The sequence below is a fragment of the Hippoglossus hippoglossus genome, chromosome 4 (genome assembly GCF_009819705.1).
Source record: "Hippoglossus hippoglossus isolate fHipHip1 chromosome 4, fHipHip1.pri, whole genome shotgun sequence".
Taxonomy (NCBI): Eukaryota; Metazoa; Chordata; class Actinopteri; order Pleuronectiformes; family Pleuronectidae; genus Hippoglossus; species Hippoglossus hippoglossus.
The window spans coordinates 26,150,602-26,293,184 of NC_047154.1; the positions used below are offsets into that span (position 1 = coordinate 26,150,602).

At 44.9% G+C, this 142,583-nt stretch overlaps 8 protein-coding genes and 2 long non-coding RNA genes across 22 annotated transcripts; 7 read left to right on the forward strand and 3 right to left on the reverse strand.

Moving 5' to 3' along the window:
* The first annotated feature begins 1,413 nt into the window (after window positions 1–1,413).
* On the forward strand, window positions 1,414–17,483 carry LOC117759794 (PH domain leucine-rich repeat-containing protein phosphatase 1-like). Its single transcript, XM_034582202.1, is given in 20 exon segments — window positions 1,414–3,321; window positions 7,544–7,584; window positions 7,586–7,627; window positions 7,629–7,664; window positions 7,667–7,744; window positions 8,093–8,218; window positions 8,384–8,532; window positions 10,177–10,323; window positions 11,258–11,485; window positions 11,803–12,005; window positions 12,115–12,175; window positions 12,261–12,356; window positions 12,987–13,142; window positions 13,251–13,451; window positions 13,755–13,917; window positions 14,451–14,581; window positions 14,676–14,792; window positions 15,053–15,247; window positions 15,338–15,575; window positions 15,673–17,483. Coding segments are annotated over 20 exon segments (5,154 nt in total). The 5' UTR covers window positions 1,414–1,727; the 3' UTR covers window positions 16,825–17,483.
* Window positions 17,484–18,650: 1,167 nt separating this feature from the next.
* si:ch211-191a24.4 (uncharacterized protein LOC100150331 homolog) lies at window positions 18,651–21,650 on the reverse strand. Its single transcript, XM_034582238.1, is given in 6 exon segments — window positions 18,651–18,727; window positions 18,765–18,939; window positions 18,941–19,410; window positions 19,816–19,934; window positions 20,476–20,560; window positions 21,378–21,650. Coding segments are annotated over 5 exon segments (855 nt in total). The 5' UTR covers window positions 20,559–20,560; window positions 21,378–21,650; the 3' UTR covers window positions 18,651–18,719.
* A 686-nt stretch (window positions 21,651–22,336) lies between these two features.
* Window positions 22,337–24,338, forward strand: c4h8orf82 (chromosome 4 C8orf82 homolog). The gene is made up of 3 exons (XM_034582240.1): window positions 22,337–22,628; window positions 22,703–22,751; window positions 23,414–24,338. The coding sequence occupies exons 1-3, from the start codon at window positions 22,464–22,466 to the stop codon at window positions 23,908–23,910; spliced, it is 711 nt and encodes a 236-aa protein (XP_034438131.1). The 5' UTR covers window positions 22,337–22,463; the 3' UTR covers window positions 23,911–24,338.
* Window positions 24,339–25,035: 697 nt separating this feature from the next.
* On the forward strand, window positions 25,036–34,140 carry naprt (nicotinate phosphoribosyltransferase). 2 transcript variants are annotated; one of them, XM_034582222.1, is made up of 13 exons: window positions 25,036–25,392; window positions 26,173–26,300; window positions 26,390–26,472; window positions 27,367–27,497; window positions 31,007–31,122; window positions 31,277–31,473; window positions 31,610–31,750; window positions 31,860–31,944; window positions 32,032–32,112; window positions 32,433–32,535; window positions 32,744–32,901; window positions 33,828–33,935; window positions 34,014–34,140. In XM_034582222.1, the coding sequence occupies exons 1-13, from the start codon at window positions 25,140–25,142 to the stop codon at window positions 34,098–34,100; spliced, it is 1,671 nt and encodes a 556-aa protein (XP_034438113.1). In that variant the 5' UTR covers window positions 25,036–25,139; the 3' UTR covers window positions 34,101–34,140. The 2 variants fall into 2 exon arrangements, with proteins under 2 accessions (XP_034438113.1, XP_034438114.1); XM_034582223.1 differs by having other exon boundaries at window positions 31,613–31,750.
* Window positions 34,141–36,339: 2,199 nt separating this feature from the next.
* On the forward strand, window positions 36,340–57,138 carry LOC117759796 (1-phosphatidylinositol 4,5-bisphosphate phosphodiesterase gamma-1-like). Of its 3 annotated transcripts, XR_004613562.1 has the most exons (33): window positions 36,340–37,506; window positions 42,615–42,764; window positions 43,285–43,378; window positions 44,194–44,241; window positions 45,672–45,756; window positions 45,847–45,927; window positions 46,838–46,872; window positions 47,418–47,490; window positions 47,573–47,668; window positions 47,743–47,861; window positions 47,991–48,076; window positions 48,157–48,277; window positions 48,447–48,615; window positions 49,152–49,271; window positions 49,375–49,482; window positions 49,736–49,938; window positions 50,763–50,963; window positions 51,044–51,163; window positions 51,530–51,713; window positions 52,091–52,168; window positions 52,343–52,446; window positions 52,530–52,626; window positions 52,711–52,777; window positions 53,206–53,372; window positions 53,496–53,592; window positions 53,673–53,897; window positions 53,992–54,137; window positions 54,236–54,350; window positions 54,437–54,598; window positions 54,779–54,867; window positions 55,125–55,309; window positions 55,810–55,922; window positions 55,960–57,138. XR_004613562.1 is itself a non-coding variant. In XM_034582207.1 (32 exons), exons 1-32 carry the CDS (start codon window positions 37,254–37,256, stop codon window positions 55,868–55,870), a joined length of 3,939 nt encoding a protein of 1,312 aa, XP_034438098.1. In that variant the 5' UTR covers window positions 36,340–37,253; the 3' UTR covers window positions 55,871–57,138. The 3 variants fall into 3 exon arrangements, 2 of the variants coding, with proteins under 2 accessions (XP_034438098.1, XP_034438099.1); XM_034582207.1 differs by having other exon boundaries at window positions 55,810–57,138; XM_034582208.1 differs by lacking the exon at window positions 36,340–37,506 and having other exon boundaries at window positions 42,687–42,764; window positions 44,194–44,245; window positions 55,810–57,138.
* A 4,050-nt stretch (window positions 57,139–61,188) lies between these two features.
* LOC117760592 (protein NLRC3-like) lies at window positions 61,189–68,169 on the forward strand (the record flags this gene model as incomplete). The annotated part of the gene is made up of 4 exons (XM_034583715.1): window positions 61,189–62,474; window positions 63,062–63,235; window positions 66,819–66,863; window positions 68,154–68,169. Coding segments are annotated over 4 exons (1,521 nt in total), but the record flags the coding sequence as incomplete, so codon positions are not given.
* An 11,588-nt stretch (window positions 68,170–79,757) lies between these two features.
* LOC117759813 (protein NLRC3-like) lies at window positions 79,758–81,089 on the forward strand (the record flags this gene model as incomplete). The annotated part of the gene is made up of 2 exons (XM_034582241.1): window positions 79,758–80,712; window positions 80,755–81,089. Coding segments are annotated over 2 exons (1,290 nt in total), but the record flags the coding sequence as incomplete, so codon positions are not given.
* A 12,779-nt stretch (window positions 81,090–93,868) lies between these two features.
* LOC117759817 (NLR family CARD domain-containing protein 3-like) lies at window positions 93,869–122,578 on the forward strand. 10 transcript variants are annotated; one of them, XM_034582246.1, is made up of 4 exons: window positions 93,869–94,492; window positions 95,375–95,382; window positions 95,918–96,091; window positions 122,521–122,578. In XM_034582246.1, the coding sequence occupies exons 1-2, from the start codon at window positions 93,948–93,950 to the stop codon at window positions 95,379–95,381; spliced, it is 552 nt and encodes a 183-aa protein (XP_034438137.1). In that variant the 5' UTR covers window positions 93,869–93,947; the 3' UTR covers window position 95,382; window positions 95,918–96,091; window positions 122,521–122,578. The 10 variants fall into 10 exon arrangements, 5 of the variants coding, with proteins under 5 accessions (XP_034438137.1, XP_034438136.1, XP_034438138.1 ...); XM_034582245.1 differs by lacking the exon at window positions 122,521–122,578 and adding an exon at window positions 111,678–111,819; XM_034582247.1 differs by lacking the exon at window positions 122,521–122,578 and adding an exon at window positions 109,621–109,639.
* LOC117759819 lies at window positions 94,355–95,262 on the reverse strand. Its single transcript, XR_004613569.1, has 3 exons — window positions 95,211–95,262; window positions 95,026–95,031; window positions 94,355–94,488 (listed from the first exon to the last, which is right to left on the reverse strand). It is a non-coding gene; the product is annotated as an uncharacterized LOC117759819 (long non-coding RNA).
* Window positions 120,398–121,362, reverse strand: LOC117759820. Its single transcript, XR_004613570.1, has 3 exons — window positions 121,260–121,362; window positions 121,075–121,080; window positions 120,398–120,537 (listed from the first exon to the last, which is right to left on the reverse strand). It is a non-coding gene; the product is annotated as an uncharacterized LOC117759820 (long non-coding RNA).
* Window positions 122,579–142,583: the final 20,005 nt, after the last annotated feature.

The following is a 142,583-nucleotide window of genomic DNA, read 5'->3' on the forward strand; positions in this document are numbered from 1 at the left end:
ACACACACACTGACACCCACACGCACACACTGACACCCACACACACACTGACACCCACACGCACACACTCTGAGACCACACACACACACTGACACCACACACACACACTGACACCCTCACACACACACTGTCACCTCACACACACACTGACACCCACACACACACACTCTGAGACCACACACACACACTCTGAGACCACACACACACACTGACACCCCCCCCCCCCTCACAGAAACACACACACTGACCCCTCACACACACACTCGTCATAATAATATCAGTAAATTAGGTCAATTAGCTCCACTCATATAATGTATAATAATGTAACTGTGACAATGAGTACTTTTATTTTAATATACATTTTTGCTGCAATTACTTTTACCTACTTTTTTCAACTACTTTCACTGTGTTTATATATTTGACTACATTATATTTCATTCTTTATTGAAGAATTAGGCTACAGAGTGAAATAATAAGTCGTTAGATCTTATTTCACTGGTGGCTCCAGTGTTTAATTGGAACCAGTAGGTGTCACCAGAGGACGGTTTAAATCTCCTCTTGTGTTCACTGATACAAACAAATACACAACTGCACGCTCATTGTGTATAAACTGTGACAGGAGGATGAGTTCATCAGGTTTTTAGTTTCAAATAATTATCTTTAAATGTGACTGTAGAGATCGATGATAAAGTTACTGCTGTTTACACCATTTTAACTCATAATTCATAACTTCTCAAAAGTTGTGAACGACTGAGATATAAAATAAAATAACATTGTGATGATAAATATACTTTTTATTGATATTTAAATCTTACTCCAGCATGTTGTTTTTTTCTTTTTAGCTTTTGAAAATGATTTGAGACTTAAATTTAACTCTTTGGTTAAAATACTTCTCCTTTTGCCTGTTGTACAAAGCGGATATTTCCTCATTTTAATCAAGAATACTTCCACAACTATCTTTCCATTGTGCACATTTCCTGCTCAGAAATACTTTCTGTCTTTAAACCCTGTATGTGATTAATAGTCTGTGGAGATTCTGTCGTCCAGGTCATATCCAAGTTCTAAAAACAGGTCAAGCTTCGAGAAACTCAACCGAATCCAGTTTCCTGTTTTTAGCTCTGAGATATTTGTAGTACATTGTTTTTTATTTGTTTTTAATTTGATTTAAACTGAGAGTTATTCAATTGAACTAATGTGACCTGAGTTTGGCCCTCAGATATGTACTTTTAACTTTTATACTTTGAGTACACTGCACTTTTCTACTTTTACTTGAGTAAAGAGGTTGAATCAATGTGTACTTTCAAGTATTTGTACTTCTGCCTCCTCTGAGAATAAAAACACCGTGGTGGACATATTTCCGAGCCTTGCCGTGACCCGTGAACGCGTCATAATTCATATCCAATGAGACCCCGCCCTGTCCACCGTGTGTAGCCGCGGACCGTCGCTCTCTCTCCGGGTTGTTCAGCAGCGGCGGCGCCTTCTCAGCGTCCCCCTCCGTGGAGAGCGACTAGATACGAAAACAACCGTTTTTCCACGGGTCGAGCCGCCGGTCAGCTCCCGTGCGAGAGCTACCGGGCTCGGTGTGACACGGGATGATGTAGCGGAGAAACTCCTCTGGAAGAACTGCGCAGCACATTAGCATGCTAGGCTAACGCGGAGGAGAAACTAGCCGGGGAGCTAACGGCGGCTAACGTTCACCTGCGGGCTGCTGCCGCCCGAACGACGGGATGGAAAGTGTGAAGGAAAGCGGCTCCGGAGCGGCGTCCGCCCCGCCAGCGCCGCCGGGGATGGTCGACTGGATCACCGACGCCAGCTCCGGGAAGCCCAGTGGATTGACGCCGCTATCCGCCGGGAAGAGACCCTCCATCGGGGAGGACGACGGAGGCGGCGCAGAGGCGAAACTCTTCGGGAAGGGACTCGCGGCCACCTCCCTCCTCCAGATCGCGATCAGGAACGGGATCTACCAGAACCAAGTGGCCAACGCTATCGGCGGTGCGGCCAAAACGATGACGATGCCCGCGGTGAAAACAGCCAACATATACAGCCTGACGTCCGCCGGCAGCAGCACTTCTGTCAACTCTCTGCTGAGCCGGAGGCGGCAGCGGCACAAGCGGAACCTGTCGCTGGGAGCGCCGCCGACCAGCAGCGGCTCGGCCGGGGCGTCCACCGCGGAGGCGCCCGGTCCCGGTCCCGCGCCCTCCGCCTCGCCGCTGAGCACCCTCAGCCTGGACCGGAGGACGTTTCTCCGGCAGAAGCAGTCCAAGCAGCTCCAGGCCTCGGACAAGACCTGGGTGAGGTCGGACCTCCGGCGCGGCTGCGTTCACATCCACGACTGGCTCACGCCCTCCTACCCGCGCCCGGTGCTGTGCACGGCGGACACCACGGCTAAGGAGGTGGCCTGTAAGCTGGAGGGCAGCAAAGCCGGAGCTGTGCTGAGGTTTAACTGCAAAACCTCTGCTTTGGTTGATTTAAATGACAACTGTAAAGAAAGTAGCGAGAACCTCCAGGAGCCGGTGGAGGTCCGGATCCTCCGAGATGAGACCGAGCACATGAAACATTATTTCCCTGATTCCAAACCTCTGGAGGATAAAACAGCCAGTAACTCTTCCTCCGAGGTGTATCTGGAGGATGTCGGGCTGGAGCTGAGCCTGAGTGTGGCGGACTGTTATGGGGTCTACTCCGGCTCCGACATGGAGGGCAGCACCTGTGAGGACTTCAGCCCGGGGGGCCCCAGGAGCACCGAGCACCGGGACTCCCTCAGCGACGGCCTGGGTCTGGGCACCGACTCCTCCGTGCTGAGCCCGAACTGTGACAGCGCCCCGGAGGGTCCCGACCCCTTCGAGAGCTCCTCGGATGAGGTGGATCTCGCCTCCTCTCCCACACACTCACCCGGGGACTCTGCCGCAGACCAGCAGGGAGACCCGGCCTCTGCCGCAGACCCCTCCGGTGCTCCGGGGACCAGACCGGACCAGGACAGTGAAACTGCACCAGGGGATAACACAGACACCCCACAGCTCATCAAACCTCCCTCTAAGTGCCCCAGCAGCTCCCAGTCCAGGCCCCTGACCAGCCAAGCCTCTGTGCAGCCGGACCCGGAGCACCCCGGGGGGAGCAGGGCCTGGCCGGAGCCCATCAACACCAGTCCCACCCCGGCCCTCTTCGTGCAGCTGCACGGCGGAGCTGTGCGGCGGCTGCGGGACGAGGAGCGGCCTCTGCAGATATTAAACCAGTACCTGTCTAATCTGGGCTACGAGGACGCGTGCAGGGTGCAGGACGAGGGCATGAACCCAGAAATTGGCTGCCTCATTCGTTTCTACTTTGGTGAGTATCTCCTCCCGAGTTGTTCCACGCAATCATCTGTTATTCCCAGACACAACAGAAGCCCTGCAGGTGGGTTCAGGACTCAGAAGATCCTGGTTCATAAAGGGAGTGTTTTAAATGTAACCGTCAAAGAGCCCCTCATGGCTGCGGGCTGCCCCGTGTCCTGTCCATTGTTGCTGGGCCTCGTCTCTGCTCATTGTCCATCCATCCTCAGTGTACCGTGAGTGCTGTCTTTGTGTTTGGTCAGTGGGACTGTTCAACCAGTGCGTGCGATTGTCCTGCGGGGACAATGGCCAGTGTTTTGCCTGTAAACCCCAGCGGCTCTGTGTGTGCAGCCCTGTAGGGAGACACATCTGGAGGTAACAGGTGGGGTCTTTGAACACACCACGCACCAGGAGGCATAAAGGATTCACGTTCTCTTGTTGTTGTTGATAATGATCCTGTTTTTCTGACAGGCAGCGTAAGAGGATGTGAAAACAGCCGTGATCTCTTATGGGATTAGCACAACTGGATATTGTTTTTGACCTTGTTTTTACACCCTCAGCAAAGGGGGGGGGGGGGGGGGGGGGGGGGTGTAAAGAGACAGCACATAATGGCCTGATAATGGAGGAAGACACAGAAAATCATTTCTACCTATAATTACATATTCTACGATATTCTATGGCTTTTTCTTCCTCCTTTTGTTATTTAGATTTTTTTACAGCAAGAAACCATTAACCTAGAGAAATACTCAAGTGGGACTGCAGCTCGTGATTATTTTCATCCATCCATTATCTACACCACTTACGCTTTGAGTGTTACAGCGGGGGGGCAGGCAATCTTATTATTATTACTATATCGTATTTGGACATTGGGAAAGAAGTGGGGTACACCCAGGTTGCCAATGTATCACAGGTAATTTGATTTATGATCCGCATGCCTTTGGACTGTGGGAGGAATTATTTTCATGATTGATCAATACATTTTTGGTCAATTTAAATCAATTCTTACAATTCTCCGTGTACTTCTCAGGTATTGTTTGTCACATTTTTAGTCCACAACCCAAAGATATTCATTTAAAGATCTATTATGTGACAATTTTTCATTTAAACGTCTTAAAAACAAAAAAGACCTATGAATATATTTTGTTGACATTTTCCAAAATGTTTCTTCCATTGATCAAACCCAGAACATTTCATTTTTCGCCTTTTAATTGCCCTTTAATTTAACTACTCTATAGTTTTGTCTTCTTTTCCTTATCAATGAATTGACTAACATTCGTTCAGCTAAACTCAAGACATAGTACAGACACGCTGAAGAAAGGATTTCACAGTGAGCTGGATAAATTCCTTCATCTCCGCCCCTTCCACCAGTCAGCTCCCACAGTAACGTGACAGGGGAACAAAGCATGTCGGGTTATGTCACTGGAAGCAGCAGCTCCTCCAGCTACAGCCGTGAAGCAGCCATTGAGTGGCTGGTACGTGTGACAGGGAGGTGGAAGTGCCACTGACATGATGGGAAGTGAAAACAACGTTGCCAGAAGAAATTCGAAGAATCAGATTCGCTCAACTCATCCACTAGAAAGTTGTAACGGTTTGAAAGTGAAGCAAAGTTAAACTCACAGCCTCTGGTTGACTGATTTATGTCTTTATTCAGACTTTTATTTTGAAAGAGAGGAAGTAAAACTGGCCATTAATTCACAGGACAGTGTTTTTGTCCCGCAGTCCTCTGTCCCCTCAGCTGCACAGCCTCATTAGTGTTGATGCTCGGAGTCGAGCCAAGGGAGAAGAACTAAGCAAAAAGTCCCACAGCGAAAGTATTCTCTGTCTTTTAAACACACACACACACACACACACACACACACACACACACACACACCAACACACAACACACACACACACACACACCACACACGACACCGTGCTGACAGTGAGAGAAAAGCGACCTCAGTGGAACTCAGATTTCACCACCTCAGTGTTACAGATCTCTCTCACAGACGCTCGCAGCAGCCGACGCCTCTTCATCCTGGAGCCGCAGCAGCCAGAGGTCACTGCTCCACTTCACAAGGTTGAAACCAGACAAACTCGTATTATAAACTCGTGTCCAAAGCTTCCTGAGGACAGTAAGAGCGTTGACTTAATAATGGTCCTTATTGGGTTTCCATTACAAGGCAATTTTATCCATATAGCACCGGCAACAAGAAGACAATTCAAAGGGCAAATCAATATATTTAGAAAGCGTTTCAATTTATATAGATCAGAATAAAACAGGAGAATAAAAACAGTGCAGTGCAAGAAATGAATAAAAATACCTTAATGTAATTCAATCAAATTCTGTGGCATTTAGAAAACTCTTTATCTCTGAGAGTTGGAGCAGAGTTTGTTCAGATATTTGTGATTTCCTAGAGTTCAAGAGTCTCAATAAGTGTTTGAGCAAATCGCAAAGTTTTCCAAATGATAATCGAAACAGTTGTTGATTTACATTCTAACTAATTGTCACCTCCACTCAGACACTTTCGGGGACTTGTCAAGGACAAGATGCTCCAAACAGTTTTGTGGAAGCATGAACAGGAAGTGTCTAGCGGCTGCTCGCTGAGAGACAGGATGTTCAGCATTGAGAGAAATGGACGGAAGGAAAGGGCATGTGTAACACGCTTGGCCTCGCCCAGGGAAGGGCGGGCTCGCACAATACACAATCCACGTTATTGTTATTTTAAAGTTGTTTGAAAGAATGAGACCGATCTGCTGCAGCGGTCATCAGACGTTTACATCACATGCATCCAATCAGAAACCACATGATGTCACCCGTCTTTTTCTACAGTTAAATATAAATGTATGAAATCACAAACAACATGTTGACACCATCTATGTGGAGGTTTTGTTAGTGTCACCACAATGAGTTCTTATCTTTCATTTCCGTCCATCGTATATCTCTACTTGTGTTTATTTACAGTTACTGACATCTGCTTTTGTGTCTTAACGTCCCGGCCTCACTGTTTCTGTTCGTACTCCAGGTTTGTTCACAGCTCAGAAAAGAATCTCTCCTTGTGGGCAGATCCTTCATCCTGGAATAAACAGCAGGAATCCCTGAAATTATCCACGGCAGTCACTCCGACTGGATTTAAACACAAGCAACACAAACACAAGCTGAAATGCTCGGTTGATTATTTAAAAAAAGGACTATTTGTGTAGCGTTGCTGTTTCCAGCCTCTCAAATTGTGCAAATCCGAGCTGAGATGTAATGGTTTTTTTTTCTGGGTTTCACGTCCTTCCACCAAGTTTTGTGGAATTCCGTTTTGTCGTGTTTGCGTTATCCTGCTGACAAACAAAAGGGGTGAAGTCGTGACCTCTCTGGCCGAGGAGGTAATGATGTTCTCCATTGAGAAGGTGTAGACAGTGTTCAGCTGCTTCTTCTTCTTCTACTTACATTCATTTAAAGAGGAAAATGAACCGCATATCTTTCAAAACCCTTTTTTTTATTAACAAAAGAATTGAAAATGTCTTAAATGTTTTTAGATCTGGAACTATATAATGAGAGAATAACAAACTAGACAGTGGATCTGACCCTGGGGTTCAACACCAGCTTTCTACAGATCTCAGTAAGTTGTAAAAACCTCTGATGCCCGATGCTCCCTGCACTCGGAGTGAGTTTGTGTGTCCCTCTGAGACCTTGGTGACTTGTTGTGTGAGGACGAGCAGCAGGAGGATCCAGGTGCTGCTGTTAGAAGACATTGCATAACAAGCTAATCTGATTCCAGGCCTCACACTGGCTCAGACTCTTCATGTGTCACGTTCCTCTCTTGTTCTCTGGTGCAGGCATCAACAGAGCCGAGTGGAACACACAGTTTTATAAGACAACAGTGTGTATGCGTTGGTGTCGAGCGCACAGTGCAGGGTATTCGCCACGGACTCACTCAGCCCCCTGCATTTCCTTGTGTGTGTGTGTGTGTCAGTGAACTGTGGCTGCTCTTTGTGCCAGTGATGTAACAAATCACGCCCTGAGTGACTGCTCACTCTCTCAGCCCACAGGCCTATTAACCACAATTCCCTTACATAACCACCCTGCTGCTCTCCCTGTCTGAAAGAGAGACCCGGTGTGAGCGAGTTCATTCACAAAAATCCACACAGCTAAAAATAAATCTGTGCTGTGCGAAAAATAAAACCAACAAGATAATGACGGTTAAAATAATCACCAGGCTCGAGCTCGACATCAATTACATCACATGGTATTTCTCTCTCTGCAGGTAAGCCTCGCAGCGTGGGCGGCTCTGAGCGTGTGCAGCTCTTCGGGGGTGTTCAACGTGCGGAAAGGGAAGCTGGCGCTGCCGGGTGAACCGCTGGTCGAAGCGTCAGGTCACGGCTGAGTGGAAACCTGCCTCATTGTCTCGTCTGTGAAACACGCCCACACTGGCAAGATGCACATCCTCCCGCTCATCGGAGGAAAGGTACTCGATTGAAACGTGTTTGTGTCTTAACGAGATGAGAAGCTGTCTGTCATTCTCGTTTCTTTCCTCTGGTGTTTTAGATTTGTGAATGTGAAACTTCTGATGGTTGAAAAGCACAAAGTCTGATTCTTCACAACATGCTTGATGTTCCATTCTCTGTTTCTGCCGTTTTCTTCACTCGCTCTAGTTAAAAATACTTCACAAAAAAAAGATAAAAGTGCTATATGATGTTGAGGAAAAGCCGATCAGCGTTGAGAATGAAGCTTTCTCTCTGTCATTGGTTGACCTGACAAACAAAGAGAGTTTAAAGAAAAGATGGAGGAGACTAAAACATGTCCTGTGCTGCAGGTGGAGGAGGTGAGGAGACACAGTCACTGTCTGGCTTTCAGCTCCGCTGGTCCTCAGAGTCAGACGTACTACATCAGCTACGACTCCTACACAGAGCATCTCCGCTGGCACCGAGCGGCCTCAAAGGTACGGCAGCTCTTTAACTGTCTGTGTCCTTGTGTACTGCTCCAATCTTTGCATTTTTATTGACACAACTTCAAGGTTAATGTGTGATGATGATAACGTCAGTGTTTCACACCCCTGCCTCTGTTGAACTCACCGTGTCCACCTGCCCCCCCTTTGCTGCGTCAGACTGCGTCGCAGAGGGTGAACTCAGTCGACCTGTCGTGCTGCAGCCTGGAGGAGCTGCCTGCTCAGCTGTTTTACAGCCAGGACCTCACCCACCTCAATCTCAAAAACAACTTCATGTCCCCTCACAAAGGAGTTCCAGCACTCACCAGGTGAGTTTGTGTCATCAACACTAAACTACAGTCCTGTGTGCACAGCAACACGAGGAGCCGGCAGATGAAAGCAACTGTTTCCTCCTTTGTCCTCCTCTCTTTTGGATGTGGGAACGTCCCTCGTGGTTCTCTCCGCGTTGGGGAACTAACATATGGTCAAAAGAGGAAGCAGATTAGATCAAATTACAGATGACGTGAGTGTGGATGACTCGGTGGTTCGGATGATTAAAAAACCATCCACAGTCGTGTTCAGAGATTTGACATATGCCACCTGACTTCTGGGCGGAGGGCGCTTCCTTGTTTTCATCGTCAGACATTAAATTAGTCGCTGACGACACAGTTTATAAAGAGAAGTCAGTTTCCATCGTAAGAAAGATTTCCACACAGTCAGCGAAATGGACAATGTCTTTGTTTCTACACTGAAGAGGCATTTTCTAGAGCGGTTAATTCATTCTCTCAGGATTTAGGCGAATAAGATCATGGAATAAAATAATAAGAAAAATATACATCATAAAAACAATAATTTAATAAATCAGACTAGATGATGATTATTATTAGACAGATTATAAAACAGATGGACGTCTTCGTGCGACACAGTAACGGGGGTTTGTCTGTCCCTCTTCTGACCAGATGTTGGCTGTGAAGCACAGTTTGCAGACGGAGGAGGAGGAGGAGGAAGAGATTTGGTTGTTTTACAGATGCATTTTTAAATTCAGCTGTGTGTGCACATGTCTAAGAATCGCTGGTCCGTTCATTTCTGTACCCACTCGAAATATTACAGATCAGAGAAAGAAACTCAGACTGTTTACACGATCAGACAAGTGTACGTCCGCCCGTTTTAAAGCTTTTGTCAAATGCTGACTCCTGGAAAGTCTTAAAAAAGCAGGACAGCAACCTGTCTAACAGTTTTACATTATGTTGTACACAAACACAACATGCACACAGACGTGGTGGCTGAGATGCTTTCAAGATGAGACGCATCCATGAGAACTTAACAGAACCATTTGTATTTTCTATTGCATTGTTTCTCGCTGCTTCTGATCCAAAGTTCTCCTGATTGTGGCGTCTTTGCTGCCACTTAATGAACGATATGTAGAAGCCTGACAGTTTTTTTTTTTAATGGAAGGGAATAATTTATAAATATTTGTGTTTACACTTCCATTGTGCTTTCATACACACACACGTTTCCTCTGCAGTGTCTTGAGGAATGTGTTTGTGCTGCGCTGTGCCTGTGACTTTCCCTCGGAAGGACGTGGGGCTGGTTTAGCCTTTCACCCTGACCCCTCTGTGAACTGGATTAGGTTCGGCGAGGAAAGCCAGGGAACACGCACACGCACACGCTCACACTCACACACACACACACACACACACGCTCCCATCTGACTTACCTGCTGCATTGTTATGGTGAAAACCTTTTAGCTGTGTAAACATGTAGCTTTAAATAGTTTGTGTATTGAAGCTGTTGTGCTTCTGTATCCTCAGACCTCCCTCGTAAATCTCCCTGTTCATGAGACAGGTGTTATGCAACTACTAACATTCACAAGGCTCCTTTGTGTTAGAGCCTCAGTTCAGAAGAAGACCACCGAGAGATTCATATTGTCCCTCTTTGTCTTCCTGTCCCTCTCCCTCTCTAACTCTCTCTAGGTTTTGTAAACTGAGAAGCCTCAGTCTGTCAAACAACTCTCTGTCCGAGTTTCCTCTGGCCTTGTGTGACATCACCTCGCTCACCGAGCTCAACTTGTCTGGAAACCGTCTGTCGTCACTGCCCGCAGGAGTAGGGACCATGCACAAGTAAGTGGGCCGGAGGGGCTGCGGTTATTAAAGATGATGATGATAACTCGGAAGGTATTTTCTCCAGAGCCGACCGTGTCCTCGGTGACCTGTACTCTGCTGACAGAGACGTCAGGCAGGGCTTGTTGTTGGGTCCATCAGAGCAGATTAACCCGTCTCTGTATTGGATGAACAACTGGCTGTGAACCAGACTTTTGTCCTGACGCTGCAGAAGTTGTCTCCAGGTGATCTGAGTCGTGCCCACGCTGTCCCCGGATGATCCGGTGTTCGGGGTCAGATGCTCAATTAACGTACCGATCAGCAGCTTGCGTTTTAGTTTGTTCTTATCACACTGATGTTCAAGTGTTAATGTTTCTAATAAGTTTGGTCTTAATAAGTTATTTGATATAAAAATGTGCTGAGGTGTCACAATTGACAGCTGAGACCGGTTGAGTTGTGTTTCGGCTGAGCCTCGATACTGTGGCTCCTCCGCACAGTCGCTGCTGCGCTTTGGAGGGAAGTGGAGACACATCGTCCATCTTTGTATGAAGTCTGTGGTGTTTACAGGCGCCAATAACACAGAACGTCTCTCTGTCACAGTCTGTGGGCTCCAGCTGTACATATCTAAGATGAATCTCTTCACAAAGGTTCTGATGTTCAGCTGCTTTCCATGATTACTCGTCTTTATTTATTAAACTGTTGCACGGTGACGACAGTTAATGAAGATTGAGTGAGGTGTAAATTATGAGTTCTGTTTAAACTCTATGTTTTATCTCTCTTGGTCTAATAAACACACATCTGGTTCGTTTGTAATGTAAACAAATCCAATCTCAGACCTGTTGTACGAGGAGAGAAGCTTCTTCATCATAACACAGATTCTAACCATGACATAAGATATCATTTCAACTTGGGGTTGGTCTTCAGAATCTCACTCCTCTGGTCTGTTTGTGTCCAGCCTGCAGACGCTCCTCCTGGACAGTAACCTCCTGAGCTCTCTGCCCATGGAGCTGGGCTCTCTGGAGGGCCTGACCTACCTCGGCTTATCCTTCAACTGCTTCGTCTGTGTCCCGGCCGTCCTGGAGAATCTCAGAGGCATGGAGAGACTGTGCCTGGCAGGGAACCAGCTCTCTGCCCTGGATATGGTTGGACTGCAGTGGCTGCCCGCTCACCACATAGATCTGAGGTAAGAGGATCCTCGGTCAGACGCTGACGTTTTTAGAAGCAATACTGGAAAAAAGCTTGGCTGAAATGTAACACTTCCCTCGAGGCTGCAGGAAAAATGTGCTCAAGATTTTAACGTCTTGGTCTCTTGCTCCTGTGGAATTGAAAAAGGCTTGTTCTCTCTGACAGTAACGTGATTTTGTTGAGCTTAATTTTCTTTTGCTTTTTCCACTTACAATTTAAGACATTTTACTTTTGCAGCCGAAACAACGAGCTGAAGTTAACGAGTCATTGTTTTTTCTGTCCCGTTTCATTTTGTTCATTATTTCTCTTGCGCAGATTAAACCAGCTTCAGAAGGTGACGGTGGGAGACTCGGAGCATCTGGTCCACATTGTCCAGCTGGACCTGAGGGACACTGGTCTACAGGAGCTGGATGTCAGCGCCCTCTGTAGGCTGGAGCTCCTCCGCTGCGACAGAAACACTCTGTCCCTCCTCAGAGTCAGTGGCCACGCCCTCAAGAGCCTGCACGCTGCACATAACGGTAACACCAACACTTACTATGAGCTGAAGAGGCGTCCGACAGATAACGTCTGACACTGAACTCACACACACACTGACACTGTAAAGAGTTCTGCATGTTGTGTTTGCAGAGCTGAAGCAGCTGGAGGTTCAACCTGTGCCAGAGAATCTGACGGTTCTGGATTTGTCCTGGTATGAAGACGACTCACTGCGAGCACTTCACTGTCCTGTTTACAGCGTGGGACAGAACCCACTGACTGTGTTTGTTATCTTAAAGGAACAAGCTGGAGTGTGTTCCTGACTGGGTGTGTGAGAGCAGCCGACTGGAGGTGCTGGACATCAGCCACAACTCTGTAACTGAGCTGCCCATACGGTGAGCAACACACACACACACACACACACACACACACACACACACACACACACACACACACACACACACACACACACACACACACACACACACACACACACACACACAAACACATAGGATGTCTATAAAGGCTGTAGAGAAAGCTTAATGAAATGCAGGTTGAGCTAAATGTTACCACAGAGACAATAAATTGCTGTTATAATAAAATGGGACCTCTTGGTTTGAATTCCAAGAGAAATACATCAATTCAATGTGAACTCTGCACTGAACTGGCTTCCCACGTTGCTTTTTATTTAACACACAGAAATGTGATCCTATGTTTCGTTGGGCCCACTTCTTAATGACGTCAGCCATTATATTCAGAGTCAGTCCACACAAAGCTCTGGAGTTATTACAGCTGAAGGTCAAACACTGTGCTCATGATTCTTATGTGTGTTCATTACTTCAACATGAGGTGGAAAATGAGGTCACTGGAGCGAAGGATGTTTTGTGTAACGTGTCCTCAGGGTAAAACAGAGCTGCTCCCACTGACGGATTTATAGTCACACACACACACACACACACACACACACACACACACACACACACACACACTCTCTCTCTGAGCTGGCTGTATTGTTTGTGTTGTAGGCTGCTGTGCAGTGTGAGCTTGAGGAAGCTGCTGTCGGGCTGGAACCAAGTGTGTCGACTGGCTGAGAGGCTGGAGAGGTCACAGCTCGAGGTCCTCGACCTCCAGCACAACTATCTGACCGAGCTCCCACACAACCTGTTCATGAAAGCACAGAGGTGAACACAACAACACAGCATCCACTGTCCTCCTTTCCCTGTTTGTCCTCCCTCCTCATTTCTTTTTCAAGTACTAACTTGCTCTTCTCTGTTGTGATTTCTTTACAGCTTGCGAAACCTAAATGTGTCGGCCAACAAGCTGGAGAACCTGCCTGCAGCCAGCCTATCGGAGGACAGCTACAGCAGCCTTGAGGAGCTCTATGTGACCAATAACAGCCTGACAGACAAGTGTGTCCCTCTCCTGCCGGGACACGGCGTCCTCAGGGTGCTTCACCTGGCCTACAACCAGCTGCAGACCTTCACTGCCAGGTATGAAGCACTGAACATGTATGAGAACCAGAGTTAGGAAGTAAAACATTTCTGACACAGGTGTATTGGCCGATATATAAAGATAAGAAATTGTCAGTGATTCCGAAGATGTTTTTATTAAACCCTTTTGACAAAGAAAATGTAATAGTCATAATATTGTACAGTTTATTAATACTTAGAAACTATTATAAGCATCATTACTTGAGGATGGAGACGAGTGGAGTGTGTGTGCATGTGACACAAAAGCCTACGATGTTTTCTCGGGGCGTGGCTGCTCTGTAACCGAACCTCCACCTCCTGCAGTAAACTGGCCCGACTGGAGCAGCTGGAGGAGCTTGACCTGAGCGGCAACAGACTGAGGACCGTGCCCACCACCATCCTGAGCTGTCAGCGCCTGCACACGCTCTCAGCCCACTCCAACTGCATCAACGCCTTCCCCGAGGTCCTGCAGCTGCCGGAGATCAAGGTTAGTCGGACACAAGCAGGTACTGGAGTCATACTAGAGGCTGCACATTGATAATTTGACCTCTCGTGGTTTTTACACCTCCACAAACTCCTGTATCAGCTGTGCATCAGCAAAGGGGAAGAACATCCACGTCACTGCTCCTTCTTTCCCTCTGTATCTCTCCGTCTTTCTCACCACCTCCGTGGTTCTTCATGGGGTTGGGCCAGATCAGGAAATCCTTGGTAATCTCTCGGTAACTCCCTAATCTCTGTGTGAGTGTGGAAACAAGGGCGGAGAGAATAACGGATCCAGTATCGATGCACAAATCTTTTTTAAGTCTTTCGAAACTCCTTTTCATCGCCTGCATGTTTTCAACATTTGTCTAAAATATTCAGTCTAGGTTTTATTTAATGCATCTGTGCCTCCCCTTACACACCAGTGTCCAAATATAATATAAAAATGTCATGAGACATTATTCATCTTATTATATCTTGCTGTTTTTAACGGGGTAAAAAAATCTCTCCCCTGACGCTGGCTCTGTGTTTCCTCCTCAGTGTGTGGACCTGAGCTGCAACGAGCTGACTGAGGTGACTCTGCCGGAGACGCTTCCTCCGAAGCTTCAGGAGCTCGACCTCACGGGAAACCCTCGCCTCAACCTGGACCACAAAAGCCTGGAGCTCCTCAAGTAAGAACTTCAGACATAAACCCAGCGCAGCGTTTAAAATACAAAACCAACAGAGCCGTCGTTTTTCAATTCTCCTCTTCCCTCCTCTCCGCAGTAATATCCGATGTTTCAGAGTCGACCCGTCTCCTTCTGCCACGTGTGTGAGCGAGAGCCACAGGGCCCCTGCCGTCTGGAGCCACGGCTACACCGAGGCCTCAGGAGCCAAAAACAAGTCAGTCTCTCTCTCCTTCTGTCTTTATCAAACCGCTCCTCAACCTCAGTCAGTGCCCGGCCTCATCTCTCAGATAGTAACCTCCAAACCACTCGCTGAGGTCGCTGAACACAAACTGATGCTGATGCACGATTACAGAAAGATGCTTCACCGCACGTCAACAAACCTCCCACTACACATTAGAAATGCATCCTGTGTCGACATTTAAAAAAAACAACTTGTTCTTGCTTTGAATTGGCTCCTCGTGTATCTGTTCTCAGGCTGTGTGTCGCTGCTCTGGCTCTCGACGGCTTCTGTGGGATCCGCGAGGCTCTGTACGGAGTTTTTGACGGCGACAGGAACGTGGAGGTGCCTTACCTGCTGCAGTGCACCATGGGAGACGTGCTGGCAGAGGAGCTTCACCGGAGCCAGAGGCAGGACGATTACATGACCAACACTTTCCTCACCATGCAAAGGTGAATATGTGTAAAAGTGAATGATTCAAAGTCACAAACACACCTGGACGTTTCCACAGCGATGACGTTTTGTGTGTCTCTCCGCTGCAGGAAGCTGGGCACGGCAGGTCAGAGGATGGGCGGCTCTGCGGCGTTATGCCACATCAGACACGACCCGGTGGCTCCCGGCGAGCACGGCGGCTGCTTCACCCTGAAGGCCGCTAACGTGGGCAGGTGTCAGGCCGTGTTGTGTCGAGACGGCAAAGCTATGCAACTGTCCACCACACACAGCGTCAAAGAGGAGGCGGAGTATCAGAGGGTTCGACAGCACAACGCCGTCATCACAGAGGTAAACGCTGACTCACTCGTCTTTGATGTAACAGAACAAGTAAATTACATTTCAAGATGTAAATATCCTCTCTTCTCCTCCTCTTTCTCCTCTGCAGGATAACAAAGTCAGTGGTGTAACCGACTCCACCAGAATCATGGGTTACTCCTTCCTGTGCCCGTCTGTGACCCCCCGACCGCACGTCTCCACGGTGACGCTCACCCCACAGGATGAGTTCTTTCTCCTGGGCAGCCGGGGATTGTGGGACATGTTGTCTCCCAGCGAGGCGGTGGAGGCGGTCAGGAATGTACCGGACGCTCTGGCCGCTGCTAAGAAGCTGGTGACTCTGGCTCAGAGCTACGGCTGCTCCGACAGCCTCAGCGCCGTCGTCGTCCAGCTCAGCATCACCGAAGACTGCTGCTGCTTCTGTGAGCCGCCGCCCCCGCCCCCCAGCCCCGGCCTGGGCGCGCACACCAGCACACACCATTACTCAGCAAGCGGTGACGGTGCCATACCGCCGGCCTCCTCAGGAACCGTGAGCGAGCTGAGCAGTGAGTTCAGCACGTCCGAGATGAGCAGCGAGGTGGGATCCACAGCGTCGTCAGAGGAGCCGCCGCCTCAGACCGAGCCCCTGACCTCCCACCTGAACCTGCCGGGACGAGCCGGCGTGCGGAGACCCGCCTGCGGAGGAGGGAGCTTCCAGAGGCAGTTCTCTGGAGCTCTGTCTGACAACGGCCTCGACAGCGAGGACGAGGAGCCCATCGCCGGCGTCTTCTCCAACGGCAGCCGTGTGGAGGTGGAGGCCGACGTCCACTGTCTGCACCGCCATGACTGCCCAGCAACTCAAATACACACTCACGCTCAGCCAAGCACAAATATCCATCCTGCTGTCGCCTCGCTTCACGAGCCTTCACCGTCTCCCCTCTCCTCCAAGTCTCCCTCCCCGGTTCCTCCCTCCTCCCCCTGCCTCAGCGGAGAGGCTCGCTCCGGGACTCTGGGCCGAAGGGCTCGAGCTAACGGCTCAGTCGCCTGCCAAGGGAGGAACCAGGACCTCATCGAGGAGGCAGGTGATGCCCCCGTCAGGAAACAGGGGGGCTACTTCAACGCACCCGCCCAGCCGGACCCCGACGACCAGCTCATCATCCCCCCAGAGCTGGAGGAGGAGGTGCGGCAGATCATCCAGCAGCAACAGCAACAGCAGATGCAGACGCACAACCAGCAAACGCACAACTTCCAGAAGCCTGCAGACTACTTTGTCACACCACTCTAACGTCTCTCCGCCCTCCTCAGCCGCTGCTTCCCCATCACGGAGCATCAATGACGGAGAACAGAGGAGTCGGGACTGTCGCTGACGACTCTCCCTCCAAAAACCTCACTTTTCTGATCATGGCCCAGAGACTGTGTTTCGTTACGGTTTCTGTTATTGACTTTATTTTCGACTGTTAACTCTACGCCCCTTGAAATGCAATGCAATTTTTTATAACACTTTATGTTGATTAAATCCACATGTAATGACTTACCATATCTTTAATTTGAAGAAGCACTTTGCTTTTTATTAGAGATGAATTCTATGTTAAATGGTACTTTGAGATTTGGACCATGATGTTTTTGTGTCGGCCGTGACGGCCTCAGATGTCGGAGTTAGTAAAACTGTTTAACTAACTCTTAGGAGTTTAAAACTTTAAAGTGACCTCGTCACTATACTAATATTCTCTGAGAGAAAAGACCATAAGGTTTTCCAGGTTTGTGTTTTTAGGGGTTGGGGGTGTTCGGAGTTCAGAGTGGTGCTGCAGTGGTGAGTGAATGCTGATCAGTTTCATACCAGCTCGATACGTGTTCTCAGAACAGTTTCAGTCTCTTTACGACGGCAAATCGCACAAAAGAGCTACTTTTGCTATGTAATAAATTAAAGTTTTCAGATAACCACAACATGTTGACTTTGTGTGCTTGTGGAGCGAAGGAGGAGACGTCTTTAGTACGTACGTCTGTCTGTCTGCCCCATTCCTGTGGACATGACCTCTTAAAAACCCCAAAGAATTGGGTGGTCAAAGGTCAAGGTCACCGTGACCTCACTAAACCCTTCTTTGCCTTGTTATCTGAACTAAACCTTATTCCATTGGCCTGATCTTGTTTCAGCTGCAGAGAGAACTAAAGTGTATTCATCCTTTTTGGTGTTAAAACAGTAGAGCTGCACAAACAGAAGAACGAGCTCCTGTGACGTCGCCTTGTTCCTGTGACGCAGTCGCTGCTTCGTGAGCGTGAAGTGAAACGGTAAATTTAGGACTCGGGTCGTTACCTCACTCATTTCTTTTGTCAGTAAGTGAACAGCGGTTACATCACTGCTGTGTACTTGAGGTTCATTGTGCAGCAGCGTTGGCAGGAAGCCTGTGGGGGGGCACGGAGGGCCAGAGTCTGACGCCCCCTACTGGTTGACATCACAAACAGTCGAGTTGAATAGAGTCACATTAGTGGAGGTTTAATTGGAGTGGATAAAAACTTTATAAAAACATACAGCAATATGACAAACTTCTGACAAAGATAAAAAACATTAAGAACATGATAGGCAGCTAATAATCCTCATTCATTAGTGTGTCAGTCCTTTTGATCCCACAGGACACGTCCTTCATCTTGGACATAATTATACTGTTATACTGGACCCTGAATTTCACAGTGGCATATTATTCTTCTCAGCTCCTTGTTCGTTACCTCTCGATGCGTCCTGACCTCAGAGAAACACAGAGTTGAGGGCTGCCGCCGTTTCTCCAACGTTGAATATTCTTCACCGACATCAGCCGAGTTTAGGATTTTAATCCAATTTTCTTTGTATTTGTAATAAAGTGCAGAAACAACAGCTTTAGTTCCATTAGATAATATTTGCACCCCATGAAATGTCATGATTGACAGCTGGGACTGACAAACGATCCCGTCCGTTTGTATCCGTGATGTTTTGGCTCCATGTCTGGGCAGCGGGAGGAAGTGGAGACGCGTCGTCCATCTTTGTTTACAGTCTGTGGTAGAAACGAGCGAGGAAACACAAACAGCGACCCACTGTGACCTGGGTGTAAAACCTATACAAATATTATTATAAACACTTTTGTCCCTGATGAGAATCTGTAGAAATGAGAATTAATCTTTCCAGTGAGCTGATTGGTCGGGAGTTTTGTTCTACTTTACCCCCCCCCCCCCCCCCCCCCCCCCCCCCCCCCCCCCCCCCCCCCTCACCGGAGGTGGTTTCGGCCCTCAGCGGGCCCCTGGGTCTCTCCGCCTCTCGCCGCTTTCGCTCCTGCAGGTAGCGCCTCACTCCTCGGACGGTCTGGAAGGTGAGCACCGTGCCGACCGTGTACAGGATGGCGGTGATGAGGCCGAACAGCGCCACGGCTGCGTCCGCCCCCGTTCACGTCGCAGCTCATCCAGGTGTAGCCGTTACGTGCGTACAGCCTCTCCCGCCTCTGGCAGACGTCCGTGGAGTTGACCCCGATGATGAAGTGCAGGTAGAGGCCGACAGCCACCACGTACCCCACCGCGCCCACCGCCTGAAACAACAGGGCTCCGACCAGGAGCTTCCTCGACATCAGGTGGGGGGGTTTGCTGCCGGCGACGGCAAACAGCAGCGAGCACACGCCGAAGGTCAGGCAGAAGGGGATGCCCCCGTAGAGTCCCGGCGCCCTCATCTGGCTGTACTGCATGTCCAGGTCTCGAACCTGCTGCAGCTCGGTGCCCTGCAGGTTGAAGTTGGAGTTGATGTTGAAGCCGCCGATCGCGGTGGCCGAGGACATTCCTGACGACACCATGTGAGCGGCGATCACACAGATCAGCACCAGAGCGTTGGTCAGCACGGAGCAGATCAGCACGATGCCTGGGGGGGGGGGGAACAGGTGAGGGGGGGGGGGGGAACAGGTGAGGAGGGGGAGGAGCATGTGAGGAGGGGGAGGAGCAGGTGAGGAGGGAACCAACTGTCACTAAACCTATTGTTTCTACACCTTCTATCCAAAATATGAAGAGAATTGACCCAATAAATTGCGTGCCACCTCGAGAGCGCCCCCTACATTAGAAACTCTCACTGTGCTGCACTCACTTCTTGTTCCTACAGGATCAACTGTTTACGTGAAACTGATCAGGATTCATAAAACTCTCTGTAAGCAGCAGAAAACCAGTTGCTCCAGTTTCCAGTGGGAGGAGGAAACGAGCTGCCGTGAAACCAGTCTGACGCAGCAGGTTTGGGTTTTATTCCACCCAGAATGCATTGCTGCTCCTGACTCACCTCTCCTGGAGCAGATGTTTGTGCACTTGGAGGCGTGACGCTCGACTCGAGGAGCCTCCCGCACATGTTTGGGGGGGGCGTCGTCTTCCCTGGGAGGTACGGGGGTACGAGAGGACGCCCTGAGGCACAAACACAAATAATCACTGATCATCACATATTATTTATATAAGTTAGAAGTGGGAACTTTTTCCTTGTTTGTTGTATCTTTAGTTTTTGACTGATTTAAAAAAAACTACTGTTGTGTGGAAAAGATTGTAAATAAAGATAAATAAAAGTTAAAATGTCTTGATTGCCAAACAAACAAAATAAAGAATAACTCAAACAAATATAATCGTCTCCAAGATGGTCTCTGTCATTTTCAGTTGATGTTTTTTCAAGTGTTCATGTTTCTGGAAAGTTTGATTTTAATTAGTTATTCGATGACTCGGGTCTAAGTGGAGGGCAAAGTTCTTATCTGAGATATTATGGCTTTGTTTGTGGAAAGTGGGAGGAGCTGGAGATGCCACAGTCTCTGGGCTCGATCCACTTGTAGTCCAGAGTATCCAGGACTACAATTCCCTTGCTGCCACTGTGTTTTTCTCCAGCATCAGTAGAGTCAGATCCTGGAGTCAACGTTACATTTCATATAAATACAAACACGCCACAGGTCCCTGAGCTCACCGGTCGTCGTGGGAGTCGCGGTGATGTCGGTGATCCCCGTTTCGGTCCCGGTTCGGCCGGTTGGACCGCGGCTGATGACTCATTCCTGCTGACCGGAAACCACACGTTCAGTCCAGACACAAGCGTCACAGGTCACTGAACGAGAAGCCACAAACACAAACATAACCATAAAGGCTTTTTATCGACATTTACTTTATTTGAACGTTGATTTTGATTGAAACAAAAACTGTGTTAAGAAGACAGACTCAGCGTCAGTCGTGAACTAAACAGACATGAAAGTTAGATCCTCGACTATTTTGTTTGATTCAGGAATTCTTTTTTTAATAAAAAATTATCTTTTAACATTTTCTTAAATAAATGAATAAAAATCTGCTGTTTCTCTGGATAAGAGATAATTTAAGTATTTAATTCAGAAAGAAACGAGCAAAATTGAGTTTTTCTGAATTAACGATTATAATTAAGTTTATAATTCAGATAAACAGATTTGTTTTTCTCCAGTTAACACAAACGCTTTCTGTGTCATTGTGTAGCTGTAATGTGAAATAATCTATTTTCACTTTCAGGTTTTAAACTAAGTATCGTTGGTATCGATAATATCGCCCCTGGTTTCACACACGATGACGTCAGGACGCACACACGTACAGGCCTCTGACAGTTTATTAGTTTATCAGTTTATCAGTTTATGAACATATGAAGATTCACGATGGAAACAAACAACTCGACAGATTATTCTATTTGAAAATGAATATGTTTCACTTCCTGTAAGTCAGGTGAGGAGCAGCTGAGAATCTCCACAACAACCCGAACAACCGAACTGAACACGAACAAACCGGTTTCAGGTGATTTAACCAAATAGAAACTTCGTACAGACACTGAACACGTGAACACGTGAACCGACTCACCGTGAAGTCACTGAACGAAGCGTGAAGTCCGATTATTCCGCCATTAATCGATCAGAGGATCCTCAGCGACCAGAGTCCAGGTGGAGAAGACCACGCCCATACACCTGCAGGCGGAAGTGAAGCGGCCACGTGACGGACAGGTGACAGACAGGTGAGCTACAGACACTTCACATACAGTCTGTGGTTGTTTTATCACCTGTTGTTCTTCCACAACATTAATGAGTTTATATCTAAACGTAGAAAGTTGTGACTCTGCAGCTTCTTCACTGTGAAAACACAGACACACGTGATGAGGCAGTGATCCGCCTTCACTTCCTGGTTGGTGTGTCTAACCTCTCCAGAATAAAGTCTAAATATATAAGAATAAAGTCGTAATTTTATTAGAAAAAAGTCGTAATATTACAGGAAAATTATCATATATTTACGAGAATAACGTCACAATATTAAAAGTAAAAGGAGAGGAATAATTTCTACAGTATATAATAATAATTATTATTATTACAGATATAAAATTGTGTATTTACCACTTTATAAACAGTCTTTGGTATTTACAAGAATCAAGTCCCAATATTACAAGTTAAAAAAATAGGATATTTACAAGAACTAAGTTGTAATGTTAAAAGAAAAGAATCTCATGTTTACGAGAATAAAGTCACAATATGACCAGAATAAAGTCGTAATTTGAGTTTAGTTTAGTTTTAGATAGTAAGGTTTTTTACTCTGGTAATTTTACAACTTTACTCTCAAATCTCCGATTTTTTTTTTCTCATTAGATTATTTCTTTAGTCTCATAATATCCTTGTAATATTGTAGCTTTTATATTATTAGACCTTTTAAAGGAAAAGGTTAATTAAACTTATATTGCATTAGGCTCTGATACAGTTAAAGATGTTAATAATTATAATTATAATCAAATTATAATAGTGCCACATAAACAGCAGCCTGTCCCGGAGTGTCCAGCAGGGGGCGACAGTCAGGAAGTGGTGATGTGCCGGTGAACCACTTCCGGGTGGAATCAGCTGTTAAACAACAACATGAAGGAAACTTCAGTTTGTTTCTGTCGCTTCTCGATGTTCAATTAAAATCATGTTTCTCCTCCGGACCGCGGCGCTCGGCTGCAGAGCTGTGACCGGCCTGCGGAGCCTGTCCGCCGGCTACACGACCTCCAGAGGCCCCGCGGAGTTCATCCAGGGCCAGAGCCCGGAGCCACGGATCAGAGAGTACTTCTACTACATCGACCACCACGGACAGGTGGGCGGGTACACGCAGTACTACATACTAATAATAATAATATTAATGATATTAATGATACCGTTTGTCTGCAGCTGTTCCTCGATGACACTAAAGTGAAGAACTTTGTCACCTGCTTCAAAGGTAAAAAATGAAAACACTCAACAATAAAAGTATTTTCTTTATTTATAGTCACAAATTTCTTTATCACATTTCTTTACTATATATCTGAATATTTGTACTCCCTAATATCAGAATCAGAAATGTTCTACCCATTAATTTCAGTATCAGACATTTTTACTCCCTCATATCAGTATAAGAGTTTTTTTTACTCCTTAATGTCTCAGAAACAGTTTATTCCTTAATGTTGTTATAGAAAATCTTCTTAAGTCCCTAACATCAGTATCGGCTGCAGGTGACGTGTTGGACACTAGGTGGCAGCGTTCGTGTTTGTGATATTTTGGCTTCATTTCTGTACATTGGGAGGAAGTGGAAACACGTCGACCATCTTTACTTACAGTTTATTCTCTGTCCTATAGAACAACTAATGCAAAATACAACCACACAGTGTAAAGACAGAGAAAACATCATGTGGGGTTCAGGCTCAGTTTCCATGTGAAGGCACCAGAGAAACACAGAAATTCTGGGATTTGAACCTGACACATCCTCATGAATTTAAAAGGTTAATTCCTGGAGTTTAAGTATTTTACCTGATTTCAGCGGTGAAAGTGTTTCATGGACCTGAGTCCTAATTCCACTGTGAGATGTTTTATCTCTCCGTCTTTTAAAAACTCTGTTTCCATCAGATACAAAATTCCTGGTCTTCTTCTTCAGTCGCCTGCGTTCCAATCAGAGCGGGCGGTACGAGGAGGACTTCCCCTTCCTGTCGCTGTGCGGGAGGGAGAGGAACTTCCTGCGCTGCGATGACCGACCTGTGGTCTTCACCCACCTGATGCAGACTCCCGCTGGGCAGCAGGGGCTGATGGGAGACCAGGAGCTGCTGTCGTACTGCGGCGGCGAGGAGAAGCTGGCCGTCCCGTTCCGCCCTGAGGCTCTGTACATGCACCCCCTCAGCGGACGGGTGTATCACCCCTGCTCCGAGCGCTGGGGCGGCGTCGGCCTGGTGCGGTCGGCTCTGGCCATCGAGCTCAGCCCATTCTTTGTGTATCCCTCAGAGCAGAGCCAATCAGAACAGCCCACACACTTTGTCCAGGGAGGACAGAAACACACGCTGACCAATGAGCTCGCAGGATGCTTCCCCTCGGCAGAGGAGGGCAGCGGGCAGCAGGGAGAACCGGGATAAAAGGAAAACACGTACTTAGAGAAACATTCTCCTGTTCGTCCACATGCAGCATCAGGACCTGAGTGTCCCACACGGTCTCAGGGAGGTTGTGACTGAGAAGCTTCGACTGACGTGTCCTCCTGACCTTCACTGACCATTCACAGAATATGAAGCAGATTTCATTGGTTAAATCGAAGGTTAGAAACATTTTGAACTAGATTTTTCATGAAGATCCATCAATCATCTCCTGGGAAAATGGTGAAAAACATCCTCCTCGTCTCACAATGCTAAAGAAAGTGAAAACAAACCTTGATACGCACTCAAACCACAAACTTCCACCGAGAGTTGTTCACTTGTTTTCATGTAATCTTTGACAGGGATGAAAACAGGATGAAGGTAAATATACAAGTGAAGATAAATCCTATGTTGAATAAATAAGAAACTGAGCATCTTGTTTTCTTCTTTTATGTCACAACAGGTGGAATTGTACCACAGCTCTTCACGCTGTTTCCTGTCATATATGCAAATACAGGACTTGTAGGGTGCTTGTCTTTTCCTTTCTTCAATTTCATGCAGCTTTAAACTTTCGTCTTGTAGGTTTAAAGTCACTTTTCACGTGGAAATGACTCAATAATTACGAGGATTTGTGTTGTTTAAACTACAGCGAAGTAACTCAACCTTATATCAACAAGTTCAGAGCCGGCAGTGTGTGTACGGAGGATTTATTCATTCTCATTTGTTGCCAGTGTTGTTATAGTTTTATTAAATGACATGTAGACTACAGGCAGTGGTGGGAAACAAGTACTTTTACTTTGTTACTGTACCAAAGTACATGTTTCATGTATCTGTACTCGGGGTACTTAGTGTCATTTCTGTTTTAATTGTCAGAAAAGTTTAGTAAATGAGGATCAAATATAATATTTAGTTATTTAAAGTCATATTTACTTTTTTATTAACTGTCAAGAAACTGCAGCAGTTTGGAAACACACCTCTAAGCCCTGTGGTGTGTGTCAGTGTTTGTTAGTGTGTGTGTCAGTGTTGGTCAGCGTGTGTTTCGGTTTGTGTAAGAGTGTCAGTGTGTGTCAGTGTGTGTGTGGGTGTGTCAGTGTGTGTGTGGGTGTGTCAGCGTGAGTTCGTATGTTTTAGTGTGTGCGTGCGTGTGCGTGTGCCAGCGGGTGAAGGAGTCCTGGCTGCAAAGGACTCAAACTCCCAGACGTCCCCGCCTCAGTGAACCAGGAGCCGGGTCCTGGATGAACATGGCAGCGGTGTCCACAGAGACATGCGGGCGCGTGGAGCTCTCCGTGCGGGAGCGCGTGCCCCCGCTGCTCACCGACCTGTACCAGTTCACCATGGCCTACGCGTACTGGCGGACCGGGCGGCACCGGGAGCCCGCGGTGTTCGAGCTCTTCTTCAGGGACAACCCGTTCGGCGGCGGCTTCTCCGTGTTCGCGGGGCTGCACGACTGTCAGCTGTTCCTGCGCAGCTTCCACTTCACGGAGCGAGGTGAGACACACGGGGACAGAAGGGGGACAGAAGGGGGACGTCCACCGGGTGGTCTTACTGAGGCTGCTCGGCGCGTCACGGGTTCTCTGGTCCTCTGAAGTACTTCTACTTTAGAGGAAGTACTTTCTCTACAGAACTTAGTCAGGAGGCGAGGAGGAGTGGGGGGACTGTACACACACACACACACACACACACACACACACGCGCGCGCGCGTGCCCCCATGAGCCTTTGAGGCAGAACGCGTGAAACCGATGCGTGTGTTTTCCTTCGGGTGAAGTTCGAGCTGAACTTTACCACAGGATGACTCAGTGTTTCTCTGATCCACGAACACGTTCCACAGAAGAAACAAAACAAAACATGAAACATGAAAAGTGGAATTTAAAATGATATCTGAGTATAAATCAATGTCCAGTGTCCAATAGGTGGCGCTATGACGATGATTGAATGTGAGGTGTGTTGTGCTTCAGGCAGTGTTCCTCTGTGGTCCAGCTCTGCTGGGTCGTGTTCAGTGTGACCTTCATCCCAGTCACAGCACTGAGGTGTGGAAGCAGCTGCTGGATCAGATTAACTGTTCACAAAGAGCTATTAGATTTACCTCCACTATTGTAAGTGTGTGTGTGTGGGGGGGGGGGTGTCATGTGAGAGAGAGAGAGAGAACACATGAAGGTCACATGTTCTTGTGTAAGAGCACATGTGTGGTGAGTTTTAGGAGGAAGGATGAAGGATGATCTGTCGTGGATCCAGCTGCTGTGTTAACTCTGTCACTTTGATGGATCCAGATGTGGAGTTCCTGCGCTCGGTCCTGCCCCCGGGCACCGACCCCGCCTTCTTCCAGTTCCTGCGGGGCCTGGACTGCTCGGGCGTCACGCTCCGCTCCGTCCCAGAGGGCACCGTGGTGTTTGCCAGGGTGAGCTGCGGGGGGTCAGGGTGGAAGTGAGGGGTGGTGGGGGGGGGGCAGAGTTTCTAACTTGTGCTGCTCGTCTGAAACATCTGCAGGTTCCTCTGATGGAGGTGGCAGGTCCACTGGCTGTGGTTCAACTGCTGGAGACCAGTTTACTGTGTCTGGTTAACTACGCCAGGTACGGACACGCACACACACACACACACACACACACACACACACACACACACACACACACGCGCAACAACTTTATTTAATGGATTATCCTCTGGTCAACTAACTGATAAACTGAACAAACATTTCAAAGCTGGTTATTCTGTTTTTCAAACGTCACCAATCACCAAGTCAATATATACAAAAATAACCAAATATAAACACACAACACATCAGGAATTAAATATTCTACACAAAATATTTCACTTAGTATTAACATGTTCTCAAGCGTCAATTTAGTTGATTATTGGAAAAGTAGATGCACATATGTGGTATGTGTTTTACTGTCATTCTGCAACAAACATTTTCTCAGACCATATATACAATTCACAAAAATAAAATGAATTAACCAAATGTTAGAGAAACTAGAATCGCCGCCCTGTGGTTTAATACCTCGTCCAATCAGAGCAGTTTCAGTCCCTCCAGTTTTTCCTGACAGATTATATCACACTAACATGAAGTCACTGTGACCTTTGAGTCCCTGAAGGCAGAGAGGAGATATCATGTTCAAGAGGCCACAAGGAACTTGACCTTCGACCTTAGACCCACAACATCTAATCTAATCATGTTTGAGTCTCACTGAACGTTTGAGCTAAATTTAGAGAAATTCCCTTGAGGCTTTCTTGAGATATCGTGTTCACAAGGCTGGGACGGACCGACCCAAACACATTCTGCCTCCTGCCACTAGATGTCTCCAGTGCGTAAACATTACAAGAGGACACCCTTTATTAACCTTATCTTTTATTTAAATTCTCTGCTGATTACAGGTCTGTGTCAATCATCAGTCACTCGGACTCGTCTGTTGTTTAACTCTGTGTAAGAACTTATTAAACCACTTGTTCTTCTCCTCTGTTGTCAGCCTGGTTTGTAGTAACGCCGCCCGGTTCCGCCTGGCCGCCGGCCCCAAGAGGAAGCTGCTGGAGATGGGCCTCCGACGAGCTCAGGGGCCCGACGGAGGCCTCACCGCCTCGCGATACTCGTACATCGGAGGTGAAAGTTGCACAACCGGTCCAACGTGTTCAGTCAGTTATTAAAAGAAGATTGTTGTAACTAATCACACATGAAGACACGAGGACCTGGATCCACACCAAGAACCTTTAGACCAGGGATGCCAGGGTGAAATTGGACAGGGGGCCAGATCTTTTTGAGACCTCAGGGGGCCGGATTACACTTTCGGACTGAAAAGGCCAAACACTGACTCCACACATGGATCGGTAGGCTATTTGAAATTATTCATGAAGGCCTACACATCAATAAGAAATTGCATTGGCACCAAAATAGCCTCACAATGAGGCCTACAATTACAGGAGACAGTTACCCTCTAAAAACGTAACATTTCCCTATCCATGCAAGTAGCCTACATTTATAAATTAGAAATGCAACAAAATAGACTAGGTGCCAACAAAACACATTTCCTATAAATAACACAAGTGTAAACTGTTAATTACTTTTATTATATTTATTGAAGGCTTGCACGTGAAAACACGTCAATGCATAATTAGGCCAATTAAAAGAAGGCCAGGCCAAGTAGGCCTAAACGAGTCACAGAAAGTAAGCGCCAGAATAAAGTAGTCCAACAATAGGCCATGTGATTGAATATCCAGTAGGAATTAGTAAAACAAAAAGGTTCTTGGAAAAAATAGCCAAATATGAGCTATCTAAAAACATTAAATTGGCTCAACAACAGATGAGGCACATTAACTTTGCCAGTCAAACCCAACCCATATTTCCACACACCCATATGCCTATATGGCACTAGCCTGGCTATCAGTCAACCCCAACCCCTTTTGTTCCCTCCCACCCATATCACACTGGATTATGATAAATGGGGAGACCAGCCTACTTCAGCTACTTGTCGAAGCCAGACACCTTTTAACTTTCACCAGCTTGTCCATATCGGGGGACAGTTTCTGGGCAGTGGCTATTTTCATAACATCATTCAGATGTCCGCGCGTCAGGCGATTGTGCACTTTCGATTTATTAATATTCATCACGGAAAAAGGCCTGCTCACATAAATATGTTGTCCCAAACATACAAAGTATTTTACCTGCAAAGGCCGTGAGCATTGGGTACTGTGGTGGCAAGGATTGATAGAATGATTCGATTGCAACAGATGCGTAGTTATCCTTCACCGGTGCGCAACACTGCGGTTCTATCAGTTCCATTTGGATCGACTCTGGGACCTCGGAAGCGTCAATGGTGAATGGAGAGCGAAAAAGCGCGAAGTCCTTTTCCAGTTCAGTAAAAACCGTGAAGCGATTGTCAAACTCATGCCTGAGTCCGGAAAGCAAGTTTGCGTACTTGTCCATACTCTGATGATTGACAGGCTGAGATTTTAGACAGGGGAAGTGGGCTGCATTGCGCCTGGAGAGCTGCGTCTTCCATAACGCCAGTTTACTTTGAAAAGCACGAACACTATCATAATACTCTGTGACGAGTTTGTTGCGGCCCTGCATAGTAACATTCAACACATTTAGGTGTTGCGTAATGTCCATTAGATCCCTGGTCCATTCTGGGTCGTCCAATTCCACCACAGGCGTCCCTTTACCCTGCATGAACTCGGCTATCTCTGTGCGTAATTTGTAGAAATGTTTGAGCACTGCGCCTCGGCTCAACCAACGCACATCGGTGTGATAGGGAAGGCCATGATGAATGTCGTTTTCCAATAAAAAAAGCGTTGAATTGCCGATGGTTAAGTCCTCTGGCTCTGATCAAATTCACAGTGTCAATAACAACACGCATGACATGGTCCATTTTCAGACTCCGGCAGCACAAAGCCTCTTGGTGCAGTGTACAGTGAAAGTTCCAGAATACTTGCTCTGGATTAGCCGCATTTACCTTTTCTCTCAACTTCACAACTACTCCTGCCTTTCTTCCTATCACAGAAGGCGCACCGTCGGTAGCCACACTGACAGCGCGACTCCAGTCCACCTCCAGTTTGTCCAGGGCCCTGACAAGGCTAACAAACAAGTCGTTAGCTGTGGTGGTGTCTGTCATTGGCACGACTGACACAAACTCCTCAGTGACATCCAGGGAAGCATCCACTCCGCGAATAAATATCGCTAATTGGGCTACATCAGTCACGTCAGTGCTCTCGTCGAGAGCAATAGAGAATGCGATGAAGGACTTAACCTTGTCTTTTAGTTGACTCTTCAAATCACCAGAAAGTTCTTCAACCCTCTCCGTCACTGTAGGCCTCGATAAGCTTCTGTTAGCTAAAGCTTGTCGCTTGTCAGGACACACTAGCTCGGCTGCCTTCAGCATGCAGGTCTTGACAAATGCACCCTCTGAGAAAGGCTTGGATGCCTTAGCAATTTCCCAAGCGATGATGTAGCTTGCCTTCACTGCCCCTTGAAATGAAATGAAATGTATTGTCATTATAGGTATAACGAAATTGAGACACTCGTCTTTCAGAAACGGTGCAGTAAAAAAGAACTAAGAGTTGAAGAAGATATTGTAACGTCCCCGCTTCCCAGACGACACGGAACTTCTTCTTATATTTGTAACTTTATTAAAGTTAACATGAACATGTCCACTTCTTATTCCTATCTCTTCACTCCTAACATCAACACTCGTCTTCTCCCTCCACTTCCTCATTCACCCCTGACCCGCCAACAAACCAGCCAATGAGAGCCTGTCATCCCACACAACCCCACAGCCATTGGTCAAGAACTGTCACATGTCCCACCCCGACCTGTTCACTGACCCTCAGGACATCTCAGTACTTATTCAACACAGTGTACTTAGCTGAACATAAGTCATAACGACCACATAGCAGTCAAACAGAACATAACTCAACTATCAGTTCGTTACAATATGTATAAAAATAAAACGAACCTTCGTGTGTATCTCGACATTTGGAGAATACGGCTTGCTGTTTCTGTAGCGATGATGCTAGCTCGTTTAGCTTTTGAGTCCGAAGTTGCCCTGTGTACTCGCCGTATTTCTCGGCGTGGGTCTCGTAGTGTCGTTTGATGTTGTACTCCTTTGCTACAGCCACTTGTTGAGAACAAATAAGACACACGGGTTTGCCTCCTACTTCCCAAAAGAAATACTTTTCTTTCCATCTATCCTGAAAGATGCGACCTTCAGTGTCGGCCTTCCTCTTTTTTGATAACGACCTCTCGATCAGCACTACCGGCGCTGCTGCAGCTGAGGCGGGCAGCAGCAACAGACCAACTGATGGATTCCACCGAAAATAAAATAAAAAAATATATTCTCCCCTTATCACCCGCGGGCCGGATGTGACGTAAAGTCGGGCCGGGTCCGGCCCGCGGGCCGTAACCCTGGCATCCCTGCTTTAGACTTTAAAGAACCAATGAGACAGATGAGTGAGAGTGTGTCTCCGATGATGGGAGAAGATATTAGAGATCAGAGGACGAAGGTCGCAGATTTACAAAAGAAATTCAGATAACCAGACAATATGTAACAATAAAACAGAAGAGCGACGTGCACAATGTTTTTATTTTCTTTATTCTTGTGCTTGTGCTGTTTCCAGGGTTTGATCTCACCAGTAACGTTCAGGCTGGTTTCCTGTACGGGATCCCCGTCGCAGGGACCATGGCTCACTCCTACGTCACCTCCTTCACCTCCCTGGAGGAGGTGTGGCCACAGGTGAGTGCGTTTGATCCTTAGACTGTTTATGAAAATGGACGAAGACTCTGGATACGGAACGTAAAGCCAATGCCTGGAACCTGTATTGTCTGTAATGACCACCAGAGGGCGATTCCACTTAACTAAAGAAGTCTTGTTCTTCTTCCTGACTCAGACCCTGGCGGCGGCGAGCGGGGATCCAGACCCGGTGGACGTCATCTCTCTGACCAAGGGCTCGTTGACCCGTGTGTGCGAGCTTCTCGCGGCAGCGCCGGGGAAGATCAGAGAGGGCGAGTTGGCCGCGTTTCTGTCCTACGCCATCGCCTACCCTCAGAACTTCCTGCCTGTGATTGACAGCTACAGCGTGGGCTGGTAATTCACCACAGTGGGACTTTATTTAATCAATTCATCTTTTTATTTCTTATATAATCGACAGTAAATATTTGTTTTTGTAACTTATTATTTAAGAGCTACCTCAGAGTGGTTCTGTGCGTGTGTGTGGTTTCAGTAGCGGCCTGTTGAACTTCTGTGCCGTGGCCTTGGTGCTGTGTGAACTGGGCTACAAGCCTGTGGGAGTTCGTCTGGACAGCGGCGACCTCTGCAGGCAGTCGGTGGACGTGCGTCGTGTCTTCAGACTCTGCAGCGAGCAGTGAGTGAGGGGCCATGACGCACATGTGCATCAGTATGTGTTTGTGTATATATGTTTACTCCTCCAGACGTACTCGTGTACAGGGTTTAAGTTTGCTTCGTCTCCACAGTTTCTCCATCGCTGCTTTTGATTCGCTGGTCATCGTCGGGACCAATAACATCTCAGAGCAAAGTATGATCGAACTCAACGAGAAGGTGAGGAACAGATTTCTGCTTTCTATTGTCTCTGATGTTTTCTGGACTCCGTCTTTGTCCCTGACTGTCGGGATGTGCTTGTTTCAGGAGAACGAGATCGACGTGGTCGGTGTCGGGACTCATCTCGTCACCTGCACCAAACAACCCTCGCTCGGCTGCGTGTACAAGGTCACTTCGTTTATTCACCTCTGCAAACGTGCCAGTGATCAAATCAATCAATCAATCAATCAAATATCAAATCAAGGAGGCCATGTCTGTTCGGATTACGCAAAAACTACTTCACAGATCCGTGAATGTTTCCGTAAACATGAATGTTTAATATATTTTTTCCTTTATGTTAATGTCCTTGTTTTTAAGACTCTACTGATCCAGGTGTTAACTGGAAATGTGCAAAGACATTAAAGGCGTTCTGCTCTATTTAACCTCAGTGAACTCAGTTGTGTTGTGGTGTTCACGTGTGTGTGGTCTTGTTTCTCTGTGTGTTACAGCTGGTGGAGGTCAGGGGACGACCCAGGATGAAGATCAGTGAAGACCCAGAGAAGAGCACTGTCCCTGGGACCAAATCTGTTTACCGCCTGGTAGACGCTGAGGGTGAGAGTCCCACTCGCCTCACTTCCCTGTTTCCCATGATTTACCATCTACTGCACTGTGCATACCATAGACTGTAAATTAAGATGGATGACGTGTCTCCACTTCCTCTCTTTAACGAGAAATTATGCCAAAATATCCTGGGGGGGGGGGGGCGTTGCAGCCACACGGGGTAGCAGTGAGTATAACAGGTTCTCTTCCTCCTCTGCAGGTCACCCCTTCCTCGACCTGGTGTGTCTGGAGGTGGAGCCCCCCCCCGAGGCAGGAGTCCCTCTGAGCTGTTTCCCTCTGGGGAGCGATGACTCCTCCGTCTCCATCACTCCAGCTCAGGTCACCTGTCTGCGTCAGGAGGCGTTCACCAGAGGACAGGTGAGACATTTGATTGGACATTAACCAGCTGATATTGTCCGATGCTTGTTGTTTTGGTTTTGCTGACACATCTGTTCTGTTAATCTTGGATCCTCCTATGGGAGAATCTTTCCCTGTGGGGGGGGGGGGACGTGTGTTCTCACTGAATTTCTGCTGCTTCATGTTGGTTTACATCTCAGCCAGTAACCGTGGAAACAGCAGATGTTTGCGGCTCAGGGGAACCTGACAAGGTTCTTTGGACCGTTTCTGTTTCCTTCGAGCACCGTGCACAGATCCCTGATGCACAAGATGATCACTCACACAATAAAATAGTTAGAAAATAAAATACTAGAATGGCAGATTGCAAATGGGATCCTGAGCAGTGTGTGTGTGTGTGTGTGTGTTTGTGTGTGTGTGTGTGTGTGTGTGTGTTTGTGTGTGTGTGTGTGTGTGTGTGTGTGTGTGTGTGTGTGTGTGTGTGTGTGTGTGTTGTGGTGATCTGAGCTTCTCAGTTCTTTCAGAAAGCCGTGTTAGTGCACGTTCATGTTAGTGCACGTGAGCCCCTCCCCCTACGGTTATGACACGAGATGAGTAAACACAAACCTCAGTTGGACGTTACAACAAAACCGATACAGATTTTTGAGTTGCTATCAAACCCTAATGACAAGTTTAACCATTAAGCAGAAAATGAGGAGACGTGTACAGTACGACGTTAATATTAAAAAATGCACACAAAAATGTAATAGTTTTCAATCTGCACCACATTGTAAGTAACAGTAAATGAGTAAAACATGTATTATACTTAATAAAAACACAAATCTGCCTACAGATTCTAGTATTTTTTTGGAAAGAACTGAAAGGTACAATGAAAGACAGTATTCTAATATGACTTGTCAGACTTCACCACGGAGGAGTTGTGTGTTTAATGTGTCTCCAACATTTCCCAGGTCACACACCCTCCGTGCAGCGCTGCAGAAACTAGAGCAAAGGTCCACAGCTCCCTCCAGACTCTGCACCCCCGGCACAAGAGGCTGCAGGAGCCGGACTCTTACACAGTGAGCGACACTCACATCTGCACCGGACACACAAAACAAATACCCAACACACCTCACACACTGTTCTCTCCCCACCAGGTGGCGCTGTCAGAGAAACTGCACAACCTGGTGACAGAGATCCGAAGAGGCAGCTCCAACGACAGCAACTTCCTCTTAGCCAACTAGAGACGGCGCCTTCAGTTGTTATTGTCTTTTCCTATGATTTTAAAATCCTCAGAGTGCAAACATTTGTCAAAACACAACAGATCTCTGCAAATATATTAAATTCCAAACGTGTTGTCGCCCGTGTCCTTTAAATCTGACGCATGTTAAACTGGTTAAATTGAAGAGGCAGAACTGTGCAAACTGTGGTTTCAATGGAAACAAAAGTCACAATAGTCACATTCTCCACTAGATCATCAGTGGCGTTAAATTAACTTGGACATAATTAAGACCTAAAAGTATTTAACATCTCGTACGTGATATTTAAGACCCAGCAGAAACTCTGATAACGAGACGCTGGGACCCTCTTCTCTCCGGTGAAGCCTCTGATGTCAGATGGTAGTGATAATGATGATGTTGCTTCCGGCTGGTTTATCCGATCAGTTTGTTTTCGTGCCGTCGGCAGCAGGTTGAGTTCAGTAAACACGTCTCCTCAGAATAGGAAAATCCTCAGGACTTTGACTTTGGCCGACTGTAACGAAAACGGCAACAAAAAAAACTTTCTCCAGGATTTTATTTCATGCCAACAGAGTCGTTTCAAATCTGCCATAATAACAAAGAATGTATTGTTTTGTCAGCAGTTGATTCGCAAGCCTGTGTGTGTGTGTGTGTGTGTGTGTGTGTGTGTGTGTGTGTGTGTGTGTGTGTGTGTGTGTGTGTGTGTGTGTGTGTGTGTGTGTGTGTGTGTGTGTGTGTGTGTGTGTGTGTGTGTGTGTGTGTGTGTGTGTGTGAGAGATTTGCTCTCGTCCTGTTTGTGTTTGACTTAGTTTGGACCTGAAGGTTCAGGAGAGTTCAATGATTAACTGAGGAGTCTCTCTCTCTCTCTCTCTCTCTCTCTGTTATGTCACAGGCTCTTAAAAGTTATTTCATTTACAAAGATATTTCATATTTACTTTCTTTCCTCCAGTCGACGGTAACATTCAAACTTTCAGCACGTGTCAGCTGATTGACTAAATAATATATATGTCTTCAGGTTTATAATAAATAATTGTCGACCTTATTGTTTTGTTTTCCACCCCCAACCGCCCCCCCCCCCCCCTGCCTTCCGGCTGCAGGATATGTGAGAAGTGTTCCCTTGAATTCTGATTGGCTGCGTCCTGACCAGTGGCAGCAGGAACGCTGATACGCCCAGTGAGACATGTGGAGCTGGTTAGACATGGAGGGGCCGAGGTATCGTCCACCGCTGTCTCGTCTCAGGGCGCCGGACAACGCTGTCCACACGTGTTCCCTCTTAAATCTGTCACGTCATTTTGTTTGGAAGCAGAATAACTCAACATCTTTTGGTTTTTAATAAAACCAGGAATTAGAATTAAAGTAAACTTCCACTTTATTGACTGACTGATACTTTTTATTTACCTCTGCCATGTTTCCACCCATTTGTTTGTCAGAAGGATTACACAGGAACTACTGAGCAGAGGAAACCTGAAGGACGGATGTGACATGAGCCAAGAAAGAATGTAATGAGTTATTACTTGAAAAGGTTTAATGCTCTAATGTCGAGAAAACACTTTCCTCAGACTGTCGATCGCTGCAGCTCCTCTAGTCAGCCTCTGTCTCAAACACTTGGTTTTATCTCCTGTCTCTTTACGCCCTCCGCCCCCCCTTTGGGCCTTGACGGAGTTAATGAACTCTACTGATTCCCGGGGGGTGGGGAGTTGTTATATTCACATATTGGATGATAATTACATTCTTGGAAGAATCCCAAGTCCCAACGGTCCCAGTGGAACCAGGTTTCACACACTCAGAGATATCAGTCCCCTAAATATGTCAGATTCTTTAATCAAGGTCCATGAATTATTCTCTGGTGAAAACTGTAAAAAAATCTTGCAAATAAATGGACACGGGTGAAAACAAAACCTCATTGGTCATAAAGTTAATAAAACAGATTCTTCTCAAACTCTGGGAATGAAGTTTAACTTAAAACCCAGAGTGAAGAACTTCTCAGGCTTTGTGACATTGAAGAGTTGGCTGCAGCAGCTGATGAACCTCTGACAGGTCAGTGACCTTTACAGCCTGAACCTCCCGTCACCTCCTGCCCTGGGTCTGCAGGAGTCACACCTCCTCCAGCCGGCTGCAGGTCTCCTGGAGGCCCGCGGAGGTCGCTCTGCGCCGCCTCCTCCTCCGCCTCCTCCTCCGCCTCTCCCTCTCTCGCTCTCCGCCTCTCCCTCTCTCGCTCTCCGCCTCCTCCTCTCCGCCTCTCCCTCTCTCCCTCTCCCCTCATCTTCCTCCCACAAAGCTGCAGCTCCGGGAGGAAAAGGAAAAAAGTCTGGTCCAGCCTTTCCGGTCTGAGACACTCAATCCGCTGCGGAGAGCCGGAGCTGAGGGGACGCGGAGGCGGACAGATCCTGACCGAGGAGCAGCGAAGAGACAGCGGGGCAGGGAGCGCGTAACGCCCGGTAACCCCGCACGGAAGCCCCGCAGCCCCACACGCATTTTCTACGTGTCCTTTACGTGTATGAGTGCGTCCTGTGTGCGGCGTGAGGAGGAGGAGGAGGAGGAGGAGAGAGGGCGCACAGCAGAATGGATCCTCGGATGAGAGCGCACACGGTTCTGGCTCCGCGCGCCCCCAGACGCGCGTCCCTCTGTGCCCGTGAATCCGCCGCAGAGCTCCGGCCGGTGCCCGTCCTCCTCTCCGCCGCCCCGCTGCTCCCACCTGCGAGTGTGGATACATAACTCGGCGTCTTTGTCGCTGACTCCGCCGCCGCAGCACCAGGAGCCAGGAGCGGGGAGAACCGAGGCTGCTCCACCAGCAGCCTGGAGGGACGAGGAGGAGGCTGGAAACCTGAGTCCAGCGGGGATGAGAACTCACCACGAGTGGATTTCACTGGTCTGCTGCCAGACGCATCTGGAAAGGATCACACAGGGATCCACTCCCCCTCCAGAGGAGCAGGGGATAATTCACATCTCAGACATCTCAGGGTTTCACTGCTGCCTCCCACCCTGAGCGTTCATGAGAAGTTACAACCCTCACAACCAGATTTCCTCCTGGCCCCGGTGGGTTTGGACATGTTGGACAACCCTGGCCCACAATAGTTGACCACAGGGCCGAGCATCATCTCCCAGGAGCCTCGTCAGATTAGTGATCCTGGGGGGTTTCCTCTCAGCCATGCAGTGAAGATGTGTGCAGCCAGGTTCAGTGGCTGCCTCAATGGCTGTGCAGAGGAGGGGGCCGCCGGTCCCGTCATGGCCTCCAGGATGATGGACTGGACCGAGGCAGGTCCCCGCATCCTCCACAGCCTGGAGATGGGCACGGTGATGACCGTCTTCTACCAGAAGAAGTCCCAGCGGCCCGAGAGGAGGACGTTCCAGATAAAGCAGGACACGAGGCAGATAGTGTGGAGCAGGAACCCGGACAAAGTAGAAGGAGAGAGTGAGTATTTGCTGAATGGATGGATTACTGAGCGGGACGACCAGGACCTGACCCCCTGACCCCCTGACCCCCTGACCCCTGGGACTCCAGGTTCCGTTCCAGAGCCTCAGTGTGAAGGGCCTCAGATTTAATGTAGGGAAGTTATGATTGTGTTTGAATGGGTTAAGAAGGAATATTCCTTTTACACTCGCTGTGCGCTGCAGTATTTGATATAGTATCTGTGCAGGTTATGGTCAGTGGAGACAGTAAATCAAGATGGACGACCCGTCTCCACTTCCTCCCACTGTCCAGACACGAAGCTAAAATATTGCGGATACGAACGTAGCCGTCTCTCGTCAGAGACGTCGTCCTGAGCCGGAGTCTGTGGCTTCGCTTCTGAGAGACTGATTTACTGTACTGGCTGAAAGTTTATGTTTAAGTTTTTTACTCAATCTAATATCGACCCCCAAAATCTGTCGGGCTTAACAGGCTCTGTGATGTGATGACACCTACGTCAGGTATCACAACCTAAAGGTTCCTACGACTCGACTTATAGGAAACACTAGTGTTTTATACTTTGAGTGAACTGTCCCTTTAACAGAATGTGTGTTTGTAAGGTGCATGAACGAGGATCACAGACTGTGACATATTGCTGGCCCCGCCCCCTTCCCCTCTTGAAGCGATGCTGCAGATGCGGCGCTGTCATGGCGTCCTCGGCGGGCAGACGGATCACGACCCCGTGACCTCAGCTTCCGTCCATGTCCACCTCTCAGAAACCGTCCAGACAGGAGAGCGTGCACGCCGCTGCCACATGGGCTCTGAGTAATCACCCCCAGCTCAGAGCTTCACGTCCGACACGCCACCCGCTTCACTGACGGACTGACTGATGGTGGGCGGAGGTGGCGGGGGCTGGAGTCAAGTAGCAGCGGTGCAGCAGCGGCCTGTCGGAGACGTGCAGCCTGTCTGGGGTGTGGAGGCTATTGTCTGCGCCCTGGATTTCGTGGCCCGGGGGAGGATTTGTTACAGTGTCTGTTGGCAGAGAGGAAAGTTCCTGCATTCGCTGGCATGATAGAGTTTCCTTCTGTCCGCCATGTGTTATTCTCTCAGACTTTGTGGTAGCACGCTCCTGCAGAAGAAAGACAGAGATAGAAATAGTTTTACTGAGACGTCTGTCAGGTCGGTTTTTCCCTGCTTCACTCTGTCGGTTTTATAAAGTCGCACTGAGACACATCGTAACTCAAGAAAAGACAGAAACTCCAAACAGCAGTTTAGCAACACGGACACAGTGGAAGGAAACATTCTGTAAATCAGAAAGCTCAACTTACACTTTTCTCTCTAACGACCGTCATCTTGCACCAAATTAGGGCTGAACTCCTGCGTCTCTTTTCTAATTGACGACAATTAAAAACATGGTGAAGGATCGTGCAATTGGTCGAGTCTCCTGAAGGATCAGGGCCTCTGGAGGTTTCTCTTCTCTTCCATCCGTCCTTCTCTCCTTTCTGCTGAAGCTCGGAGACAAATGTCCTCTGTTCACATGTTCACGGAACCTCGTCAATTATTTATCCACAATCATAAAGCGTATAAACGGGCGCCTTCGCTAGTCCAACAGGAAAACCACAGCAAACACCTACAGTCCCACCAAATCCACACAATATCACACACACACACACACAGCCACACACACACACACACACACACACACACACACACACACACACACACACACACACACACACACACACACACACACACACACACACAAACGCCCCTTTACAAACAACCTCCCTCTGGACAAACCCACCAGAACATTCCAGGAACTCAGCGGGTCGTCTCTCCTTCACTTTATCTCCCACAGTTCTATCTCTCTCTACCTCCTCTTTTCTCACCTCTCAATTTTCCTCCTCCAGTTATTTCGCAATTTCCTCCACCCCCACACACCCACAGACCCACACACACCCACAGACCCACACACACACACACACACACACACACACCCACACAGACACACACACACACACACACACACACACACACACACACACACACAGCCACACACACACACACAGCCACACACACACAGCCACACACACACACAGCCACACACACACACACACACACACACAGCCACACACACACACACACACACACAGACACACACACACACACACACACAGCCACACACCCACACAGACACACACACACACACACACCTTTCTCATTATCAACATTTCCGCTGACCTTCCATTTCAAGTCCTCTCTGTTTACTTTCAGTTTCTCTTTTCTCTGCGAAATCTCATATTTATCTGACTGACCTTCCTCACTCCTCCTCTCTCCTCCTCCTCCTCTCTCTTCCTCCTCCTCTCTCCTCCTCCTCCTCTCTCCTCCTCCTCCTCTCTCCTCCTCCTCCTCTCACCTCCTCCTTCACTCCCACTTCTCCTTCCATTTGCTTTTGCATCCCACAGCTTGTTATATAATAAAGTTCTGGCTCAGTTCCACACACACACACTTCTGATCAGTGTTTTTCTTTGAGATGAGTGGAGGCATTAGATCCAGAGGCAGAGGAAGTGTGGGGCTATCAGGGAGTGTCTGTCTTCCTGTCCCCGTTTGAAGGACAAAAGGTCCAGCATCTTCTGCAGGAAGCAGAGACATGGACCACAAACGAGGAGCGAGATGCCTCAGACACTGATTTAAGGACGGCTGCAGCCAACTATTCCTTTTATTAGTAATCACTGTGCCGATTACTTTCTCGATTCCTTGGTTAGTTGTTTGATTTTTGAAAGAACTCTGAAAGTTTGTCTGATTAAAAAACGCAGCAGGAGATTGTCTGGGTCAGATTCTTACAGGAGTTGACGTATAAATTCTGCTTTGGAAATCACGTATCTTGTGACAGGTGCCGAGACTAGAGAGAGAAAGAGAAGCTGTCGGATGTAAGAAAACTGCATTAAATTCCACGGCTGCAGCTGAAACTATGACGTCTGTCTGCGAGGACAGTAAAAACTTTATGGACGATAGTGGGAGCATCCGAGCGGGAGAGACCCGAGCAGACATGACACGTAAATGTCTCCTCGTTTTCATCCTGAGATATTTGTATTATTTTTGTTATTGTCTGTTTCACGTCCGTCACGTGTTCGAAACCTCGTTAACACGCCCTCTCGCCCGCTGTGAATTGTCGGGACCTTTTCCTGCTGTTTTCTCACTTGGACTCTTTTTATTTGGGGACTGGTTGGAATGTAAACCTCCTTCTGCTCAAATATGCAACTCCGACCACCAACCCTTAAATTCATCAGTAACAAAAGTTTAAATTGTAGTTTCGAGGTTTTGAGCAACAGAGTCGACACTAATCCGGGTTTAGAACAAGTCCGAGCTGGTGAAACCAACTTTTACCGTCTTTGGAAACCGTCTCAATCCGTTCATCCCGTTTCTGAACCCCGGCTTGTTTTTCATTCCCATTTCTCTCGTCCTTTGCATTTCTGCGATTACTGTAAAACCCCTCGTGCCATCTGGCAGGGGGTGATGTCACCGGCTGTACCAGGAACAGTTTGTTTCACTGGAAATGCACTGCAATTATCAACGGCTGGTGGTTTCAGGTCAGCCGTGCACGCAGCTGCTCGCACTGGACATTCATTCAGTTTCTCTCCTGCGCTGAAAAGAAACATAAACTGCCTTCAGACAGAACGCCTCCGATTTGAGTTACGATTGAGGAAGTTGTGCACACGGTGTGTTTGTTGTGTGTAGATGTTTAAGCTGTGAGAACACGGCTGCACCGGCAACAAGGACGCTGCTGCACATGCAAACAATTTATCAGAAAACGCAAAGCGCACAATAACAGAGGGATAAAGTAAGGATGTCGAGAACAGCTGCAAATAAAGATGGTCGACGGGATTTGTTTAGGAGACGAAGTTTCACCAGACTTGAACTCTTCAGATGTTAAACAGACTGTGTGGTACTGAAGTGACTTGGTGCAGGTCGACCTCCTCTCACATCCTGAAAGCGATCGGCTCGTCTCCGTGTGACGATCGGATTCAGAGTCGTGTTCTTCTGCTGATTCCAGCTTTGAACCTCTTTCCAGGAAAGTTTGAACCAGATTCAGTCCAAAGTTTTCTCTTAAATCTTCTGCCAAACACGTTCCCTGTCGTCTCCAGGAGCCGAGATACGAACCAGATTTCTGCTCTCAGCTGACTTTGATTCAGAATTATATAAAACCTGCTGAGGACAGTTTGACGCGCGGGAAAAAATGCTTCTTTTATTATTGACTTCTCATTTGTTCATGTGGGAAACTTTGGTATCAAATGACACACAGTTTTATAAGAGTGTGTGTTTGCTGTGTGTGTTTGTGTGTGTGTTTGCTGTGTGTTTGCTGTGTGAATGCTGTGTGTTTGCTGTGTGTGTTTGCTGTGTGTTTGCTGTGTGTTTGCTGTGTGAATGCCAGAGCATCTGTGTGTTTGCACAAGACATCTGCTGTGTCAATAAGGCAGCGTTTTCTTTGTGGGTGTGTCGGCGGCTGCAAGTGTCAAAGTCAAGTCCAGAGTTGACATCATTCTCTGTGGTCGATCATGTGACTTCACCGCTCGGTTTAACTCTGTGATTTACATGAGCTGCGTGGATGAAGTGTGAATTCTTACTTTTTAACGTGTTTTTGCACCGAGTAGAAATTAGACTTTTATGTCAAATCGGGGTTTGGAAATTCAATCTTGTCACACAAACACATATTTTCGTTTTCAGAATATGTGTTATTTGAATAATCTAAACATGAAAACTTCCAAATGTTAAATATGGAAGTGACAAACAAACAAACAAACAACAGTGGCAAAAACCAAACTGGTCAAATATCCCTTCAAACTATTTTAAAATCCCTTAAAGGAAAAAACCTCTGCAGCAGTTCAGCAGCATCCTGCCGTCGACAGCTGAGATGTTTGTGTGTCTGTGTGTTTGTGGCTTTTCTGGACACACACACACACACACACACACACACACACACACACACACAACAACATTAGTTCAGCTCTCCAGCAGCAATCTTCTGTGTGTCTTTGGCAGGGGAATTATACAAGGAGCCAAACTGTGATTTATGGTTTGTGCATATTTGTGCTCATGCAACACTATCCTTCCTTCCTGCCTCCCTCCTGCAGTCGACATGCGGGAGATCCGGGAGCTGCGGCTGGGGAAGGGCTCCCGGGACTTCGAGCGCTACCCAGAGGAGGCTCGTAAACTGGACTCCGCTCACTGCTTCATCGTGCTGTACGGCCTGGAGTTCCGCCTCAGGACGCTCAGTGTGGCCGGTCAGTGTGTGTGTGTGTGTGTGTGTGTGTGTGTGCGTGTGTGTACACAAGTAACAACACATTCAAAAGAAAACAAAATAATTAAAAGAATAAATAACACTAATCATGTGACAGAAATTTCCCAATACGTTAATAAATATGTGATTTTCATGTTTCTTTATTTCCCTTAAAATATGTCATTTTTTATTTGTCTTATTGTCAAATTGCCAAAGAAAAGATAAAAAAAATCGTCAAAGACCTGCAAAAATATGCATTTTTATATAATTACATTGATTGATTTTTTGAAAAAGGCTGCTAACATGAGAGAAATAGTGCATTTGCAATCATATGATGTGTTTCTATCTTCATTCCTATTATCAGCTACAATATTAAAATCATTCTGTTGACGTACATTTGTTTGTAGAAGAAAAAGGAATCCGGGTGTAACTCGGACATGTGCTTTATTCTTTATTACTTCTTTTAGTCTGATGTTGTCTTGGAAAACAAGTGTTTAGTTTCCTGTGTTTTCTTCTGACTGCAGCGTTCAGTGAGGAGGAGGTGAACATGTGGGTCACGGGTCTGAACTGGCTGATGATTGACACTCAGAGAGCGCCGGCGCCGCAGCAGGTCGACAGGTGAGCTGCAGATGGTGTGTGGGGGGGGGGGGGGAGCAGGAGAACAGAGGGAGGCTGTGAAGATGTGCAGGAGAAAACGTCCGGTTTATATTTGGAGGTGGTCAACGGAAACGCACGAGCTAATTTAGTCTGTTTGTGCTCGTTGTGTAAACTGTTTGACGAGTGGATCCATCGGCTCAGTGTTGAATTTACAGGCTTTGAAAAATACAGACAGATTCTCAGTTTCTACCTTTTGCTTAAACTTTGATTAACTCACTAAAGCTGCAGCTCATTTTGCACATATTTGGGACATATTTGTGGAAATTGACTGTTTATTTTGTCTCAATGTGGACGACAGCCAGCGGCCGGAGACATTTTTACAGGTTCTCTGTCCGTCACGTTCTTGTGAACACGGAATCTCAAGACCACTGAGAGGGAATTTCTTCAAATTTGGTGCAAAAGCTCGGTTAAATTCAAGAATTCAAGAATCACGTTGGCCTCACAAGTCATGTTTTTATCCTCTTGAACATGATATTTCATATCTGCCTCTAGGTGACCTCATGAGTCTGAAAAAAAATGTATGTAGACTGATTGGTGGAGGCGTACAACCACAGGGCGGAGCTTCTCTGTATAATCTACAGTATGTAGTTATAGCAGGTGTTGTGTCCCACAATGCATCAGCTGTCCTCGAGATCTGATCACTCAAATTCAGAGGCGGTCTCGGACCTCGATCCAATCCACAAACTTCAGCCGCACAACTGGAAACGTGTGATTTCTGTTTTGAACCTGAGTGATAATCTGTGTTGAACCTCTGGTCTCCGTCCCTCCGTGTGCAGGTGGCTGAGGAAGCAGTTTGAAGTCATGGACCGGAGCCACGAGGGCAGGTGGGTGAGTCGCCGCTAAACACGTCAACACCCGCTCCCTTTACAGCAGCCTGTGGTGGCTGCTGATTGGCAGCGGGTTGAAAGTGAAGGTGAAACCAGATCCAGATGTGATCAGAGAGCATCGTTGGGCTCCTGTCGGGGATCTGACCTTAACGTGCACGCTCCGAGCGCCCCCCCCGCGTCACAGGGTCCTCGGGCTTCTGTTTGGGTGGAAGCCGCTCCAGGACAAACAGCCTGCCACCGCCTGATAAGGAGCAGGAAGTGATGCGATGGGCTGGGCCCGGGAGAGGGCAACTTCCTGTCTCTTGTGAAAATAGTAACAGTATCTGGACAGAGGGAAGAGGGAGGAGAGACGGACCTGACAACAGTCGGTCGTTGACCCCAGAGGATCGTCTCCGCCTCTGAGCGCCGACGGCTGCATGTGTTTTATTAATCAACTGAAGTGATTATCCGTGTGCTGAAGGAAAGAGAGCAGCGACTCTGCAGATACAGTCGTTTCAGTTTTCCTCGTTAGGGCCCAACCGTCCCCTCATGAAACCATATTGACGTCTGCTAGACTTTTATTTGGATTTACACCAAATTGCACAAACTCATAAATATCAGTCCCCTAAATGTGCCTGAAATCTTTCATCGAGATCCTCGAGTTGTTCTCTGAGAAATCTACGAAAAGATGATGAGAAACGTCCTCGCTCACAATGTTGAAGAGGAAAAATCATTTCTGGATCCGCCCCCATGATTCAGATCTACACCGACATTTCTCAGGTTCTTTCCTGACGCATCCTTTTGCGTAAATCGAAACAAACACGGAGTAAAAACTTAAATAATCCCTCCACAGTGTCTGATCTGTTTCCAGTTATTTCTCACGATTCTCAGATGTTGTTTGCTCAGTTGTGAGTGAATTTCTGATTTTTTAATTATCATTTTTATGTTTTTATTTCTTATCTGTATTCCAGAGCGTGGTCTCTCAGTTTGAGAGTCGGACTTGTTGATTTCACGCTCAGATTTCTGCCCCTGCTTGTTTTTGATTTGCTCAGCTTCTCCACAAACTGTGCGCTCAGATCATTTTGTTGCTCCGACAGATTTCCTCTGCTCCATCTTCTTCTTCTCTCCTCTTTGGTTAAAGATGAATTCTTGTCTCCAGCTGCAGCTCAGATTTAAAACCTGCAGCTGGAGCTCATGTTGCAGGAGTGAAAGCATCAGAGCAGCGTTTGTTGATGTTGAACTTTTCAACTCAGCGACGTTAACGCGGTTCTGCCATTGTTGTTAAATCCTCGACAATGAAAACAGTGAAAATCTCTTCGTTCATTATAAACGTCCTCACACACAGCGCCACCCTCTGGTGAACACAGAGAACATCACTGGGTCTGTCTCGTTATCCGTCTGCTTCAGTTCAGACTGTTGGTAAGTTTGTCTCGTGCTTTTCTTTGCAGCATCACAGTGAAGGACGTGAAGGCTCTGCTGCCTCAGGTCAACTACAGAGTCCCCAACACGCGTTTTCTCAAAGACAAACTCCAGGTCAGAGTCTCCTTCAGTTTAAATTCATGTATTTGTCTCCTGTGGGTTTTCTGACGTGACCACGGCGCTGATTTTCTGTCGCACCAACAGGAAGTGGAGGCCAGGAGCGATCTGTCGTATCCTAACTTCGCTCAGCTCTACAGGACGCTCATGTTTGACGCACAGAGGAGTGTGAGTCTCAGTGTTTCACACAAACACACACACATGTTCACTGAATGGCAGAAAAAACACGACTTAAATCCTGTACTTACAAAAAATTTAAACTCCACCTCAATTAAAAAGTCCCAGTTTAAGTAAAAGCTTTAATTTTCTTACAGAATAAAACAATAAATAAATATGCAGGACCCAACTTCCTGTAGCACAAAAATGAAGCCGATATTTCTCAGATACGGGAGCGGCCATCTTGCACTGATGACGTCAGTGGAGCCGGAGCATCAAGGTCGTATAGACACACCCCCGACCAATCGTGAGTCAGTCTCAGCTGTCAATCATGACGTTTTTATATCATCAAATAACTAAATAAAACCAAACTCATCAGAAACATGAAAACTTGAGCATACATCAGTGTGATCTATCACCCCCTGCTGGCGGCCTCCATGTTAGCAGATGGGACATGGACCAAGCAAAAAAAAAAGTACACAACTACAGGCAGTTCTTATCACACTGATGTTTGCTCAACTGATAAGTTTGGTTTTAATTTGTTATTTGTTTATATATAAATGGGGCGAAACATCATGATTGACAGCTGAGACTGACGGTCGATCATGTGACCTCAACATCCTCCATCTTCCGATCGCTGCTGCTACTCTGGCTCCAAATGACGTCATCGGGGGAAGAGGCCGCGTTCGGATCCGGGATAGTTTGGCTCCATCGTGTTTCCGTGTCCGGAGAGTAAAGTTCCACCCAGAGTACAGGATCTGAGTAGATTCACCAGCACCTCGTACGTTTCCACGTCTGCACTCGCACCACACGACGCTCACGTTGAGTCTTACCTGTCGATGCTTCACCTGGCTCCTCCCACCTGTCCGTCACCTGCCCCCCCCCCCCCCCCCCCCCCCCCCCCCCCCCTCTCTGTTCCCAGATTATTGAGCAGCTGGAGCTTTCCTTCCCTCTGAGGTGAGTCCCTCCTCCTGCACCTCCTCCTCCACCTTCACGTCCTCCTCCTCTTCAGCATCCACTCCCTCATATGCCCCCCCACCACTGTCATCCTCTCCAGCTGTTTCTCTTTACACCCTCAGATTATCAGAGACCAAAGGAAGGAAAGCAAATGTGTTTTTCATGTTTTTATCGTCCGATAAATATATCATCAGTATCAATATATCAGATATCCACCCTTTTATTTTGTACGTTTTGTTGACATTCTACAAAAAAAATCGATATATTTGTGTTTTCTTTATTTCTTTTTCTTTATTTAAAGTTTATGGTTAAACTGTAAAATATCAAACTTCAATAATATTTCTTTGTCATAAGACTTTGATAACGATTCTAAACGATTTGAAAGGTTGAAATCTAATTAAAAACAGCTTTTGAACGATTGAAACTAAGTTTTGAAACCTTGCATAATGTTTCTAAGTAGAATTAAATCCCCATCAGACATTAATATGTTAACGTGTGACGTCGTTTCTCTCTGTTTCCGTCCTGAACTCTGTTGTGTTGCGTAGGAACGTGGACCGACCGGAGCTTTGTCAGATCTCTCTCTACGACTTCCAGAAGTTTCTACAGATGGACCAGAAGGTACCGAGCAGAATGAGCCCGTTAAGAAATAATAACTTTCTACAAACTCTGTTGTTGTTCTCACGTCTTCATCTCGTCTCAGGAGTCCTGGGCGTCGGAGCTGAGCCGCGTCAGAGAGTTTCTGATGGGGTACATGAGGGGGGGGCCGCAGCCTGAGCCGATGCTACAGCTGGATGAGGTGAAGCAAACGCACAAACGTGCACGGAAACTGAAATAAACTCTTTCTTACTTCACTCTGTTTCACTTTTCCAGTTCCTGACCTTCCTGTTCTCTAAAGAGAACTCGCTGTGTGACCCTCGGCTGTCGCCTGTTGTTCTGGACGAAATGAAGAGACCTCTGTCCCAGTACTGGATCTCCTCCTCACACAACACGTACGTCTCACACCTCACAGTAGAGACATGAAAGACACAAATGAAAACTTTTATTTTACATCACTAATGCAGAAAAGATGTGCATTTGTTATTATTTTACCTGAGTCCATTATGTCGTTGTTATTGCAGCTACCTGACGGGCGACCAGTTCTCCAGTGAATCGTCTCTGGAGGCCTACGCCCGCTGCCTGAGGATGGGCTGCCGGTGCATCGAGCGTAAGATACTACATTAACTTGTGAGTGAGCACTGCAGGTAAAAGCCTGATGAGAATATAAACTGTGTGTTCTGATCCCAGTGGACTGCTGGGACGGACCGGACGACCTGCCCATCATCTACCACGGCCACACGCTGACCTCCAAGATCAAGTTCCTGGACGTGCTGCACACGATCAAAGAACACGCCTTCGTCACGTCTGAGTGAGTTTGTCTCAGCGACATAATCCAGACTGATAACTACTGGAGGACCAGAGGAAACATCGAACGGCCTCTGGTTGATTGTTGACCTCCACAGACACACTGACGCTGATTGAATTCACTGGTTCCTCAGTTTGTTTGTTCCTGAGTCCATGAAGCTTCTTCTGTGCAGGTTCCCTGTGATTCTCTCCATCGAGGATCACTGCAGCGTCGTCCAGCAGAGGAACATGGCCACGCACTTCAAGAAGGTGTTTGGAGACCTGCTGCTCATCAAGCCCGTGGACAACAACGCGGAGGAGCTTCCTTCACCGCACCAGCTCCGCAGGAAGATCCTCATCAAGGTGCACACACACACACACACACACACACACACACACACACACACACACACACACACACTTTATTCACTTCCCCGAGTCGATGAAGTCGATTAAAGGAGCATTTGTCGAGAAAATTTAATTTAGGCTGCGGCTCAGGAGGTAGAGAGGGTCGTCCGCTAACCAGAAGGTCGGAGTGCGATCTCAAAGTGTCCATGAGCAAGACACAAAACCCCAAATAAATGTGAGAAAAATTGCTGCAAGTAGAAGTGCTGTGTGAATGTAACTCGATATAAATACATTTCAGTGCAGATCTGGTTTAATTTGTAGGTTTAAAAGAATCAAAACACGGTGGACAGGAAGTAGATGTTTTCCCACTTAGGATGAAAATCTTAAGACTGTTCCTGGAATATGTTAATTTATTTTATTTGAAAGTCAACACTTTAAACCGTACTTCAGTAAAGTCGCTTGTTCATCTTCATCTTCTCGACGACCACGCAGACAAACTGTGAAGAAGCTGTTGATCAGTTTGTCTCATATTTCATTTGTCGGTGTCGCAGCACAAAAAGCTGGTGGAGGGAACTCTGTACGAGGAGGTGACGTCAGCCAGCTACTCCGAGAACGACATCAGCAACTCTCTGAAGAACGGCATCCTGTACCTGGAGGACCCCATCGACCACGTGAGTGTGTGTCTGTGTGTGTGAGTGTGTGTGTGTCTGTGTGTGTGAGTGTGTGTGTGTTCAGTACACTGTATCACTGCAGTTGTGTTTCTCTGATTTACAGACGTGGACTCGACATTATTTCGTCCTGACCAGTAATAAGATCTACTACTCAGAGGAGACGTCTCACTACCAGACGGCTGATGAAGAGGAGGATGACGAAGGAAAAGAGGTGGGGCTCTGATGATGGTGGTCGTCATGGTGACGATCATATTAACTATAGTAGAACAGAGCAATACAATGGTAATAATCAGGTTGAGTTCATGCTGATGTGGAGGTTTAGAGTTTTATTTTGCCTCTGGACACTGTTATAGATGAACAGAATATTGTTTGTCCTCTTGAACATGATTTCTCAATTCTGCCTTTCAGGAATGTCTTCAAGTTCTATTAATCCTGACTTCTCTGCGTCTCCTTCCTCTCGTCAGGTGCACATCAACAACAACAACAACAACAACAACGAGCAGCACTGCGCCGAGCGCTGGTTCCACGGGAAGCTCGGCGGCGGGCGAGACGGTCGGCAGGTGGCGGAGAAGCTGCTGCAGGAGTACTGCGAGGGCGGAGCTAAAGACGGCACCTTCCTGGTCAGAGAGAGCGAGACGTTCGTGGGAGACTTCACGCTCTCGTTCTGGTCAGTGAGCAGGAAAACTCCAGAAAGTCACTTCCCCTGCTTCTCTCGAGAAAATCTATTCATCCTCACGTTAAAGCTCATAGACACCAGAGTTTAAACATTAAAGAGATGCTGCACTTCAATGTGTTTTTAAGCTTTTAACTAAACTATATGACCCTTTTATTTTTTGATAAAACATATAGATGTTGGTTTTAAAATCAAATTTTTTACCACATTTATAATCTACATTCATGGTTGAACATGGTGATGAAGCTGTGTGTGTGGGAGAGAGAGACTCTAACCTTTTATATTATTTTTGTGATTTAAAGAATCTTCTGGCAAACAAGATCATTTCTGTTTTATTGTCATTAAGCTTGAGGAGGTTTTGAGAGTTTAAATCAGAGGCTGTGAGTCGAGTGAGACTACCAGGAATTTAATATAGTAATAATAAGATTGATAAAAATAATAATAATGATAGTAGTAGTAGTAGCACATCTCAAAAACAAGTTACAAAGTGCTTCACAAATTATAACACAAATGTAAAAACACTAAAAAACGTTCATAAAAAAATAAATGAAAGAATAAAAACACTAAACGTGTGAGATAAATTTAATGACCAGTCATTAAAATAATAAAAAATATAATTAGGTAAATACAGTACAATAGAAGTCCATTTTATGCTTTGATTTAGAGGAAGCTACTGAACCAGGTTTGTTTTATTTCCTCGGGCAGGGTGGAAAATAATATATAACGCTGTGTCATCAGCATAGTGATGATACTTTACATTATATTTACTGATTATCTGAAGGGCTCAGTGGTTGAAATGTATTTCTCTCCCGGTGCAGGCGCTCCGGTCGCGTCCAGCACTGCAGGATCCACTCCCGCCAGGAGTCTGGCTCCACGCGCTTCTACCTGACCGACAACCTGGTGTTCGACAGCCTCTACCGCCTCATCTGCCACTACAGGGACACGCCGCTGCGCTGCAACGAGTTCGAGATGAGGCTGGGCAGCCCCGTCCCCCAGCCCAACGCACACGAGAGCAGAGAGTGAGTCCGGATGGGACCTGGAGGAGGGTTAAGAGCTGAGGTGGAGCAGGAGAGGAGATTAAAAGTTGTGTGTTTCTCAGGTGGTATCACTCCAGTCTGTCCCGGGTTCAGGCCGAGCACATGCTGATGCGTGTTCCCAGAGACGGAGCGTTCCTGGTGCGGAAACGCAGCGAGCACAACTCCTTCGCCATCTCGTTCAGGTAAACACAGGTTCAATCCCATCATGAGACCAGAGAGTAACTCAGTGGAGCTCAAACCTCCACCGGGGCCCAACAGTCCCTTCATTCATCAAGCTGCACCAAATTACACACACCCATAAATATCAGTTATTATTATTCCATGGGAAATCATTGAAAATGTTATAAAAAAAAAGTCCTATCACACAATTCTAAACAAATCCTGGATCTGTTCCCTGATCTGGATCCAAACCAAAATTTTATGAGCTCTTCCCTGATCCATCTCACATCCGTCCACCAGGGGTCATGGTGATCTGTGTGGTAGTTTTTGTGTAATGCTGCAGAATAACAAACAAACGTTCATGCATGTGTGTGTGTGTGCACGTGCAGGGCGGAGGGAAAGATCAAGCACTGCCGGATCCAGCAGGAAGGACGTCTCTTCATGCTCGGCAGCTCGGCGGAGTTTGAGAGTCTGGTGGATCTGGTGAGCTACTACGAGAAACATCCTCTTTACCGCAAGATGAGGCTCCGCTACCCGATCAACGAGGACACGCTGGACCGGATGGGAACCGCGGTGAGTCCCACACGATCCACCTGGGACGAATCACTGTTCAAGTCCTGTTCAATTAGAATCATTCATCAGGTTCACACAGGAAACTGGTTTCTATTCATTATCTATAAAACTCCTTGAACTCCACTTTAAGTGTTACAGCTGCAACTCTCTAATATTATCTTTACTGGTTTATCTGTTGGTTGTGTTTTTTAGTTTAGTTTATAAAATGTCGTGCAGAAATTAATTAGAAGACACTATCTTCAGTGACTGTTTTCTTAAATTCATTTTGTGGATTTTATCATGTTTAGGGCACAAGTTTATTCACATTTCACAGCAACATAGATGATACAGAGAATATCCACGTGGTTACTCTTCATCGTTTGTTGTGTGTTCGTCAGGAGCTCGACTACGGAGCGTTGTACGAAGTCCGCACTCCTCATTTCTACGTGGAGGCCAATAAGATGCCCACAGCTCGGGTCAGTCCCAGTCATCAGCTCGTTGATCTTCATCCTTTGAACCATCCTGTTTTCTTTAAACTCTCTCTCAATTCTCAATCTGGTGTTTTTTAACAGATTCATTAAGAAATCAATTTGTTTTTTAAATAAGCTCTGTGATCACGTGCGTAGCTGAATGCTCTTCGTCTGTTTCAGTGTACGGTCAAAGCTCTGTACGACTATCGGGCTCAGAGAGAAGACGAGCTCTGTTTCCCCAAACAGGCGCTCATCCTCAACGTGGACAAGCAGGAGGGCGGCTGGTGAGCGACACCCGGCGTGCACGTGACTCCCTGTGGGTCGTGTAGCTGCTGGTCACTGACCTCTGACCTCTGACCTCTCTTAGGTGGCGAGGAGACTACGGTGGGAAGAAGCAGCTGTGGTTTCCTGCAAACTACGTGGAGGAGGTTCCCAGTTCCCCCAGCAGAGAGCCGGAGGACGTGGTGGGTTCTGGTTCTGATGTGGAGCCGTGTGTGAAACGGTTATTTTATTAATTGATTCTAACATCTGTGTTTGTTTTGTGTCAGTCGACAGAGAACAGTCCTCTGGGAACGTTCCTCAAGGGATTCATCGACGTTCCCTCCGGCCACGTGGGTGAGTTCAGGAGACAGAGAGCGGACGATTCTACAGATCACAGTGATGACATTTTATATCAGAAAGCTCGAGGGTCAGCTGCAGCTACGCATAACCCTAAACGACGCCCCCTGCAGGCTGCATCACTGAACTGTTGCATCTTGCACATGTAGTGTTTGAAAAGATTTTATTTAAATTTCAAATTTGCTGTATTTTTAGTATCTAAATTTTATTTTCCAATTATTTATTCTTTAAAATCCTCTTCTTTCTATTCAAAATTGACAAATTTTCCAGATATTTGAAAACAATCAGTTCTGTTGCGTTCTTAACTTCATGGAGACTAATGTCTGATCCACACGTCCACACGTCAGACAGGAAGTGGATCAGACGATGACATATTTCAGTTTCCTTCTCTTACAAAACGCTCGTCTCCCCCCCCCCACCTGCAGTGGTTCATAAAGACGGTAAGAACTCGAGGCCGTACGTCTTCACCATCCACTCGCAGCATCTCTCCTCTCACCCGGTGCAGACGCTGGACGTGGCGGCCGACAGTCTGGAGGACCTGACCTGCTGGGTCGCCAAGATCAGAGAGGCTGCGCAGAACGCAGACGCACGGGTCAGTGTGATGCTGCACACACACACACACACACACACACACACACACACACACACACTGCTAAAATCTGTTTTCTCATTTAAAGCCTCACTCTGAATGGTTATCTTATCTCCATGGTAACAGATGCAGGAGGAGAAACAGATGGAGAGGAGGAAGAAGATCGCGGTGGAGTTGTCGGAGCTCGTGGTTTACTGCCGACCTGTCCCCTTCAATGAAGACAGTAAGAACCTCCTCCTGCTACTTTCTTTTATTTCTGTCTCTACGCGTCTCATTTCCTGTTTCATCTGCTGCCGGGTGCAGAGATCGGCACAGAGCGGACGTGTTACCGGGACATGTCCTCGTTCCCGGAGACGAAGGCGGAGAAGTTTGCGACTCGCAGCCGAGGGAAGCGCTTCCTGCAGTACAACCGCCGCCAGCTCTCCAGAGTTTATCCCCGAGGACAGAGGCTGGACTCGTCCAACTACGACCCGCTGCCCATGTGGCTCTGCGGCTCCCAGCTGGTCGCACTCAACTTCCAGACCCCAGGTCAGTGTGTGTCTGTCTGTCTGTCTGTGTGTGTGTGTGTGTCCTCTTGTTCCATGAGGGACAAACTTTCACAGCTCCTGAAACGTCTCTGCAGATAAACCCATGCAGCTGAACCAGGCGCTGTTCATGCTCGGAGGAGGCAGCGGCTTCGTCCCCCAGCCCGACATCATGAGGGACGACGCCTTTGACCCGTTCGACAAGGACTCGCTGCACGTGGAGCCAATCACCATCCAGCTCCAGGTCATAATCCAAGTAAAGATCCTGATCTCGGGCTGAATCAGCAGTGAGATTATTCTTGTTCATCGATCTGTATCCACCTCCTCCACTTGTCCCTTCAGGTGCTTGGGGCGAGACACCTCCCGAAAAACGGCCGCAGCATCGTCTGTCCCTTCGTGGAGGTGGAGATCTGCGGAGCCGATTACGACGGCTGCAAGTGCAAGACGGACGTCGTAGGTAAGATGGCGGCCGACTGGAGGCAGACGCCACACGACCCCGGCTACATTCTGTCCTAACTGTCTCTCTCTCTCTCGTCCTCTCAGCTGATAACGGCCTGAATCCCGTGTGGCTGCAGAAGCAGTTTGTGTTCGACATCCACAACCCGACCTTCTCCTTCCTGCGCTTCACCGTCTACGAGGAGGACATGTTCAGTGACCCCAACTTCCTGGCACAGGCCACGTTTCCTGTGCGTCTGCTCCGCACAGGTGAGCGTTCGTCAATCATCCGCTTACCAGACCGAACCTTTGATTCTGCTCAGTGATAAATGTTGTTTTATGAATTATTTGTACAGTCGGAGAAAGCTCCAGGTCTTTTCTGATTGAGGTGATTTACGATGTGTTGAGTTACATTGTGTTATGATGTGTTGTGTTGTGTTGTGTTGTCAGGTTACAGGAATGTATCTCTGAAGAACAGCTACAGCGAAGAGCTGGAGTTGGCGTCGCTTCTCGTCCACATTGAAATCGTAAATGCAAAGGTACGAAACTGTTTCTCTGTCGGGTGATGAGGTGAAAATCAATATCTATAGTGTTATTCATTTAAAACATCAGCCACAACTGTATTAAGTTATTTTTTTTATTTATGTGTGATCAAATAATTTTGTGTTGATTATCCCAAGTTTTCTTTATTTGCATGGATCAGTTTTGTTAAAACACATTTTAAAAGTCAGTAATGGATCAAACTCTTTGATCCACACTGACGTCCTCTGTGCTGCATCTCTTCATCCTCCTGCAGGAGGAAGACGACGAGAACCTGTACACGTCCATCCAGCTGCTGCGGGATCGAACCAGCGAGCTGTCGAACCAGGTGTCGCTCCTGGAGCGGTCGGGCTCGGCCGACCTCGGCTACCAGCAGAGTCTGGAGGAGCTGCGAGCGGCTCAGGATCAGCTGAGCGAGCTGGTGGAGGCTCGAAACCACAGGTGACTGATCCAACGGCACCAGAGGGAAAGGAAACGGACACAGATTGATTTGAATGTTTTTATTATTTATTAGATCTTCACAAGTTCCCAAAGTCTTAAAATCTCTTTTGGAGTTAAAAAAAAAGAGATATTTAATTTACTATTATCACAGAAAACCAAGAACATCAGAATAGATGATTAATTAATTAGATTCCAAACTGATTAAATCAATTTAATTTCTAGTATAATTTCATATTTTTTATAATACACTGAAAATGGCAGAATATATAGTTTTTTATGGGTTTATTACAACAACACAATATTTTCACCTCTCCAGACAATCTTCAATTTTAACAATAAAGGTCATTTAGATTTTACCAAAATGTACATCTCTTGTTATTGGTGAAACTTACAACCTATTTATTTAACATGAAATTTAATCATAAAACTCATCTGAAATTGACTTTGTGTCCACACTCACAGAAAATAAATAATGAACACTTTTAACTGTCTCTCTCCAGGCTGACGGAGAAGAAGAGGAGGGAGAAGCTGAGGCAGCAGGTGTCAGCAAAGCGCAGTTAAATCCTCTCGTCCTCCAGGGGGCGCTGAACTCAAACTGTGCCTCACTGAGCTGAGAACGAACGATTCTCTACAGCAGCGAAATGCAACCCAGCGATAACAGCGGGAGAGGAAACGTGTTCCCTCAGAACAGACTGAGAGGTTTCACTGTCGCTAGCTTCAGAGGAGACGAACACAAACATCTCAGAGAACTTGAAATGTAAAAAGAATCCGACTCAGGCTGAAACACACGATGAGTAAATTAAGTTCTGAACTTTGCACAAACAGAAAATTTATCGCAGGCAACAATTAGTGGGTTAATCTAAACTATTCAAATAATCATTATTTTAGTCATTAATCAAAAACACTTGATTGTTCCATCGTCTGAAACGTGAGGATTTGATGTTTTTCTTCTTAAGAAGTGTAAATAAGCTTTTTCACTATTTCCTGACATTTTATGAACCAAACTTTTTAATGATTTTTCAGGAGCTAAAACAGAAGATTCATCGGAAATGAAAATAATCATTTGTTGCAGATCTAGAACGTCTGATAGTCTCTTCCTTTAGTGAACGTCACCTGATCATCATTAATGAGCTGACGACCAACTGCCTTTCAATTCCATTTTATTTGTATAGAACCAAATCACACCAACATTAACTCAAGGCACTTTACACAGTGAGGTCGAGAACTTACGATGTTAGAGAGAAACCTGAGCACTTTGTGAATGTGGAGAGAAAAAACTCCCTTCACCCAAAAAATATATATTAGTTGAAAAATAAAGGAAAAAACATTTTAAAAAGTGCTGAGAAATCCTGGAGGAGCTGTTTTTTAATATTCACACAACACAATAGATTTTAGATTTAAAAAAAACGATCAGATCTGATTTAGTTTCGTGACAAGTTTAGAAAACACAAAATGACGACGGTCAAAGTGCTTAAAAAATCTAATAATAATAAAAACCAAAGATGGTGAAATTGGCTCTTTGTGTGTTTCAGGCTCTAGTCGAGACAAACAGGATCAAAGGGAGAAGAACACTCAGGTTTCACTAGAGGAAGAATAAAAACCTGTGGTCACACGTAGCAAACAGGAAATATCACGTTTGTGCCTTTTAATGTTGTGCTGTGTGTCGAGTTCGATTCCCTGTCGTGTTTCAGGAAGTTTCTCTGCAACTGGAACGAACTGGAGGAGGAATCCACTCGTTGGGTTCGGACCACTACTCTAATGGGTTTAAAGGGATTTAAAGACTGTTGATCACATGAACACTGCCCCCATGTGGCGGGGGGGGGGGGGGGGGGGGGGGGGGGGCTCCTGTCACAGAACTTCAAATCCTCACCAAACCACACGAGAAGGTCTTTTAAAGTCTTCTTCAAAGGGCTCTAAACTTTATCGTACGCTACCTTCAAAGAGGCGTGAGAACGCCGGGCTGGGGGAGGTGGCGCCCCCTGGATGTCACCTGAGGGGCCGAGGTGTGTTGACTTTGTTCGGACACACTCGAAAACAAGGGCTATCGCAGAAAACTAGCAGAGACGCTCCCTCGCTCTGTTTTTACATCCGAACCACACGACCACGAGCGGCCGCCGTGATGCAGCTCGGACTCAACTCGCTGCACGGCTTCATATCTAATAACCCCCCCCCCCTCTCTGTGCCTACTCCACCTTCCCATCATGCCCTCTGTCTAATTTCTCATTGTATAGAACATCTTTTATTTATCCGACAGGTGTAGATCCCGTTTTAATAGATGACAGAACTTGACAGTGGACCTCAGATGTAGCTTCACATGAAAATCTCCCTTTAAAAGTCCACAGAGACACAAACCTGTCTCGTCTATGCAAACGTCCTCTCGGCCTGTAGCCGCTGTGTACGAGACATTTTGACTCCAGCTGTGTTTTCTCTTTGTATCTTCGCCAACTGTCCAGTATTATTACTCTGCTTTACAAATACTGTGCAAGTTTCCATTTAATAAAGCTCTTTCATGTACGTCTGCTCTGTCACTGTAGAGCAGGTTATATATCTTATGTTTGTATATGAGCAATATCAGTAGTGATATATCTTCCAAACTCACTAACGGCTTCATTGTGTTTGTGTTCAGCAGCGATGAATGGTGGTCTTCATAGCCCCCCCCACCCACCCCTCTCTTTCTCTCTCTGTCTGTCTGCTTGTGTGCTTGTAGTGGGGGGGCAGAGGGGGACATTTAATTATGTGATTGGGAAAATTAAAACTCCAGGACAACAGAAGGGGAATACAAAGTATGGGATGCATATTTGATAATTTATATCATATAAAATATGTAATTTATATCGTTTAAAATCATGGGGGGAGAGGGGGGAGGGGGGAGCTGGCTCATTAGCATTTAAAGGAACAGGCACTCAAAACAGGTCACTCTGTGGAGGGCTGTTTTATAAACAACCCAAAATTGTTCTCTTCAGGTTTTACGTCAACTGACTGAAAAATTACAACAAAAATATACATATACTGTATAATTTTACAAATTTTTAATTGTCGTGACGTCACAGGTTGGTTGGTGAGCTGCTGCTCTGAAGCCTCACTTTGACTTTTTGTTCAGCGCCATCTTGGTTTTTGGAAACCAGAAGTAACCATATTTGGAGGAGCAGGGGGTGGAGCCTGACTCGATGACACGCCCCCCTGAACCCATTGGACGGTACTAGATGTCAATCATAATGTGGTGTCACCTGGTGTTAACATCCGTCTGCTGATCACACAGCACATGAAGTAACTGAGTGTTGGTTTGATTCCAGAGTTTATGAGGCTCATTTAAACATCATGAAAACTAACATTGTACGGCTCAGTCCCAGGAGACGCTCACAGTCAGGACTCAGTGTTAAAGTGAACATCTGGATTCAGGATCCCACACCGTCCATTATTAACTAAATACATGATCCTAAGTTTGTCATCGACATCATAACCATCACAATAAAACATGAACTGTGAACCAGTTCATGTTCATGGGTATGAACTGGACTTTGAACTGGGTGGTTTCAAGTGTGAACTGGTTCAACCCGGTGGAGGAGCCTGAGAACAGGGAAGTGTCAGACTCCATTTTCACCTGGATGAGCAGAAGGAAGAAAAGTGAGCAGGTGAGTGTGAACACAACTTTCTGAAAGTTTTACTGTCAGACTCTCACTGTTACTGTCATTCCTGAGGTCACTTGTCAGGAAAGACAACGTAAAGTCTGAGAGAGAGAGAGAGAGAGAGAGAGAGAGAGAGAGAGAGAGAGAGAGAGAGAGAGAGAGCCTATTGTCCTTCACCTGAAGTTTTTTACTTTTAACTTTACCTACTTCCTTCCTGAGGTTTCTGATGTGTTCACTGTATTTCCTTGTATATAAGAAGTCCTGTGTACTCAAATAAATACCAGTACTACAAACTATGAAGCCCTGCATCTATTTCACAATAAAAACATTTAAAAATTAATGAATTGAATCAGTCGACAGAAACGCTGGAGTGCTTTTATTTGGAAATGGGTAGGCTACAGGAAGTGTTGCAAATATTTGTGTTTGTGACGTTTTCAACAGATAAACATTGAAACTGGTGAGAAAGATCATTTCACTGTGTTCTGCTGTAAACTGAGCGCAGAACGAGAAGGAAATAGACCAGACCTTGAACATCTAGAAGAGCAGCGTGGCCTGAACCACAACTGAGCCGCAGCCGGCCCGGTGTAACATGGACGAGGACATTTCAGAGCAAGTTGGACCCTCACACACAAAGTAAGAGACCTGCTCCAAACATGTGAACCTCCAAACTGAATCCTCAGAGAATGAACCAGTGAATGATGTGTTCTGAATAAAAACATGTTTGTGTTTGCAGAGGTCAGGACCACAGACTGAGAGCAGAGTCTCCAGGGTCCAGCTGTGTGTCTCTGAAGAGCGACTGGTCCATGGATCGTCCTCCAGACTTCAGTAATGAACCTGGACCCTCACACACAAAGTAAGAGACTGTTTCTACTGTGACCTGCTCTGAAGAGGATTTAGTTTCCTCTAGTGTGGCCCCTGCATTAGGACACAGCTTCATTGAAGTTGGTGACTAATCTCTCAGAATCACTCAAAGAGCTCAGACCTCCACCAAGAACCAACACGCTCCTTATGAAACCACTTTGAGATTCACTAGAGACTCATTTTGATTTGGATCTGCACCAAATTCCACACACTGGTAAACATCAGTCCTCTGAACATGTCTGTGAAAGAGGACACCCCCCACCCCCCCCGATCTGGTTCACAGACCACAACCTTCCACCAAGTTTACTGGTAATCTGTCGTTTTTTATAATCCCACTAATGAACCAACCAACACACAAACATACTGGGTGAAAACAAAACCTCCTTGACAGAAGTAATGACAACCTGTGACTGTGACATGTGACTTATCAGGAAATGTCTTCACAGAGAGAGGAAGAGGAGTCATGTTTCTGAGGAGGAGCAGTCGTCCTGCTGTGCTTCGTGTCAGGACGTCCTGAAGGATCCAGTCTCCACCAGCTGTGGACACTGGTTCTGCAGACAGTGCATCACCTCATACTGGGACCAGTCTGGTTCTTCAGGAGACTCCTCCTGTCCCCAGTGTGGACAAAGATCCAGAACAGGAGCTGGAGCTCAGACAGCCGGTCAGAGCAGCACTGTACATGTGTCTGCTGATGTCTTCACTTCTGACAACAGCACATGTGGTTTTATTTTGTTCCTTCATACAGCATCAACATTTAACATCGTTATAAAAGCACAAAGTTAAAAAGCTTTTATTTTCTGTAGTTTTTCTGTATCTGATGAAAACAATCAGCAGATTCTCAGATTCTCTGTCTCTGACATTGTTTCTTGTCTTTCAGCAGATCGTGGTCTGCAGGAGGTTTCAGATGAACATAAGCTCAGTTTGAGGACGAGATGTGAACATGTGACTGAAGGAACTGAGGAAACAGGAAGTAGAACCCTCCTCAACAGGATCTACACTGAGCTCTACATCACAGAGGGACAGAGTGAAGAGGTTAATACTGAACATGAGGTGAGGCAGCTTGAGACGGCTTCCAAGAGGAAGAGCCTCCACGACACTCCCATCAAGTGCCACGACATCTTTAAAGCCTCAACTGACCAGCAGAGCAGCATCAGAGTCGTCCTGACCAACGGCGTCGCTGGCGTTGGAAAAACCTTCTCGGTGCAGAAGTTCACTCTGGACTGGGCAGAGGGTTTAGAAAACCAAGATGTGGGTCTGCTGACTGTGCTTTCGTTCAGGGAGCTGAACCTGGTGAAAGACCAGCAGCACAGTCTTCTCACGCTGCTCCGTGTTTTCCATCCAGCGTTACAGAAGCTCACGGCAGAGACGCTCACTGTCTGTAAACCTTTGTTCATCTTTGACGGCCTGGATGAAAGCAGACTTCCTCTGGACTTCAACCACAGGGAGCTTGTGTCTGATGTCACACAGAGGTCATCAGTCAACGTGCTGCTGACAAACCTCATCCGGGGGAATCTGCTTCCCTCGGCTCTCGTCTGGATAACCTCCAGACCTGCGGCGGCCAATCAGATCCCTCCTGCATGTGTTGACAGGGTCACAGAAGTACGAGGCTTCACTGACGCCCAGAAGGAGGAGTACTTCAGGAGGAGATTCAGTGATGAAGAGCTGTGCAGCAGAATCATCTCACACATCAAGACGTCCAGGAGCCTCCACATCATGTGTCAAATCCCAGTCTTCTGCTGGATCAGTGCTACAGTTCTGGAGCACATGTTGACCACAGACCAGAGAGGAGAGCTGCCCAAAACCCTGACTGACCTGTACTCACACTTCCTGCTGGTTCAGACAAAGAGGAAGAACAACAAGTACGATGAGGGACATGAGACGACTCCACAGCAGCTGACGAGGACTGACAGGGACGTTCTTCTGAAGCTGGGGAGGCTGGCGCTTAAACATCTGGAGGAAGGAAACATCATGTTCTACCAAGAAGACCTGGAGCGGTGTGGTCTTAATGTCCCAGAGGCCTCGGTGTACTCAGGAGTTTGTACTGAGATCTTCAGAAGAGAGTGTGTGATCTTCCAGAAATCAGTCTACTGCTTTGTTCATCTGAGTGTTCAGGAGTTTCTGGCTGCAGTCTACATGTTCCGCTGTTACACCAAGAGGAACAGAAAAGAACTCAACAACTTCTTGGGAACATATGGAAACACATGGGGTACTTTCTCCCTGGATGACCTCCTGAAGAGAACCATGGAGAAATCCCTCACCAGTACAAATGGTCATCTGGACCTGTTTGTTCGCTTCCTTCACGGCCTCAGTCTGGAGTCCAACCAGAGAGTCTTAGGAGGCCTGCTGGGTCGGACAGGGAACAATCCAGAGATCATCCAGAGAGTCATCAACAACCTGAAGGAGATGCAGAGTGATGACATTTCTCCTGACAGAAGCATCAACATCTTCCACTGTCTGACTGAGATGAACGACCACTCAGTTCATCAGCAGATGCAACAGTTCCTGACGTCAGAGAACAAATCAGAGGAGAAACTCTCTGAGATCCACTGCTCAGCTCTGGCCTACATGCTGCAGATGTCAGAGGAGGTTCTGGATGAGTTGGACCTGGAGAAGTTCAACACATCAGACCAGGGTCGATGGAGACTGATCCCAGCTGTGAGGAACTGCAGGAAGGCTCGGTGAGTCCAGACATGATCAATAACATGTTCAATCAGTGGAGATGAGTCGTGTGTGTGTGTGTGTGTGTGTGTGTGTGTGTGTGTGTGTGTGTGTGTGTGTGTGTGTGTGTGTGTGTGTGTGTGTGTGTGTGTGTGTGTGTGTGTGTGTGTGTGTGTGTGTGTGTGTGTGTGTGTTCCCACCCTGCGTTTGTTCGCCACCACCAACCAGTGCAGTGTCCGTCCCTCCAGGTTCCTGACATGTTGCATTCACAATAATATGAGGTCACTGTGACCTTTGACCTTTGACCACCATCAGTTTCTCTTTGAGTCAAAATGTGAAGAAATCCCCTAAAGACAGACTTGAGACATCATGTTCAAGAGGCCATGAACATGTTCTGTGACCTTGACCTTTGACCTTTGACCACCTGAATCTAATGAGTTCCTCTGTTAGTCTGAATGAACGCTTGGACCAAATCTGAAAGGATTCTCTTGAGGCGTTTTTAACAAAAAGGGGATTTACCAGGGTGAGGGTCACATGATCACGTTTTGTATGAATGTTGTGTTTTCTGATTTAATTCTCACAGATTTGATATTTTCTTTAATTACAGACTCATTGGTTGTCGACTCTCAGAGACTCACTGTGAAGTCGTGGCCTCAGCTCTGAAGTCAGACCCCTCATATCTGAGAGAACTGAATCTGAGTAACAACGAGCTGCAGGATTCAGGAGTGAAGCTGCTGTGTTCTGGACTGGAGAGTCCAAACTGTCGACTGGAGACTCTGAGGTCCTTAAATCCTTCTTCACTTTTCAGACTTTCTTTCTTATTGGGTCATTATTTATTTAAATTGTCTCAGTTCTGCTCTGCTCACTGTCCCTCAGTCATCTGTCCCTCACTCAGCCTGTCAGTCACGTCCACCTCATCAACTCCATTCACCTGCACTCACCTGCTCCTGATCAAGAAAGTGTCAGTAAATAACATGTGGACTGAGGCCGAGCACTCGTCCTCCTCAGGTTTTCAAAATCAGACACGTTCTTATTGAAACACGTTGGACAGTTGATAAGTATAGAAACAAACAGGAAGTGACTGTCAGGAGCCATCCCGACTTTAAACAGTGTTTAATTACACAAACCTGCTCAGTGACCAACACACAGAGAAGAAGCTGATGAATGAAACAATGGTCCAACATGTCTGATCTGATATTTATCTTCAGGTCACAGACTGGACTGAGGTCAGCAGCATGTTGAGAGTCTGTGTTGACATGATGACGATCCACAACAACAGGAGGACACATTCTAATATTCATATTTCTTTATCCAGGTTGATTCACTGCAGACTGTCAGAGATCAGCTGTTCTTCTCTGGCTTCAGCTCTGAGGTCAAACCCCTCTCATCTGAGAGAACTGGATCTGAGTAACAACAACCTGCAGGACTCAGGAGTGAAGGAGCTGTGTGGTTTTCTACAGAGTCCAACCTGTCGACTGGAGACTCTGGGGTCAGTTCACTGACTGACTTTTGTAGATCTCATATCTATAAAACACCATTTATACACAATTTATCTCATTTAATTCTAATTTAACATAATTCCTCTTCATACATAACTTGAATCCATTCATTCATTAATTTGTGACATTTTAAATATTCAGCTACTTGTTAAAACACTGAGTTTAGTTCTGGATTTCCTAAACTGATCTGCAGGACAGAGACCGGGTCCAAATAATCTATTTGTACTGAATCAGGACTCGTTTTTAGTCCAACATGTCTGATTTCATATTTATCTTCCATGTTATGAGTCTGTGCTGACATGAATATGTGTCTGTTATTTTCACACATGAACTCAGTTTAATTCACAGTTAAGTTTTATTCTTTATCCAGGTTGAGGAGCTGCAGACTGTCAGAGATCAGATGTTCTTCTCTGGCTTCAGCTCTGAGGTCAAACCCCTCTCATCTGAGAGGACTGGATCTGAGAAGAAACAACCTGCAGGACTCAGGAGTGAAGGAGCTGTGTGGTTTTCTACAGAGTCCAACCTGTCGACTGGAGACTCTCGGGTCAGACATCATGTTTTAATGTTAAAGGTTCAGTGTGTAGAATGTAGTGACATCTAGTGGTGAAGTGTCATGTTGCAGCTGAATACCCCCCCTTTTCAAACATGATAGAGAACCTGTGGTAGCATCAGTTGTCATAGAAACTCAAAAGATTTAGTTTGTCCAGTCTGGGCTACTGTACAAAACATGGCTGCCTCCATAGAGAGGACCCGCTCCTGATGTAACTATAAAGTATTTTTACATAAAGTATGTAAATATAAAGTATATAAATATAAATGGCTCATTCTAAAGTAAAAAAAACAACAGTTGGTACAATTCAGATGAAACTAGTGAAAACATCTCTAGGATTCTTTTCTCTTCAGTTCCTAACAATGGATCCTTTCACCTGAATCTTCCACACTGGAGCTTGAAGGTCAAAGTGCAGAACATGTGTTCCTAACAGTGAACACTGATACTGAGCTGAGAGATGTTTGTAGAATGAGCTGAGGACCGAGTCAGGCTCAATGTGACTGAAGTTTTACTGACAGAGAAACAATCCAATGCTGGACAATGTGTACATGTAATGTTTCTGTGGAAGCTAACCAGGACTTGTCCCGGTGGTCCTGTGGACTGACCACATGACAGCGTGCTGCGTTGGTGTTCTGGGACTGGGCTCAGGGTCCAGAGTCCAAGTTGATTATATTTGATTCCTTTTATTTTTCGGACCAAGTTCTTCAGCCCTGTTTCTTCCACTTTGGGTTCATTTCCAACATGAAACCCTTCCTCTGGTTTCAGGACTTACACGGGGTCGTCCATGCCTTTATCTTTTCACCACTAGATCTCTGTCCCGCCCTGTCCACACGTGTTCCTCAGGCTCCCTGCACCACTTTCAACTGGTCAAACTGCTGCTCAGATCATCGCCACTTCAAGAAAACATGATCATAGAACTGCTCGCCCTTTCACACATCAACTGTGGAACATGTTCTGACAAGTGGGTCGGACATTTTCTGGAGCTGAAGCAGCAGCAGGAGATTCTCCGGGTCCGACTCGTTCACAGCAACAGGAACATGTGGGAACATTCAGACGAGGGGCGGAGCCAAAACACATATCTCCATGGTAACCATGGTTACATTAAGTTATGTTAAGTTACAGGTTCACTATGAAGGAGTTAGGGACGTCTCCAGGTGTCGTACATGTGAACGTAGTCCACTTGTTCACGTGTACGACTCCTGAACATGTCCAGCAAGATATTTAGAGACATCTAGTGGTGAAGTTACATATTACAAACAACTGAACCCCGAGGACACGAGGACTTTCAAGCTGCTTTCAGTCATGAACTCTGTAAAATAGTGTCTGGACATTTTCTGGAGTTTGACTTTCACATATGAAGAACGGGTGGAGCAGCAGGAGGCAGGACATGACGTATAAACTCTGCTGTGGAAAGATCAGTGTTGTTGTTTACAGCTCATCCACACCGGCATCGGCCCTCATCACCAAAAGCTCTGGAACCTCCTCGTGTTTCCAAGTTGACGTCTTCGTCTTCTACGTGTACGGCTCCTCTTCTTCATCCTGAGATCTTTGTGTTCTTCCAGTTTCACGTCCGTCACGTGTTTGTGTCCTCAACACGTCCACTCGCTCTCTGTGAATCCTCTGGACATTCACCTGCTCTATTCTCACATGGACTCACTCAGAAACTTTATTAGGAGGCTGCAGGAAAAGTTCCAGAAAATGTCCAGAACAACTTGACTCTGACTTCAGGTCTGAAAACAGAGACAGTGATGTTTAGTCAAAGTCCTTTATTTTCACACATGAACTCTGTTGAATTTACAATTAAGTTTTATTCTTTATTCAGGTTGTGGAGCTGCAGACTGTCAGAGATCAGCTGTTCTTCTCTGGCTTCAGCTCTGAGGTCAAACCCCTCTCATCTGAGAGAACTGGATCTGAGCTACAACAACGACCTGCAGGACTCAGGAGTGAAGGAGCTGTGTGGTTTTCTACAGAGTCCAACCTGTCGACTGGAGACTCTGAGGTCAGTTCACTGACTGACTTTTGTAGATCTCATATCTATAAAACACCATTTATACACAATTTATCTCATTTAATTCTAATTTAACATAATTCCTCTTCATATATAACATGAATCCATTCATTCATTAATTTGTGACATTTTAAATATTCAGCTACTTGTTAAAACACTGAGTTTAGTTCAGGACTCGTTTTTAGTCCAACATGTCTGATTTCATATTTATCTTCCATGTTATGAGTCTGTGTGACATGAATATGTGTCTGTTATTTTCACACATGAACTCAGTTTAATTTACAGTTAAGTTTTATTCTTTATCCAGGTTGGAGTACTGCAGACTGTCAGAGATCAGCTGTTCTTCTCTGGCTTCAGCTCTGAGGTCAAACCCCTCTCATCTGAGAGAACTGGATCTGAGCTTCAACGACCTGCAGGACTCAGGAGTGAAGGAGCTGCTTGATCTACAGCAGAGTCCAACCTGTCGACTGGAGACTGTGAGGTCAGTAGATGGTTGGAGTCAGTCCACGCTGCTTTCATCAGTATGTTACTAAACACAGTCAGTATCACAGATCCAGGGTCTGTGCTACCAAGCAGGATTTGTGGTTATCAGGTTAACTTCAGGTTTAGTTTTTTCAGTCCTACGAAGCTCGTCCACTTCTTAACGAGGTAAATCACCGTGGTAACTTCTGATGAACGGCTAACCTGCTCCAGGTTAAGTTGGAGATCAACCCGTATTGAAGCTCCGCCCACTGACCACAGTGACTCTCCACTGTTGTGTGGTGCACACTCTCCTTAAAGGGACGGATAAGGGAAGTTTAAATCAACGTCTGGTTGGTTCAGTTGATCTCTAACTCACCCAGAACATCTCAATCTCTCCAGACTCATCCTGTCACCAAAACACCAGATGCACTCAGTCAGCTTCCTGAAGATAGGTCCATGTGTTTCTATTGAGGAGTGATGTCAGAGGTTTCCACCACAGTGTGTGTCCTCAGAGACAGTGAGACAGTGTGTGTCCTCAGAGTCAGTGAGACAGTGTGTGTCCTCAGAGTCAGTGAGACAGTGTGTGTGTCCTCAGAGACAGTGTGTGTCATCAGGGACAGTGTGTGTCCTCAGAGTCAGTGAGTCAGTGTGTGTCCTCAGAGTCAGTGTGTGTCCTCAGATTCAGTGAGACAGTGTGTGTCCTCAGAGACAGTGTGTGTCCTCAGAGTCAGTGTGTGTCTTCAGAATCAGTGGGACAGTGTGTGTCCTCAGAGACAGTGAGACAGTGTGTGTCCTCAGAGTCAGTGAGACAGTGTGTGTCCGCACCATGGTAACCAGGAGCTCTTTATACAGACCAGAACCTCTGCTGAGGTCCATCTGTCTCATCTGGTCCCAGTTTGTCAGAAGCAGATGTTCATCAACACACAGTGAAACATATCTTCACCTGTAACAGCAGTAAATCCACCTCTCAGGTGTCCACTCTGCACTTTGACATGCAGAGGAAACACACTTAGCTCTTAGCGTGTTCATTCCAACACGTGAACATGAAGCAGAGAGGAAGCTGCTCCACCTCTGAACAGGACTGAAGTCCCTGCTGCTCTTTCTACTGGATGTGCTGCATCACTGACTCACAGCTGATGAAGTGAGTCTCTGGAACACTGATGTCTTCTTCTCTCAACAGATGGAGGTCTGTGTGAAGGTGAGTGTGAAGAGGACAGTGTGTGTGGACGGAGGCTGAGCTGTGTCCTGAGGATCCAGAGGCTGAAGCAGCAGCAGCTTGTGTGTAGTCTCCAATCTACACAACCCCTAATCTGCATGTGTTTGTGAGATGAAGCCGGAGCACCTGGAGAAAACACGGGGAGAACATGCAGACTCCACACAGGAAGACCCCATCTGAACTGGATTCAAACCAGCAACCTTCTTGCCCCGATTGTGTTTATTCACATGAAGAATGTGTTTATTGAAATGACACAAGCAGAATATATAAACCCTCTATAAAGAGTCACATACAGTGTATTTAAGTTTGTCTTTATTATTGTCCACCTTTGTCCCTCAGTATGTCTCCATGTGTGTAGAACCACATTCTGTGTATATGTTTGTTTATGATCTTAAAGTTCCTGGATTCACGTCACAAATTGATTTAGTTCCACACAAAGTTAAACACATTGAAATCACTTTGAGTTTAAAATCAGAGTTTTGTCTTTGACACAAAAGATCAAAACTCTGGACTTAAAAATGGGACGTTTTCATTTCTGCATCAGCTGCAGAGCGGTGGTTGCTTTTCTACTTTTGACCCACAGGTGGCGCTGTAGTATAACAGCAGAACATCCCAGTCAAAGCCTTTATATTCAGTCTATGAGTCAAACACATGGATCATTTCCTCTGTGACCAACCAGATGTAACGAGAAGAAAAACATCTCAGAGAGAAAAGTCCTGTTTCTACTTGTCTCTGCTTTAATGCTCAATAAACATCCTTCCACCGACTTCACTGGAATCATGACTCTGGTTTTCTTTCCTCTTGCAAACAAACAGGTGGAAACATCTCGTCCTTGGTGCAGGTAAAAGAACAAAATCACCAGTTTGACATAATGGAAACAACCAGAAGAAAAGTGAATGTCACATTTACAGTATGAAGAAGAGTCGATGAAGAGCACAGCATCTTTAAGTCTCAGAGGAAACTTTTTACGATATTTCATAGAAAACAAGGATTTTATACAAACGTCCTTGTGCTCCGCACTGCAATGCAGTGCCTTGTGGTGTGTGCACCATAATAACTAATTAACTTCAAACCAATTGTAAACCAGGTTGTAATTTAAGAAATGAAATGCCAGTGTATTCAGATGCATGTATTCCTGTGTGTTGAAATCTGGTGATACTCTGAGTTCCCGTAGCAGGAGGGAAGGTTAAGGACTACACATAATACTCTGTTCCCAATATAGAGATGGATCAAAGGAGCCAAAGAATGGAAAGACTGGGTTTGTTGTCCCAGAATTAAATCTAAATATAAAGGAAAGAACAGCAGATCACAGTATATCCAGTTGAGATGTTGGCAATAGCAATGGCATCACAGTGGACAGAGCAAAACCAGATTAATCAGCATTGGTATCAGTACAGTCATCCCACAGCAGAGCAGATACACTGTATGAAACACACCAGACACTATTCAGACGACATCACACACAAACAGAAGTCCGGTTCGTGTGGATCCCAGCTCACTGAGCATCGAGGGCAATGAAATGGACAAAACAATCTTTCAAACAGGAGAGAGTCATAGAGGAAGCTTTCAGTGAGGCCCAAGCTAAAGCAGGAATTACAAGCAACATCATGACTGACTGGAAAAACCATGAGGGAGGAAAAGGATCATCGATATGAAACAAAACAAAAAGTGGGATGAATGAAAACAATGATTAAAACAGCAGAGTGCAAACAGTCATATCAAGGTGAAGATGAGGACTCACAGGATTAAACACAACAATCATTTAATAGCATCCATCAGTGTGAATGTGGCTCAGGGGAAGAAAGTGTGGAGCATCAGGAATATAAAGAGAAAGAGAAAAGCTACAGAAGCAGCTGAGGAAATGTTAAACCTAAAGAATCTGTTCAGTATTGAGGAAGCGAAATACAAAGTTTGAGTTTTTAAAAGAAACTGGATCAATGAGGAGGATTTAAGTTGAAGGGTTTTTTATTTGTCTTCATGTATTTCCGCAGACCAAACACTCCAGCACAGTAGGGGGCGCTAATGCACCTTGAACCTTAGGTGCCACCCTCCATGACAGCAGAAGAAGATCCCGGAGCAGTGGTCCCACACACCTGCAGCACGTGAAGCTCATCACTCAGCTGATTGGAGGAACTCAGGGGGAGGAGCTGCTATACGTCACTACAGCAAACAGCGTTTTAACAGAGTCTTTCATTTGAACCAGTTTCACACATGAAGCGAACTGAACGTGTTTCACACTGACTCACAGATTCCTTCCTGTTCAGAGTCAGTTCCTCTGAGTTGGTCACTTAGCTCTTCCTGTTAGCGTTAGCATCGATGTGTTGACTCCATTGGTCCAGAGTGTTGTTGCTTTGTCAGCTCATTAACGCAGCTGCTCTAATTCTTCATATCATTATTAATAACCACACTAACGGCTTCATTGTGTTTGTGTTCAGCAGCGAGCTGCTAAATACAGTGTGGGGCGGAACCAGTGGTGTATAAAGTACTTGAAAGACGTACTTGAGTAAAAGTACAGATATCTTACCTGAAAGTGACTCCGGTAAAAGTTAAATTCACCTGTAAGAAAATGACTTGAGTCAAAGTCTTAAAGTCGCTCATATTAAATGTACTTAGGTATCATAAGTATCTGGTGTTGAAATGTACTTAAGTATCAAAAGTACAAGTACAAGTACCAAAATAAAAAATGCAAAGTGCTTTTTATAGTCTGTACAGACACAAACCAACCCAAAATGTTCTCTTCAGGCTTTACGTCAACTGACTGAAAAATGTTAACAAAAATATACATATACTGTATAATTTTACACATTTTTTACCCCAGATGCTGAGTCTCAAATAGTATTGGACGAGTGCATCTGAACTTCTGGGGACAACAAGCAGGAGAAAGAGAAGTTAAACATTTATACCTATATTTAGTTTTTTAACCACGTCTTCTTCTATCTCAGCCTCATCAAGTTTGACTTTCATGAGCCACAATGTGAGGAATTCATCTGGCGGGATTTTACACAATATTTTGAAAGGGGCAATATGTGAGAATGCAAATGTACGAATGTCTGTTGCTGCATTTTCTGACATTTTTCCTGCAGCCTCCTGGTAAAATGTCAGCGTGAGAATTCAGCGGGAAAATGTCATACTAATATTAAGTTAAAAATAATAACAATTATAAAAAATTATAATATAAAATCCTGATGATACATTATAGCAACTTATTTTGAAGAGGACAGTAAAATGCTTCTTCATCAATTTGTTATTTGACACTTTTTTACGCTTTATACGTTTTTTTGTGATTTTCTTAAAGGTTCAGTGTGTAGCTGAACACCCCCCTTCCCTCCAAACATGAGAGAGAACCTGTGGTACCTTCAGTTTTCCTTGAATCTCAAAAGCTTTAGTTTGTCCAGTCTGGGCTACTGTAAAAAACATGGCTGCCTCCGTAGAGAGGACCTGCTCCTGATGTAAATATAAAGTATTCAAATATAAAGGCCCATTCTAGGGTCAAGAAAACAATAATTTGTACAGTTTAGATGAAACTTGTGAAAACATCATTAGGATTATGTTATATTCAGTCTCTTTCTGTCAATAGATCCTTTCACCTAAATCTTACACACTGGACCTTTAAATATTCAGTTGAAGATGTTTTCAGAGTTCCGAACAATCTGCTCTGCTTCTTCACACGAGAAACACAGAGTCTCTGGTGAAGTAAAGAAGAATAGTGAACATTGTGAAGTTCATGACAACAAATGTTCAGAGTCAGTTTCTCCAGATAAATATGTCAGAAAATGTGAGAGTGAGTCGATGTTAGAAAACAGCTGGAAAAGGTCTGGAACATTCTAACATGTGACGGACGTGAAACTGGAAGAACAAACATCTCAGGATGAAGAAGAGGAGCCGTACACGTAGAAGACGAAGACGTCAACTTGGAAACACGAGGAGGTTCCAGATCTTCTGGTGATGAGGGCCGACGCCGGTGTGGATGAGCTGTAAACAACAACACTGATCTTTCCACAGCAGAGTTTATACGTCATGTCCGGCCTCCTGCTGCTCTACAGGCTCCGCCCCTCGCCTGGATGTTCCCCACATGTTCCTGTTTGAACGAGTCGGACCCGACAACCTGCTGCTGCTGCTTCACAAACACCAACTACACAACATGTCAGGACGATATTATCCCGACATTTGTGTGAAAACCTGACCCACCTGCAGAATGTCCTCCTCCGAGTCACATGACAGCAGTTTTCCCAGTCTGGTGTCTGGGAACTTCTTCAGCGCGGTGGAGCACAGGCTCCTCTTCAGGCCTCCGACGTTCACATGGATCAGACCCTCGTCAGAGTCCCGGTGGACCCAGCGGGGCACGCTCTCCTTCACCATGGTTACCGACTGTGGAGGGGAAAAGACGCAACTCAGGTGAGTCTGAGAATAAAGGTGACAAGGAGAAAACGAGACCACACACCTGAAACCACATTCAAATTTACTAGATCCTGATTTTTATTTGGATCTGCACCAAATTGCACTCATAAATATCAGTCCTCAGTGGTTGTGTGTCTTTCCTTGTTCTTTAGCTGCAGGTATTTGATTTGTTTTTAGTATTGTGATCATTTTGACTAATCGCAGCTTTAAATACTTTTTAAATCGAGGCCTGGACGTGACTCGGATCTTTTCTTTTCGTCACATGTGCTTCTTAACTTCATCTGAATGCAGCAGACAGTCACACACTGATTGGATGGACCACACAGTGTCAATAAAAGCTCAATGTTCACTGGACCTGAGCCCAAAAGACTTTGACTTGAAATTAGATCCTGAGACTGAATGTGAGTGAGTCCACGTCTGAGCTGAGTAAACGGAACGAGCCAAAACAGAGAGTTCTGCTCAGAGATGCTTCAATTCAGATTTAGTCTCATTTAACATAAGCCAATGTTTGTAAGTACAGACACACACACACACACACACACACACACACACACACACACACACACACACTTTTCACAATGTAAACCTACAACACGAAGAAAATTTTACATAAAACTGTGGGATCATTTTTATCAGTGACTAAATAAAGATGGACAATGTGACTGCTCCCAAAAGTGAAGCCAAAGTGTCTCGACCGCCCCCTGGTGGCTGGTTACAGTTTAGGTCATGGACCCTTAATTACTCCGAGTTAGCAGCTGGTATTTTGGCTTCATTCCTGGATTGTGCGAGGAAGTGGAGATGTGTCATCCATCTTTATTGATTTCAGTTCATGGACGACGCATCAACACATCAATACTTTGTTTTTTTCTCTACATAAAAACTGCTTCGTCGCTCGGACACGTAGCTCAACAGATTGAATCCCACGTGTGCCTGAAGAGGGCGCCGTTGCTCAGTGAACGTTACGTAAGCTGTGTTCAAATTCAGGGGTCACATCCTTGGTCGGCCACGTCGACCGCAAAGGCCGAACGGAAATGAGCCAGTCTGGTATACGGAGGATTTCCTCTTTCGTCGCCAGCTTGTCCCGCCCTAACTTCTGTTACCTAGCAACAGAACTGCAGTTTGAATGCCCCTTGTTTTGGGTTTTATCACGTACACCGTCAGCTGCTCAGTTGAGTTGAAGCCGGAGACTTAAGTTTAAAAGTATAAACATCAGAGGTTCTGGTCTCATTGATCGCCGTCGCCTTTGTTGCTTTGAAAAACAGTTCAGTCACCGAAGTGCAAAGGATTGTGGGATAGGTGTCTGCTGCATTTGAAGGAGCCTTGTGTCGCTGTGAAGGAACCGACCTTCAGTCACAGCCTCTGGTGCAGCTTCAACTGTTCTTACTGATCAAGTTCCAGGGAAAACAGAAATGATCTGGCTCCGTCTTTTCTCCTTCATGTTCTTCTCTCCGTCTCCTGGTGTAAACATCAGATCTGTGCAGTGCTGCTCCGACAGGACGGAGGAGCTCCACCCTGAGAGTGAGATGTAATGATGTTATAGTCTGTGAGTGTGCGCTGCAGGAAAGGGCCTCGTCTCAGACAGGTGTTGAACCTAACGTGGACTTGATGGTGTTTTTAACAGAGCAGCCGGACTTCACCTCTTCTCTTCTTCCTGCTGCTGTTTAATCCAGTTTCTCCTTCTCTCTCATCCGTTAGAGGACGGAGGCCGATGTAGTGAGGAGTCATTGCTCCTCGAGGATGTTGGAGCGAAGCTTTGAGGAACTTGTACATGTTAGTTAAGTGAAAAAGATAAAGCTCCTGAAGCTCCTGAAACACCTCAGTGATCCACACCTTACCCCCCCCCCCCACCCCCCACATTTTGCATAATGCTCTCTGATGTGGTACGTCCCATTATTAGCTTTTATTCCACTCATATTTTTATATTTCTATTTCTATATTTTTCTTACACTTACACATAATGAATGTTACTTATTATTTCTTACTGATGCATATTTTTGACTCTTGCTGCTGTAATATTGCAAATTTCCACATTGTGGGACAAATAAAGGATTATCTTATCTTACCTTATCTTATCTTATCTTATCTTATCTTATCTTATCTTGTCTTATCTTATCTTATCTTATCTTGTCTTATCTTATCTCGTCTCGTCTCATCTCATCTCATCTCATCTCATCTCATCTTATCTTATCTAATTTTTCAACATTATCACAGATTTTCTAATTCATGCATGAGTGACCTTCTAGTTTCCTCTTTTTTCCCATCATGCACTGCCCCCAAACAAACAGTGAGACCATGTGGCCCCTCCCCCTGGTCGATGAAGGAGCCATGCTGAGGCCTCAGGGAGCCGCCTGCTGCTCACACAGAAATAAAGTTGATCTATAATTCAGCACGAGGAAGCTCAGCGGCTTGAAATCTCAGCGGTGGAGAGAAGAAGAAAAACACACCTTCGATAACAAACTCCCTTCGACACCCGAACATGACGCAACTTCACTTCACTCCAGACAAAAGAAATCTGTTCACGCTCGGGTCCAGTTTGAGATTTTGGCTTCATGTTTTGTTTCAGACGAGAGGACATAAAATATTCAAAGTGAACATTGAGATTTGTATTTGATTAACGTTTGTGTTTGTAGATTAAAATCACAGTATAAATATTTAAAGGCTTAAAAATATTTTTTTCTTCATATTCTGAATCTTTAGTAGTTTTATTGCAGTTTTATTCCTGTTTTTATTCTGAAGGTCTTTTTCCTTAAGGGTTTGTTAATATAATTCATATAATGTTATTTGTTCATATAATTTACAGCCTGATTTATAGAACATTTTATTCATAAAAACTGTATATTCAGATTTATAATTACTTCAAAGTGATGAAAAAGAGATTCTAGTTTTATTTTGTATTATTTAGTTTTATTTCATGTAGATTAGGTTTGATAGAAGTCAGTTTTTTGTTTTGCTGATTGTTGTGTTTGCATGTTGTTGTCCTGTTGACTTATGAAAACCAACAAATATAATGAAAAAAAGAGAAAACTATTTGCTTTCTCTGTGAGTTAAAGATCCAGAGCATCGTTAAAAGCTCTGGATAAATAAAACACCACTGTTATTGTTGTTATAATAATAATAATAATAATAATAACACATCCAAAATCGTCTCTAAAAACCTTTGACTCTGATATATCGTCAAAATCATACAGGAATTGGCAAAAAACAAAGTTTAAATTGAAATTACTTCTATTTTATTGCCTATTCTTTTTAAATTCTTTTATAATCAATATAATTATATTTTAAACTCTCACATGTTCTCTAATCTCTTCACCTCTTTTATTCTGTTCTTCTTTTAATGTTAATATTAGTGTTGATAAGTTTACTCACTCGTTCATCAGCATCCTCCTCAGATTCAGATTCACCCCATCACAAGTCCAGAGGTTTATCACTTTCACTGATGAAAACGATGCAGAGAAACACAGCATCTTCCTCTTCTCCCTCTTCTTCCTCCTCTTCTTCTCCCTCTTCCTCTTCTCCCTCTTATTCCTCCTCTTCTTCTCCCTCTTCTTCTTCTTCTTCCTCCTCTTCTTCGTCCTCTTCTTCTTCTTCTTCTTCTTCTTCCTCTGAATAAAACTCTCTCAGTCCATCTCTCTGTGTTTGTGTAACATCACTGAGAAAAGAAACAGCTGCAGCTTCCTCCTGCCTCTCTCTCTCTCTCTCTCTCTCTCTCTCCTTTAACACTGCACGTGCTGATGGTTGTTTCTGTGACGTGTTAGCTCCGCCCAGCGGTTGATATTATTATATATATATATATTATTAATATTCTGTGTCTCAGCTGAGATTTAAATATTAAATTAAATCCCAGGTGTCATCAACTCCTCAGTTTTTTAAATGACTCATGTTTCTCTCAACCCACAGAGACACGTTCACAAGCAGCTCAGAGTTTTTAGTTTCACTCAGCTGACACAACATTCAAGTTTCCTCTCAACAACAACTCAACACGGAAATAAAGAAAGTCACGTTTATTATATGAAGCAATAGATGATGTGTTTATTTACTCATTTATTTTGTCCAGATTTCATTTTCTGTTTTTATTTGAAGAGGAAAAACAGTAAAGTAACACAAATGAGGTGAAATGATGAAGAGCTGCTCGGTCTCATAAAAGAAGAAAACACTAAACAGCAGTTTTTATGTCTTTAATATTTTGAAGAAAGATCTAAACACACTTAACCATTAATCTCACATCTGTAAAATGAAGTGTTGTTCATTTTATTTATTTTTTTATTTTTTTATAAATTTTAAAAATTATTTTTGTGAACCAATTTAAAAGAACAACTCTGGATTTGAAAAACTAAAATAATTTACAACTGCCACTCATTTCACATTTCACAGCCATGTCTGTGAGGAGGCCGCCACCTAGTGGCCAGACTTTGGTTTTACATCTCAGTGTAGATCTTTCTTCACCTCTTTAATGAAAATGTCTTCAAGCTGCAGAACCAGCAGATCAAAGTCATTTATCTTTTGTTTGAACATGATGTTGTTACAGTTAAAGTTTATGAGGCTCATTTAAACATCATGAAAACTAACATTGTACGGCTCAGTCCCAGGAGACGCTCACAGTCAGGACTCAGTGTTAAAGTGAACATCTGGATTCAGGATCCCACACCGTCCATTATTAACTAAATACATGATCCTAAGTTTGTCATAGACATCATAACCATCACAATAAAACATGAACTGTGAACCAGTTCATCTTCATGTGTATGAACTGGATTGGGTGGTTTCAAGTGTGAACTGGTTCAACAGGGAGGAGGAGCCTGAGAACAGGGAAGTGTCAGACTCCATTTTCATCTGGATGAGCAGAAGGAAGAAAAGTGAGCAGGTGAGTGTGAACACAACTTTCTGAAAGTTTTACTGTCAGACTCTCACTGTAGAGAGAGAGAGAGAGAGAGAGAGAGAGAGAGAGAGAGAGAGAGAGAGACAGAGAGAGAGAGAGAGAGAGAGAGAGAGAGAGAGAGAGAGAGAGAGAGAGAGATAGAGAGAGATAGATAGAGAGAGAGAGAGAGAGAGAGAGAGAGAGAGAGAGAGACTATTGTCCTTCACCTGAAGTTTTTTACTTTTAATGTAACTACTTCCTTCCTGAGGTTTCTGATGTGATCACTGTATTTCCTTGTATATAAGTAGTCCTGTGTACTCAAATAAATACCAGTACTACAAACTATGAAGCCCTGCATCTATTTCACAATAAAAACATTTAAAAATTAATGACTTGAATCAGTCGACAGAAATGCTGGAGTGCTTTTATTTGGAAATGGGTAGGCTACAGGAAGTGTTGCAAATATTTGTGTTTGTGACGTTTTCAACAGATAAACATTGAAACTGGTGTGAAAGGTCATTTCACTGTGTTCTGCTGTAAACTGAGCGCAGGACGAGAAGGAAATAGACCAGACCTTGAACATCTAGAAGAGCAGCGTGGCCTGAACCACAACTGAGCCGCAGCCGGCCCGGTGTAACATGGACGAGGACATTTCAGAGCAAGTTGGACCCTCACACACAAAGTAAGAGACCTGCTCCAAACATGTGAACCTCCAAACTGAATCCTCAGAGAATGAACCAGTGAATGATGTGTTTTGAATAAAAACATGTTTGTGTTTGCAGAGGTCAGGACCACAGACTGAGAGCAGAGTCTCCAGGGTCCAGCTGTGTGTCTCTGAAGAGTGACTGGTCCATGGATCGTCCTCCTGTAAACTTCAGTAATGAACCTGGACCCTCACACACAGAGTAAGAGACTGTTTCTACTGTGACCTGCTCTGAAGAGGATTTAGTTTCCTCTAGTGTGGCCCCTGCATTAGGACACAGCTTCATTGAAGTTGGTGACTAATCTCTCAGAATCACTCAAAGAGCTCAGACCTCCACCAAGAACCAACACGCTCCTTATGAAACCACTTTGAGATTCACTAGAGACTCATTTTGATTTGGATCTGCACCAAATTCCACACACTGGTAAACATCAGTCCTCTGAACATGTCTATGAAAGAGGAACCCCCCCCCCCCCCCCCCCCCCCCCAGATCTGGTTCACAGACCACAACCTTCCACCAAGTTTACTGGTAATCTGTCGTTTTTTATAATCCCACTAACGAACCAACCAACACACGAACATACTGGGTGAAAACAAAACCTCCTTGACAGAAGTAATGACAACCTGTGACTGTGATGTGTGAGTTATCAGGAAATGTCTTCACAGAGAGAGGAAGAGGAGGCATGTTTCTGAGGAGGAGCAGTCGTCCTGCTGTGCTTCGTGTCAGGACGTCCTGAAGGATCCAGTCTCCACCAGCTGTGGACACTGGTTCTGCAGACAGTGCATCACCTCATACTGGGACCAGTCTGGCTCTTCAGGGGACTCCTCCTGTCCCCAGTGTGGACAAAGATCCAGAACAGGAGCTGGAGCTCAGACAGCCGGTCAGAGCAGCACTGTACATGTGTCTGCTGATGTCTTCACTTCTGACAACAGCACATGTGGTTTTATTTTGTTCCTTCATACAGCATCAACATTTAACATCGTTATAAAAGCACAAAGTTAAAAAGCTTTTATTTTCTGTAGTTTTTCTGTATCTGATGAAAACAATCAGCAGATTCTCAGATTCTCTGTCTCTGACATTGTTTCTTGTCTTTCAGCAGATCGTGGTCTGCAGGAGGTTTTAGATGAACATAAGCTCAGTCTGAGGAGGAGATGTGAACATGTGACTGAAGGAACTGATGACACAGGAAGTAGAACCCTCCTCAACAGGATCTACACTGAGCTCTACATCACAGAGGGACAGAGTGAAGAGGTTAATACTCAACATGAGGTGAGGCAGCTTGAGACGGCTTCCAAGATGAAGAGCCTCCACGACGCTCCCATCAAGTGCCACGACATCTTTAAAGCCTCAACTGACCAGCAGAGCAGCATCAGAGTCGTCCTGACCAACGGCGTCGCTGGCGTTGGAAAAACCTTCTCGGTGCAGAAGTTCACTCTGGACTGGGCCGAGGGTTTAGAAAACCAAGATGTGGGTCTGCTGACTGTGCTTTCGTTCAGGGAGCTGAACCTGGTGAAAGACCAGCAGCACAGTCTTCTCACGCTGCTCCGTGTTTTCCATCCAGCGTTACAGAAGCTCACGGCAGAGACGCTCGCTGTCTGTAAACCTTTGTTCATCTTTGACGGCCTGGATGAAAGCAGACTTTCTCTGGACTTCAACCACAGGGAGCTTGTGTCTGATGTCACACAGAGGTCATCAGTCAACGTGCTGCTGACAAACCTCATCCAGGGGAATCTGCTTCCCTCGGCTCTCGTCTGGATAACCTCCAGACCTGCGGCGGCCAATCAGATCCCTCCTGCATGTGTCGACAGGGTCACAGAAGTACGAGGCTTCACTGACGCCCAGAAGGAGGAGTACTTCAGGAGGAGATTCAGTGATGAAGAGCTGTGCAGCAGAATCATCTCACACATCAAGACGTCCAGGAGCCTCCACATCATGTGTCAAGTCCCAGTCTTCTGCTGGATCAGTGCTACAGTTCTGGAGCACATGTTGACCACAGACCAGAGAGGAGAGCTGCCCAAGACCCTGACTGACCTGTACTCACACTTCCTGCTGGTTCAGACAAAGAGGAAGAACAACAAGTACGGTGAGGGACATGAGACGACTCCACAGCAGCTGACAGAGGCTGACAGGGACGTTCTTCTGAAGCTGGGGAGGCTGGCGCTTAAACATCTGGAGGAAGGAAACATCATGTTCTACCAAGAAGACCTGGAGCGGTGTGGTCTTAATGTCACAGAGGCCTCGGTGTACTCAGGAGTTTGTACTGAGATCTTCAGAAGAGAGTGTGTGATCTTCCAGAAATCAGTCTACTGCTTTGTTCATCTGAGTGTTCAGGAGTTTCTGGCTGCAGTCTACATGTTCCACTGTTACACCAAGAGGAACACAGAAGAACTCAACTACTTCTTGGGAACATATGGGAACACATGGGGTACCTTCTCCCTGGATGACCTCCTGAAGAGAACCATGAAGAAATCCCTCACCAGTACAAATGGTCATCTGGACCTGTTTGTCCGCTTCCTTCACGGCCTCAGTCTGGAGTCCAACCAGAGAGTCTTAGGAGACCTGCTGGGTCGGACAGAGAAGAATCCAAAGATCATCCAGAGAGTCTTAGGAGGCCTGCTGGGTCGGACAGGGAACAATCCAAAGATCATCCAGAGAGTCATCAACAACCTGAAGGAGATGCAGAGTGATGACATTTCTCCTGACAGAAGCATCAACATCTTCCACTGTCTGACTGAGATGAACGACCACTCAGTTCATCAGCAGATGCAACAGTTCCTGACGTCAGAGAACAAATCAAAGGAGAAACTCTCTGAGATCCACTGCTCAGCTCTGGCCTACATGCTGCAGATGTCAGAGGAGGTTCTGGATGAGTTGGACCTGAAGAAGTTCAACACATCAGACCAGGGTCGACGGAGACTGATCCCAGCTGTGAGGAACTGCAGGAAGGCTGAGTGAGTCCAGACATGATCAATAACATGTTCAATCAGTGGAGATGAGTCGTTCTTCAAATACACTCAGTGTTAAATGGTTCTCATTGTTTTGGGCAGCATGGTGTTGCAGTGGTCAACACTGTGTGTGCAGCCTTTCTGTGTGTGTGTGTGTGTGTGTGTGTGTGTGTGTGTGTGTGTGTGTAATAAAGTTATTATTATGTTTACATATACATTCTCATTGTTCATACGACCATGTGGGGTGCAAGGGAGATTATTGTGTATACTGTATATATATATATATGAGCAAACAGCTAGCACAGAGTGAGCAGACGATCACTGAATCAGTGTTTTGGATGAGAATCACTGACGGTTCCTTTAAACTGAAGAAGCAGGAAATATAGTTTATTCTTCTTTCTTGTCAAACTAGAATTCCCACCCTGCATTTGTACGCCACCACCAACCAGTGCAGTGTCCGTCCCTCCAGGTTCCTGACATGTTGACTTCACAATAATATGAGGTCACTGTAACCTTTGACCTTTGACCACTGAAATCTAATCAGTTTCTCTCTCATTAGATTCAGGGGGTCAAACGTCAAAGGTCAAGGTCACAGCACATGTTCATGGCCTCTTGAACATGATGTCTCAAGTCTGTCTTTAGGGGATTTCTTCACATTTTGACTCAAAGAGAAACTGAATGAACACTTGGACCAAATCTGAAAGGATTCTCTTGAGGAGTTTTTAACAAAAAGGGGATTTACCAGGGTGAGGGTCACATGATCACGTTTTGCATGAATGTTGTGTTTTCTGATTTAATTCTCACAGATTTGATATTTTCTTTAATTACAGACTCATTGGTTGTCGACTCTCAGAGACTCACTGTGAAGTCGTGGTCTCAGCTCTGAAGTCAGACCCCTCACATCTGAGAGAACTGGATCTGAGTAACAACGAGCTGCAGGACTCAGGAGTGAAGCTGCTGTGTTCTGGACTGGAGAGTCCAAACTGTCGACTGGAGACTCTGAGGTTCACTTTTCAGACTTTCTTTCTTATTGGGTCATTATTTATTTAAATTGTCTCAGTTCTGCTCTGCTCACTGTCCCTCAGTCATCTGTCACTCACCCAGCCTGTCAGTCACGTCCACCTCATCAACTCCATTCACCTGCACTCACCTGCTCCTGATCACTAAGAAAGTGTCAGTAAATAACATGTGGACTGAGGCCGAGCACTCGTCCTCCTCAGGTTTTCAAAATAAGACACGTTCTTATTGAAACACGTTGGACAGTTGATAAGTATAGAAACAAACAGGAAGTGACTGTCAGGAGCCATCCCGACTTTAAACAGTGACCAAACACAGAGAAGAAGGAGATGAATGAAACAATGGTCCAACTTGTGTGATCTGATATTTATCTTCAGGTCACAGACTGGACTGAGGTCAGCAGCATGTTGAGTCTGTGTTGACATGATGACGATCCACAACAACAGGAGGACACATTCAAATATTCATATTTCTTTATCCAGGTTGATTCACTGCAGACTGTCAGAGATCAGCTGTTCTTCTCTGGCTTCAGCTCTGAGGTCAAACCCCTCTCATCTGAGAAAACTGGATCTGAGTAACCACCACCTGCAGGACTCAGGAGTGAAGGAGCTGTGTGGTTTTCTACAGAGTCCAACCTGTCGACTGGAGACTCTGAGGTCAGTTCACTGACTGACTTTTGTAGATCTCATATCTATAATACAGCATTTATACACAATTTATCTCATTTAATTCTTATTTAACATAATTCCTCTTCATACATAACTTGAATCCATTCATTAATTAATTTGTGACATTTTAAATATTCAGCTACTTGTTAAAACACTGAGTTTAGTTCTGGATTTCCTAAACTGATCTGCAGGACAGAGACCGGGTCCAAATAATCTATTTGTACTGAATCAGGACTCGTTTTTAGTCCAACATGTCTGATTTCATATTTATCTTCCATGTTATGAGTCTGTGTGACATGAATATGTGTCTGTTATTTTCACACATGAACTCAGTTTAATTTACAGTTAAATTTTATTCTTTATCCAGGTTGAGGAGCTGCAGACTGTCAGAGATCAGCTGTTCTTCTCTGGCTTCAGCTCTGAGGTCAAACCCCTCTCATCTGAGAGAACTGGATCTGAGAGGAAACGACCTGCAGGACTCAGGAGTGAAGGAGCTGCTTGATCTACAGCAGAGTTCAACCTGTCGACTGGAGACTGTGAGGTCAGTAGATGGTTGGAGTCAGTCCACGCTGCTTTCATCAGTATTTTACTAAACACAGTCAGTATCACAGATCCAGGGTCTGTGCTACCAAGCAGGATTTGTGGTTTTCAGGTTAACTTCAGGTTTAGTTTTTTCAGTCTTACGAAGCTCGTCCACTTCTTAACGAGGTAAATCAACATGGTAACTTCTGATGAACGGCTAACCTGCTCCAGGTTAAGTTGGAGATCAACCCATATTGAAGCTCCGCCCACTGACCACAGTGACTCTCCACTGTTGTGTGGTGCACACTCTCCTTAAAGGGACGGATAAGGGAAGTTTAAATCAACGTCTGGTTGGTTCAGTTGATCTCTAACTCACCCAGAACATCTCAATCTCTCCAGACTCATCCTGTCACCAAAACACCAGATGCACTCAGTCAGCTTCCTGAAGATAGGTCCATGTGTTTCTATTGAGTAGTGATGTCAGAGGTTTCACCACAGTGTGTCCTCAGAGACAGTGAGACAGTGTGTGTCCTCAGAGTCAGTGAGACAGTGTGTGTCCTCAGAGACAGTGAGACAGTGTGTGTCCTCAGAGTCAGTGAGACAGTGTGTGTCCTCAGAGACAGTGTGTCCTCTCAGGGACAGTGTGTGTCAATCAATCAATCAATCAAATTTTATTTGTATAGCCCATATTCACAAATCACAGTTTGTCTCATAGGGCTTTAACAGGGTGTGACATCCTCTGCCCTTAACCCTCAACAAGAGTAAGGAAAAACTACTAAAAAACCCTTTTAACAGGATAAAGAACGTAGAAACCTCAGAGAGCCACATGTGAGGGATCCCTCTCCCAGGACGGACAGAAGTGCAATGGATGTCAAGTGTAAAGGAGAACATCAAGATAAAGGTTTTAGCAGCATTGATTAGGGTAAACATTTTGAAGTATAACTGAAGGTCAGTGAATTGGTGGATTAATGTCATTAATGGTCAAGTGTCTGAGGAGAAATACTATGTATCGAGCAGTCCTGCTGCAATCATAGTCTGTGGTCAGCAGCCAGCAAGATCAGGATCCACCATTAAGATCGGATGCCACTATAGTCCACAGTCATTGTCCACTGCCGCCATTAGGATCCATCATCAGCTCGGTCGTGGTCCACCACCATTATCTGATGCCAACATGATAAAGGATCCGCCATTATTATCACGATCAGCCAGCACGATGCAGAATCCGTCATACTGGATCCACCATTACGATCTCTGATACGCGATCCACAGATCCTAATCCATGATGTGGCCACAGCCGCGGCTCTGGATCTGCGGACGATAAGGCAAAGGGACTCCGGGGAAGACGTCCAGTCAGTAACATGTAGTGATGGGATATGAATTACTTTGATGTGATAACAATTGAGAAGAGGAAGGAGAAGCTGGAAAGAGGAGCTCCGAGTGTCATGTGTCCCCCGACCTTCTAGACCTATAGCAGCCTAACTAAGAGCAGGTCTAAGACAAACCTGGACCGGCTCTAACTATAAGCTTTATCAAAAAGGAAGGTTTTAAGCCTACTCTTAAACGTACAGATGGTGTCTGCCTCCCGAACTGAAAGTGGGAGATGACAGTGTGTGTCCTCAGAGTCAGTGTGTGTCCTCAGATTCAGTGAGACAGTGTGTGTCCTCAGTCAGTGTGTGTCTTCAGAATCAGTGGGACAGTGTGTGTCCTCAGTCAGTGAGACAGTGTGTGTCCTCAGAGTCAGTGTGTGTCCTCAGAGACAGTGTGTGTCCTCAGAGTCAGTGAGACAGTGTGTGTCCTCAGAGACAGTGAGTCAGTGTGTGTCCTCAGAGACAGTGTGTGTCCTCAGAGTCAGTGAGACAGTGTGTGTCCTCAGAGTCAGTGAGTCAGTGTGTGTCCTCACTGACAGTGAGACAGTGTGTGTCCTCAGAGACAGTGAGACAGTGTGTGTCCTCACCATGGTAACCAGGAGCTCTTTATACAGAGCAGAACCTCTGCTGAGGTCCATCTGTCTCATCTGGTCCCAGTTTGTCAGAAGCAGACGTTCATCAACACACAGTGAAACATGTCTTCACCTGTAACAGCAGTAAATCCACCTCTCAGGTGTCCACTCTGCACTTTGACATGCAGAGGAAACACACTTAGCTCTTAGCGTGTTCATTCCAACACGTGAACATGAAGCAGAGAGGAAGCTGCTCCACCTCTGAACAGGACTGAAGTCCCTGCTGCTCTTTCTACTGGATGTGCTGCATCACTGACTCACAGCTGATGAAGTGAGTCTCTGTAAACACTGATGTCTTCTTCTCTCAACAGGTGGGGGTCTTAGTGGAGCTGAGTGTGAAGAGGACAGTGTGTGTGGACGGAGGCTGAGCTGTGTCCTGAGGATCCAGAGGCTGAAGCAGCAGCAGCTTGTGTGTAGTCTCCAATCTACACAACCCCTAATCTGCATGTGTTTGTGAGATGAAGCCGGAGCACCTGGAGAAAACACGGGGAGAACATGCAGACTCCACACAGGAAGACCCCATCTGAACCGGATTCAAACCAGCAACCTTCTTGCCCCGATTGTGTTTATTCACATGAAGAATGTGTTTATTGAAATGACACAAGCAGAATATATAAACCCTCTATAAAGAGTCACATACAGTGTATTTAAGTTTGTCTTTATTATTGTCCCCCTTTGTCCCTCAGTATGTCTCCATGTGTGTAGAACCACATTCTGTGTATATGTTTGTTTATGATCTTAAAGTTCCTGGATTCACGTCACAAATTGATTTAGTTCCACACAAAGTTAAACACATTGAAATCACTTTGAGTTTAAAATCAGAGTTTTGTCTTTGACACAAAAGATCAAAACTCTGGACTAAAAAATGGGACGTTTTCATTTCTGCATCAGCTGCAGAGCGGTGGTTGCTTTTCTACTTTTGACCCACAGGTGGCGCTGTAGTATAACAGCAGAACATCCCAGTCAAAGCCTTTATATTCAGTCTATGAGTCAAACACATGGATCATTTCCTCTGTGACCAACCAGATGTAACGAGAAGAAAAACATCTCAGAGAGAAAAGTCCTGTTTCTACTTGTCTCTGCTTTAATGCTCAATAAACATCCTTCCACCGACTTCACTGGAATCATGACTCTGGTTTTCTTTCCTCTTGCAAACAAACAGGTGGAAACATCTCGTCCTTGGTGCAGGTAAAAGAACAAAATCACCAGTTTGACATAATGGAAACAACCAGAAGAAAAGTGAATGTCACATTTACAGTATGAAGAAGAGTCGATGAAGAGCACAGCATCTTTAAATCTCAGAGGAAACTTTGTACGATATTTCATAGAAAACAAGGATTTTATACAAACGTCCTTGTGCTCCGCAATGCATTGCCTTGTGGTGTGTGCACCATAATAACTAATTAACTTTAAACCAGGTTGTAATTTAAGAAATGAAATGCCAGTGTATTCAGATGCATGTATTCCTGTGTGTTGAAATCTGGTGATACTCTGAGTTCCCGTAGCAGGAGGGAAGGTTAAGGACTACACATAATACTCTGTTCCCAATATAGAGATGGATCAAAGGAGCCAAAGAATGGAAAGACTGGGTTTGTTGTCCCAGAATTAAATCTAAATATAAAGGAAAGAACAGCAGATCACAGTATATGCAGTTGAGATGTTGGCAATAGCAATGGCATCACAGTGGACAGAGCAAAACCAGATTAATCAGCATTGGTATCAGTACAGTCATCCCACAGCAGAGCAGATACACTGTATGAAACACACCAGACACTATTCAGACGACATCACACACAAACAGAAGTCCGGTTCGTGTAGATCCCAGCTCACTGAGCATCGAGGGCAATGAAATGGACAAAACAATCTTTCAAACAGGAGAGAGTCATAGAGGAAGCTTTCAGTGAGGCCCAAGCTAAAGCAGGAATTAGAAGCAACATCATGACTGACTGGAAAAACCATGAGGGAGGAAAAGGATCATCGATATGAAACAAAACAAAAAGTGGGATGAATGAAAACAATGATTAAAACAGCAGAGAGCAAACAGTCATATCAAGGTGAAGATGAGGACTCACAGGATTAAACACAACAATCATTTAATAGCATCCATCAGTGTGAATGTGGCTCAGGGGAAGAAAGTGTGGAGCATCAGGAATATAAAGAGAAAGAGAAAAGCTACAGAAGCAGCTGAGGAAATGTTAAACCTAAAGAATCTGTTCAGTATTGAGGAAGCGAAATACAAAGTTTGAGTTTTTAAAAGAAACTGGATCAATGAGGAGGATTTAAGTTGAAGGGTTTTTTATTTGTCTTCATGTATTTCCGCAGACCAAACACTCCAGCACAGTAGGGGGCGCTAATGCACCTTGAACCTTAGGTGCCACCCTCCATGACAGCAGAAGAAGATCCCGGAGCAGACTATTTCCAAATAGTTCAAGAGAGACCACTACAAATGAGCAATGTTATGCACATTGATGGAGTTTTAAATTTGAAAGTGTCTAGTTACAAAGTTTAATAAATCAGACACTAATGGCACAGCACTGTGTATTACATCTTTCTTTCAACCAAAAATGCTTTGCGCTGGTTAGGGGGTACTCGGCTGAAAAAATATTTCAAAGGGGGTACATCACTGAGAAAAGGTTGAGAACCACTGCGTTAGAGGACGGAGGCCGATGTAGTGAGGAGTCATTGCTCCTCGAGGATGTTGGAGCGAAGCTTTGAGGAACTTGTACATGTTAGTTAAGTGAAAAAGATAAAGCTCCTGAAGCTCCTGAAACACCTCAGTGATCCACACCTTATATTTTATTCTGTTCTTCTTTTAATGTGAATATTAGTATTGATAAGTTTACTCACTCGTTCATCAGCATCCTCCTCAGATTCAGATTCACCCCATCACAAGTCCAGAGGTTTATCACTTTCACTGATGAAAACGATGCAGAGAAACACAGCATCTTCCTCTTCTCCCTCTTATTCCTCCTCTTCTTCTCCCTCTTCTTCTTCTTCTTCCTCCTCCTCTTCTTCTCCCTCTTCTTCTTCTTCTTCCTCCTCCTCTTCTTCTCCCTCTTCTTCTTCTTCTTCGTCCTCTTCTGAATAAAACTCTCTCAGTCCATCTCTCTGTGTTTGTGTAACATCACTGAGAAAAGAAACAGCTGCAGCTTCCTCCTGCCTCTCTCTCTCTCTCTCTCTCTCTCTCTCTCTCTCTCTCTCTCTCTCTCTCTCTCTCTCATTTAACACACTGCACGTGCTGATGGTTGTTTCTGTGACGTGTTAGCTCCGCCCAGCGGTTGATTCAAATCTAATAATCTTTATTTAAAGCTGCTCACACACACATCCAGTAATAATAAGTTTCAAATGACCTCGAGCTTCTTCAGTTTATTAATATTCTGTGTCTCAGCTGAGATTTAAATATTAAATTAAATCCCAGGTGTCATCAACTCCTCAGTTTTTTAAATGACTCATGTTTCTCTCAACCCACAGAGACACGTTCACAAGCAGCTCAGAGTTTTTAGTTTCACTCAGCTGACACAACATTCAAGTTTCCTCTCAACAACAACTCAACACGGAAATAAAGAAAGTCACGTTTATTATATGAAGCAATAGATGATGTGTTTATTTACTCATTTATTTTGTCCAGATTTCATTTTCTGTTTTTATTTGAAGAGGAAAAACAGTAAAGTAACACAAATGAGGTGAAATGATGAAGAGCTGCTCGGTCTCATAAAAGAAGAAAACACTAAACAGCAGTTTGTATGTCTTTAATATTTTGAAGAAAGATCTAAACACACTTAACCATTAATCTCACATCTGTAAAATGAAGTTTTGTTCATTTTATTTATTTTTTTATAAATCAAAAAATATTTTTGTGAACCAATTTAAAAGAACAACTCTGGATTTGAAAAACTCCAATAATTTACAACTGCCACTCATTTCACATTTCACAGCCATGTCTGTGAGGAGGGCGCCACCTAGTGGCCACACTTTGGTTTTACATCTCAGTGTAGATCTTTCTTCACCTCTTTAATGAAAATGTCTTCAAGCTGCAGAACCAGCAGATCAAAGTCATTTATCTTTTGTTTGAACATGATGTTGTTACAGTTAAAGTTTATGAGGCTCATTTAAACATCATGAAAACTAACATTGTACGGCTCAGTCCCAGGAGACGCTCACAGTCAGGACTCAGTGTTAAAGTGAACATCTGGATTCAGGATCCCACACCGTCCATTATTAACTAAATACATGATCCTAAGTTTGTCATCGACATCATAACCATCACAATAAAACATGAACTGTGAACCACTTCATCTTCATGGGTATGAACTGGACTGGGTGGTTTCATGTGTGAACTGGTTCAACAGGGAGGAGGAGCCTGAGAACAGGGAAGTGTCAGACTCCATTTTCATCAGCAGAAGGAAGAAAAGTGTGTGTGTGTGTGTGTGTGTGTGTGTGTGTGTGTGTGTGTGTGTGTGTGTCACTCAGAGTCACGTGATTTCCAGTAACTGCAGAGCGGAGGAGGAGGAGCCAGTGAAAGTGAAAGTGAAAGTGTTCAGACTTGTTCTCACGACAAGGTGCAGACGGAGGAGACGTGAAGTCTGAGGCTGGTGAGTGTTCAGCAACATTTATATTATTCATTCATATTATTTTACTGTCACTGACTCTGAGTCAGTTTTTCTACTCGTGGACTTTAGAGAGAAGAAGATTCAAGATGAACTTCTGTCAGTCAATCAACAGTTTGACTCAACGCTGTGATTGGCTGAGTCCAACACATTAAACTTACAACTGTCTCAGGTTACCGTGACAACAGGGACACAGTGTAGGAGGGTTGACTCTGTTATATTTGAAGAAACACTGAGTTTACTACCTGGCTTCATTGTGTGTGTTTGAGCTCACAGTGTTTTTCACTGGATCCCCAGAGACAGATGTGAACAGCAGGTCTGGAACAAAGAGCCTTCAAAGGACTAATTCACAGAGTTAACTCACAGTTTCACTTTTTATCTTCATCACATCTGTTCATCAAGTGTTTAATAACAGAACGTGTTTTCACAATCATACGTTACAGCAGTGGTCACCAACCAGTGGAGAGTCTTCACTGTGGATCCCAGTAAAGCTCTGGACTCACTGGCTGAGGTGTGAGGAACATCGACCTGCAGAGCCAGGTACACACACACACACACACACACACACACACACACACACACACACACACACACACATATATAACTTTATACTGGTTTTGTGTGAGTTTTAAAGTGAATATAAAGTTGAAGAGCTTGTGTTTGACCTTCATTTGGGCACAAAGCCATAGAACTGAGTGGAGATACAGAGTGCTGCTTCAAGCTGCTGACTGATGTGCTCTCAGTGTTACTGTCTATAAAGTTCTGTAATTCATTTCCAGCCTTTATGACGTGAACATGATACTAGATGTTGAGTTTCCTTCTCTGAGTGGCATGGGGTTGAAGGACACATGAACTTTTACAAGCTTGTATTGATTCACTTTAATGTAGTTGATTGGTCTGAGTGTAGATTAGGAAATGATCAAGCTGCAAAAATGCTTTTTTATTCAACGTTTGTTTATGGCTATGCAGGTTTATTGGTGGATTTACAAATGACATAAACCAATATTACATGAAATTAGTATCCAAAAATAATGGCGGCTTCCTGAGGTCACCTGTAGAGAGAGAGAGAGAGAGAGAGAGAGAGAGAGAGAGAGAGAGAGAGAGAGAGAGGGAGAGAGAGAGAGAGAGAGAGAGAGAGAGAGAGAGAGAGAGAGAGGGAGAGAGAGAGAGAGAGAGAGACAGAGAGACAGAGACAGAGACAGAGAGAGAGAGAGAGAGAGAGAGAGAGAGAGAGACAGAGAGAGAGAGAGAGAGAGAGAGACTATTGTCCTTCACCTGAAGTTTTTTACTTTTAATGTAACTACTTCCTTCCTGAGGTTTCTGATGTGATCACTGTATTTCCTTGTATATAAGTAGTCCTGTGTACTCAAATAAATACCAGTACTACAAACTATGAAGCCCTGCATCTATTTCACAATAAAAACATTTTAAAATAAATGAATTGAATCAGTCGACAGAAACGCTGGAGTGCTTTTATTTGGAAATGGGTAGGCTACAGGAAGTGTTGCAAATATTTGTGTCATTTCACTGTGTTCTGCTGTAAACTGAGCGCAGGACGAGAAGGAAATAGACCAGACCTTGAACATCTAGAAGAGCAGCGTGGCCTGAACCACAACTGAGCCGCAGCCGGCCCGGTGTAACATGGACGAGGACATTTCAGAGCAAGTTGGACCCTCACACACAAAGTAAGAGACCTGCTCCAAACATGTGAACCTCCAAACTGAATCCTCAGAGAATGAACCAGTGAATGATGTGTTCTGAATAAAAACATGTTTGTGTTTGCAGAGGTCAGGACCACAGACTGAGAGCAGAGTCTCCAGGGTCCAGCTGTGTGTCTCTGAAGAGTGACTGGTCCATGGGACATCCTCCTCTAAACTTCAGTAATGAACCTGGACCCTCACACACAGAGTAAGAGACTGTTTCTACTGTGACCTGCTCTGAAGAGGATTTAGTTTCCTCTAGTGTGGCCCCTGCATTAGGACACAGCTTCATTGAAGTTGGTGACTAATCTCTCAGAATCACTCAAAGAGCTCAGACCTCCACCAAGAACCAACACGCTCCTTATGAAACCACTTTGAGATTCACTAGAGACTCATTTTGATTTGGATCTGCACCAAATTCCACACACTGGTAAACATCAGTCCTCTGAACATGTCTGTGAAAGAGGAACCCCCCCCCCGATCTGGTTCACAGACCACAACCTTCCACCAAATTTACTGGTAATCTCTCGTTTTTTATAATCCCACTAACGAACCAACCAACACACAAACATACTGGGTGAAAACAAAACCTCCTTGACAGAAGTAATGACAACCTGTGACTGGGACATGTGAGTTATCAGGAAATGTCTTCACAGGGAGAGGAAGAGGAGGCATGTTTCTGAGGAGGAGCAGTCGTCCTGCTGTGCTTCGTGTCAGGACGTCCTGAAGGATCCAGTCTCCACTGGCTGTGGACACTGGTTCTGCAGACAGTGCATCACCTCATACTGGGACCAGTCTGGTTCTTCAGGAGACTGCTCCTGTCCCCAGTGTGGACAAAGATCCAGAACAGGAGCTGGAGCTCAGACAGCCGGTCAGAGCAGCACTGTACATGTGTCTGCTGATGTCTTCACTTCTGACAACAGCACATGTGGTTTTATTTTGTTCCTTCATACAGCATCAACATTTAACATCGTTATAAAAGCACAAAGTTAAAAAGCTTTTATTTTCTGTAGTTTTTCTGTATCTGATGAAAACAATCAGCAGATTCTCAGATTCTCTGTCTCTGACATTGTTTCTTGTCTTTCAGCAGATCGTGGTCTGCAGGAGGTTTTAGATGAACATAAGCTCAGTGTGAGGAGGAGATGTGAACATGTGACTGAAGGAACTGATGAAACAGGAAGTAGAACCCTCCTCAACAGGATCTACACTGAGCTCTACATCACAGAGGGACAGAGTGAAGAGGTTAATACTCAACATGAGGTGAGGCAGCTTGAGACGGCTTCCAAGATGAAGAGCCTCCACGACACTCCCATCAAGTGCCACGACATCTTTAAAGCCTCAACTGACCAGCAGAGCAGCATCAGAGTCGTCCTGACCAACGGCGTCGCTGGCGTTGGAAAAACCTTCTTGGTGCAGAAGTTCACTCTGGACTGGGCAGAGGGTTTAGAAAACCAAGATGTGGGTCTGCTGACTGTGCTTTCGTTCAGGGAGCTGAACCTGGTGAAGGACCAGCAGCACAGTCTTCTCACGCTGCTCCGTGTTTTCCATCCAGCGTTACAGAAGCTCACGGCAGAGACGCTCGCTGTCTGTAAACCTTTGTTCATCTTTGACGGCCTGGATGAAAGCAGACTTCCTCTGGACTTCAACCACAGGGAGCTTGTGTCTGATGTCACACAGAGGTCATCAGTCAACGTGCTGCTGACAAACCTCATCCGGGGGAATCTGCTTCCCTCGGCTCTCGTCTGGATAACCTCCAGACCTGCGGCGGCCAATCAGATCCCTCCTACATGTGTTGACAGGGTCACAGAAGTACGAGGCTTCACTGACGCCCAGAAGGAGGAGTACTTCAGGAGGAGATTCAGTGATGAAGAGCTGTGCAGCAGAATCATCTCACACATCAAGACGTCCAGGAGCCTCCACATCATGTGTCAAATCCCAGTCTTCTGCTGGATCAGTGCTACAGTTCTGGAGCACATGTTGACCACAGACCAGAGAGGAGAGCTGCCCAAGACCCTGACTGACCTGTACTCACACTTCCTGCTGGTTCAGACAAAGAGGAAGAACAACAAGTACGGTGAGGGACATGAGACGACTCCACAGCAGCTGACGGAGGCTGACAGGGACGTTCTCCTGAAGCTGGGGAGGCTGGCGCTTAAACATCTGGAGGAAGGAAACATCATGTTCTACCAAGAAGACCTGGAGCGGTGTGGTCTTAGTGTCACAGAGGCCTCGGTGTACTCTGGAGTTTGTACTGAGATCTTCAGAAGAGAGTGTGTGATCTTCCAGAAATCAGTCTACTGCTTTGTTCATCTGAGCGTTCAGGAGTTTCTGGCTGCAGTCTACATGTTCCACTGTTACACCAAGAGGAACAGAAAAGAACTCAACAACTTCTTGGGGACATATGGGAACACATGGGGTACCTTCTCCGTGGATGACCTCCTGAAGAGAACCATGGAGAAATCCCTCACCAGTACAAATGGTCATCTGGACCTGTTTGTTCGCTTCCTGCACGGCCTCAGTCTGGAGTCCAACCAGAGAGTCTTAGGAGGCCTACTGGGTCGGACAGGGAACAATCCAAAGATCATCCAGAGAGTCATCAACAACCTGAAGGAGATGCAGAGTGATGACATTTCTCCTGACAGAAGCATCAACATCTTCCACTGTCTGACTGAGATGAACGACCACTCAGTTCATCAGCAGATGCAACAGTTCCTGACGTCAGAGAACAAATCAAAGGAGAAACTCTCTGAGATCCACTGCTCAGCTCTGGCCTACATGCTGCAGATGTCAGAGGAGGTTCTGGATGAGTTGGATCTGAAGGAGTTCAAAACATCAGACCAGGGTCGACGGAGACTGATCCCAGCTGTGAGGAACTGCAGGAAGGCTCGGTGAGTCCAGACATGATCAATAACATGTTCAATCAGTGGAGATGAGTCGTTCTTCAAATACACTCAGTGTTAAATGATTCTCATTGTTTGGGCAGCATGGTGTTGCAGTGGTCAACACTGTGTGTGTGTGTGTGTGTGTGTGTGTGTGTGTGTGTGTGTGTGTGTGTGTGTGTGTGTGTGTGTGTGTGTGTGTGTGTGTGTACCTGGCTCTGCAGGTCGATGTTCCTCACACTTCAGCCAGTGAGTCCAGAGCTTTACTGGGATCCACAGTGAAGACTCTTGTGTGTGTGTGTGTTCCCACCCTGCGTTTGTACGCCACCACCAACCAGTGCAGTGTCCGTCCCTCCAGGTTCCTGACATGTTGACTTCACAATAATATGAGGTCACTGTAACCTTTGACCTTTGACCACTGAAATCTAATCAGTTTCTCTTTGAGTCAAAATGTGAAGAAATCCCCGAAAGACAGACTTGAGACATCATGTTCAAAAGGCCATGAACATGTTCTGTGACCTTGACCTTTGACCTTTGACCACCTGAATCTAATGAGTTCCTCTGTTAGTCTGAATGAACGCTTGGACCAAATCTGAAAGGATTCTCTTGAGGAGTTTTTAACAAAAAGGGGATTTACCAGGGTGAGGGTCACATGATCACGTTTTGTATGAATGTTGTGTTTTCTGATTTAATTCTCACAGATTTGATATTTTCTTTAATTACAGACTCGGTAGTTGTGAACTCTCAGAGACTCACTGTGAAGTCGTGGCCTCAGCTCTGAAGTCAGACCCCTCACATCTGAGAGAACTGAATCTGAGTGACAACGAGCTGCAGGACTCAGGAGTGAAGCTGCTGTGTTCTGGACTGGAGAGTCCAAACTGTCGACTGGAGACTCTGAGGTCCTTAAATCCTTCTTCACTTTTCAGACTTTCTTTCTTATTGGGTCATTATTTATTTAAATTGTCTCAGTTCCCTCAGTCATCTGTCCCTCAGTCATCTGTCCCTCACCCAGCCTGTCAGTCACATCCACCTCATCAACTCCATTCACCTGCACTCACCTGCTCCTGATCACTAAGAAAGTGTCAGTAAATAACATGTGGACTGAGGCCGAGCACTCGTCCTCCTCAGGTTTTCAAAATAAGACACGTTCTTATTGAAACACGTTGGACAGTTGATAAGTATAGAAATAAACAGGAAGTGACTGTCAGGAGCCATCCCTACTTTAAACAGTGTTTAATTACACAAACCTGCTCAGTGACCAAACACAGAGAAGAAGCTGATGAATGAGACAATGGTCCAACATGTCTGATCATATATTTATCTTCAGGTCACAGACTGGACTGAGGTCAGCAGCATGTTGAGAGTCTGTGTTGACATGAAGACGATCCACAACAACAGGAGGACACATTCAAATATTCATATTTCTTTATCCAGGTTGTGGAGCTGCAGACTGTCAGAGATCAGCTGTTCTTCTCTGGCTTCAGCTCTGAGGTCAAACCCCTCTCATCTGACAGAACTGAATCTGAGTAACAACGAGCTGCAGGACTCAGGAGTGAAGGAGCTGTGTGGTTTTCTACAGAGTCCAACCTGTCGACTGGAGACTCTGAGGTCAGTTCACTGACTGACTTTTGTAGATCTCATATCTATAAAACAACATTTATAAACAATTTATCTCATTTAATTCTAATTTAACATAATTCCTCTTCATATATAACATGAATCCATTCATTCATTAATTTGTGACATTTTAAATATTCAGCTACTTGTTAAAACACTGAGTTTAGTTCTGGATTTCCTAAACTGATCTGCAGGACAGAGACCGGGTCCAAATAATCTATTTGTACTGAATCAGGACTCGTTTTTAGTCCAACATGTCTGATTTCATATTTATCTTCCATGTTATGAGTCTGTGCTGACATGAATATGTGTCTGTTATTTTCACACATGAACTCAGTTTAATTTACAGTTAAATTTTATTCTTTATCCAGGTTGAAGTGCTGCGGTCTGTCAGAGATCAGCTGTTCTTCTCTGGCTTCAGCTCTGAGGTCAAACCCCTCTCATCTGAGAAAACTGGATCTGAGAGGAAACGACCTGCAGGACTCAGGAGTGAAGGAGCTGCTTGATCTACAGCAGAGTCCAACCTGTCGACTGGAGACTCTGAGGTCAGTAGATGGTTGGAGTCAGTCCACACTGCTTTCATCAGTATGTTACTAAACACAGTCAGTATCACAGATCCAGGGTCTGTGCTACCAAGCAGGATTTGTGGTTTTCAGGTTAACTTCAGGTTTAGTTTTTTCAGTCCTACGAAGCTCGTCCACTTTTTAACGAGGTAAATCAACATGGTAACTTCTTATGAACGGCTAACCTGCTCCAGGTTAAGTTGGAGATCAACCCGTATTGAAGCTCCGCCCACTGACCACAGTGACTCTCCACTGTTGTGTGGTGCACTCTCTCCTTAAAGGGACGGATAAGGGAAGTTTAAATCAACGTCTGGTTGGTTCAGTTGATCTCTAACTCACCCAGAACATCTCAATCTCTCCAGACTCATCCTGTCACCAAAACACCAGATGCACTCAGTCAGCTTCCTGAAGATAGGTCCATGTGTTTCTATTGAGGAGTGATGTCAGAGGTTTCACCACAGTGTGTGTCCTCAGAGACAGTGAGACAGTGTGTATCCTCAGAGTCAGTGAGACAGTGTGTGTCCTCAGAGTCAGTGTGTGTCCTCAGGGACAGTGTGTCCTCAGAGTCAGTGAGTCAGTGTGTGTCCTCAGAGTCAGTGTGTGTCCTCAGTCAGTGTGTGTCCTCAGATTCAGTGAGACAGTGTGTGTCCTCACCATGGTAACCAGGAGCTCTTTATACAGAGCAGAACCTCTGCTGAGGTCCATCTGTCTCATCTGGTCCCAGTTTGTCAGAAGCAGATGTTCATCAACACACAGTGAAACATGTCTTCACCTGTAACAGCAGTAAATCCACCTCTCAGGTGTCCACTCTGCACTTTGACATGCAGAGGAAACACACTTAGCTCTTAGCGTGTTCATTCCAACACGTGAACATGAAGCAGAGAGGAAGCTGCTCCACCTCTGAACAGGACTGAAGTCCCTGCTGCTCTTTCTACTGGATGTGCTGCATCACTGACTCACAGCTGATGAAGTGAGTCTCTGTAAACACTGATGTCTTCTTCTCTCACCAGCTGGAGGTGGTCTGTGTGGAGCTGAGTGTGAAGAGGACAGTGTGTGTGGACGGAGGCTGAGCTGTGTCCTGAGGATCCAGAGGCTGAAGCAGCAGCAGCTTGTGTGTAGTCTCCAATCTACACAACCCCTAATCCGCATGTGTTTGTGAGATGAAGCCGGAGCACCTGGAGAAAACACGGGGAGAACATGCAGACTCCACACAGGAAGACCCCATCTGAACCGGATTCAAACCAGCAACCTTCTTGCCCCGATTGTGTTTATTCACATGAAGAATGTGTTTATTGAAATGACACAAGCAGAATATATAAACCCTCTATAAAGAGTCACATACAGTGTATTTAAGTTTGTCTTTATTATTGTCCCCCTTTGTCCCTCAGTATGTCTCCATATGTGTATAACCACATTCTGTGTATATGTTTGTTTATGATCTTAAAGTTCCTGGATTCACATCACAAATTGATTTAGTTCCACACAAAGTTAAACACATTGAAATCACTTTGAGTTTAAAATCAGAGTTTTGTCTTTGACACAAAAGATCAAAACTCTGGACTTAAAAATGGGACGTTTTCATTTCTGCATCAGGTGCAGAGCGGTGGTGGCTTTTCTACTTTTGACCCACAGGTGGCGCTGTAGTATAACAGCAGCACATCCCAGTCAAAGCCTTTATATTCAGTCTATGAGTCAAACACATGGATCATTTCCTCTGTGACCAACCAGATGTAACGAGAAGAAAAACATCTCAGAGAGAAAAGTCCTGTTTCTACTTGTCTCTGCTTTAATGCTCAATAAACATCCTTCCACCGACTTCACTGGAATCATGACTCTGCTTTTCTTTCCTCTTGCAAACAAACAGGTGGAAACATCTCGTCCTTGGTGCAGGTAAAAGAACAAAATCACCAGTTTGACATAATGGAAACAACCAGAAGAAAAGTGAATGTCACATTTACAGTATGAAGAAGAGTCGATGAAGAGCAGAGCATCTTTAAATCTCAGAGGAAACTGTTTACGATATTTCATAGAAAACAAGGATTTTATACAAACGTCCTTGTGCTCCGCACTGCAATGCATTGCCTTGTGGTGTGTGCACCATAATAACTAATTAACTTCAAACCAATTGTAAACCAGGTTGTAATTTAAGAAATGAAATGCCAGTGTATTCAGATGCATGTATTCCTGTGTGTTGAAATCTGGTGATACTATGAGTTCCCGTAGCAGGAGGGAAGGTTAAGGACTACACATAATACTCTGTTCCCAATATAGAGATGGATCAAAGGAGCCAAAGAATGGAAAGACTGGGTTTGTTGTCCCAGAATTAAATCTAAATATAAAGGAAAGAACAGCAGATCACAGTATATGCAGTTGAGATGTTGGCAATAGCAATGGCATCACAGTGGACAGAGCAAAACCAGATTAATCAGCATTGGTATCAGTACAGTCATCCCACAGCAGAGCAGATACACTGTATGAAACACACCAGACACTATTCAGACGACATCACACACAAACAGAAGTCCGGTTCGTGTGGATCCCAGCTCACTGAGCATCGAGGGCAATGAAATGGACAAAACAATCTTTCAAACAGGAGAGAGTCATAGAGGAAGCTTTCAGTGAGGCCCAAGCTAAAGCAGGAATTAGAAGCAACATCATGACTGACTGGAAAAACCATGAGGGAGGAAAAGGATCATCGATATGAAACAAAACAAAAAGTGGGATGAATGAAAACAATGATTAAAACAGCAGAGAGCAAACAGTCATATCAAGGTGAAGATGAGGACTCACAGGATTAAACACAAGAATCATTTAATATCATCCATCAGTGTGAATGTGGCTCAGGGGAAGAACGTGTGGAGCATCAGGAATATAAAGAGAAAGAGAAAAGCTACAGAAGCAGCTGAGGAAATGTTAAACCTAAAGAATCTGTTCAGTATTGAGGAAGCGAAATACAAAGTTTGAGTTTTTAAAAGAAACTGGATCAATGAGGAGGATTTAAGTTGAAGGGTTTTTTATTTGTCTTCATGTATTTCCGCAGACCAAACACTCCAGCACAGTAGGGGGCGCTAATGCACCTTGAACCTTAGGTGCCACCCTCCATGACAGCAGAAGAAGATCCCGGAGCAGACTATTTCCAAATAGTTCAAGAGAGACCACTACAAATGAGCAATGTTATGCACATTGATGGAGTTTTAAATTTGAAAGTGTCTAGTTACAAAGTTTAATAAATCAGACACTAATGGCACAGCACTGTGTATTACATCTTTCTTTCAACCAAAAATGCTTTGCGCTGGTTAGGGGGTACTCGGCTGAAAAAATATTTCAAAGGGGGTACATCACTGAGAAAAGGTTGAGAACCACTGCGTTAGAGGACGGAGGCCGATGTAGTGAGGAGTCATTGCTCCTCGAGGATGTTGGAGCGAAGCTTTGAGGAACTTGTACATGTTAGTTAAGTGAAAAAGATAAAGCTCCTGAAGCTCCTGAAACACCTCAGTGATCCACACCTTATATTTTATTCTGTTCTTCTTTTAATGTGAATATTAGTATTGATAAGTTTACTCACTCGTTCATCAGCATCCTCCTCAGATTCAGATTCACCCCATCACAAGTCCAGAGGTTTATCACTTTCACTGATGAAAACGATGCAGAGAAACACAGCATCTTCCTCTTCTCCCTCTTATTCCTCCTCTTCTTCTCCCTCTTATTCCTCCTCTTCTTCTCCCTCTTCTTCTTCTTCTTCCTCCTCCTCTTCTTCTTCCTCTGAATAAAACTCTCTCAGTCCATCTCTCTGTGTTTGTGTAACATCACTGAGAAAAGAAACAGCTGCAGCTTCCTCCTGCCTCTCTCTCTCTCTCTCTCTCTCTCTCTCTCTCTCTCTCTCCTTTAACACACTGCACGTGCTGATGGTTGTTTCTGTGACGTGTTAGCTCCGCCCAGCGGTTGATTCAAATCTAATAATCTTTATTTAAAGCCGCTCACACACATACAGTAATAATAAGTTTGAAATGACCTCGAGCTTCTTCAGTTTATTAATATTCTGTGTCTCAGCTGAGATTTAAATATTAAATTAAATCCCAGGTGTCATCAACTCCTCAGTTTTTTAAATGACTCTCATGTTTCTCTCAACCCACAGAGACACGTTCACAAGCAGCTCAGAGTTTTTAGTTTCACTCAGCTGACACAACATTCAAGTTTCCTCTCAACAACAACTCAACACGGAAATAAAGAAAGTCACGTTTATTATATGAAGCAATAGATGATGTGTTTATTTACTCATTTATTTTGCCCAGATTTCATTTTCTGTTTTTATTTGAAGAGGAAAAACAGTAAAGTAACAGAAATGAGGTGAAATGATGAAGAGCTGCTCGGTCTCATAAAAGAAGAAAACACTAAACAGCAGTTTTTATGTCTTTAATATTTTGAAGAAAGATCTAAACACACTTAACCATTAATCTCACATCTGTAAAATGAAGTTTTGTTCATTTTATTTATTTTTTTATAAATCAAAAAATATTTTTGTGAACCAATTTAAAAGAACAACTCTGGATTTGAAAAACTCCAATAATTTACAACTGCCACTCATTTCACATTTCACAGCCATGCCTGTGAGGAGGCCACCACCTAGTGGCCAGACTTTGGTCTTACATCTCAGTGTAGATCTTTCTTCACCCCTTTAATGAAAATGTCTTCAAGCTGCAGAACCAGCAGATCAAAGTCATTTATCTTTTGTTTTAACATGATGTTGTTACAGTTAAAGTTTATGAGGCTCATTTAAACATCATGAAAACTAACATTGTACGGCTCAGTCCCAGGAGACGCTCACAGTCAGGACTCAGTGTTAAAGTGAACATCTGGATTCAGGATCCCACACCGTCCATTATTAACTAAATACATGATCCTAAGTTTGTCATCGACATCATAACCATCACAATAAAACATGAACTGTGAACCAGTTCATCTTCATGTGTATGAACTGGATTGGGTGGTTTCAAGTGTGAACTGGTTCAACAGGGAGGAGGAGCCTGAGAACAGGGACGTGTCAGACTCCATTTTCACCTGGATGAGCAGAAGGAAGAAAAGTGAGCAGGTGAGTGTGAACACAACTTTATGAAAGTTTTACTGTCAGACTCTCACTGTTACTGTCATTCCTGAGGTCACCTGTCAGGAAAGACAACGTAAAGAGAGTGAGAGAGAGAGAGAGAGAGAGAGAGAGAGAGAGAGAGAGAGAGAGAGAGAGAGAGACAGAGAGAGAGAGAGAGAGAGACTATTGTCCTTCACCTGACGTTTTTTACTTTTAATGTAACTACTTCCTTCCTGAGGTTTCTGATGTGATCACTGTATTTCCTTGTATATAAGAAGTCCTGTGTACTCAAATAAATAACAGTACTACAAACTATGAAGCCCTGCATCTATTTCACAATAATAACATTTAAAAATTAATGAATTGAATCAGTCGACAGAAACGCTGGAGTGCTTTTATTTGGAAATGGGTAGGCTACAGGAAGTGTTGCAAATATTTGTGTTTGTGACGTTTTCAACAGATAAACATTGAAACTGGTGTGAAAGATCATTTCACTGTGTTCTGCTGTAAACTGAGCGCAGAACGAGAAGGAAATAGACCAGACCTTGAACATCTAGAAGAGCAGCGTGGCCTGAACCACAACTGAGCCGCAGCCGGCCCGGTGTAACATGGACGAGGACATTTCAGAGCAAGTTGGACCCTCACACACAAAGTAAGAGACCTGCTCCAAACATGTGAACCTCCAAACTGAATCCTCAGAGAATGAACCAGTGAATGATGTGTTCTGAATAAAAACATGTTTGTGTTTGCAGAGGTCAGGACCACAGACTGAGAGCAGAGTCTCCAGGGTCCAGCTGTGTGTCTCTGAAGAGTGACGGGTCCATGGAACCTCCTCTATTCTTCAGTAATGAACCTGGACCCTCACACACAGAGTAAGAGACTGTTTCTACTGTGACCTGCTCTGAAGAGGATTTAGTTTCCTCTAGTGTGGCCCCTGCATTAGGACACAGCTTCATTGAAGTTGGTGACTAATCCCTCAGAATCACTCAAAGAGCTCAGACCTCCACCAAGAACCAACACGCTCCTTATGAAACCACTTTGAGATTCACTAGAGACTCATTTTGATTTGGATCTGCACCAAATTCCACACACTGGTAAACATCAGTCCTCTGAACATGTCTGTGAAAGAGGAACCCCCCCCCCCCCCCCCCCGATCTGGTTCACAGACCACAACCTTCCACCAAGTTTACTGGTAATCTGTCGTTTTTTATAATCCCACTAACGAACCAACCAACACACAAACATACTGGGTGAAAACAAAACCTCCTTGACAGAAGTAATGACAACCTGTGACTGTGACATGTGAGTTATCAGGAAATGTCTTCACAGAGAGAGGAAGAGGAGGCATGTTTCTGAGGAGGAGCAGTCGTCCTGCTGTGCTTCGTGTCAGGACGTCCTGAAGGATCCAGTCTCCACCAGCTGTGGACACTGGTTCTGCAGACAGTGCATCACCTCATACTGGGACCAGTCTGGTTCTTCAGGAGACTGCTCCTGTCCCCAGTGTGGACAAAGATCCAGAACAGGAGCTGGAGCTCAGACAGCCGGTCAGAGCAGCACTGTACATGTGTCTGCTGATGTCTTCACTTCTGACAACAGCACATGTGGTTTTATTTTGTTCCTTCATACAGCATCAACATTTAACATCGTTATAAAAGCACAAAGTTAAAAAGTTTTTATTTTCTGTAGTTTTTCTGTATCTGATGAAAACAATCAGCAGATTCTCAGATTCTCTGTCTCTGACATTGTTTCTTGTCTTTCAGCAGATCGTGGTCTGCAGGAGGTTTTAGATGAACATAAGCTCAGTGTGAGGAGGAGATGTGAACATGTGACTGAAGGAACTGAGGAAACAGGAAGTAGAACCCTCCTCAACAGGATCTACACTGAGCTCTACATCACAGAGGGACAGAGTGAAGAGGTTAATACTCAACATGAGGTGAGGCAGCTTGAGACGGCGTCCAAGATGAAGAGCCTCCATGACACTCCCATCAAGTGCCACGACATCTTTAAAGCCTCAACTGACCAGCAGAGCAGCATCAGAGTCGTCCTGACCAACGGTGTCGCTGGCGTTGGAAAAACCTTCTCGGTGCAGAAGTTCACTCTGGACTGGGCCGAGGGTTTAGAAAACCAAGATGTGGGTCTGCTGACTGTGCTTTCGTTCAGGGAGCTGAACCTGGTGAAGGACCAGCAGCACAGTCTTCTCACGCTGCTCCGTGTTTTCCATCCAGCGTTACAGAAGCTCACGGCAGAGACGCTCGCTGTCTGTAAACCTTTGTTCATCTTTGACGGCCTGGATGAAAGCAGACTTCCTCTGGACTTCAACCACAGGGAGCTTGTGTCTGATGTCACACAGAGGTCATCAGTCAACGTGCTGCTGACAAACCTCATCCAGGGGAATCTGCTTCCCTCGGCTCTCGTCTGGATAACCTCCAGACCTGCGGCGGCCAATCAGATCCCTCCTACATGTGTTGACAGGGTCACAGAAGTACGAGGCTTCACTGACGCCCAGAAGGAGGAGTACTTCAGGAGGAGATTCAGTGATGAAGAGCTGTGCAGTAGAATCATCTCACACATCAAGACGTCCAGGAGCCTCCACATCATGTGTCAAATCCCAGTCTTTTGCTGGATCAGTGCTACAGTTCTGGAGCACATGTTGACCACAGACCAGAGAGGAGAGCTGCCCAAGACCCTGACTGACCTGTACTCACACTTCCTGCTGGTTCAGACAAAGAGGAAGAACAACAAGTACGGTGAGGGACATGAGACGACTCCACAGCAGCTGACGGAGGCTGACAGGGACGTTCTTCTGAAGCTGGGGAGGCTGGCGCTTAAACATCTGGAGGAAGGAAACATCATGTTCTACCAAGAAGACCTGGAGCGGTGTGGTCTTAGTGTCACAGAGGCCTCGGTGTACTCAGGAGTTTGTACTGAGATCTTCAGAAGAGAGTGTGTGATCTTCCAGAAATCAGTCTACTGCTTTGTTCATCTGAGCGTTCAGGAGTTTCTGGCTGCAGTCTACATGTTCCACTGTTACACACACACAGAAGAACTCAACAACTTCCTGGGAACATATGGGGACACACACAGTACCTTCTCCCTGGATGACCTCCTGAAGAGAACCATGGATAAATCCCTCACCAGTACCAATGGTCATCTGGACCTGTTTGTTCGCTTCCTTCACGGCCTCAGTCTGGAGTCCAACCAGAGAGTCTTAGGAGGCCTGCTGGGTCGGACAGGGAACAATCCAAAGATCATCCAGAGAGTCATCAACAACCTGAAGGAGATGAAGAGTGATGACATTTCTCCTGACAGAAGCATCAACATCTTCCACTGTCTGACTGAGATGAACGACCACTCAGTTCATCAGCAGATGCAACAGTTCCTGACGTCAGAGAACAAATCAAAGGAGAAACTCTCTGAGATCCACTGCTCAGCTCTGGCCTACATGCTGCAGATGTCAGAGGAGGTTCTGGATGAGTTGGACCTGAAGAAGTTCAAAACATCAGACCAGGGTCGACGGAGACTGATCCCAGCTGTGAGGAACTGCAGGAAGGCTCGGTGAGTCCAGACATGATCAATAACATGTTCAATCAGTGGAGATGAGTCGTTCTTCAAATACACTCAGTGTTAAATGATTCTCATTGTTTGGGCAGCATGGTGTTGCAGTGGTCAACACTGTTAGTGCAGCCTTTCTGTGTGTGTGTGTGTGTGTGTGTGTGTGTGTGTGTGTGTGTGTGTGTGTGTGTGTGTGTGTGTGTGAGATAAAGTTATTATTATTATGTACATATACATTCTCATTGTTCTCATGTACATATGAGAACAACTAGATCAGATGTGGAGAGTGAAATCCAATGTGATCACTGTGCTGGAGTTTGAGGGTTCAGACATACGACCATGTGGGGTGCAAGGGAGATTATTGTATATACTGTATATATATATAGATATATCTATATATATATATATGAGCAAACAGCTGGCACAGTGTGAGGAGACGATCACTGTGCCAGTGTTTTGGATGAGAATCACTGACGGTTCCTTTAAACTGAAGAAGCAGGAAATATAGTTTCTTCTTCTTTCTTGTCAATCTAGAATTCCCACCCTGCGTTTGTACGCCACCACCAACCAGTGCAGTGTCCGTCCCTCCAGGTTCCTGACATGTTGACTTCACAATAATATGAGGTCACTGTGACCTTTGACCTTTGACCACTGAAATCTAATCAGTTTCTCTTTGAGTCAAAATGTGAAGAAATCCCCTAAAGACAGACTTGAGACATCATGTTCAAGAGGCCATGAACATGTTCTGTGACCTTGACCTTTGACCTTTGACCACCTGAATCTAATGAGTTCCTCTGTTAGTCTGAATGAACGCTTGGACCAAATCTGAAAGGATTCTCTTGAGGAGTTTTTAACAAAAAGGGGATTTACCAGTGTGAGGGTCACATGATCACGTTTTGTATGAATGTTGTGTTTTCTGATTTAATTCTCACAGATTTGATATTTTCTTTAATTACAGACTCCGTGGTTGTCGACTCTCAGAGACTCACTGGGAAGTCGTGGCCTCAGCTCTGAAGTCAGACCCCTCACATCTGAGAGAACTGGATCTGAGTGGAAACGAGCTGCAGGACTCAGGAGTGAAGCTGCTGTGTTCTGGACTGGAGAGTCCAAACTGTCGACTGGAGACTCTGAGGTCCTTAAATCCTTCTTCACTTTTCAGACTTTCTTTCTTATTGGGTTATTATTTATTTAAATTGTCTCAGTTCTGCTCTGCTCACTGTCCCTCAGTCATCTGTCACTCACCCAGCCTGTCAGTCACGTCCTCCTCATCAACTCCATTCACCTGCACTCACCTGCTCCTGATCACTAAGAAAGTGTCAGTAAATAACATGTGGACTGAGGCCGAGCACTCGTCCTCCTCAGGTTTTCAAAATAAGACACGTTCTTATTGAAACACGTTGGACAGTTGATTAGTATAGAAACAAACAGGAAGTGACTGTCAGGAGCCATCCCTACTTTAAACAGTGTTTAATTACACAAACCTGCTCAGTGACCAACACACAGAGAAGAAGCTGATGAATGAAACAATGATCCAACATGTCTGATCTGATATTTATCTTCAGGTCACAGACTGGACTGAGGTCAGCAGCATGTTGAGAGTCTGTGTTGACATGATGACGATCCACAACAACAGGAGGACACATTCAAATATTCATATTTCTTTATCCAGGTTGAAGAGCTGCAGTCTGTCAGAGATCAGCTGTTCTTCTCTGGCTTCAGCTCTGAGGTCAAACCCCTCTCATCTGAGAAAACTGGATCTGAGAGACAACAACCTGCAGGACTCAGCAGTGAAGGAGCTGTGTGGTTTTCTACAGAGTCCAACCTGTCGACTGGAGACTCTGAGGTCAGTTCACTGACTGACTTTTGTAGATCTCATATCTATAATACAGCATTTATACACAATTTATCTCATTTAATTCTAATTTAACATAATTCCTCTTCATATATAACATGAATCCATTCATTCATTAATCTGTGACATTTTAAATATTCAGCTACTTGTTAAAACACTGAGTTTAGTTCTGGATTTCCTAAACTGATCTGCAGGACAGAGACCGGGTCCAAATAATCTATTTGTACTGAATCAGGACTCGTTTTTAGTCCAACATGTCTGATTTCATATTTATCTTCCATGTTATGAGTCTGTGCTGACATGAATATGTGTCTGTTATTTTCACACATGAACTCAGTTTAATTCACAGTCAAATTGTATTCTTTATCAAGGTTGTGGGACTGCTGTCTGTCAGAGATCAGCTGTTCTTCTCTGGCTTCAGCTCTGAGGTCAAACCCCTCTCATCTGAGAGGACTGGATCTGAGCTACAACGACCTGCAGGTCTCAGGAGTGAAGGAGCTGTGTGGTTTTCTACAGAGTCCAACTTGTCAACTGAAGACTCTGAGGTCAGACATCATGTTTTAATGTTAAAGGTTCAGTGTGTAGAATGTAGTGACATCTAGTGGTGAAGTTCCATGTTGCAGCTGAATACCCCCCCTTTTCAAACATGAGAGAGAACCTGTGGCAGCATCAGTTGTCATACAAACTCAAAAGATTTAGTTTGTCCAGTCTGGGCTACTGTACAAAACATGGCTGCCTCCATAGAGAGGACCCGCTCCTGATGTAACTATAAAGTATTTTTATATAAAGTATTTAAATATAAAGTATGTAAATATAAAGTATTTAAATATAAAGTATTTACATATAAAGTATTTAAATGTAAATTATTTAAATATAAAGTATGTAAATATAAAGTATATAAATCTAAATGTCTCATTCTAAAGTAAAGAAAACAACAATTGGTACAATTCAGATGAAACTAGTGAAAACATCTCCAGGATTCTTTTCTCTTCAGTTCCTAACAATGGATCCTTTCACCTGAATCTTCCACACTGGAGCTTGAAGGTCAAAGTGCAGAACATGTGTTCCTAACAGTGAACACTGATACTGAGCTGAGAGATGTTTGTAGAATGAGCTGAGGACCGAGTCAGGCTCAATGTGACTGAAGTTTTACTGACAGAGAAACAATCCAATGCTGGACAATGTGTACATGTGATGTTTCTGTGGAAGCTAACCAGGACTTGTCCCGGTGGTCCTGTGGACTGACCACATGACAGCGTGCTGCGTTGGTGTTCTGGGACTGGGCTCAGGGTCCAGAGTCCAAGTGGATTATATTTGATTCCTTTTATTTTTCGGACCAAGTTCTTCAGCCCTGTTTCTTCCACTTTGGGTTCATTTCCAACATGAAACCCTTCCTCTGGTTTCAGGACTTACACGGGGTCGTCCATGCCTTTATCTTTTCACCACTAGATCTCTGTCCCGCCCTGTACACACGTGTTCCTCAGGCTCCCTGCACCACTTTCAACTGGTCAAACTGCTGCTCAGATCATCACCACTTCAAGAAAACATGATCAGAGAACTGCTCGCCCTTTCACACATCAACTGTGGAACATGTTCTGACAAGTGGGTCGGACATTTTCTGGAGCTGAAGCAGCAGCAGGAGATTCTCCGGGTCCGACTCGTTCACAGCAACAGGAACATGTGGGAACATTCAGACGAGGGGCGGAGCCAAAACACATATCTCCATGATAACCATGGTTACGTTAAGTTATGTTAAGTTACAGGTTCACTGTGAAGGAGTTAGTGACGTCTCGAGGTGTCGTACATGTGAACGTAGTCCACTTGTTCACGTGTACGACTCCTGAACATGTCCAGCAAGATATTTAGAGACATCTAGTGGTGAAGTTACATATTACAAACAACTGAACCCCGAGGACACGAGGACTTTCAAGCTGCTTTCAGTCATGAACTCTTTAAAATAGTGTCTGGACATTTTCTGGAGTTTGACTTTCACATATGAAGAACGGGTGGAGCAGCAGGAGGCCGGACATGACGTTTCACATATAAACTCTGCTGTGGAAAGATCAGTGTTGTTGTTTACAGCTCATCCACACCGGCGTCGGCCCTCATCACCAAAAGCTCTGGAACCTCCTCATGTTTCCAAGTTGACGTCTTCGTCTTCTACGTGTACAGCTCCTCTTCTTCATCCTGAGATATTTGTGTTCTTCCAGTTTCACGTCCGTCACGTGTTTGTGTCCTCAACACGTCCACTCGCTCTCTGTGAATCCTCTGGACATTTACCTGCTCTATTCTCACATGGACTCACTCAGAAACTTTATTAGGAGGCTGCAGGAAAAGTTCCAGAAAATGTCCAGAACAACTTGACTCTGACTTCACGTATGAAAAAAGAGACAGTGACGTTTAGTCAAAGTCCTTTATTTTCACACATGAACTCAGTTTAATTCACAGTTAAGTTTTATTCTTTATCCAGGTTGAGGAGCTGCAGTCTGTCAGAGATCAGCTGTTCTTCTCTGGCTTCAGCTCTGAGGTCAAACCCCTCTCATCTGAGAGAACTGGATCTGAGAGACAACAACCTGCAGGACTCAGCAGTGAAGGAGCTGCTTGATCTACAGCAGAGTCCAACCTGTCGACTGGAGACTCTGAGGTCAGTAGATGGTTGGAGTCAGTCCACGCTGCTTTCATCAGTATGTTACTAAACACAGTCAGTATCACAGATCCAGGGTCTGTGTGGTTATCAGGTTAACTTCAGGTTTAGTTTTTTCAGTCCTACGAAGCTCGTCCACTTCTTAACGAGGTAAATCACCATGGTAACTTCTGATGAACGGCTAACCTGCTTAAGGTTAAGTTGGAGATCAACCCGTATTGAAGCTCCGCCCACTGACCACAGTGACTCTCCACTGTTGTGTGGTGCACTCTCTCCTTAAAGGGACGGATAAGGGAAGTTTAAATCAACGTCTGGTTGGTTCAGTTGATCTCTAACTCACCCAGAACATCTCAATCTCTCCAGACTCATCCTGTCACCAAAACACCAGATGCACTCAGTCAGCTTCCTGAAGATAGGCCCATGTGTTTCTATTGAGGAGTGATGTCAGAGGTTTCACCACAGTGTGTGTCCTCAGAGACAGTGAGACAGTGTGTGTCCTCAGAGACAGTGAGACAGTGTGTGTCCTCAGAGACAGTGAGACAGTGTGTGTCCTCACAGACAGTGAGACAGTATGTGTCCTCAGAGACAGTGTGTGTCCTCAGAGACAGTGAGACAGTGTGTGTCCTCAGAGTCAGTGTGTGTCCTCAGAGACAGTGTGTGTCCTCAGAGACAGTGAGACAGTGTGTGTCCTCAGAGTCAGTGTGTGTCCTCAGAGACAGTGTGTGTCCTCAGAGACAGTGAGACAGTATGTGTCCTCAGAGACAGTGTGTGTCCTCAGAGTCAGTGAGACAGTGTGTGTCCTCAGAGACAGTGTGTCCTCAGAGTCAGTGTGTGTCCTCAGAGTCAGTGTGTGTCCTCAGAATCAGTGAGGCAGTGTGTGTCCTCAGAGTCAGTGTGTGTCCTCAGAGACAGTGTGTGTCCTCAGAGACAGTGAGACAGTATGTGTCCTCAGAGACAGTGTGTGTCCTCAGAGTCAGTGAGACAGTGTGTGTCCTCAGAGACAGTGTGTCCTCAGAGTCAGTGTGTGTCCTCAGAGTCAGTGTGTGTCCTCAGAATCAGTGAGGCAGTGTGTGTCCTCAGAGTCAGTGTGTGTCTTCAGAATCAGTGGGACAGTGTGTGTCCTCAGAGTCAGTGAGACAGTGTGTATCCTCAGAGACAGTGTGTGTCGTCAGTGAGGCAGTGTGTGTCCTCAGAGTCAGTGAGACAGTGTGTATCCTCAGAGACAGTGAGACAGTGTGTGTCCTCAGAGACAGTGTGTGTCGTCAGTGAGGCAGTGTGTGTCCTCAGAGTCAGTGTGTGTCTTCAGAATCAGTGGGACAGTGTGTCCTCAGAGTCAGTGAGACACTGTGTCCTCAGAGTCAGTGTTTGTCCTCAGAGACAGTGTGTGTCCTCAGAGACAGTGAGTCAGTGTGTGTCCTCAGAGACAGTGTGTGTCCTCAGAGACAGTGAGACAGTGTGTGTCCTCAGAGTCAGTGAGACAGTGTGTGTCCTCAGAGTCAGTGAGACAGTGTGTGTCCTCACCATGGTAACCAGGAGCTCTTTATCCAGAGCAGAACCTCTGCTGAGGTCCATCTGTCTCATCTGGTCCCAGTTTGTCAGAAGCAGATGTTCATCAACACACAGTGAAACATGTCTTCACCTGTAACAGCAGTAAATCCACCTCTCAGGTGTCCACTCTGCACTTTGACATGCAGAGGAAACACACTTAGCTCTTAGCGTGTTCATTCCAACACGTGAACATGAAGCAGAGAGGAAGCTGCTCCACCTCTGAACAGGACTGAAGTCCCTGCTGCTCTTTCTACTGGATGTGCTGCATCACTGACTCACAGCTGATGAAGTGAGTCTCTGTAAACACTGATGTCTTCTTCTCTCAACAGATGGAGGTGGGAGGGGTCTTTGTGAAGGTGAGTGTGAAGAGGACAGTGTGTGTGGACGGAGGCTGAGCTGTGTCCTGAGGATCCAGAGGCTGAAGCAGCAGCAGCTTGTGTGTAGTCTCCAATCTACACAACCCCTAATCTGCATGTGTTTGTGAGATGAAGCCGGAGCACCTGGAGAAAACACGGGGAGAACATGCAGACTCCACACAGGAAGACCCCATCTGAACCGGATTCAAACCAGCAACCTTCTTGCCCCGATTGTGTTTATTCACATGAAGAATGTGTTTATTGAAATGACACAAGCAGAATATATAAACCCTCTATAAAGAGTCACATACAGTGTATTTAAGTTTGTCTTTATTATTGTCCCCCTTTGTCCCTCAGTATGTCTCCATGTGTGTAGAACCACATTCTGTGTATATGTTTGTTTATGATCTTAAAGTTCCTGGATTCACATCACAAATTGATTTAGTTCCACACAAAGTTAAACACATTGAAACCACTTTGAGTTTAAAATCAGAGTTTTGTCTTTGACACAAAAGATCAAAACTCTGGACTAAAAAATGGGACGTTTTCATTTCTGCATCAGCTGCAGAGCGGTGGTTGCTTTTCTACTTTTGACCCACAGGTGGCGCTGTAGTATAACAGCAGCACATCCCAGTCAAAGCCTTTATATTCAGTCTATGAGTCAAACACATGGATCATTTCCTCTGTGACAAACCAGATGTAACGAGAAGAAAAACATCTCAGAGAGAAAAGTCCTGTTTCTACTTGTCTCTGCTTTAATGCTCAATAAACATCCTTCCACCGACTTCACTGGAATCATGACTCTGCTTTTCTTTCCTCTTGCAAACAAACAGGTGGAAATATCTCGTCCTTGGTGCAGGTAAAAGAACAAAATCACCAGTTTGACATAATGGAAACAACCAGAAGAAAAGTGAATGTCACATTTACAGTATGAAGAAGAGTCGATGAAGAGCAGAGCATCTTTAAATCTCAGAGGAAACTGTTTACGATATTTCATAGAAAACAAGGATTTTATACAAACGTCCTTGTGCTCCGCACTGCAATGCATTGCCTTGTGGTGTGTGCACCATAATAACTAATTAACTTCAAACCAATTGTAAACCAGGTTGTAATTTAAGAAATGAAATGCCAGTGTATTCAGATGCATGTATTCCTGTGTGTTGAAATCTGGTGATACTATGAGTTCCCGTAGCAGGAGGGAAGGTTAAGGACTACACATAATACTCTGTTCCCAATATAGAGATGGATCAAAGGAGCCAAAGAATGGAAAGACTGGGTTTGTTGTCCCAGAATTAAATCTAAATATAAAGGAAAGAACAGCAGATCACAGTATATCCAGTTGAGATGTTGGCAATAGCAATGGCATCACAGTGGACAGAGCAAAACCAGATTAATCAGCATTGGTATCAGTACAGTCATCCCACAGCAGAGCAGATACACTGTATGAAACACACCAGACACTATTCAGACGACATCACACACAAACAGAAGTCCGGTTCGTGTGGATCCCAGCTCACTGAGCATCGAGGGCAATGAAATGGACAAAACAATCTTTCAAACAGGAGAGAGTCATAGAGGAAGCTTTCAGTGAGGCCCAAGCTAAAGCAGGAATTAGAAGCAACATCATGACTGACTGGAAAAACCATGAGGGAGGAAAAGGATCATCGATATGAAACAAAACAAAAAGTGGGATGAATGAAAACAATGATTAAAACAGCAGAGAGCAAACAGTCATATCAAGGTGAAGATGAGGACTCACAGGATTAAACACAACAATCATTTAATATCATCCATCAGTGTGAATGTGGCTCAGGGGAAGAAAGTGTGGAGCATCAGGAATATAAAGAGAAAGAGAAAAGCTACAGAAGCAGCTGAGGAAATGTTAAACCTAAAGAATCTGTTCAGTATTGAGGAAGCGAAATACAAAGTTTGAGTTTTTAAAAGAAACTGGATCAATGAGGAGGATTTAAGTTGAAGGGTTTTTTATTTGTCTTCATGTATTTCCGCAGACCAAACACTCCAGCACAGTAGGGGGCGCTAATGCACCTTGAACCTTAGGTGCCACCCTCCATGACAGCAGAAGAAGATCCCGGAGCAGACTATTTCCAAATAGTTCAAGAGAGACCACTACAAATGAGCAATGTTATGCACATTGATGGAGTTTTAAATTTGAAAGTGTCTAGTTACAAAGTTTAATAAATCAGACACTAATGGCACAGCACTGTGTATTACATCTTTCTTTCAACCAAAAATGCTTTGCGCTGGTTAGGGGGTACTCGGCTGAAAAAATATTTCAAAGGGGGTACATCACTGAGAAAAGGTTGAGAACCACTGCGTTAGAGGACGGAGGCCGATGTAGTGAGGAGTCATTGCTCCTCGAGGATGTTGGAGCGAAGCTTTGAGGAACTTGTACATGTTAGTTAAGTGAAAAAGATAAAGCTCCTGAAGCTCCTGAAACACCTCAGTGATCCACACCTTATATTTTATTCTGTTCTTCTTTTAATGTGAATATTAGTATTGATAAGTTTACTCACTCGTTCATCAGCATCCTCCTCAGATTCAGATTCACCCCATCACAAGTCCAGAGGTTTATCACTTTCACTGATGAAAACGATGCAGAGAAACACAGCATCTTCCTCTTCTCCCTCTTATTCCTCCTCTTCTTCTCCCTCTTCTTCTTCTTCTTCCTCCTCCTCTTCTTCTCCCTCTTCTTCTTCTTCTTCCTCCTCCTCTTCTTCTCCCTCTTCTTCTTCTTCTTCGTCCTCTTCTGAATAAAACTCTCTCAGTCCATCTCTCTGTGTTTGTGTAACATCACTGAGAAAAGAAACAGCTGCAGCTTCCTCCTGCCTCTCTCTCTCTCTCTCTCTCTCCCTCACTCTCTCTCTCTCTCTCCCTCTCTCTCTCTCTCTCTCTCTCTCTCTCCTTTAACACACTGCACGTGCTGATGGTTGTTTCTGTGACGTGTTAGCTCCGCCCAGCGGTTGATTCAAATCTAATAATCTTTATTTAAAGCTGCTCACACACACATACAGTAATAATAAGTTTCAAATGACCTCGAGCTTCTTCAGTTTATTAATATTCTGTGTCTCAGCTGAGATTTAAATATTAAATTAAATCCCAGGTGTCATCAACTCCTCAGTTTTTTAAATGACTCATGTTTCTCTCAACCCACAGAGACACGTTCACAAGCAGCTCAGAGTTTTTAGTTTCACTCAGCTGACACAACATTCAAGTTTCCTCTCAACAACAACTCAACACGGAAATAAAGAAAGTCACGTTTATTATATGAAGCAATAGATGATGTGTTTATTTACTCATTTATTTTGTCCAGATTTCATTTTCTGTTTTTATTTGAAGAGGAAAAACAGTAAAGTAACACAAATGAGGTGAAATGATGAAGAGCTGCTCGGTCTCATAAAAGAAGAAAACACTAAACAGCAGTTTGTATGTCTTTAATATTTTGAAGAAAGATCTAAACACACTTAACCATTAATCTCACATCTGTAAAATGAAGTTTTGTTCATTTTATTTATTTTTTTATAAATCAAAAAATATTTTTGTGAACCAATTTAAAAGAACAACTCTGGATTTGAAAAACTCCAATAATTTACAACTGCCACTCATTTCACATTTCACAGCCATGTCTGTGAGGAGGGCGCCACCTAGTGGCCACACTTTGGTTTTACATCTCAGTGTAGATCTTTCTTCACCTCTTTAATGAAAATGTCTTCAAGCTGCAGAACCAGCAGATCAAAGTCATTTATCTTTTGTTTGAACATGATGTTGTTACAGTTAAAGTTTATGAGGCTCATTTAAACATCATGAAAACTAACATTGTACGGCTCAGTCCCAGGAGACGCTCACAGTCAGGACTCAGTGTTAAAGTGAACATCTGGATTCAGGATCCCACACCGTCCATTATTAACTAAATACATGATCCTAAGTTTGTCATCGACATCATAACCATCACAATAAAACATGAACTGTGAACCAGTTCATCTTCATGGGTATGAACTGGACTGGGTGGTTTCATGTGTGAACTGGTTCAACAGGGAGGAGGAGCCTGAGAACAGGGAAGTGTCAGACTCCATTTTCATCAGCAGAAGGAAGAAAAGTGTGTGTGTGTGTGTGTGTGTGTGTGTGTGTGTGTGTCACTCAGAGTCACGTGATTTCCAGTAACTGCAGAGCGGAGGAGGAGGAGCCAGTGAAAGTGAAAGTGAAAGTGTTCAGACTTGTTCTCACGACAAGGTGCAGAGGGAGGAGACGTGAAGTCTGAGGCTGGTGAGTGTTCAGCAACATTTATATTATTCATTCATATTATTTTACTGTCACTGACTCTGAGTCAGTTTTTCTACTCGTGGACTTTAGAGAGAAGAAGATTCAAGATGAACTTCTGTCAGTCAATCAACAGTTTGACTCAACGCTGTGATTGGCTGAGTCCAACACATTAAACTTACAACTGTCTCAGGTTACCGTGACAACAGGGACACAGTGTAGGAGGGTTGACTCTGTTATATTTGAAGAAACACTGAGTTTACTACCTGGCTTCATTGTGTGTGTTTGAGCTCACAGTGTTTTTCACTGGATCCCCAGAGACAGATGTGAACAGCAGGTCTGGAACAAAGAGCCTTCAAAGGACTAATTAACAGAGTTAACTCACAGTTTCACTTTTTATCTTCATCACATCTGTTCATCAAGTGTTTAATAACAGAACGTGTTTTCACAATCATACGTTACAGCAGTGGTCACCAACCAGTGGAGAGTCTTCACTGTGGATCCCAGTAAAGCTCTGGACTCACTGGCTGAGGTGTGAGGAACATCGACCTGCAGAGCCAGGTACACACACACACACACACACACACACACACACACACACACACACACACACACACACACACACACACACACACACACACACACACACACATATATAACTTTATACTGGTTTTGTGTGAGTTTTAAAGTGAATATAAAGTTGAAGAGCTTGTGTTTGACCTTCATTTGGGCACAAAGCCATAGAACTGAGTGGAGATACAGAGTGCTGCTTCAAGCTGCTGACTGATGTGCTCTCAGTGTTACTGTCTATAAAGTTCTGTAATTCATTTCCAGCCTTTATGACGTGAACATGATACTAGATGTTGAGTTTCCTTCTCTGAGTGGCATGGGGTTGAAGGACACATGAACTTTTACAAGCTTGTATTGATTCACTTTAATGTAGTTGATTGGTCTGAGTGTAGATTAGGAAATGATCAAGCTGCAAAAATGCTTTTTTATTCAACGTTTGTTTATGGCTATGCAGGTTTATTGGTGGATTTACAAATGACATAAACCAATATTACATGAAATTAGTATCCAAAAATAATGGCGGCTTCCTGAGGTCACCTGTAGAGAGAGAGAGAGAGAGAGAGAGAGAGAGAGAGAGAGAGCGAGAGAGAGAGAGAGAGAGAGAGAGAGAGAGAGAGAGACAGAGAGAGAGAGAGAGAGAGAGAGAGAGAGAGAGAGAGAGAGAGAGAGAGACTATTGTCCTTCACCTGAAGTTTTTTACTTTTAATGTAACTACTTCCTTCCTGAGGTTTCTGATGTGATCACTGTATTTCCTTGTATATAAGTAGTCCTGTGTACTCAAATAAATACCAGTACTACAAACTATGAAGCCCTGCATCTATTTCACAATAAAAACATTTTAAAATAAATGAATTGAATCAGTCGACAGAAACGCTGGAGTGCTTTTATTTGGAAATGGGTAGGCTACAGGAAGTGTTGCAAATATTTGTGTCATTTCACTGTGTTCTGCTGTAAACTGAGCGCAGGACGAGAAGGAAATAGACCAGACCTTGAACATCTAGAAGAGCAGCGTGGCCTGAACCACAACTGAGCCGCAGCCGGCCCGGTGTAACATGGACGAGGACATTTCAGAGCAAGTTGGACCCTCACACACAAAGTAAGAGACCTGCTCCAAACATGTGAACCTCCAAACTGAATCCTCAGAGAATGAACCAGTGAATGATGTGTTCTGAATAAAAACATGTTTGTGTTTGCAGAGGTCAGGACCACAGACTGAGAGCAGAGTCTCCAGGGTCCAGCTGTGTGTCTCTGAAGAGTGACTGGTCCATGGGACATCCTCCTCTAAACTTCAGTAATGAACCTGGACCCTCACACACAGAGTAAGAGACTGTTTCTACTGTGACCTGCTCTGAAGAGGATTTAGTTTCCTCTAGTGTGGCCCCTGCATTAGGACACAGCTTCATTGAAGTTGGTGACTAATCTCTCAGAATCACTCAAAGAGCTCAGACCTCCACCAAGAACCAACACGCTCCTTATGAAACCACTTTGAGATTCACTAGAGACTCATTTTGATTTGGATCTGCACCAAATTCCACACACTGGTAAACATCAGTCCTCTGAACATGTCTGTGAAAGAGGAACCCCCCCCCGATCTGGTTCACAGACCACAACCTTCCACCAAGTTTACTGGTAATCTCTCGTTTTTTATAATCCCACTAACGAACCAACCAACACACAAACATACTGGGTGAAAACAAAACCTCCTTGACAGAAGTAATGACAACCTGTGACTGGGACATGTGAGTTATCAGGAAATGTCTTCACAGGGAGAGGAAGAGGAGGCATGTTTCTGAGGAGGAGCAGTCGTCCTGCTGTGCTTCGTGTCAGGACGTCCTGAAGGATCCAGTCTCCACTGGCTGTGGACACTGGTTCTGCAGACAGTGCATCACCTCATACTGGGACCAGTCTGGTTCTTCAGGAGACTGCTCCTGTCCCCAGTGTGGACAAAGATCCAGAACAGGAGCTGGAGCTCAGACAGCCGGTCAGAGCAGCACTGTACATGTGTCTGCTGATGTCTTCACTTCTGACAACAGCACATGTGGTTTTATTTTGTTCCTTCATACAGCATCAACATTTAACATCGTTATAAAAGCACAAAGTTAAAAAGCTTTTATTTTCTGTAGTTTTTCTGTATCTGATGAAAACAATCAGCAGATTCTCAGATTCTCTGTCTCTGACATTGTTTCTTGTCTTTCAGCAGATCGTGGTCTGCAGGAGGTTTTAGATGAACATAAGCTCAGTGTGAGGAGGAGATGTGAACATGTGACTGAAGGAACTGATGAAACAGGAAGTAGAACCCTCCTCAACAGGATCTACACTGAGCTCTACATCACAGAGGGACAGAGTGAAGAGGTTAATACTCAACATGAGGTGAGGCAGCTTGAGACGGCTTCCAAGATGAAGAGCCTCCACGACACTCCCATCAAGTGCCACGACATCTTTAAAGCCTCAACTGACCAGCAGAGCAGCATCAGAGTCGTCCTGACCAACGGCGTCGCTGGCGTTGGAAAAACCTTCTTGGTGCAGAAGTTCACTCTGGACTGGGCAGAGGGTTTAGAAAACCAAGATGTGGGTCTGCTGACTGTGCTTTCGTTCAGGGAGCTGAACCTGGTGAAGGACCAGCAGCACAGTCTTCTCACGCTGCTCCGTGTTTTCCATCCAGCGTTACAGAAGCTCACGGCAGAGACGCTCACTGTCTGTAAACCTTTGTTCATCTTTGACGGCCTGGATGAAAGCAGACTTCCTCTGGACTTCAACCACAGGGAGCTTGTGTCTGATGTCACACAGAGGTCATCAGTCAACGTGCTGCTGACAAACCTCATCCAGGGGAATCTGCTTCCCTCGGCTCTCGTCTGGATAACCTCCAGACCTGCGGCGGCCAATCAGATCCCTCCTACATGTGTTGACAGGGTCACAGAAGTACGAGGCTTCACTGACGCCCAGAAGGAGGAGTACTTCAGGAGGAGATTCAGTGATGAAGAGCTGTGCAGCAGAATCATCTCACACATCAAGACGTCCAGGAGCCTCCACATCATGTGTCAAATCCCAGTCTTCTGCTGGATCAGTGCTACAGTTCTGGAGCACATGTTGACCACAGACCAGAGAGGAGAGCTGCCCAAGACCCTGACTGACCTGTACTCACACTTCCTGCTGGTTCAGACAAAGAGGAAGAACAACAAGTACGGTGAGGGACATGAGACGACTCCACAGCAGCTGACGGAGGCTGACAGGGACGTTCTCCTGAAGCTGGGGAGGCTGGCGCTTAAACATCTGGAGGAAGGAAACATCATGTTCTACCAAGAAGACCTGGAGCGGTGTGGTCTTAATGTCACAGAGGCCTCGGTGTACTCTGGAGTTTGTACTGAGATCTTCAGAAGAGAGTGTGTGATCTTCCAGAAATCAGTCTACTGCTTTGTTCATCTGAGCGTTCAGGAGTTTCTGGCTGCAGTCTACATGTTCCACTGTTACACCAAGAGGAACAGAAAAGAACTCAACAACTTCTTGGGGACATATGGGAACACATGGGGTACCTTCTCCGTGGATGACCTCCTGAAGAGAACCATGGAGAAATCCCTCACCAGTACAAATGGTCATCTGGACCTGTTTGTTCGCTTCCTGCACGGCCTCAGTCTGGAGTCCAACCAGAGAGTCTTAGGAGGCCTACTGGGTCGGACAGGGAACAATCCAAAGATCATCCAGAGAGTCATCAACAACCTGAAGGAGATGCAGAGTGATGACATTTCTCCTGACAGAAGCATCAACATCTTCCACTGTCTGACTGAGATGAACGACCACTCAGTTCATCAGCAGATGCAACAGTTCCTGACGTCAGAGAACAAATCAAAGGAGAAACTCTCTGAGATCCACTGCTCAGCTCTGGCCTACATGCTGCAGATGTCAGAGGAGGTTCTGGATGAGTTGGATCTGAAGGAGTTCAAAACATCAGACCAGGGTCGACGGAGACTGATCCCAGCTGTGAGGAACTGCAGGAAGGCTCGGTGAGTCCAGACATGATCAATAACATGTTCAATCAGTGGAGATGAGTCGTTCTTCAAATACACTCAGTGTTAAATGATTCTCATTGTTTGGGCAGCATGGTGTTGCAGTGGTCAACACTGTGTGTGTGTGTGTGTGTGTGTGTGTGTGTGTGTGTGTGTGTGTGTGTGTGTGTGTGTGTGTGTGTGTGTGTGTGTGTGTGTACCTGGCTCTGCAGGTCGATGTTCCTCACACTTCAGCCAGTGAGTCCAGAGCTTTACTGGGATCCACAGTGAAGACTCTTGTGTGTGTGTGTGTTCCCACCCTGCGTTTGTACGCCACCACCAACCAGTGCAGTGTCCGTCCCTCCAGGTTCCTGACATGTTGACTTCACAATAATATGAGGTCACTGTAACCTTTGACCTTTGACCACTGAAATCTAATCAGTTTCTCTTTGAGTCAAAATGTGAAGAAATCCCCGAAAGACAGACTTGAGACATCATGTTCAAAAGGCCATGAACATGTTCTGTGACCTTGACCTTTGACCTTTGACCACCTGAATCTAATGAGTTCCTCTGTTAGTCTGAATGAACGCTTGGACCAAATCTGAAAGGATTCTCTTGAGGAGTTTTTAACAAAAAGGGGATTTACCAGGGTGAGGGTCACATGATCACGTTTTGTATGAATGTTGTGTTTTCTGATTTAATTCTCACAGATTTGATATTTTCTTTAATTACAGACTCGGTAGTTGTGAACTCTCAGAGACTCACTGTGAAGTCGTGGCCTCAGCTCTGAAGTCAGACCCCTCACATCTGAGAGAACTGAATCTGAGTGACAACGAGCTGCAGGACTCAGGAGTGAAGCTGCTGTGTTCTGGACTGGAGAGTCCAAACTGTCGACTGGAGACTCTGAGGTCCTTAAATCCTTCTTCACTTTTCAGACTTTCTTTCTTATTGGGTCATTATTTATTTAAATTGTCTCAGTTCCCTCAGTCATCTGTCCCTCAGTCATCTGTCCCTCACCCAGCCTGTCAGTCACATCCACCTCATCAACTCCATTCACCTGCACTCACCTGCTCCTGATCACTAAGAAAGTGTCAGTAAATAACATGTGGACTGAGGCCGAGCACTCGTCCTCCTCAGGTTTTCAAAATAAGACACGTTCTTATTGAAACACGTTGGACAGTTGATAAGTATAGAAATAAACAGGAAGTGACTGTCAGGAGCCATCCCTACTTTAAACAGTGTTTAATTACACAAACCTGCTCAGTGACCAAACACAGAGAAGAAGCTGATGAATGAGACAATGGTCCAACATGTCTGATCATATATTTATCTTCAGGTCACAGACTGGACTGAGGTCAGCAGCATGTTGAGAGTCTGTGTTGACATGATGACGATCCACAACAACAGGAGGACACATTCAAATATTCATATTTCTTTATCCAGGTTGAATCACTGCAGACTGTCAGAGATCAGCTGTTCTTCTCTGGCTTCAGCTCTGAGGTCAAACCCCTCTCATCTGAGAGAACTGGATCTGAGCTACAACGACCTGCAGGACTCAGGAGTGAAGGAGCTGTGTGGTTTTCTACAGAGTCCAACCTGTCGACTGGAGACTCTGGGGTCAGTTCACTGACTGACTTTTGTAGATCTCATATCTATAATACAGCATTTATACACAATTTATCTCATTTAATTCTAATTTAACATAATTCCTCTTCATATATAACATGAATCCATTCATTCATTAATTTGTGACATTTTAAATATTCAGCTACTTGTTAAAACACTGAGTTTAGTTCTGGATTTCCTAAACTGATCTGCAGGACAGAGACCGGGTCCAAATAATCTATTTGTACTGAATCAGGACTCGTTTTTAGTCCAACATGTCTGATTTCATATTTATCTTCCATGTTATGAGTCTGTGCTCACATGAATATGTGTCTGTTACTTTCCCACATGAACTCAGTTTAATTTACAGTTAGATTTTATTCTTTATCCAGGTTGAGGAGCTGCAGACTGTCAGAGATCAGCTGTTCTTCTCTGGCTTCAGCTCTGAGGTCAAACCCCTCTCATCTGAGAGAACTGGGTCTGAGAGGAAACGACCTGAAGGACTCAGGAGTGAAGGAGCTGCTTGATCTACAGCAGAGTTCAACCTGTCAACTGGAGACTCTGAGGTCAGTAGATGGTTGGAGTCAGTCCACGCTGCTTTCATCAGTATGTTACTAAACACAGTCAGTATCACAGATCCAGGGTCTGTGCTACCAAGCAGGATTTGTGGTTATCAGGTTAACTTCAGGTTTAGTTTTTTCAGTCCTACGAAGCTCGTCCACTTCTGAACGAGGTAAATCACCATGGTAACTTCTGATGAACGGCTAACCTGCTCCAGGTTAAGTTGGAGATCGACCCGTATTGAAGCTCCGCCCACTGACCACAGTGACTCTCCACTGTTGTGTGGTGCACACTCTCCTTAAAGGGACGGATAAGGGAAGTTTAAATCAACGTCTGGTTGGTTCAGTTGATCTCTAACTCACCCAGAACATCTCAATCTCTCCAGACTCATCCTGTCACCAAAACACCAGATGCACTCAGTCAGCTTCCTGAAGATAGGTCCATGTGTTTCTATTGAGGAGTGATGTCAGAGGTTTCACCACAGTGTGTGTCCTCAGAGACAGTGAGACAGTGTGTGTCCTCAGAGACAGTGAGACAGTGTGTGTCCTCAGAGTCAGTGTGTGTCCTCAGAGACAGTGAGACAGTGTGTGTCCTCAGAGTCAGTGAGACAGTGTGTGTCCTCAGAGACAGTGAGACAGTGTGTGTCCTCAGAGACTGTGAGTCAGTGTGTGTCCTCAAAGACAGTGAGACAGTGTGTGTCTTCAGAGTCAGTGAGACAGTGTGTGTCCTCACCATGGTAACCAGGAGCTCTTTATACAGAGCAGAACCTCTGCTGAGGTCCATCTGCCTCATCTGGTCCCAGTTTGTCAGAAGCAGATGTTCATCAACACACAGTGAAACATGTCTTCACCTGTAACAGCAGTAAATCCACCTCTCAGGTGTCCACTCTGCACTTTGACATGCAGAGGAAACACACTTAGCTCTTAGCGTGTTCATTCCAACACGTGAACATGAAGCAGAGAGGAAGCTGCTCCACCTCTGAACAGGACTGAAGTCCCTGCTGCTCTTTCTACTGGATGTGCTGCATCACTGACTCACAGCTGATGAAGTGAGTCTCTGTAAACACTGATGTCTTCTTCTCTCAACAGGTGGGGGTGGGAGGGGTCTGTGTGAAGGTGAGTGTGAAGAGGACAGTGTGTGTGGACGGAGGCTGAGCTGTGTCCTGAGGATCCAGAGGCTGAAGCAGCAGCAGCTTGTGTGTAGTCTCCAATCTACACAACCCCTAATCTGCATGTGTTTGTGAGATGAAGCCGGAGCACCTGGAGAAAACACGGGGAGAACATGCAGACTCCACACAGGAAGACCCCATCTGAACCGGATTCAAACCAGCAACCTTCTTGCCCCGATTGTGTTTATTCACATGAAGAATGTGTTTATTGAAATGACACAAGCAGAATATATAAACCCTCTATAAAGAGTCACATACAGTGTATTTAAGTTTGTCTTTATTATTGTCCCCCTTTGTCCCTCAGTATGTCTCCATATGTGTATAACCACATTCTGTGTATATGTTTGTTTATGATCTTAAAGTTCCTGGATTCACATCACAAATTGATTTAGTTCCACACAAAGTTAAACACATTGAAATCACTTTGAGTTTAAAATCAGTTTTGTCTTTGACACAAAAGATCAAAACTCTGGACTTAAAAATGGGACGTTTTCATTTCTGCATCAGGTGCAGAGCGGTGGTGGCTTTTCTACTTTTGACCCACAGGTGGCGCTGTAGTATAACAGCAGCACATCCCAGTCAAAGCCTTTATATTCAGTCTATGAGTCAAACACATGGATCATTTCCTCTGTGACAAACCAGATGTAACGAGAAGAAAAACATCTCAGAGAGAAAAGTCCTGTTTCTACTTGTCTCTGCTTTAATGCTCAATAAACATCCTTCCACCGACTTCACTGGAATCATGACTCTGGTTTTCTTTCCTCTTGCAAACAAACAGGTGGAAACATCTCGTCCTTGGTGCAGGTAAAAGAACAAAATCACCAGTTTGACAACCAGAAGAAAAGTGAATGAGACATTTACAGTATGAAGAAGAGTCGATGAAGAGCACAGCATCTTTAAATCTCAGAGGAAACTTTTTACGATATTTCATAGAAAACAAGGATTTTATACAAACGTCCTTGTGCTCCGCACTGCAATGCATTGCCTTGTGGTGTGTGCACCATAATAACTAATTAACTTTAATCTTAATCTTTAGAGATGGATCCCACAATCAGACGTGTCGATGCTGCGATGGCGGCTGCTCTCCAGCTTGCGGTGGTGAAATCATGTGACCTCACCAGCAGGTAGGAAACTTCCCCCTACACTCGTTATTCATGCATTTGAATGTGTTGTGAGTCCATCTGCTGAAAATAACACCACAAACATTGTCGGCAGAACAACACGACACATTTCCCCTCTCGGAATCTTCAGCTTCTACCTGGTTTGTACATGTTGTGAGGTCTTCATGTGAGACACGAGGACAGAGACACGGACCTGAAGGAGAAGATGCACAGCTCGTCCATGATGTGAAGTTTCCCCGTCTGGTAGCAGTGGAGGACGTACGGGAACAGGCCGGGATTCCTGTCAAAATAAAACTCCTGCTGCACGTCGTAGTCGTCACACACCTACGAGAGGAAGGAGGGGAAAGAAGGATTCAAGTTATTTGTAGGATAAATTCAAAATTCATCAAAAAAAGATTCAAGGAGATTTATTGTCATTCCAGAACATGAGAGGGAACAGAACTGAGTCCTGAGGCGGCAAAGAAATGAAACACTGGAATATGAAACCTGAGCAGAAGCAGCAAATAAATACAAAGAAATAAAGAAAATTAAACAATAGAATCTGAAACTAAACAAGAATAAAAACAATGCAGATTAAAAAGGTGCAAATGAGGATTGATAAATTTGAGTAGATATATTCAAGTGTTACATGAAAGAGTCTCTGGTGAAGTAAAGAAGAATAGTGAACATTGTGAAGTTCATGACAACAAATGTTCAGAGTCAGTTTCTCCAGATAAATATGTCAGAAAATGTGAGAGTGAGTCGATGTTAGAAAACAGCTGGAAAAGGTCTGGAACATTCTAACATGTGACGGACGTGAAACTGGAAGAACAAAGATCTCAGGATGAAGAAGAGGAGCCGTACACGTAGAAGACGAAGACGTCAACTTGGAAACACGAGGAGGTTCCAGAGCTTTTGGTGATGAGGGCCGACGCCGGTGTGGATGAGCTGTAAACAACAACACTGATCTTTCCACAGCAGAGTTTATACGTCATGTCCGGCCTCCTGCTGCTCTACAGGCTCCGCCCCTGCTGCTCTACAGGCTCCGCCCCTCGCCTGGATGTTCCCCACATGTTCCTGTTTGAACGAGTCGGACCCGACAACCTGCTGCTGCTGCTTCACAAACACCAACTACACAACATGTCAGGACGATATTATCCCGACATTTGTGTGAAAACCTGACCCACCTGCAGAATGTCCTCCTCCGAGTCACATGACAGCAGTTTTCCCAGTCTGGTGTCTGGGAACTTCTTCAGCGCGGTGGAGCACAGGCTCCTCTTCAGGCCTCCGACGTTCACATGGATCAGACCCTCGTCAGAGTCCCGGTGGACCCAGTGGGGCACGCTCTCCTTCACCATGGTTACCGACTGTGGAGGGGAAAAGACGCAACTCAGGTGAGTCTGAGAATAAAGGTGACAAGGAGAGAACGAGACCACACACCTGAAACCACATTCAAATTTACTAGATCCTGATTTTTATTTGGATCTGCACCAAATTGCACTCATAAATATCAGTCCTCAGTGGTTGTGTGTCTTTCCTTGTTCTTTAGCTGCAGGTATTTGATTTGTTTTTAGTATTGTGATCATTTTGACTAATCGCAGCTTTAAATACTTTTTAAATCGAGGCCTGGACGTGACTCAGATCTTTTCTTTTAGTCACATGTGCTTCTTAACTTCATCTGAATGCAGCAGACAGTCACACACTGATTTGATGGACCACACAGTGTAAATAAAAGCTCAATGTTCACTGGACCTGAGCCCAAAAGACTTTGACTTGAAATTAGATCCTGAGACTGAATGTGAGTGAGTCCACGTCTGAGCTGAGTAAACGGAACGAGCCAAAACAGAGAGTTCTGCTCAGAGATGCTTCAATTAAGATTTAGTCTCGTTTAACATCAGCCAATGTTTGTAAGTACAGACACACACACACACACACACACACACACACACACACACACACACACACACACACACACACAAAACTGTGGGATCATTTTTATCAGTGACTAAATAAAGATGGACAATGTGACTGCTCCCAAAAGTGAAGCCAAAGTGTCTCGACCGCCCCCTGGTGGCTGGTTACAGTTTAGGTCATGGACCCTTAATTACTCCGAGTTAGCAGCTGGTATTTTGGCTTCATTCCTGGATTGTGCGAGGAAGTGGAGATGTGTCATCCATCTTTATTGATTTCAGTTCATGGACGACGCATCAACACATCAATACTTTGTTTTTTTCTCTACATAAAAACTGCTTCGTCGCTCGGACACGTAGCTCAACAGATTGAATCCCACGTGTGCCTGAAGAGGGCGCCGTTGCTCAGTGAACGTTACGTAAGCTGTGTTCAAATTCAGGGGTCACATCCTCCGTCGGCCACGTCGACCGCAAAGGCCGAACGGAAATGAGCCAGTCTGGTATACGGAGGATTTCCTCTTTCGTCGCCAGCTTGTCCCGCCCTAACTTCTGTTACCTAGCAACAGAACTGCAGTTTGAATGCCCCTTGTTTTGGGTTTTATCACGTACACCGTCAGCTGCTCAGTTGAGTTGAAGCCGGAGACTTAAGTTTAAAAGTATAAACATCAGAGGTTCTGGTCTCATTGATCGCCGTCGCCTTTGTTGCTTTGAAAAACAGTTCAGTCACCGAAGTGCAAAGGATTGTGGGATAGGTGTCTGCTGCATTTGAAGGAGCCTTGTGTCGCTGTGAAGGAACCGACCTTCAGTCACAGCCTCTGGTGCAGCTTCAACTGTTCTTACTGATCAAGTTCCAGGGAAAACAGAAATGATCTGGCTCCGTCTTTTCTCCTTCATGTTCTTCTCTCCGTCTCCTGGTGTAAACATCAGATCTGTGCAGTGCTGCTCCGACAGGACGGAGGAGCTCCACCCTGAGAGTGAGATGTAATGATGTTATAGTCTGTGAGTGTGCGCTGCAGGAAAGGGCCTCGTCTCAGACAGGTGTTGAACCTAACGTGGACTTGATGGTGTTTTTAACAGAGCAGCCGGACTTCACCTCTTCTCTTCTTCCTGCTGCTGTTTAATCCAGTTTCTCCTTCTCTCTCATCCGTTAGAGGACGGAGGCCGATGTAGTGAGGAGTCATTGCTCCTCGAGGATGTTGGAGCGAAGCTTTGAGGAACTTGTACATGTTAGTTAAGAGAAAAAGATAAAGCTCCTGAAGCTCCTGAAACACCTCAGTGATCCACACCTTCCCCCCCCTCCCCCCCCCCCCACACACACACACACCCCCCACTTACACATAATGAATGTTACTTATTATTTCTTACTGATGCATATTTTTGACTCTTGCTGCTGTAATATTGCAAATTTCCACATTGTGGGACAAATAAAGGATTATCTCATCTCATCTCATCTCATCTAATTTTTCAACATTATCACAGATTTTCTAATTCATGCATGAGTGACCTTCTGGTTTCCTCTTTTTTCCCATCATGCACTGCCCCCAAACAAACAGTGAGACCATGTGGCCCCTCCCCCTGGTCGATGAAGGAGCCATGCTGAGACCTCAGGGAGCCGCCTGCTGCTCACACAGAAATAAAGTTGATCTATAATTCAGCACGAGGAAGCTCAGCGGCTTGAAATCTCAGCGGTGGAGAGAAGAAGAAAAACACACCTTCGATAACAAACTCCCTTCGACACCCGAACATGACGCAACTTCACTTCACTCCAGACAAAAGAAATCTGTTCACGCTCGGGTCCAGTTTGAGATTTTGGCTTCATGTTTTCTTTCAGACGAGAGGACATAAAATATTCAAAGTGAACATTGAGATTTGTATTTGATTAACGTTTGTGTTTGTAGATTAAAATCACAGTATAAATATTTAAAGGCTCAAAATGAATTTTTTCTTCATATTCTGAATCTTTAGTAGTTTTATTGCAGTTTTATTCCTGTTTTTAATTCTGAAGGTCTTTTTCCTTAAGGGTTTGTTAATATAATTCATATAATGTTATTTGTTCATATAATTTACAGCCTGATTTATAGAACATTTTATTCATAAAAACTGTATATTCAGATTTATAATTACTTCAAAGTGATGAAAAAGAGATTCTAGTTTTATTTTGTATTATTTAGTTTTATTTCATGTAGATTAGGTTTGATAGAAGTCAGTTTTTTGTTTTGCTGATTGTTGTGTTTGCATGTTGTTGTCCTGTTGACTTATGAAAACCAACAAATATAATGAAAAAAAGAGAAAACTATTTGCTTTCTCTGTGAGTTAAAGATCCAGAGCATCGTTAAAAGCTCTGGATAAATAAAACACCACTGTTGTTGTTATAATAATAATAATAATAATAATAATAATAATAGTAATAATAATAATTAACACATCCAAAATCGTCTCTAAAAACCTTTGACTCTGATATATCGTCAAAATCATACAGGAATTGGCAAAAAACAAAGTTTAAATTGAAATTACTTCTATTTTATTGCCTATTCTTTTTAAATTATTTTATAATCAATATAATTCTATTTTACACTCTCACATGTTCTCTAATCTCTTCACCTCTTTTATTCTGTTCTTCTTTTAATGTTAATATTAGTGTTGATAAGTTTACTCACTCGTTCATCAGCATCCTCCTCAGATTCAGATTCACCCCATCACAAGTCCAGAGGTTTATCACTTTCACTGATGAAAACGATGCAGAGAAACACAGCATCTTCCTCTTCTCCCTCTTCTTCCTCCTCTTCTTCTCCCTCTTCTTCCTCCTCTTCTTCTCCCTCTTCCTCCTCTTCTTCTTCTTCTTCTTCTTCTGAATAAAACTCTCTCAGTCCATCTCTCTGTGTTTGTGTAACATCACTGAGAAAAGAAACAGCTGCAGCTTCCTCCTGCCTCTCTCTCTCTCTCTCTCTCTCTCTCTCCTTTAACACACTGCACGTGCTGATGGTTGTTTCTGTGACGTGTTAGCTCCGCCCAGCGGTTGATTCAAATCTAATAATCTTTATTTAAAGCTGCTCACACACACATCCAGTAATAATAAGTTTGAAATGACCTCGAGCTTCTTCAGTTTATTAATATTCTGTGTCTCAGCTGAGATTTAAATATTAAATTAAATCCCAGGTGTCATCAACTCCTCAGTTTTTTAAATGACTCATGTTTCTCTCAACCCACAGAGACACGTTCACAAGCAGCTCAGAGTTTTTAGTTTCACTCAGCTGACACAACATTCAAGTTTCCTCTCAACAACAACTCAACACGGAAATAAAGAAAGTCACGTTTATTATATGAAGCAATAGATGATGTGTTTATTTACTCATTTATTTTGTCCAGATTTCATTTTCTGTTTTTATTTGAAGAGGAAAAACAGTAAAGTAACACAAATGAGGTGAAATGATGAAGAGCTGCTCGGTCTCATAAAAGAAGAAAACACTAAACAGCAGTTTTTATGTCTTTAATATTTTGAAGAAAGATCTAAACACACTTAACCATTAATCTCACATCTGTAAAATTAAGTTTTGTTCATTTTATTTATTTTTTTATAAATCAAAACATATTTTTGTGAACCAATTTAAAAGAACAACTCTGGATTTGAAAAACTACAATAATTTACAACTGCCACTCATTTCACATTTCACAGCCATGTCTGTGAGGAGGCCGCCACCTAGTGGCCACACTTTGGTTTTACATCTCAGTGTAGATCTTTCTTCACCTCTTTAATGAAAATGTCTTCAAGCTGCAGAACCAGCAGATCAAAGTCATTTATCTTTTGTTTTAACATGATGTTGTTACAGTTAAAGTTTATGAGGCTCATTTAAACATCATGAAAACTAACATTGTACGGCTCAGTCCCAGGAGACGCTCACAGTCAGGACTCAGTGTTAAAGTGAACATCTGGATTCAGGATCCCACACCGTCCATTATTAACTAAATACATGATCCTGTGAACCAGTTCATCTTCATGGGTATGAACTGGACTTTGAACTGGGTGGTTTCAAGTGTGAACTGGTTCAACAGGGAGGAGGAGCCTGAGAACAGGGAAGTGTCAGACTCCATTTTCACCTTGATGAGCAGAAGGAAGAAAAGTGAGCAGGTGAGTGTGAACACAACTTTCTGAAAGTTTTACTGTCACACTCTCACTGTCATTCCTGAGGTCACCTGTCAGGAAAGACAACGTAAAGTCTGAGAGAGAGAGAGAGAGAGAGAGAGAGAGAGAGAGAGAGAGAGAGAGACTATTGTCCTTCACCTGAAGTTTTTTACTTTTAACTTTACCTACTTCCTTCCTGAGGTTTCTGATGTGATCACTGTATTTCCTTGTATATAAGAAGTCCTGTGTACTCAAATAAATAACAGTACTACAAACTATGAAGCCCTGCATCTATTTCACAATAAAAACATTTAAAAATTAATGACTTGAATCAGTCGACAGAAATGCTGGAGTGCTTTTATTTGGAAATGGGTAGGCTACAGGAAGTGTTGCAAATATTTGTGTTTGTGACGTTTTCAACAGATAAACATTGAAACTGGTGTGAAAGGTCATTTCACTGTGTTCTGCTGTAAACTGAGCGCAGGACGAGAAGGAAATAGACCAGACCTGGAACATCTAGAAGAGCAGCGTGGCCTGAACCACAACTGAGCCGCAGCCGGCCCGGTGTAACATGGACGAGGACATTTCAGAGCAAGTTGGACCCTCACACACAAAGTAAGAGACCTGCTCCAAACATGTGAACCTCCAAACTGAATCCTCAGAGAATGAACCAGTGAATGATGTGTTCTGAATAAAAACATGTTTGTGTTTGCAGAGGTCAGGACCACAGACTGAGAGCAGAGTCTCCAGGGTCCAGCTGTGTGTCTCTGAAGAGTGACAAGTCCATGGGTATTCCTCTATTCTTCAGTAATGAACCTGGACCCTCACACACAGAGTAAGAGACTGTTTCTACTGTGACCTGCTCTGAAGAGGATTTAGTTTCCTCTAGTGTGGCCCCTGCATTAGGACACAGCTTCATTGAAGTTGGTGACTAATCTCTCAGAATCACTCAAAGAGCTCAGACCTCCACCAAGAACCAACACGCTCCTTATGAAACCACTTTGAGATTCACTAGAGACTCATTTTGATTTGGATCTGCACCAAATTCCACACACTGGTAAACATCAGTCCTCTGAACATGTCTGTGAAAGAGGAACCCCCCCCCCCCCCCCCCGATCTGGTTCACAGACCACAACCTTCCACCAAGTTTACTGGTAATCTGTCGTTTTTTATAATCCCACTAACGAACCAACCAACACACAAACATACTGGGTGAAAACAAAACCTCCTCGACAGAAGTAATGACAACCTGTGACTGTGACATGTGAGTTATCAGGAAATGTCTTCACAGAGAGAGGAAGAGGAGTCATGTTTCTGAGGAGGAGCAGTCGTCCTGCTGTGCTTCGTGTCAGGACGTCCTGAAGGATCCAGTCTCCACCAGCTGTGGACACTGGTTCTGCAGACAGTGCATCACCTCATACTGGGACCAGTCTGGTTCTTCAGGAGACTCCTCCTGTCCCCAGTGTGGACAAAGATCCAGAACAGGAGCTGGAGCTCAGACAGCTGGTCAGAGCAGCACTGTACATGTGTCTGCTGATGTCTTCACTTCTGACAACAGCACATGTTGTTTTATTTTGTTCCTTCATACAGCATCAACATTTAACATCGTATAAAAGCACAAAGTTAAAAAGCTTTTATTTTCTGTAGTTTTTCTGTATCTGATGAAAACAATCAGCAGATTCTCAGATTCTCTGTCTCTGACATTGTTTCTTGTCTTTCAGCAGATCGTGGTCTGCAGGAGGTTTTAGATGAACATAAGCTCAGTGTGAGGAGGAGATGTGAACATGTGACTGAAGGAACTGATGAAACAGGAAGTAGAACCCTCCTCAACAGGATCTACACTGAGCTCTACATCACAGAGGGACAGAGTGAAGAGGTTAATACTCAACATGAGGTGAGGCAGCTTGAGACGGCTTCCAAGATGAAGAGCCTCCACGACACTCCCATCAAGTGCCACGACATCTTTAAAGCCTCAACTGACCAGCAGAGCAGCATCAGAGTCGTCCTGACCAACGGCGTCGCTGGCGTTGGAAAAACCTTCTCGGTGCAGAAGTTCACTCTGGACTGGGCAGAGGGTTTAGAAAACCAAGATGTGCATCTGCTGACTGTGCTTTCGTTCAGGGAGCTGAACCTGGTGAAAGACCAGCAGCACAGTCTTCTCACGCTGCTCCGTGTTTTCCATCCAGCGTTACAGAAGCTCACGGCAGAGACGCTCGCTGTCTGTAAACCTTTGTTCATCTTTGACGGCCTGGATGAAAGCAGACTTTCTCTGGACTTCAACCACAGGGAGCTTGTGTCTGATGTCACACAGAGGTCATCAGTCAACGTGCTGCTGACAAACCTCATCCAGGGGAATCTGCTTACCTCGGCTCTCGTCTGGATAACCTCCAGACCTGCGGCGGCCAATCAGATCCCTCCTACATGTGTCGACAGGGTCACAGAAGTACGAGGCTTCACTGACGCCCAGAAGGAGGAGTACTTCAGGAGGAGATTCAGTGATGAAGAGCTGTGCAGCAGAATCATCTCACACATCAAGACGTCCAGGAGCCTCCACATCATGTGTCAAATCCCAGTCTTCTGCTGGATCAGTGCTACAGTTCTGGAGCACATGTTGACCACAGACCAGAGAGGAGAGCTGCCCAAGACCCTGACTGACCTGTACTCACACTTCCTGCTGGTTCAGACAAAGAGGAAGAACAACAAGTACGGTGAGGGACATGAGACGACTCCACAGCAGCTGACGGAGGCTGACAGGGACGTTCTTCTGAAGCTGGGGAGGCTGGCGCTTAAACATCTGGAGGAAGGAAACATAATCTTCTACCAAGAAGACCTGGAGCGGTGTGGTCTTAATGTCCCAGAGGCCTCAGTGTACTCAGGAGTTTGTACTGAGATCTTCAGAAGAGAGTGTGTGATCTTCCAGAAATCAGTCTACTGCTTTGTTCATCTGAGTGTTCAGGAGTTTCTGGCTGCAGTCTACATGTTCCACTGTTACACACACACAGAAGAACTCAACAACTTCCTGGGAACATATGGGGACACACACAGTACCTTCTCCCTTGATGACCTCCTGAAGAGAACCATGGAGAAATCCCTCACCAGTACAAATGGTCATCTGGACCTGTTTGTTCGTTTCCTTCATGGCCTCAGTCTGGAGTCCAACCAGAGAGTCTTAGGAGGCCTGCTGGGTCGGACAGGGAACAATCCAGAGATCATCCAGAGAGTCATCAACAACCTGAAGGAGATGCAGAGTGATGACATTTCTCCTGACAGAAGCATCAACATCTTCCACTGTCTGACTGAGATGAACGACCACTCAGTTCATCAGCAGATGCAACAGTTCCTGACGTCAGAGAACAAATCAAAGGAGAAACTCTCTGAGATCCACTGCTCAGCTCTGGCCTACATGCTGCAGATGTCAGAGGAGGTTCTGGATGAGTTGGACCTGAAGAAGTTCAACACATCAGACCAGGGTCGATGGAGACTGATCTCAGCTGTCAGGAACTGCAGGAAGGCTCGGTGAGTCCAGACATGATCAATAACATGTTCAATCAGTGGAGATGAGTCGTTCTTCAAATACACTCAGTGTTACAGTTTTTCTCGATTGCTTAAGCACGATTTTCAAAACAGGGCCCGGTGTTTCAAAACACTACACACAATTAGTACAACCACACACCCAATTAGCAAAACACCTCAGATCCTTTGCAAAATGAAACACTCTTGTAAAAACTATACACTAATTTATCAAAACCATATTTTGTTACCATATGAAACACCCACGTTTCATATGACTTAATTCTTTTTGAACCAGTTACACACTGCTGTTGCTAACCTAAAACACTTTTAGCAATTCTACTTCTCAGTGATTAGAGTACTGTAAGTGAAGTACACAGAGAAAGTGCAAATATACAATAAATTCACCAAACACTACACAAGACCAATGCTGCAGACTGATGAAATTATAATTTATTTCTCTCCATATTCCCAAATCAGTCAAAATGTCAACCTGGAGAATCACAACAAAACATGTCCCAGTTTTCACGCTACTACAGTCGTGTGCATAAAACTGTAAGCTCAGCAAATATCAGACCAACAGAAGATTCTGTTTCCAGTTCAGGTAACAATGACAGATTTCACTGTATGTCTGCTAAGATTTGGCTGAACTCTTAGTCCAGCCTCCCTCAGCGTCAGTCCGTGGTTCACGACATGGTCAACTAGTGTTGTGTGAATTTCCTTTGATAAATTTGGTCTTCTTCTTCTTTGAGCACGTTCTCCTCCTGCTTCAGGTCTTCCTCTTCCTCTTCCTCTTCCTCTACCTCCACCTCGGCCTCTGGCACGTCCTCTTCCTCTTCCTCCTTCTCCTCCTCCGTGGATTCCCCCTCTCACCCTCACTCTTCTTCTTCTTCTGACTCCTTCCATTTTGGTTGAAGACAGGTGAACTCACCTGCTGCATTTGTATAGAGCTTAAACCTGATTGGTGTGTCTACAATTTAGCAGTCATGTGTTTGCGCACACTGATGGCTGTGTTGAACCAATTGGCTCATAGGGGGGGTCATTTTACAGTCAGTGCTTTGGAATTGCAAGGAAGTGACATCTTGATATACGTCTGTGTCTAATGTATACAAGTGTGTTTAGTGTTTTGCAGATCACTGTGTGTATTGTTTTGCAAAAGGTGTGAGTCTGACATTGTGCTGATAGTGGTGCAGATCTGGGCCCATGTTTTGCTCCTTGAGTGTAAGGTTTTGATAATTGTGTAATACTTTTGATTTTAGTCTTTATGCAATCGAAAAAAACTGTAAATGATTCTCATTGTTTTGGGCAGCATGGTGTTGCAGTGGTCAACACTGTTAGTGCAGCCTTTCTGTGTGTGTGTGTGTGTGTGTGTGTGTGTGACAAAGTTATTAGTATTATGTACATATACATTCTCATTGTTCTCATGTACATATGAGAACAACTAGATCAGATGTGGAGAGTGAAATCCAATGTGATCACTGTGCTGGAGTTTGAGGGTTCAGACATACGACCATGTGGGGTGCAAGGGAGATTATTGTATATACTGTATATATATATATATATGAGCAAACAGCTGGCACAGTGTGAGGAGACGATCACTGAATCAGTGTTTTGGATGAGAATCACTGACGGTTCCTTTAAACTGAAGAAGCACGAAATATAGTTTATTCTTCTTTCTTGTCAAACTAGAATTCCCACCCTGCGTTTGTACGCCACCACCAACCAGTGCAGTGTCCGTCCCTCCAGGTTCCTGACATGTGGACTTCACAATAATATGAGGTCACTGTAACCTTTGACCTTTGACCACTGAAATCTAATCAGTTTCTCTTTGAGTCAAAATGTGAAGAAATCCCCTAAAGACAGACTTGAGACATCATGTGTATGAATGTTGTGTTTTCTGATTTACTTCTCACAGATTTGATATTTTCTTTAATTACAGACTCGGTGGTTGTCGACTCTCAGAGACTCACTATGAAGTCGTGGCCTCAGCTCTGAAGTCAGACCCCTCACATCTGAGAGAACTGGATCTGAGTGGGAACGAGCTGCAGGACTCAGGAGTGAAGCTGCTGTGTTCTGGACTGGAGAGTCCAAACTGTCGACTGGAGACTCTGAGGTCCTTAAATCCTTGTTCACTTTTCAGACTTTCTTTCCTATTGGGTCATTATTTATTTAAATTGTCTCAGTTCTGCTCTGCTCACTGTCCCTCAGTCACGTCCACCTCATCAACTCCATTCACCTGCACTCACCTGCTCCTGATCACTAAGAAAGTGTCAGTAAATAACATGTGGACTGAGGCCGAGCACTCGTCCTCCTCAGGTTTTCAAAATAAGACACGTTCTTATTGAAACACGTTGGACAGTTGATAAGTATAGAAACAAACAGGAAGTGACTGTCAGGAGCCATCCCGACTTTAAACAGTGTTTAATTACACAAACCTGCTCAGTGACCAACACAGAGAAGAAGGTGATGAATGAAACAATGGTCCAACATGTCTGATCTGATATTTATCTTCAGGTCACAGACTGGACTGAGGTCAGCAGCATGTTGAGTGTCTGTGTTGACATGATGACGATCCACAACAACAGGAGGACACATTCAAATATTCATATTTCTTTATCCAGGTTGATTCACTGCAGACTGTCAGAGATCAGCTGTTCTTCTCTGGCTTCAGCTCTGAGGTCAAACCCCTCTCATCTGAGAGAACTGGATCTGAGCTACAACGACCTGCAGGACTCAGGAGTGAAGGAGCTGTGTGGTTTTCTACAGAGTCCAACCTGTCGACTGGAGACTCTGGGGTCAGTTCACTGACTGACTTTTGTAGATCTCATATCTATAATACAGCATTTATACACAATTTATCTCATTTAATTCTAATTTAACATAATTCCTCTTCATATATAACATGAATCCATTCATTCATTAATTTGTGACATTTTAAATATTCAGCTACTTGTTAAAACACTGAGTTTAGTTCTGGATTTCCTAATCTGATCTGCAGGACAGAGACCGGGTCCAAATAATCTATTTGTACTGAATCAGGACTCGTTTTTAGTCCAACATGTCTGATTTCATATTTATCTTCCATGTTATGAGTCTGTGCTCACATGAATATGTGTCTGTTATTTTCACACATGAACTCAGTTTAATTTACAGTTAAGTTTTGTCCTTTATCCAGGTTGAAGAGCTGCAGACTGTCAGAGATCAGCTGTTCTTCTCTGGCTTCAGCTCTGAGGTCAAACCCCTCTCATCTGAGAGAACTGGGTCTGAGAGGAAACGACCTGAAGGACTCAGGAGTGAAAGAGCTGCTTGATCTAAAGCAGAGTCCAACCTGTCGACTGGAGACTGTGAGGTCAGTAGATGGTTGGAGTCAGTCCACGCTGCTTTCATCAGTATGTTACTAAACACAGTCAGTATCACAGATCCAGGGTCTGTGCTACCAAGCAGGATTTGTGGTTATCAGGTTAACTTCAGGTTTAGTTTTTTCAGTCCTACGAAGCTCGTCCACTTCTGAACGAGGTAAATCACCATGGTAACTTCTGATGAACGGCTAACCTGCTCCAGGTTAAGTTGGAGATCGACCCGTATTGAAGCTCCGCCCACTGACCACAGTGACTCTCCACTGTTGTGTGGTGCACACTCTCCTTAAAGGGACGGATAAGGGAAGTTTAAATCAACGTCTGGTTGGTTCAGTTGATCTCTAACTCACCCAGAACATCTCAATCTCTCCAGACTCATCCTGTCACCAAAACACCAGATGCACTCAGTCAGCTTCCTGAAGATAGGTCCATGTGTTTCTATTGAGGAGTGATGTCAGAGGTGTCCACCACAGTGTGTGTCCTCAGAGACAGTGAGACAGTGTGTGTCCTCAGAGTCAGTGTGTGTCCTCAGAGACAGTGAGACAGTGTGTGTCCTCAGAGTCAGTGAGACAGTGTGTGTCCTCAGAGACAGTGAGACAGTGTGTGTCCTCAGAGACAGTGAGACAGTGTGTGTCCTCAGAGTCAGTGAGACAGTGTGTGTCTTCAGAGACAGTGAGACAGTGTGTGTCCTCACCATGGTAACCAGGAGCTCTTTATACAGAGCAGAACCTCTGCTGAGGTCCATCTGCCTCATCTGGTCCCAGTTTGTCAGAAGCAGATGTTCATCAACACACAGTGAAACATGTCTTCACCTGTAACAGCAGTAAATCCACCTCTCAGTTGTCCACTCTGCACTTTGACATGCAGAGGAAACACACTTAGCTCTTAGCGTGTTCATTCCAACACGTGAACATGAAGCAGAGAGGAAGCTGCTCCACCTCTGAACAGGACTGAAGTCCCTGCTGCTCTTTCTACTGGATGTGCTGCATCACTGACTCACAGCTGATGAAGTGAGTCTCTGTAACACTGATGTCTTCTTCTCTCAACAGGTGGGGGTGGGAGGGGTCTGTGTGAAGGTGAGTGTGAAGAGGACAGTGTGTGTGGACGGAGGCTGAGCTGTGTCCTGAGGATCCAGAGGCTGAAGCAGCAGCAGCTTGTGTGTAGTCTCCAATCTACACAACCCCTAATCTGCATGTGTTTGTGAGATGAAGCCGGAGCACCTGGAGAAAACACGGGGAGAACATGCAGACTCCACACAGGAAGACCCCATCTGAACCGGATTCAAACCAGCAACCTTCTTGCCCCGATTGCGTTTATTCACATGAAGAATGTGTTTATTGAAATGACACAAGCAGAATATATAAACCCTCTATAAAGAGTCACATACAGTGTATTTAAGTTTGTCTTTATTATTGTCCCCCTTTGTCCCTCAGTATGTCTCCATGTGTGTAGAACCACATTCTGTGTATATGTTTGTTTATGATCTTAAAGTTCCTGGATTCACGTCACAAATTGATTTAGTTCCACACAAAGTTAAACACATTGAAATCACTTTGAGTTTAAAATCAGAGTTTTGTCTTTGACACAAAAGATCAAAACTCTGGACTAAAAAATGGGACGTTTTCATTTCTGCATCAGCTGCAGAGCGGTGGTTGCTTTTCTACTTTTGACCCACAGGTGGCGCTGTAGTATAACAGCAGAACATCCCAGTCAAAGCCTTTATATTCAGTCTATGAGTCAAACACATGGATCATTTCCTCTGTGACCAACCAGATGTAACGAGAAGAAAAACATCTCAGAGAGAAAAGTCCTGTTTCTACTTGTCTCTGCTTTAATGCTCAATAAACATCCTTCCACCGACTTCACTGGAATCATGACTCTGGTTTTCTTTCCTCTTGCAAACAAACAGGTGGAAACATCTCGTCCTTGGTGCAGGTAAAAGAACAAAATCACCAGTTTGACATAATGGAAACAACCAGAAGAAAAGTGAATGTCACATTTACAGTATGAAGAAGAGTCGATGAAGAGCACAGCATCTTTAAATCTCAGAGGAAACTTTGTACGATATTTCATAGAAAACAAGGATTTTATACAAACGTCCTTGTGCTCCGCAATGCATTGCCTTGTGGTGTGTGCACCATAATAACTAATTAACTTTAAACCAATTGTAAACCAGGTTGTAATTTAAGAAATGAAATGCCAGTGTATTCAGATGCATGTATTCCTGTGTGTTGAAATCTGGTGATACTCTGAGTTCCCGTAGCAGGAGGGAAGGTTAAGGACTACACATAATACTCTGTTCCCAATATAGAGATGGATCAAAGGAGCCAAAGAATGGAAAGACTGGGTTTGTTGTCCCAGAATTAAATCTAAATATAAAGGAAAGAACAGCAGATCACAGTATATGCAGTTGAGATGTTGGCAATAGCAATGGCATCACAGTGGACAGAGCAAAACCAGATTAATCAGCATTGGTATCAGTACAGTCATCCCACAGCAGAGCAGATACACTGTATGAAACACACCAGACACTATTCAGACGACATCACACACAAACAGAAGTCCGGTTCGTGTAGATCCCAGCTCACTGAGCATCGAGGGCAATGAAATGGACAAAACAATCTTTCAAACAGGAGAGAGTCATAGAGGAAGCTTTCAGTGAGGCCCAAGCTAAAGCAGGAATTAGAAGCAACATCATGACTGACTGGAAAAACCATGAGGGAGGAAAAGGATCATCGATATGAAACAAAACAAAAAGTGGGATGAATGAAAACAATGATTAAAACAGCAGAGAGCAAACAGTCATATCAAGGTGAAGATGAGGACTCACAGGATTAAACACAACAATCATTTAATATCATCCATCAGTGTGAATGTGGCTCAGGGGAAGAAAGTGTGGAGCATCAGGAATATAAAGAGAAAGAGAAAAGCTACAGAAGCAGCTGAGGAAATGTTAAACCTAAAGAATCTGTTCAGTATTGAGGAAGCGAAATACAAAGTTTGAGTTTTTAAAAGAAACTGGATCAATGAGGAGGATTTAAGTTGAAGGGTTTTTTATTTGTCTTCATGTATTTCCGCAGACCAAACACTCCAGCACAGTAGGGGGCGCTAATGCACCTTGAACCTTAGGTGCCACCCTCCATGACAGCAGAAGAAGATCCCGGAGCAGACTATTTCCAAATAGTTCAAGAGAGACCACTACAAATGAGCAATGTTATGCACATTGATGGAGTTTTAAATTTGAAAGTGTCTAGTTACAAAGTTTAATAAATCAGACACTAATGGCACAGCACTGTGTATTACATCTTTCTTTCAACCAAAAATGCTTTGCGCTGGTTAGGGGGTACTCGGCTGAAAAAATATTTCAAAGGGGGTACATCACTGAGAAAAGGTTGAGAACCACTGCGTTAGAGGACGGAGGCCGATGTAGTGAGGAGTCATTGCTCCTCGAGGATGTTGGAGCGAAGCTTTGAGGAACTTGTACATGTTAGTTAAGTGAAAAAGATAAAGCTCCTGAAGCTCCTGAAACACCTCAGTGATCCACACCTTATATTTTATTCTGTTCTTCTTTTAATGTGAATATTAGTATTGATAAGTTTACTCACTCGTTCATCAGCATCCTCCTCAGATTCAGATTCACCCCATCACAAGTCCAGAGGTTTATCACTTTCACTGATGAAAACGATGCAGAGAAACACAGCATCTTCCTCTTCTCCCTCTTATTCCTCCTCTTCTTCTCCCTCTTCTTCTTCTTCTTCCTCCTCCTCTTCTTCTCCCTCTTCTTCTTCTTCTTCCTCCTCCTCTTCTTCTCCCTCTTCTTCTTCTTCTTCGTCCTCTTCTGAATAAAACTCTCTCAGTCCATCTCTCTGTGTTTGTGTAACATCACTGAGAAAAGAAACAGCTGCAGCTTCCTCCTGCCTCTCTCTCTCTCTCTCTCCCTCTCTCTCTCTCTCTCTCTCTCTCTCTCTCTCTCCTTTAACACACTGCACGTGCTGATGGTTGTTTCTGTGACGTGTTAGCTCCGCCCAGCGGTTGATTCAAATCTAATAATCTTTATTTAAAGCTGCTCACACACACATACAGTAATAATAAGTTTCAAATGACCTCGAGCTTCTTCAGTTTATTAATATTCTGTGTCTCAGCTGAGATTTAAATATTAAATTAAATCCCAGGTGTCATCAACTCCTCAGTTTTTTAAATGACTCTCATGTTTCTCTCAACCCACAGAGACACGTTCACAAGCAGCTCAGAGTTTTTAGTTTCACTCAGCTGACACAACATTCAAGTTTCCTCTCAACAACAACTCAACACGGAAATAAAGAAAGTCACGTTTATTATATGAAGCAATAGATGATGTGTTTATTTACTCATTTATTTTGTCCAGATTTCATTTTCTGTTTTTATTTGAAGAGGAAAAACAGTAAAGTAACACAAATGAGGTGAAATGATGAAGAGCTGCTCGGTCTCATAAAAGAAGAAAACACTAAACAGCAGTTTGTATGTCTTTAATATTTTGAAGAAAGATCTAAACACACTTAACCATTAATCTCACATCTGTAAAATGAAGTTTTGTTCATTTTATTTATTTTTTTATAAATCAAAAAATATTTTTGTGAACCAATTTAAAAGAACAACTCTGGATTTGAAAAACTCCAATAATTTACAACTACCACTCATTTCACATTTCACAGCCATGTCTGTGAGGAGGGCGCCACCTAGTGGCCACACTT

Coding starts and splice junctions, on each gene's coding strand:
- naprt (XM_034582222.1), top strand. CDS start 25,140: ATGAACATGGCAGCGGTGTCCACAGAGACATGCGGGCGCGTGGAGCTC. Junction 25,393..26,172: donor CTTCCACTTCACGGAGCGAG/GTGAGACACACG, acceptor TGATGGATCCAG/ATGTGGAGTTCCTGCGCTCG. Junction 32,536..32,743: donor CCGCCTGGTAGACGCTGAGG/GTGAGAGTCCCA, acceptor CCTCCTCTGCAG/GTCACCCCTTCCTCGACCTG.
- LOC117759817 (XM_034582246.1), top strand. CDS start 93,948: ATGTTCCACTGTTACACCAAGAGGAACAGAAAAGAACTCAACAACTTC.
- LOC117759796 (XM_034582207.1), top strand. CDS start 37,254: ATGTGTGCAGCCAGGTTCAGTGGCTGCCTCAATGGCTGTGCAGAGGAG. Junction 49,272..49,374: donor TGGAGGACCCCATCGACCAC/GTGAGTGTGTGT, acceptor TCTGATTTACAG/ACGTGGACTCGACATTATTT. Junction 54,868..55,124: donor TTGAAATCGTAAATGCAAAG/GTACGAAACTGT, acceptor ATCCTCCTGCAG/GAGGAAGACGACGAGAACCT.
- c4h8orf82 (XM_034582240.1), top strand. CDS start 22,464: ATGTTTCTCCTCCGGACCGCGGCGCTCGGCTGCAGAGCTGTGACCGGC. Junction 22,629..22,702: donor ACATCGACCACCACGGACAG/GTGGGCGGGTAC, acceptor GTTTGTCTGCAG/CTGTTCCTCGATGACACTAA. Junction 22,752..23,413: donor CTTTGTCACCTGCTTCAAAG/GTAAAAAATGAA, acceptor TGTTTCCATCAG/ATACAAAATTCCTGGTCTTC.